At 40.4% G+C, this 129,008-nt stretch overlaps 2 protein-coding genes across 7 annotated transcripts; both read left to right on the plus strand.

The window, feature by feature from the left end:
• Positions 1-2,153: 2,153 nt before the first annotated feature.
• LOC139452389 (fibroblast growth factor receptor-like 1) lies at positions 2,154-116,019 on the plus strand. Of its 6 annotated transcripts, XM_071233850.1 has the most exons (9): positions 2,154-2,508; positions 42,218-42,281; positions 81,081-81,161; positions 97,204-97,479; positions 108,130-108,207; positions 108,553-108,831; positions 109,444-109,568; positions 111,633-111,870; positions 112,316-116,019. In XM_071233850.1, exons 3-9 carry the CDS (start codon positions 81,098-81,100, stop codon positions 112,666-112,668), a joined length of 1,413 nt encoding a protein of 470 aa, XP_071089951.1. In that variant the 5' UTR covers positions 2,154-2,508; positions 42,218-42,281; positions 81,081-81,097; the 3' UTR covers positions 112,669-116,019. The 6 variants fall into 6 exon arrangements, with proteins under 6 accessions (XP_071089951.1, XP_071089956.1, XP_071089953.1 ...); XM_071233855.1 differs by lacking the exon at positions 2,154-2,508 and having other exon boundaries at positions 42,265-42,281; positions 81,084-81,161; XM_071233852.1 differs by lacking the exons at positions 2,154-2,508; positions 42,218-42,281 and adding an exon at positions 56,785-57,997.
• LOC139451899 (uncharacterized) lies at positions 67,941-74,887 on the plus strand. The gene is made up of 2 exons (XM_071233190.1): positions 67,941-68,031; positions 74,298-74,887. Exons 1-2 carry the CDS (start codon positions 67,941-67,943, stop codon positions 74,885-74,887), a joined length of 681 nt encoding a protein of 226 aa, XP_071089291.1.
• Positions 116,020-129,008: the final 12,989 nt, after the last annotated feature.

The raw sequence follows: 129,008 nt of genomic DNA on the forward strand, positions 1-129,008 counted from the left end.
ACTACTTTCAGCGGAAAATACTGATCTCTTAAAGTAATTCTTGCTGCTTGTAAACTTATTTTGCAGACCAATATATTCGAAATTATACTTCTGACTTTGTCCAACGCACACTCCTATATTTTAGTTTAGAATTGTTTAATTTGAAATTGCGGTGGACATTCTCGAAGTAGCTGTGTAGATGAGTTTCGACAATAGCGACGAAGAAGTCCTTTGAAATCTACGACTATGGAAAACAATGAAAAAAGTGCAAGATTGAAGAAGATGGACAAAAATTAGCCAAAACACACGCCTGAACGCAATAAGTGGTTTAGTTTAGCCCATGCACGTGCAAAACATGACAAGTAACAGTCATTGTGGGTATCAATGGTACGTTTCAGATGCAACTGAACTGCATTCTTGGAAGGTACAAATGCGACGTTTTTTAATACTTTTATCTTTTACCATCTGCGGGACATCTCAATAATGACGCTGAATACCACCACTGATGTGAAGTGTATATACGTTTATAAACATCAATAATAATAATAATAATTATAATGATAATAATAATTATAATAATAATTTGGTTGTAAATAATATGGGGGTGTAATGTATTTATAACACAATATATATTTATATTCATGAAATGTCATAATGATATACATAATATATATTGCATAAATATATGATATATACAATACACGTACATATTCTAATAATGACATAATTACGGAATTCAGGCTGTGGAAGTCATGTGTGTATTCATAGTTCGTTTTCAGCTTCGTGTGGACAATTGCAACATGGCTGAAATTATGCCGATGCGACGTTAAATATTAACTCACTCGTGTGGACAGCTTTATAAACATTGCACTTAGATATATCAATGACCTCGATCGGAGTTCACGGTACAGGTTTATTGATATACTAATATGAAACAGAATACAAGCGGTAAAATGAGAGTCCACGAATAGCCGTATACATGTATACATGACGCCGTTATTGAATTATGTGAATTGCCCAAACGATGCTTTAGAAACTCTTTAATACTGGACCAGCGTACATTAATATGCCCAGGTAAGCTTATTCAAGAACAAATTAATAACGAATTGTGAATATATGTGGCATTTGCAACTCTTACACCATAAACCCGAACACACTGTATCTACTGTACGAGAGCGGGAGAGAAAAACTGTAATATAATTCTAGTACTATGTGTAAGACCTCAGTTTCCATAATTTTACACAAGAAATGTTTTGTAACTTTTATTTTGCTTTTATATATTCCATTCCCATAAAATTCAAATTCCCACCGACAAGTTATTTTCTTGGTGGTGTTCACGATTGTGTTTCCAAATCCCCCCAAATCTCACTCTTTGACAAGGTTATGCCTGCAAGCTATTCGTCACCTGGGATTCACTCACCGTCCCCGCCACATACATCCATTTATCCGGATAAATAAACTCATTACCAGTTAATTTTTCCCGTGCTAAGAAGTGGGCAGACCTGACTACAAGTGCCAAGCTCAGTGTACAAAAGCCCCGCTCTCCTTGCGGCGGTTCCTCGTATTATTGTTCGCCCCTATTCTTCTATATTTACGCTGTTGTTTAGAATAATATTTTCCGCGAGTCCTGCCATTCATCTTAAAGTATTTTCCTAACAATTATAAGAGGGGGACTTCGTGGGATCCAGCGAAACGAAACACCTCAAGTGTGAGGGTTTATCAGAACAAGGTTCGGCACTCACCCGCTATATACACCCTTAAGCCCGGAGAACTGGATCGTAATGCTTTTGTATAAAACCATAATTAAATTTTCGGGGTAAATCCGTGATTGCAGCCCCTGGGGTTATCCAATCCATTCACATCTATTCCGTATCAGTCAATATTTTTATCTATTAGCCAACCGTGATAACTTGTTAAGCTAGTATACGTCCCTGAAAGCTGCCTGCTCCAAGTGTCGGAGCAGCAGCGAGTGTGAATCTCGCCCCTCTGTGTGTGAATGGATTGCTGACGAAGCAGCCAATCAGAGAGCGCTATCTCATTAGGCCTGTCTTCATCATCCAATGAAATGGGCACAATAACAAATCTGCTGGTGGAGTAGTTATATGCGATATTGTAAAATTTAATGGATCTTAATGCGAATTTGATCAATGCGTATTCGTCGAGGATCTGAATGGCCCAATCGGAGGCTGTGTATGTTTGAAGTTCGCGTGAGAGCAGTAGTTTAAACACATGGTGTTTAATCTAGCTTTCAGACGGCCGTTCGTACAGCGATCACTGCGGCCAGTCTGAATACCTCAGCTTTGAAATTACGATTCTTCTCGACACACGGGATATCTCTTCACCCCCGGGCCTAATTCTCCTACCCTCAGGAATCTACAAGAGGGTCAGCATCTGTGGTCATTGTTGTGTTATCTACTCTGCACATCCCACTAAACATAGTGTATTGGATACATATTACCTGTAATTTACACCTCCGTGGAGCCTTTGATGTTGCCGCCTCAGGTGTTTTAATAACGTGGATGTAGCAAGGTGAGACATTTTTCTTTTCCAATTATTTCATTAAGATAAATAATAATATATTTTTTTCTTTGATGATATGAGTTCAAATATGTTAGATATGTCAATGAACCCCAATGCAAAGTTTACATTATAGATACTTGAAAAGATTAAAGAGATTTAGAATTATTAGAAATAATGATGGATTTACAGCTCAGAGATTTGTATCGCATTCATCGAAATCCGAGTGTGAGCAAACTGTCTGTCACATTCGTTGCAATTTATGACTTTAGATAAACCGAGGGCTGGACTAAACTATTTAATAAAACATCGCAACCAGAGAAGCGAACTACAACGCACTCCAAGCTGTTAATAATACCGCTAGCTGTCTTGAACAATAGAGTATATATATATATATATATATATATATATATGATGATATACGTATCTAGTACTGTGAATATCTAATAAATTTCACACCCAAACAATTTCCGAGTGATTGCAAACATTGTCGTACTCTATATGGCGTACTCTATATGTGTACCGTCTTGTGTAGTGAATGCTTATGGCAAATTCACAATTAAGGATTTACACACATATGTAGATTTGAAAGTGTGAGCGAGTGTGACATGGTATAGTCAGTTTTTACTTCATTACAAACATGTTTCTCCCATACAAACATTACAATCACATTTCATCAATACAAACATTACAATCACGTTTCAACCATACACATATTACAATCATGTTTCATCCATACAAATATTGCAATCATGTTTTACCCCTTCAACCATTACAATCATAATTCTCTAATCCAGTATGATTGATAGGTGCCACATGGTTCCCATGATACGCTACTGGGATATAGTTCAACTGAAATTTACATGCATGCTTTCCATCACACGGCTTTCCCTTGTAACATTCTACTGTCATGTCATTCTACAATCTGATAAAACCATTGCTCGAAACTGTTTATTAATCAATATACATGTACATATATTCAGTGTGAAATGGTCAGCTGTGAGCTGATGGGACTTTACTCAACCACAATGCCATGACAGTTCGAGCGCTGCAAAGAGTTTGGGTGTGTTGATGAGTTAATTAGTTGCCAGGGCGATCACGCGCCCGACCCAGAGATATGTGGTATAATGTCACACCCATTCTGATAACATTATCACATGGAGGGGATGAAATTGTTTAATTGTCTTATATACCAGACCAGAATACGACTAACTGCCTCGTTTAATTAATTAAGTACAGATGTATTTCTACTTGCTTTTAACGCAAGCATTCACGTTGAAGTTTTAAGTGGCATGTGACAGTGCGTAAAAACACAGATGACTATCAAAACATGGCTTTCTATACCTGTATATAAGGAATGATAGGTTTTAGACCTCTTAACTAAACGAGAAGTGCTGAAATAAGTTTATCAGTATAAACAGCCCACTTGAGCAAAGGGGAAATGCAGCTCTCTGTAGCTAAATATAAAACTTAAAATAGTATCACTTAAATGCTAGTTACAAATGATATTTATATTATATCTTTTTCATCAAATGTACAAATAACATAATCTCATACGCTACTTCGTGTCAACCTGAGTCGAGTACAATGGACTGGGTGGTGTTTTGAAATGTAAATATGCCATAGAAGTATGTAAATTAAGATTTCGAAATCAATGTACGTTGGTGGATGTCAGTTCATGTTTATGAAGATTTAACGCTTTCTGGTTAATGTCGTTTGAATGAATACAACCACCCAGATTAACCATTAGCTGGAGTCTGAGCTTCTTAATTTTAGACTTGTGGGGTAGCTGCAGATAAACAGTTTGAATATACATCAAATACAACTGGAATTGTTTTGGTTAAATGTGTTTTTAATCGAACGGATTCATGTAAAACGACAGATTCTTTTCCGGAAAGAGAAATATTTCAGATTGGAGTGTTTGTCTGAACTATCCATGTCTTTGAGAAAAACTGTTTTCTGAAATAGAGAAATATTCACTAGATGATTAAAAACATATACGTTATATACACTTGATGATATATTGAATTACTTTGTAATAGTTGCTTTAATTTCAGAAGCATCAATATTTACTTGACGATCAATCGTAACTTTAAATGCCAATTGTAACGCAAATGGAATTGATTATATATGAACATTGATGCCATCTGAAACATATTAAGTCGCTGCTAACAAGCTGGTAACAAGCTGTTAACCCAGGTTGAAATCTCCATGCAATTCCATTAACAGAATTATTTTCTTATTATCAATATGCAGCCAGTAATAATGCAAGTCTATCTATAGATCCAGCATAACAGCAGATAAATATGGACGGCATATGCCTAGCAACTGGTTACCTGCCGCACAGGGCTAGAGGTTAATTGTAGCCAGGTGTGTGTTGTGCTTATGAAGTAATGTTTACTTGGATGAGAAGCTTGTTTCAACAGTCGCTTCATATGTGTATTTATTCACGTGCTGATACATATTACCAGATGATATCAAACAAGTATGTTGATGTTATTACCGTATAAATCTGTATGTGTATGCAAAGCTTTGATGATCAAAAGATGAGAGAAGGGAGTTTTAATGGATGTAGGCATTTCTCAATCTGCTGACGGAAATGCAGGAGATGTTTTCTGCAATTGATACAGACGATGTGTGTGTTATGGGGGAGGATGGGTTCTGGGGGAGAGGATTTGGTTGGTGTGCAATTGATTATATTGATAGATCATTAACCTCACACACAGAGATGTATCCATAACGTCATAAATGTCTTGTACAAATTAGACACAACTTTCTTGACAATATTGATTTCATTTTTTTTGTAATTCAGAAAATGTAATGTGTAAAAATGTTCTGTTATCCCATTTTTGCAATAGGGTTAGACAACCGTCGAGTAGAGTTGTCTCCCTTAAGGTGGCTGCTCTAACTGTACATTCGAGTCACGATAACGCTATTCCTTGTTCGCGTACGCCAGACTCACGTCCCAAAACAATCATACATATTTTGTACCCTGCCCCCTGTGGGTGTTTTGTACAATAAATATGCTTATTCTTCTTCTTCTACCATAAATGATTAAGAAACATCCACGGAAGAATTTCACCCCAATGTCATAAAAAACATACAATTTCATAAATATTTTTTATACATATAATTTATCATACCAAAAATATTAAACGACCAATGTGATGTTGAAGTGAGTTAACGAGGGGGTTTATACCGACATGGATGGAGATGCCCATTCAGTGACACACACCCATGCACTGCAGCAGCACCTCAATCAGAAGAAGCATAAATCTGTTGTGTCAGGGCACGCCACTATTTGTGGGGCCGCCGTGTTGGGGCCAATAAAACACCGCTGCTACAGTCGCGCCGAGATACCACGTGCTCCATATTGGACCTATTTCACAACATGTGAGATGTTTGTTTGCTTCTCGAAGAACGCAACCCTCCTACTAGCCCGTAAAAGTCAAGCATGTGTTTCATTAGCCAGGAGTAATGTCTCTTCCATTGGTCACGTGACCATTCGGTACAGACAAGCTGTTATTAGATGAGGAGGACAACGGATACAAGAATGGTTTTCTTACGCGATTTGGAGGCTTCCAAAGGACTTTTCCTTATTTCGGTGTGTTTTCTTGTATCTCTGTCCATTCACCTCTCTTTCCCCGTCCCCTCTCTCTTTCTCTTCCTTTATTCCTTTATTGTTCTCTTCTTCTTCTGCATTCAAAAATGAGCTTCAGCAAAATCTGTCATCGAACCGATGTTTATGTGGAAAGTCGGCACAATACATCTCTCTCTCTCTCTCTCTCTCTCTCTCTCTCTCTCTCTCTCTCTCTCTCTCTCCTCTCTCTCTCTCTCTCTCAGATACTACATGCGACTACATCAACGTGGACATTGTTGTTTGTTTGTTGTTTAACACCGCACTCAGCAATATTCCAGCTATATGACGGCGGTCATAGCGAGTCAGGACCAGACAGTCCAGTGAATGACACCATCAGAATTAACCTACACAACTAGTGTACGATGGCTTGCATCAACCAAGTCAGCCAGCCTGATCACCGATCCCGTTAGTCGCCTCATACGACAGGAGGCATGGCTAACCCGGATCTTCACGGGGCAATCAGGTAACGAATTACATGTTCGAAGGTCTTAAAGAGGGACTTTGCCCTCTGGTCTGGCGTCTAATTCCAGTCTACATCACGCGGAGTCAGAGAGTCGACACACGACTACACCGACGAGGACATTTTCATTACTGATACACGTCGCCCTGGCGTCATTGCGTATATGTTTCCATCACAAATAGATGAAAGTTGCTAAGCTTGGTTTATTTCATATAGGTCACACGTTTAATCTGTCTCCTATTACATGAAATAGCTGCGTGGTTTTGATCATTGTTAATCACACCAGATAACGATGACGTGTGTGTGAAGTGTGCGGTTTGGGTTACACACCACCGCAGAGATATACGTGTATATCTGTCTCGACATGCGAGACCCTCTGTTTCCACCTTAACAAGCGAGCTCCTATGTTAACAAGCGAGTTCCTATGTTAACAAGCGAGTTCCTATGTTAACAAGCGATTTCCTATGTTAACAAGCGAGTCCTTACGTTAACAAGCGAGTTCCTATGTTAACAATCGAGTTCCTATGTTAACAAGCGAGTTCCTATGTTACCAAGCGAGTCCTTACGTTAACAAGCGAGTTCCTATGTTAACAAGCGAGTCCTTACGTTAACAAGCGAGTTCCTATGTTAACAAGCGAGCTCCTATGTTAACAAGCGATTTCCTATGTTACCAAGCGAGCTCCTATGTTAACAAGCGAGTTCCTATGTTAACAAGCGATTTCCTATGTTAGCAAGCGAGCTCCTATGTTAGCAAGCGAGTTCCTATGTTAACAAGCGAGCTCTTATGTTAACAAGCGATTTCCTACGTTAACATGCAAGCCCCTATGTTAACAAGCGAGTTCCTATGTTAACAAGCGATTTCCTATGTTAACAAGCGATTTCCTATGTTAAAATGCAAATCCATATGTTAACAAGCGAGCTCCTATGTTAACAAGCGATTTCCTACGTTAACATGCAAGCCCCTGTGTTAGCAAGCGAGTTCCTATGTTAACAAGCGATTTCCTATGTGAGGTGAGGTGAAATTGGGTTTAACGTCGCGTCCAAGATTATTGCACTTATATAGCGACGTGCATGTACGTGTATGTGTTTGTGTGGCTGCTTGTACTAGTCCGGACTGATGCCGATCTATAATGCTAGCTCACTGAGATACCATGCCGCACTTTAACATGAATACCCCACTCAGACACAGTATACTGACTTCGAGCCGACCAGTCCTTGTTTTAGCCCCTTAATGCCGAGCGCCAGACAGGGTAACAACAAGTTCCATCTTTTAACGTCTTTGGGTATGACGCGGCCGGGGATCGAACCCCGGACCTTCCGCTCTCCGGGCGGACGCTCTACCACTAGACCACGGAGGCGGTCCCCCTATGTGAGATGCGATCTCTTGTGTTAACATGCGAGTCTCTTTGTAGATGTTTAGTGTAGTGCGTAAGGGCTACAGTATGGAACAATGTTGCTAAATGAAGGAATGACTCTGGTAGATATCGAAAGAAAAAAGAACGAAACAGCGGCAGCAAACGACAGCAGATGGGAGAAGACAGAAGAGAATGTGAAGAATTAAAGAGAGAATGGGGGTGGAGAGGGGAAAGAAAAGAAGGAAAAGAAACGTTAGAATATCAATCAAATTCACACAAAGGGCAAGAGGTGAATGAAAAAACACCGAGCGAGGGTTAGGGGGAGGGGAGAATAATTATAGCCGTGGCGATATGGGGATTACCTAAAATTATGAAGATCACAAGTGATAAAGACTTGGATATCGGGAATCAAACACGAACTCGTTTTGTACTCATTACAAAAATTGTAAAAATCCAACACAATGTCTTTTTGTCTTCAACTATATCAAATATATTCCAGTTAGATTACATCGACCACTGACCTGCTTATTCCGTCAGTTACGTGATAACGCCGACCCTCTTGGCCAGAATTTCCATTTCAAATCAAATTCACTATAATCATTGTTGAAGCATGGTCTTGTCTGACCAGAAAGTCTGATTTTATTATTAACCCATCCAGCTACAAAGCAACATTGTGATGAAATGTGGGCAAGCAGTCAATGAATGCACGTCTTTTCAATGTCTTAAACCCTTTCATGGTGCCTAATGCATATAAAAGCTATCCTTACACCACCATCGCTCACACACATTTTGTATAATGAAAGGTTACGAAATCAAACAAATTCGGACCAGACAATGAAATATGGCCTATGAATATTCCAAATGGAGATTTCAGTGATTATTTTTATGAATTAGTTCAATTTGTCAGTGTTAGGCGCGCGTAAGCGTGGCTTATGACTTGGGAGTGAAGTTTTCTGGAGTGAGGTCGCAAAAAGCCACGTTTTTATTCATGGCGCAATAACAAGTAATCAGCGGAGTAATCCGGTCCTTAAACCTGTGATTACTCCGCCGCAACTCTCACATGGACACAACGGATCCGCATTCCTCCGCGGCCCTTTGAAGTTGTTTGATGACAAAACACTCTCCTTAATATTGATGAATTTCTTCTCCTAATCAATAGAAGCGAACACAATATTTACAAGTGGTTTGTGTTGGGAGATAGCTGCAAGTGTTGCCGGCCATTGCATCTTCATCGCATAAAGAAACTCACCGAGTTGGGATTGTGTGCAACGTACGTACCCATATCAGCCCGTTCGTTTCAATTGGAACATTTATACACGCTACCAGTTGATCAAACGTGGCTTGGAATTTCTTCGATTCGGTAAACAACCCGATTCAAGCTTTTGAACCCATCTCGGTTGCGTATACCGCTGCACTGGTCACTGCAAATACTACCCAGACGAAATGACCACAAATCTCGTGCTTCACTATTGAACATCTATTAAACACACTGCTCGAGTTATTCTATCTTTACGATGTCCAATTTTGAGGCCATATTAGCACCAACTCGATTTTGTTTAAACAAACTCCGCTTTCATTTGGCGAACATTGTCAAATTTATTACCGATTTGTTGGTATAAGATTCGTCGGCGAGTATGAAAACTTGCACCGGCTCGTGAAACGAGATTCGGAATGGGTGTTGGAGGGTTAGGATGCATAATAAAGAGATCATAACGGACTATGAAAACCACATAAAGACGGAGTAACGATACAGTCGGCCCGAGCGAGACTGAGCGTATTTATGACAACATAAACTCACGAAGCGCGTGGCGGAGGGCATAATGTTTTATTGACTAACTGCTCTGTGATTCCCGTTAGTTAATACATTTACTCTCCTCTATCGTTGGAAATCACGCGGCGAGATTATATCAAGACTCTGAATGATTTCGCATATGTGGTGCTCGTTGTAGCTTTATTATTATCAAATGACGGTGAATGTTTATGCGCGACGAAAGCCCAAAGCATGACGGAGCGGGCTCTCGTGTGACCCACGCCTCATAAACTACGGCTCACAAGCTAGGCTCGACTCTTACAGTGTTAAAGGGCTGCTTGCCTGTTAATGCGATGATCTGAATAGGGGATCTCGATGCTAATAGGAGGGGAGGATCGGCCCGCCGTATCACCCACCATCTCTGATTGGCTATTTTGATGATCAAATATTGTTTTAACCTGAATACGAATATTATTAGTTATTTTCACTTTATATGATGAATGACGAAGGTTTATAGATTACCACGGTGGTACGTTTTACTTAACATCGAAAATACATTAACTTGATGAAAAATACAAACCGAAAACGATTTTGTTTTCAAATCGTTTATCATATTCAGAACTTTTATTGACGTATAAAAATTGTTTGGTTTTTTTTTAAAGCATGGTATGTCCCTATGGTCATTGTGATTTTAGGCAATATTGAGATAAATGTATGATTAATAACTTAATAAACATCAGGTTTGGAAGTCGTGCATGTCGCCAAGTAGTAAAGCGCCCTCTAGTCGAATTGAGGAGTTTAGACCTTGACGTGCGTTGGTAATATCTATCATGCATAAACGTTGGTTTTTTTTGCATATAATAAAAACCATGTTTTTAGCTTAACCTTTTTTAAAATATCGTTATCTCACGTTTCTGACGAAGTACCAAATAAAAAGTTATTAATCTTTGATTAATGTAAGTTGTGAATGTGTAATGACTGAGCACTGTCATAATATTTGATACATGGGTTTGCAAGATTTGACCAAAATGGTCTGATAGTAAAAACATGGTGGTGCAGATGATGGTCATCAATCATCCAAGTAATCACATTAACGGAAGCATCAGAATTACGAATTGCGCGTCACGACATTCTGAATGACTACAATTTATTCAAATTTCTACTAAATTTAATTCATGGAATAATTGATGATAACAAGGTGATATGAAGGTATTTGTAAAGCTGTCTACGATCTTTACCACTGGTTCTGGCTTCCGTTTAGACTTGCATGACAACGCCAGGGTCAAAGGTCACGATGTGCTACCTCAAGGTCATAAATCTTAATTTTCTATCCCTCATAAATCATTATTATCCGAACGGCTACCATATCATAATATTTGAGCGAGACAGATTGACGGATATGTTATAAAAACGAAGAACGTATTTTTATCGGTGTAGTTTCACGCATTAGACTGGCCCGTTGCTGCCACGAACTCGTCTGAGGAGCTGATTTCGGAATAATATCATTCCAGAAAGTATCAAATCCGATTTTGGCGTTGCGTATCAATGAAACGTAGAATATCCTTGTCCGACATGTTTTCTTTTCAAAACGACGATAAATGATTATTGTGTCAGTGTACAAAAATATTAGTTTCCCTGACGTGGTAGTGTTTTCACAGTTGACGTCATTTGTTAGTAATCAAATCTTGGTGATGGTAAGACGGGCCGGAAATCTAACCAGGGTTAGGTTAAAGGTTGGACTGGGTTCTTACAAAAGCGGACTTTGAGCAGCTGAAATCGGTCTTACAGTTCAAACCGATGACAGCAGTAGAGTGGCTGTGTCATCCTTATAGTGGCCTAGCACAATACTCGGCTTTGAGGTGATAGGCGTTTCACTGTATGCATGCCTAGTCTCAGTTTACACGTGTGTTTTGTCTTCCCTTCCTTTAAGTCGATTAGAATAACACTCTGAGTTTCACTGGAATTTTCTTAGGTTTTGTTCTCGAACAATTGAGATTGAATTTTTTGACGAATTAGTAACATATAGCTAGCTATGATAAAAGAGAAACGGAATTATCTGTTCTGAAATCTTATCTCCTAGTTATCTAACTCTACAGATTTACTTATACATTGGGAGTGTATTATCATGTCTGGTCACAGGTTCGGTATAATCTTACATAATACTGATGAGAAAATCTTTTTACCTTTAACATTTCATCTCTGAATCAGAAGTCAGTTGCTACCTGGAGAGAGCCAGGCTTCGGTGGGCTGTCTGTAAGTAGTGGCTTCTAACAGGTGTATGTGTTGTTTGGCTCTAGTTGTTGTTTGTTGTTTAACACCGCTCTCGGCAATATTCCAGCTATGTGACAGCGGTCTGTAAATAATCGAGTCTGGACCAGACGATCCAGTCATTGACATCATGAGCATCGATCCCCGCAATCGGGATACGATGATTGCATCAACCAAGTCAGCGAGCCTGACCACCCCATCCCGTTAGACAAGCATAGTAGCCTTTCACGGCAAACATAGGTTGCTGCAGACCTATTCCACCCCGGATCTTCACGGGTCTGTTTAACTGTAACTTAGGACATTATCAATGTGATAGTAACAGCAACGCCCATGCATTTTCTCACAAATGGTGTCAGACGCTCATGAACAAATTCTAACTGAATGCCTTTTGTAATAGCAGTACAAAGTATTATGAATGTTTTACGATTGGTAAATGATAAGATGAAGATATCTATTGCGTAACATTCCATCGAGAAATAGTGACAATATTCTACAAACTACAAATATATACACGGTAAGGTAAAAAACATACAGGTATTTCCATGTATCTATCATTGCTTTTGGGTCGATGTGGCGTTAGTTTTGTCGGTAGGACAATGCAGGAGCTTAGAGATAGATAAGACAAGATCATTTATTGTTCATATATACTCATTTGGGGCCGGGTACAAACAGTTAAGACATACTGATGATAGAATTTAAAACTTTATACATGATTCATTCTGTTTTAGTGATATAAACACGTCTTATAATAAAACCATTCATGTCTTGCTCTTTACGAAACCGTAAAACTCAATGTTTTAATGGAACCATACCAGCTATTTTTCTTCATGAATCCGAATACGTCATTCCTTTCAAGGGGCCATGTCACTCAATCTCTTTACGAAACCACAAGAAAACATTATCTCCATGGAACCATACAGCCCTTTCTCATTACGAAACCAACAATCACATTCTTTATTCAAGAAACCATTTATGCCTTTCTCAATACCAAACCACATAAGCCATTTTCTTCATCAAACCATTAGAGACCGCCTCCGTAAGCTAGTGGTAGAGCGTCCGTCCGGAGAACGGAAGATCGAGTGTTCGAACCCCGGCCGCGTCATACCAGAAGTCGTTAAAAGACTGTAATTGTTGTTACCCTGTCTGGCGCTCGTCGTTAAGGGGCCAAGACAAGGATTGGTCGGCTCGGAGTCAGTATACTATGTCTGAGTGGGGTATTCATGTTAAACTGCGACATGATATCTCAGTGGACTAGTCCGGACAAGTACAAGCAGTCACACACACACGTGTATGCACGTCGCTAAATAAGTGCAATAATCTTGGACGCGTCGTGAAACACCTTACCACCTCACCTCATTAAACCATTCAACCATGTTTTAAATATGCAATGATGCATACAATATATGAACATTTATCCTATCTGATGAGATCCCAATGTAAGTATAATATAAGTAAAAAGAAGTTATATGTGAACGTTTATGAAAGGTACGTTTGTTATGACCAGTAGATGGTCCCTGGTTTGTCATTTCAAATTCACGATATTTTTAGGATTAGTATGTTTCCAGTTGTGTTTTTCTTTCAAAAGGAAACGCTGTGTATAATCGTACCTGGTGGAATGTTAGTCCTTAGACACACCAGGCACTGGGGGGATTTCCCAGGTGTAGCGAATCCACATGTACACTCACTCCTATATATCTGTGGCTGAATCTCGCATTCCCACGCTCTCTCACGTTTGCTTGGCCATTTAATTTATCGAAGTGGCTGTCAGCTGTGTTCATGTTGTTTTGCCAGGGATTAAAACGTGTCAAGCAAAAAGTATACATCAAAACATTCTTAAGCATAATCAATTACGACATGCAGGTGAATTACCGCAACAGCAGCTTTTCCATCACACTGCAACGTCGCCGGTGTGTTTCTTGTATACCAATTATGGTACCGTACAGTGTAGCTTATGTCTGTACAATGTTGTAGCACCTTATCACTCCACAGTGCAGATTATGTCTACACTATGCTTGTTAACAGGGTGCTCAACCTTCCAGGATGCTATTTTTCACTCTCTTGTCGCTGTATCTATGTTCATTCTTCAGACAACAGGTCTAGCGAGAGAGCAATTACTGACCATTTGCCTACCAGGCTGTCTGCGCATGACAGAAAGGTATGATGGGCATGGAACCTTGACATGATCTATGTGAAGGACGTAAGTGCTGGCGCCATTACACACGTTGCTCAACCCAAAACATTTCATATTGACTAAATACAGGTTTCTTCTAAATGGATGTAACCGAATTCAATATATCAAGACGGGTAATGTATTAAAGGGGTGTCATTCACACCCTGGGGACCGGTGGGGTAGCCTAGCAGTTAAGTGTTTAAGAATTCTAACCACATGTTTAGTTTTGTTTACTGGGCCAATTATTAAACCCCTACTCAAATCTCAAATCTCAAATCTCAAATCTCAAATACCAAGCCTCCAAAATCTAAATCCAACCCCCTAAACTTCAACCTCAACCCAAAACACAAATAACACAATTCCAACGATAGAACAATACCACAGGCCATATTCGTTGGCGCCCACGTCAATTGTAATGCTACCGTAACTGCTTGAAGAAATTCAGGATTTCGATACTGCTTTTTATCTGGCATAACAGCAGAGCCCCGTCCAAAGCCGTTAGTTTATTGGACATGTCAATTTTCTTTATAATCAAGTGACAGTGACAGTGACAAATTCTTCGCCCAATAATGATGTCGATGTCAAATAACAGGCAAAAAATAGCATGTTATGCATTCCACGAACACTTCCCAGACAAACGCAACATTGCGATAAGAACCGTTAATACTCAAATAACATCATCTGTCACTATTCTAAATCTGTAAGCCTTGTAAGCCGCTGTTTATACTCCTGAAGATGTAAAAATACATAATATTTTTTACTTTAATAATGTTGTATCGCTAATCGCTCAGAGGTGCGTTCGTGCTACAAACAAAGATATCTGAAAAAGTAGAACGATGAATACACTTGGGGCTTGTAATCCGGGCACTAGTCCATGTAACAGAAACTCGGATCGTCGGCACCGGACAGAGTAGGGAGGTCGTGCCATATGTCGTTCGCAGCTCCGTCCCCGGCATTTGTTTGTTCTGTGTTTTGAATCTCTCCGCGCGGATGGAGGAGCTGGGTTGATATTTTATAATCGGATGATAGATCAAACGAACACTGAAATCCGTTTCATGTTTGGCTATTTCTAGCCACAGTCTTCCAAAAGCAAAATGCCCGCTCTTGACGTCTGTTCGCCCCAAAGATCACGTCGTATCTCGGACATCGCGGATTTCTCGCGGGACCAGGACGTGTGAAAGACGCATTACATTTTATTCAGACAGATTGGTTGTTTTTGAACAGCGACGTGATTGTTTGAGCGAAAACACAGCCAGTGGGTAAGACGCCGTTCACCGGAACGATCGAAATGCACTGAAGTTATGGACAGTTGATATAGATATTTTATAAATGTGCACGTACCCAATAGTCCCGCAGTGTGAATATGCAGGGGCTGCACATTTGGGACACGGGAGGAATGTTATGCATTTGCACTGATCTGTGTTTGTGTACATATTCACTGCCTGGATTGGCCCGAAACTGTTTAAATGAGAGCGACCCGCAGCAGGTAATCGCGTATGTTAATTAAACACAATAGAACTCTGACATTCAGCAGGAATATAAATTATAAATACTAGTATCTTGCAGTATTTACGAAAATAACTATACAGCTTTGATAAATGATGGGCATCAATACGGTTGGTTGGCTTATTGTTTAACACAGCACTCCGCAATATTTCAGCTATATGACAGCGGTCTGTAAATAATCGAGTCTGGACCAGACAATCCAGTGATTGATATCATGAGCATCGATCCACGCAATTGGGATCGATGGCATGCATCAACCAAGTCAGCGAGTCTGACCACCCGATCCCGTTAGTCGCCTTTTACGACAAGCATAGTAACCTTTTACGGCAAGCATGGGTTGCTGAAGACCTATGCTAACCCGGATCTTCACGGTTCGGGCATCCATATGAATGTATGAAACATGAAGGAGAACATCACTGTCGTGTGATTATTTTGTGAATTTCCTCTGCGTCACTAGAGAGACTCAATGTAATTCTCAAATGATGCAAATGAAAAGTAAGGGCAACTTACCATCAACGTGAATTTGTCAACCATGCTAACCAAAAGCATCAGGCCCAACTCGTCACGACTTTCACTCACACCATTGCATTCTTGCCCTCCTATGATCATAACCCACATTCTGAGATTGTTCAGACATGTTGGAAGGATAATAAACGACAGAAATAAGGAAATGAAAACGTAACTGTTCCCGACTTACGATATTGTTTACACTTCTGACGAAGCAAGAACGAAGGTGATACAGTAACATCATTGTCTCCACCCACCTACTTAACTTCACCCTCCCTCCCTCCAACCCACCCACCCCCCTCTCGACTTCGCCACCACCCACCCCTCCGCCCAACTTCAAGGGAGCACCAGACAACAATGTATCCTTACGCTATTTTCACCAGGTGGGGAGATGTTTGGGATTAGCAGTCAATGTGAGTGAACGTGTTTTGTTACGGCTTTTTTAGCTGGTCCCAGTTTGTGTCGGCATGTGTGTGTCTCATGGTGGGGTCCCGTCACTACGGTGATAGGCTTGTAGAGTTTCCCCCTCCCCTCCCGAACAAGACACCATCGGGTTAGGGAGGCTTGAAGAATGCCCCGACGGAGAAGCTTCACTACACACTTGTACCCATCAGCTCTGATGAAAGACGTCCAAACATGCCTATCGCTTCGTTTACATCGTTCTTTATAATAGACGAACTTGCAACAACGCTGAGGGAACCGTAGTACAATGTATGGGCTTGTAAACAAGGGGGTCGCCCATCACTCGACACTGGCTGGTCTGTGCTTTGTGTTGACTTGTAAAGTGAGGAGGTGGGGTAGAACGCATGAAGGCGTGGGACAGGGTTTAAAGTGTGTGGGACAGGGTTTATAGTGTGGTGGGACAGGGTTTATAGTGCGGTGGGACAGGGTTTATAGTGTGGTGGGACAGGGTTTATAGTGTGGTGGGACAGGGTGTATAGTGTGTGGGGATACGTTTTATAGTGCGGTGGGACAGGGTTTATAGTGTGGTGAGTCAGGGTTTATAGTGTGTAGGGGCACAATGTTTATAGTTTGGTGGGACAGGGTTTATAGTGTGGTGGGACAGGGTTTATAGTGTGATGGGACAGGGTTTATAGTGTGTGGGACAGGGTTTATAGTGTGTCGGGACAGGGTTTACAGTGTGATGGGACAGGGTTTATAGTGTGTGGGACAGGGTTTATAGTGTGGTGGGACAGGGTTTATAGTGTGGTGGGACAGGGTTTATAGTGTGTGGGACAGGGTTTATAGTGTGGTGGGACAGGGTTTATAGTGTGGTGGGACAGGGTTTATAGTGTGGTCGGACAGGGTTTATAGTTTGTGGGAGGAGACAGGGGTTGTAAAACTGAGGGGATATGATTACATATATTATTAAGACGTGGATCAACGTAAACATGGGTGGTGCGTGGGTACTCAGTGAGACTTGTCACACAATTAACGCCTGATATACTGAATGCGGATATAGCGAAACATCCGATATAACGCAATTCCAATCACTTGCAGTTTGTAACAACCGGTATTGTTTATAAACATGTGGAAAATATAATACTTAATGTTTGTTTGTCTGGGGATTTTGTCTTTACCAGCGCTTGGGAAAATAACATGTTTTCTGATCAATAGCAATTTCACAAGTTTAGAAATCAAAACAGGTGAATTAGATTGTTGTTTAGCACAGAGACCTTGTGTGGGTTCCGTCGACTGTTAACTGAATGCTTTTAAATATTAAAAAGGGAAATTAATTGAAAAACAACAATCCATCCGGTGTTTTGAAAGGTCAGGCATTGGCACTAAGCACTTAAACATCACGATGACAACCGTTGAGAGGTTCCTTTGTTTAAAAAACCCTAGAAAATAGCTCCGAGAGAAACATCGTTGCTCGGTTTTCCCACAAATTGTTTGTCGAACTCTTACCGAAATTGTGGTCGACGTAAAACAACATCCGCATGGTATGGGTCAATCAAGCGTCCGGCAATTTAATTCCTCTCACATACTCTTTTGTCACACTCGGACAGTCCACTCCACACCTGGCAAAACAAAACAAGCTGGACATGCGGACAAACCTAAAGAAGAGCAAACTGCGGTATTCTGGTCGGAGCTAACCAAAGGGTCACACTTTAACGCGTGGTGTTTACTTTTGGGCGCGGGTGTATTTATCGTGTGCAGGTTGTGATCCGCCCCCTCCCCCACCATTGATGCAGTGAATACAGATGAACTGGAGAAGGCGTGGTGATACATGGTGGCCCTCGTGCTAAGCCTTCTGTGAAAGTACTCGCGTTGTTCGCGGGGATGTGTGTTACATCTAGCCGACATCGGGGCTCCAGGGGGCGGGTAGAGTAAGACGGAGCAGACGACAGAAATAGGAAAGGGTGGTTGGGTCAAAGAGGATCTGTTTAAGGAGGGTGTTGCGGGGTTTGGGAGGCATCCTTCCTCGATATAAACGGGGTGTGTGGTGCTTGGAATAATAGGACGTTTGCCAAGGGTTGTATTAGCAGATCGGGCAGTCAACGTTAATAGATTGGAGGGATTTCCAGTGTTCAGGGCTTTGGCAGATTGGAAAGAATAGATAACTGTATGGGTCACGATGACCTGGTCTCTGGGACTAAGATATCGGTTCTGTGCGAAAACTCGCCTTTAATATAATTGCATTTATATAGTGATGTGCATGTTCGAACGTGTGTGTGTGTGTGTGTGTGTGTGTGTGTGTGTGTCTGTGTGTGTCTGTGTGTCTGTGTGTCTGTGTGTGTGTGTCTGTATGTGTCTGTTTGTCTCTCTGTGTGTGTCTGTGTGTGTGCGTGTGTTGGGGAGACGCTCTATGCAGTCGACCACGGAGACCAACACTGAAATCTTTGCGCTAAGATGGCCGTGACACCCATACTGGTCTCCTTCGAAGACACAAAAACATAGATTTAATAAAACATTCACCACAAACATCCACCACCACCACCCTATAGTTATCCCCTTTTCAACTCTAGACTGGAGGGTCTGAAGCTAGTCTGTCCATACAGACCCTGAAACAAATATATCCAATGGAGCCCATACAAGTCTGTAATATTTGGCAAGTCTAGATTGCTGCAATATCAAGGTCTCTGAAAATAAAGTTCTCTTGGCTCCTTCATATTATATTTTATAACTATAATTTAACAACTGTTTTCGTGAATGTTACATAACAATTGGTCCCATAGTGTCGTAAATGATACATAACAATTTGCCCCATAGTATCGTAAATGATAAATAACAATTGGTCCCATAGTGTCGTAAATGATACATAACAACTGGTCCCTCAGTATCGTAAATGTTACATACCAATTGGTCCCTTAGTATCGTAAATGTTACATTACAATTGGCCCCTTAGTGTCGTAAATGTTACATAACAATAGGTCCCTTAGTATCGTACACGTTACATAACAATTGGTCCCATAGTGTCGTAAATGATACATACCAATTGGTCCCATAGTGTCGTAAATGATACATAACAATTTGTCCCATACTGTTGTAAATGATACATAACAATTTGTCCCATACTGTCGTAAATGATACATAACAATTTGTCCCATACTGTCGTAAATGATACATAATAATTGATCCCCCAGTATCGTAAATGATACATAACAATTTGTCCCATAGTGTCGTAAATGATACATAATAAGTTATCCCATAGTGTCGTAAATGTTACATAATAATTGGTCCCATAGTGTCGTAAATGCTGTAAAATTCTTGGTCACCGAGTGTCGTCAATGTATTAGGAATCTTTGTGTACTCTTTAGACAAATATCCCTTAACGTAATACTACTGGAAAATGGGACCCTCAGTGATGTAATTGCTACATCTGGATAAATGTCTGGATAAAGGAGTCTGTCTCCAAGAAGCGAGCGAGAGACTAAACAACAAAAGGTGCTCAACTCTAGATCTGAATGATTTGGCAAGTCTAGATTGCCTCGGCTCTTGGAAATTAAGGATTGTTCTGTGTTATATTTGGATGATTTGATTTTATTGTGTATCTATATATTTAAACAAGATTTATTTCTGGGACTATTTGTCAGTCTAAGGTAAGGGGAATCCGTTCTAGTAGTAAGCCAAGGCCGAGGCAATGCGTAACCCGGAGAAGGATGAAAGAAGTGTTTGAAACGAGATGTGGTATGGCAGGGCGGCATGCTGAAACCAAGTCTTTCGGAAATGGTGGGGTTCTGAGGCGTGCAGTTTCAGATGGGGTTGTTTCGGGATCAGGGGTTCAATCCATGTGCTTCCAGAATAGATATGTGGAGGTTTGGGTAGCAAAGGCCAAAGGAATCTGAAGATAAAAGATGAAGGCCTACAAAGTGAATTCTCACATCACATTCTACGAGTCTAAAGATCTTCTGTTACAACTGAGTCAGGGACTGCCTGTGAAAGCAGCGTCCATGTCTGTATTGCATCGTCAAGGGAAAATGCCGCCATAATAACAGAGAACCAGGCGTTTGAACCTTATTTCTGTCTTAGGTCATAGGTTAAATCTCGACGACAACATTAAAACGCCCATCGTCAAAGAATTCCATTTATTTCAAACTATGCAATGGTGTACTACTCAAATTGGTGAACGGTATTTTACAATATTGTCTAAAAGGCTCTATATATTCATTAATATACACATTTCATCAAACGGTAATCGACAACAATAACTGTTTGAAGTGTATCCTCCTTAATCCAGGAACCTCAGCTGCAGACACTCCCTCCTATAAGCACATAAATTCATTTATCTATAAAGGTGAAACGATACACCGATACTCCGATGCATCGCGATACTTGACCCACGATACCATATACGATAAACGTGGACCCATTTATCTATACGCCATGATACGGAACGCAAATCTCAAGCACAGCGTTTCCTCGCTATTGTGCCTTTCAACAAACCGCTAACTTGGTTATAGCGTGCGGTAACGCATTGCTCCCAAAAACGTACTTACATTTTTAATAAGCTCAGGTTTTACACTGACAGACGTTTTTCCCCATCTCAAAAAACATTTTCAGCTGATAACCGCAAGCACATAACACCGGAAATACCAGTCAGCAAAACCGAACTGAAGTACGCAATTCAATACCACCATTATACTATCTTGTTATCAAAATGTGTTCATTGTGTATCTGGACATGTATTTGTAATATATTTTATTAATTTTTTTTTGAAAATTCCATTTAATATGGTTTTCATTAAGTTAGGTGAAATCGTGTGTGAAGAGATACAGCAACCACGGTCAGATTACCGCTTTTGACGCATTGTAATGAACTTTAGTTGGTAGAGAATGGATACATATATTAAAAATGACATACTTTGACTCGTTAAAAGTCATATTTGTGGCAATTTGGCTACTATATGTCAACACAACATTTTCGCGATCGAAATACATGTCGCGCGGGAAGTCCCTACAGTGACTGGTCAAATTGTTCCATACGTAAAAATATCCTGCAACTGCAATCACCAGTACCAAAATGCTACGCTTGTGGTTTTTATAATTTTAAATACATATATAGTAAAAGCTGCAACTAAAGTAACACGATATTGAATATATTATTCCTGATAAAACAATAATTTCTGATACAATTCCTTCGACCATTGCATAAAAACTCTTTGAAGTTGTATCACTGGTGAAGTACATTCATTACTTTCTGGTGTTTGAACTTTGAATTGTTTTGAAGGAAAGTTAGAGAAAGTTCCACTTTGAAGCTTAACAACTTAGTCTTGTTATTATAAAATAATGTTGACTGTTCCAAACTCATGAAAGGTTCAATCTTGACATGCTTTAAGTCTTAAGTCAAGATACGTAACGTATCGTGACCAGAATATCAAGATGCGTATCGTATCGTGATCTTCCTGTATCGTTACAGCCCTATTTATCCATCTAAAAACCTGTTTATCTGGACACTGAAAATGATACCGTTCGGGTCAACGAGGTGCGTTTGTGCCGTAGATTGCGACAGCAGAACACTGACAGATAGTGACGGCGTATGAACGACATCCGTGGGTCAACTGGATGAACTACCAGAAACTAATTACCCAAGACCTCTGAAGATCGAGCGCTTGCAATGCATCAGCGTACAACGAATGTTTTAAAATCTTGTACTTGTCTTTGACCGAGTCCCGTGACTCGCGATGTTGACGTGAACACTGACGAGATCTGGCGGCCATGTTGACCGTGAACGTGCCTCTCTATCTGTCTTGTGCTGCTGTGACCTTTGCTTTGCTTGATGAAGAGGGGTGGCTCCCAACCGCGCGGTCACTTTGTCATGGCTGTCACAGGGGAGGAGGGTCAGTGCAATGACGTCTTTGCCTGAGTAGGTCACACTGCGGAGTATATTTCCATCTGCATCAGTGCAAGCATGGTTTTAGGTTTTCCGATGCCCGTTCGTCATGCTTGTTTCTCCGTGGGGGTTCGGAGGTGTGCAGTACGTCATGCTTGTTTCTCCGTGGGGGTTCGGAGGTGTGCAGTACGTCATGCTTGTTTCTCCGTGGGGGTTCGGAGGTGTACAGTACGTCATGCTTGTTTTTCCGTGGGGGTTCGGAGGTGTGCAGTACGTCATGCTTGTTTCTCCGTGGGGGTTCGGAGGTGTACAGTACGTCATGCTTGTTTCTCCGTGGGGGTTCGGAGGTGTACAGTACGTCATGCTTGTTTCTCCGTGGGGGTTCGGAGGTGTTCAGTACGTCATGCTTGTTTCTCCGTGGGGGTTCAGAGGTGTACAGTACGTCACGCTTGTTTTTCCGTGGGGGTTCGGAGGTGTGCAGTACGTCATGCTTGTTTCTCCGTGGGGGTTCGGAGGTGTACAGTACGTCATGCTTGTTTCTCCGTGGGGGTTCGGAGGTGTGCAGTACGTCATGCTTGTTTCTCCGTGGGGGTTCGGAGGTGTACAGTACGTCATGCTTGTTTCTCCGTGGGGGTTCGGAGGTGTGCAGTACGTCATGCTTGTTTCTCCGTGGGGGTTCGGAGGTGTACAGTACGACATGCTTGTTTTTCCGTGGGGGTTCGGAGGTGTGCAGTACGTCATACTTGTTTCTCCGTGGGGGTTCGGAGGTGTACAGTACGTCATGGTGGTTTCCCCGTTTGGATTCGGAGGTGTGCAGTACGTCATGGTGGTTTCTCCGTGGGGGTTTGGAGTTGTGCGGTTCGTCATGGTTGTTTCTCCGTGGGGGTTCGGAGGTGTGCAGTACGTCATGGTTGTTTCCCCGTTTGGGTTCGGAGGTGTGCAGTACGTCATGCTTGTTTCTCCGTGAGGGTTCGGGGACGCTGTCACTGCCATATGGTTCTCGGTGATGTTTTAGTTCAGAGTTCAGCTGTACAGGGTTGCGCCCCTTGGGTCGCCATACTTTCGAATCTAAGTTTCTCCCTGATCACGATCATGTTTTATCAGCACCATACCCGTGCTCGTTTTCATTTAAGTTGTGACACGTGAAGATCCGGGCTAGAATAGGTCTTCAGCAACCCATGCTTGCCGTAAAAGTCGACGATGCTTGTAAGAGGCGACTAACGGGATCGGGTGGTCAGACTCGCTGACTTGGTTGATTGATGCATGCCAACATATTCCAATTGTATGGATCGATGCTCATGATGTTAATCACTGGATGCGGCGTAAAACAACAAACACACACTAAAGTTGTAAATGCCAAAAGCCTCAATCGGTTTGAGCTTTCCTCCTCATCAAACTGACACGTCATTGTATGACTGAAACACTTCACAACGCAGCTTCAAACAAAACTCACTCACTCAGTCACGTTTTATTCATGCCCAAAAAGAATATATCCCCGTGTGTCACAAGTTTATAATCGTGAAACATAAAAGCGTCGTGTTTTTATTGTTTTCAGGGTGCCTCATAAAACGTTCACTCATGAAAACAAGTATATTTCCAACATGCATTTCCCTCGACATTTATTACACAAGAGGCACAATTCGTAGTTGACATGACACGGAGAGTCTGTCGTTCTTGACAACGGGAAAAGATGTAGCATCGTGACCACGTTCTGAAGGCCGCCGTCATCGTTTATCAACACCTCTCAGCACCGCCATGACAACTTTACGATTGTCTCCTTTTCGGCTAAGATGCATTCAAGTCTATTCTTTCCAACTACAGTTTTGTGAAGGGCCTGTCAGCCCTACGATTGCAGCAATAACTGAATATCTGAGAGGAAGTAAGCCTTGCGGAGTGGCAGCTGTCATTGGCCAAGATTAGAGTCCCTCTTACAAGACAATTATTGTGTCGCTATCTGACAGTAAGAGTCGCAATATACAAGGATTATGTCTTTTACGATCCACTTATAGTAAACCGTCATGATGTCGCCCGTTAGGCGTATTTACAGTGTGTCTGAGCGGCGATATACCAGAATGCATTGCTTTTGAATTATGGCTCAGACCGGATCTAACATTACATGATTACTTCCGGTAACAACCATTCGTGATGACAATCATTCTCGAGCCGTGCTTCGATCACGTTTTATTGCTGGCAATGTAGAGCTATAGGATATTATAAGCAAGAATTATGCTGTAGAAAACATGATAAAAACATAACATGGCAATCCAGATCAGCGACAACAAACGCATAGTTTGCTCAACCGAATTTCGAAGTTACGTATACATGGTAAATAGTGGAAATAGTATTATAATGATATTTTGGAACCTCCTCAGTCATCCTGCTATATAGTTGAAGACATGGGCCTGGCAGTAACCTCATCAGAACTATCCCATGGGGGTAGGGTTAGAATAGGTCCCCATCAACCATGTTTGTGGTAAGGCGACTAAATGGATCTGGTGGAAACAGGCTAACCTGACATGGTTAGCGTGTCATCGCACCCATACGTAGTGGCTCGATGCTCACAATATCAATCACTGGATTGTTTGGCCCAGACTTGATTATTTACAGGCCGTCATACAGCTGGAGTATTGCTGAATGCGGCGTTAAACATAACTTTAACTGGATACATTTCTAAGTCCCCGGTACTACAGGTAATATTACATAATTACACATAACGGGCGGTAGGGTAACCTGATGGTAAAAGCGTTCGCTCGTCACGCCGAAGACCCGGGTTCCAGTGCCCACATGGGTAAAATGTGTGAAGCCCATTTCTGGTGTCCACGCATGGATATTGCTGGAATATTGCCAAAGGCGGCGTAAAATCATATTCACTCACACTGTATACATATTGATATACATAAAATACAGAGTGACCTCAGCTGCCAATATCTGTGTCTGCCAGAAACCATGCTCTTGGGTTTCATCCAAGGGATTAACGTCAAGGTCACATTGGGCCTTTCTCCACTGATAGCCTGACATACTTGGTGTTGTGATTCACTCACTCACCCTCTCCCAAAGATCGGTTGGTTTGACGCATTGAACGGAGGACTATATAGTTGTATACTTCCCAGGGAGAAGAGAAAGCATATTGAATGCCTACTGCTATGCACGATCCTGAACCATTTATGTCGCAATCGTGAACATTTACTTTCTATTGCTGCTGCAATCGTTTACCAATAGATGCCTCCTGGCTTTATACTGATGCATATCTCGAGAAAATGAGTCCAACAACATTACTGTGTTCCTTCAAGAGAATTTCACCACCTTCGCCAAGTACATACTTAAGACTGAGTGCTTCTACACTTAATAACTGACGCATTTGAAATAGCTTTCAACAATTATATCTTGAGACATCACGAGCAGCGTGTCATATTAATGTTTTTCGGAAAGCCAGCCTTGAAAAAAAAACTCATATAAAAAAGTACCCGTTGAATTCGAAGGTACACTTGATAAAGTCACTTTGACGTACATCCGAGTTCACAGACATCGCTGGATCTCGGTCCTCCTCAACCTGAATGACATCAAGTGCACAACTACAGATGCAAATCTAAGGCGCACCTGTCCAAAACATAAAAGGCTCGCAGAAGTTCCAGTTATTGGTTTTGAAGACAAAGCAAACATGTCTGTAGTACAAGGGAGACATATGTACATTGTAGGATCGCGCTTTGTTTGAAAATCATAAATACACTAAGTCGAAGTCAACGAAGGAGCCGCTAGCGTGTTGGCCGACAGTAAATCTAGACCTACCTGTGACAGACTATCAGTCTTTGAAGATGGCCGCTTTAAAGAGAAACGCGAGAAGAACAAGGCTATATTATCGTGTCCCCATATATCTTTGCATTTAGTTTCTTTTAATTTGCTAGAGTTGTGTAATTTACCTGATGTGTCCGTGCTGCCAGATTCAAGTATCATTCTCCGGTGGTTAAGTTGATTTAAAACTTGAAACAGTTTTTTAAAAATATGGCTCGTTGTGTGAATTAAATTTCAACCACGGGGTTAATAGGCACGTGGGCCAACATGCTTGTCTTCTTTCACGTCCGCGCCTGCTGTCCAATCGTTTCAGAGTGAACTGATTTACAATGTATTTCTAAACTTGAATATATCAATTAAAGTGTACACAGCCTTTTATGACATCACGTAATGCAACTGATTTTTTAATTGTTTATTTTCTTAAGTATTATATTTGTCATCCATTCCGACACTGACCTCTACCATTGGGTGAAAAGGTATTGTTTTTTTATACAATTAGATGACGTTTTATTCAATTACGTTATTCTTTTCTCAAGAGTGCTATCGATATGTGCTCCAATTTGTGATACACAGAATGTGGCATGGAACGTTGCTGTTACACTGAACAGGCTGAACAACGTCCAACGGCTGCTCTCTTATCTGTTCAACAGTTTAAGAAAACAAATCGCACAAAAATCCAATTCAGACATTTTTTACCAGCAAACGTAAAGGTCATCGAATAGCCTCCAAGCAGAGAGAAGCATATGCAGTATGGAGTGGGTGTGGCTATGCATAATAGTGATACATTGTTACAAGTTGTATAACGCCACAGAATTCCAGTTATGTCACTGCGTAACGTAAATAATCGTGGCTGGACCAGACAAACCAGTGATTGGTGATATGAGCAACGTTCCATGTTTGGGTACGATGACATGCCATCAATCACCTAGTTATCTGGTCCAACGAAGTCGCCACAACTAACAAGCACAGCTTGCTGGGGACATATTCTAACCCCTAGCCTTGTTCCAAGGCTATAATGAAAGAAATGTCCATGGATGTGTAGTAATTCCTAATAGGCAAGTCTAGATATGTGGAAGGACTCCAGTCTCTTATAGGGATAACTTGTTCTTATTATTTACATAATCTCGAACTTATGATTTAAACTAATAATTATTGCCTTAGATACTTGTGTAAGTCTATCTAAACCCCCTTCCCCACGGGATCTCAGTGGAAATGACTAAATGTGATGATACAATTGAATTATATTGTGATATATACATTGTTATGTTACATCATAATGATAATTATTATGAAACAGTGGGATGATACAGCGTGATGGTACATTGCCGTGACACAGTGTTGCGATGCATTGTAATGACATATTGTGATGATATAGTGTAACAATACACCATGATTATACACTGTAATGACACAGTGTAATGAAACAGCCATTACAAAGGTAATGGATACCCGGGGCAGCTAATAAGACAATAATTTGCATTGAAGGATGCGTCATGGCGGCCATTAGCCTCGCTTTCGTTTCAAAGTATACAAGATCTGAAATTTGATAGACGTTTGTGTAGAGAAAGAGACGGGGAAAGACAACACAATCCCACAGTAACCTCACTTCAAAGTCTATTCTCCCGATGGCCTGCAATTATAGCGATTGCTCACGAATACCTGTTCGCTATCAAAGGACTATTTTGCGCGACTTTGTCTACGGCAGAAGTGGGTGATTAGGCACAGCTTCGTCCGAGGTTTCGGTTTACACTTGAGAGGGGCTCGTACACATAATCTTTGAATTGTAAAGTGTTAAGTTTCACACGTATTTCTCTGATGTTCACATGTGGAATTCATAACACGCGTGATTGTACACTACTGTCCATTCGAAAACGCGTCCTTTGTCACGGGAGCAGTTGTCGCCCGTTGTGATTTTGAAAACAAACAAAAAGAATTGTTTTCGTTGTTTGCGAATCAACATTTATTTAATACAAACAGTATATAATGCGTTACTGTCACCCACCTCGGATGTGTATGATGACGTGTCACTGTCCCCGTGGACCATGTTGGTGATGCATGGCGTTGAGAGTCGTGGCAGTCTTGCGCGTCTGTTATCCTCCACAAGTGTGTGAAAGTTTCAGCATGTCTTAACGGGGTATGTACACGCAGGTTCAAATTTCGTGTGAAATCCACACGGAGGTCCCGTGCAGGTAACGATCCATATGGTATTCACCTGTAAATTTCAATTTCATTGACATACGCATTTGTACACCGATTTTAAACGAAAATGGTTTGAATTAGTGTCAATTGTTTTAAAGTCGTATCAAGGCTTACCTTTACTCATCACTCAACTACCCCCCACCCTACCACACACCAACCCCAACCTCAACCTCAAACCCAACTCCCACCACACAGCAACCCCAAACCCCAACCTCAACCTCAACCCCAACCCCCACCACACCCCAACCCTAACCCAATCCCATAACCCAAACCTCAACCCCAAACACCAACCCAAACACCAAACCTCAACCACAGACCAGCCCAAACCCCAAACTCAACCCCCAGCACAAAACCAACCCCAACCCCCAACCCAAACCACGTGGTTCTAACAGCGACTTCTACGGTGAATTAAGTACGTCACCTAACGTTCGCAAGGGCCTAACCATATTGCATGTCATAAATCAATTCAACAACTGCTGCTTGAAAGTCATGCTTGATAAATGTAACTCGATCGAATTTATCAACAGGTAGTGAATAGCGAAATAAGGCCATTTTGCACTTCGAGTGACCTCAGCGGCCTGGCGGGAACCCTCCTCAAAAGATTATAACCTGTCTACTGTAACGAACTCTGATAAGTCGAACCCTCGCTCTCGTACACCGCGTCATTAGTAATGTGTCCACTTCTTCTTCAATCAATTCAATCAGATTAACCCCGAACTTGGAACCCTCCAAGGAACCGTCTGCGTTAGCGGGATATATGATAAGACAAAGTCAAAAAGAAAAGGGGGCACTTCACCACCGTATTGGAATGCTGGCTATTTTAACAATATTACAGTCAGTTATATCACGGACCGCCAGCTTGATGTGGAAGGAAAGCCCGAAGTGATGCAGATCTTTGTGGTTTCCTCTTTGTGAAACCGTCGAGCATGCTGACAAAATATGAAACGCTATCAGGGCGATTCTTGGATTCGAACCCGTGAATATACGTCTTTGGCCCAAGAGACTCTGCACCTTACTCAACTGGGCTACTCGTGCCCCCTGAATCCCCCCCCTCCTCCCCCATTTTTGAGAATGGTTCAGCATGGTTCAAGATGGCCACCTTTAAGTTTCGTTGTCACTGAATTTCACGGTTCGTCGCTTGTCTTAGAATTTCGTGGATTTCTTGAATGCTTTTGTTCCGACTATCATGGTCTCGTATGTCCAGAACATTGACCATTTGCTCACATCAATCTACGGCCACACGTTGAAAGTGATACACATTATGTTTTGCATGACATGGGTATAAGGTCGTCCATTGTACAGTACGCCTGAGACGGGGTTCCCGCGGTCAAGGGGTTGTACATACTTGTCCCTATGGTTTCATTGTATCGGGACAATACATTCTTTAAAAGTTGGTACGGGGTCTGTGGCTTAGCCTAGTGGGTAAGGCGGTCGCTCGTCAAGAGATGGCCCGGGTTTGATTCCTCACATGGATACATTGTGTGAGACCCGTGATGATCCGGGGTCTTCAGCAACCCATTCTTGCCGCAAAAGGTGACTAACGGGATCGCGTGGATCGATGCTCATGATATCAATCACTGGATTGTCTGGTCCAGATTCGATTATTTACAGACCGCCGTCATATATCTTGAATATTGCTGAGTGCAGCGTAAAACAACAAACAAACAAACATTGTGTGGTGGCCATTTTTTTATGTCCCCTTGTGCTTGGCTAACATCTTTTAAAAGCGTCGTAAAACCAATCTCGCTCACTTTAAAAATGGAGTATAGTCTTTTCCATTGCCATGCGCTCACCTATTCGCGAACACCTGGTGTCTTCACCATTTAATAGTAAGTCATAAGCACATGCTTAGGATATACTCGGAATCGTACAACGGACTTTGCCTTCAGGAGGGATTTCTAATTGCTATAGAAAAGGTTTTTTCACGTTTATTTATGCGATAACTATCAAGTTTCCAAATCCAATTACAAGACCACGGTTCAAAAATTAACGCAACACTCTTTACGTAAGCTGTAAGAGTCAGCAAACACATGGCTTGTGGCCGTACCTTTGACCCGTCACTTTCATTGTTTATCGAATCTGGCAGCGGCAGCCATGTTCTAATATGTCGACTGACCTGAGAAAACCCGCGACCGAGATGGAGCAAAACAAATGGAATGAACTCCGCTATGCAACAAGGCATATATCTTCTTAATCTACGTAAGTCTGATGTGCTAAGTCAAAAGGGAGCTAGCATTTGTCACCGACAATGCCCTGTACGATCATTCCCTCGAGACTAGCACGCTGTGCGGAGCTTGAAAAAAAGGAAGAATGTCCAAAACCAATGTTAGTGTACTAAACTCGTCGTCGTGCAAAGCATTAGCCAAACGGCAATGTTTGGAGTTTTTGCAATATTCCGTAAATCTTTCACACAATCATTTATATCGTATTTTTTCGACATTCTTTTGTGTCGTACGAAAGAAGAGCATAATTTATATCCTCCGTATGGTTGGTTGGGATTGGACGTAATGCTTAGGCTCTGTCCTTCTTTCCATTAGAAACGTAGTGCTTCTAACTTCAAAAGGACTCTGACGTTTAGATAGATTGAACACAGGTCAAAGAACAGGCCCTGGGGTCTATTCAGTATGCTAAAATAAAGTCATATATATTTATCATGGTCTTGAAGATATATTAATCTTTTGTTGCACAAGCGTATTAAATTAAGAAAAGCATTTTAGAATTTTAAAACGCTTTTCGTTGAAGTTTCTTTAACTTTAAAGATATTAATTGTGTTGTTTTCAATATTCTCATTTGTAACATGAGGAGAAACATCCACAGGAGCTCGGAATGTTTTATTGAATGATGCAAGTGAATTCGGCGCAATGTCTTCGTTATTGCTTCGGACAAGCAGCAGTTGTTGTTGTAGCAGTTGTTGTAGTAGTGTTGGCGGTGGCGGTAGTAGTGGCACCTTGTTGTTGTTTGTTCTTTATCATTTAAACCGCCGCACTCAGCAATATTCCAGTTCTATGACGGGGGTCTGTAAATAATCGAGTCTGGACCAGACAGTCTAGTGATTGACATCATGAGCATCGATCCACGCAGTTGGGATACGGTGACATGCATCAACCAAGTCAGCAAGCCTTACCACCCGACCCCGTTAGTCGCCTCTTACGACAAGCAAAGTCGCCGTTTACGGCAAGCATGGGTTGCTGAAGACCTATTCTACCCCGGATCTTCACGGGATGGTAGTGGCAGTTGCAGTAGTTGTGGTAGTAACAGTAGTTGTTGTAGTAACAGCAGTTGTGGTAATAAGAGTAGTTGTGGTGGTAGTAGTGGTAGTGGTAGTGGTAATAGTTGTTGTAATAAAAATAATTGTAATACTTGCAGTAGTAGTGATAAGAATTTACTTGCCACAGGTTCAGTGACTTCTAGTTATGTCTGCCCGCAGTGCAGTAATTGACGTTGACTCACAACTCTTGTCGGTATTCCTAATTATCCCAGCGTTAGCGTCTAATAAACCATTCAGACACTCCTCATTTCATTCGTTTAAGGAAACCCTTACGTTAAGGAACTCTTACGTGTTTAAACGACGCCGAGACAATTTCTGCACCGGGCTTCAGTAACCGTACAAGCCCGTGTACATAGAGGTGGCATTTGTCCTGGCCAATGGTGGTGCTGCTGCTCGTGACGCCTAGTCCTCAATAATGGTGCGTTTGGCACTGGAATGGTTTTGTGGAGCGCTGTGGCGTTTTAGATCTCACCATCTTTCATGACCAGTAGAACCAGAGACCATATAATAATCTATTATATGGTCTCTGGTAGAACAAAACACGTTTCCAGAATGGCATTGTATGCATAAATGACCTGACGAGGAATGTTTGTGGTTTGGAAAGAACCACTGTTTTCATCACTATTCCTTGAATTCCTGCGGCCTGTCATGGAATGACACGATTGGTCGCGATTGGAATCATCGATAAGATCAGCGCCCCCTGTTCAGGATTTTGCCCGTGTCCCTATCTTGTCCTCATCTTAACTGGTTCCACCTATGGTATGCACTACACGCATTGTGCATGTGTTTATATTAGTATAGACAGGAACTCAGTCTTGGTCTCACTGGTATACCCACGTCTCCAAGGCTTCACCCCTGTTGAATACACTCGCAATCGTTTGTAACTGGTTCCATTGTTGATACGCGCAGTTATGTGCCTTTGGTCTTCTACATGTATATGATAGAGGGGACCCAGTCGAAGGGGGCGTGCGCTTTGTACCAGCTGGTACCGATGCTGACATGCGTATTCGCCTGGCACCAGTAGCCAGGAAGCAAGTCTATGTCTACAGACAGTAATGTTATCAGTCAACGCTAACCAGTTACTAATTACCCAGCGCCATGTCGATATGTACACATGGAGCCCGGAAATGAACATGCCCTGGTGTCGACGGCTCCCACTTGGGGGTATGCTCTACCAGTCCCTTCCGACAACTCTCTTCACACCTCACCCCTGCCGCGTCAACCTACCTCCCTAACGCCCGCCTCTCAACACACACGCCAGCAGTCATACCTGACCACCTGGTACCGTCAGACCTGGACGCTGCGAATAGCTCGGCCTTGGACATCAAGCATCTTGTTTTTCAAAAGGACGACCGACTTCAAGCGTCTCTTTGTCTTTTCTCGAAGAGTCTGTTTCAAGCTCCCGATACAAGTGTGTCAGCTGACGATGCCATTCCGGGTTCGAATCTCAAGAAAAATGAAGTAAAAATGTACATTTAGGATACAAAAAAGGTACTACCATCCCCACAGCGCCTTTACAGTGTAAACATGAGACCGTATGTCAGCCACTGTCAACTCAGAACATATCGTGTTCACTTTGCTAAGCTACGTCTTAGTGACCACAAACTAAACACAGAATTAGGAAGACGCTCCGGGCCTCCAGTACCTTTAAATCAAGGCTTTGTTCTAAATGTGCCATCATTGAAGATGAAGAACGCTATATATTACACTGAGCCAAACGTAATAACCAAATGTCCCTTCTATATAAAGTGCTAGACAAAGACTATATTGATTATAGACAAATTGATTAAACGTATTTATTCATATACGTTATAGCAAATAATGACGTCATCACCATAAATAAAAAACAAGGTTACAACTTCCGACAATAATGTACCAAATTATCTGTCTAACAACGATATATATGTATGCATGTGTATGTATATATCGTATATATTTTTTCCTTTACTTCTCTGTAAATATGCTCTAAATGTTACATGTATAAATGTCAAATGATTCTGTGTATGTCTACAAAATTGCCTCTGTTCCGTAATGGAATGGGTTTTTTTTAAATAAATATATCTTATCCTATCTTATCCTCTGGTACTGGTAATATAGGAACATGTAAAGTTCTAAAATTCGATACTCTTTAATGGGGTTAGCTATAGGAAATACCATTCCTGATAATGTGATTGGTCAGAAACCTTGCTGTGTATAGTAACGTAATGGAAGAATGTCGCTGAACCAATGCGAATGCTGATTTGAAAATATTTTTGGTCGAAAACTAATTTTCTGAACATACCGAGCTAACACTTCCATTCCAGCAAACACTGTTTGTTAATTCCACAACCAAGTGACCAAATATCTGCAATGCCCCACGTCCGCGGAAAGAATCCACTACTCAATATACGAAATTCACAAACTGTCAATTTGGCCGAAAACAGGGCATTCCCGAAGCCTCTCCGTTTCAGAACAAGACAATTGAATGTACTCGTAGTGTGAAGGGTTCTATTGACATCGGGGCTTGTTGTAAAACACGATCCCAGATCAATGAATGATTTGACATTGAAGAACGCATTTCTCACATGTTCACATTCAGTTAAAGCCCGTGCACACCCAGCCGTCTTTTGATGACGTTATTACCACAAAACGCCTTTCAAAGTGAGTCAGTGAGTCGGGTTTAACAGTATTCAGTTATATCCCTGGGCATTTCGGAGATAAATAAATCCCAAGTATCCTATGCTTGTAAACCGACCAAAGAGGATCGGGTGTTAACTGTTAAATAGTTAATGCTGTGTTGCATGCGACAGTCGGATGCGTGTAATTATTCCCAATATCTCTAAGTGTTGTCGTAGCTGCAGCGTTTTCACACTTTACAAACTTCTGCAACGCAATTCTACAGGGATCATATTCAGTTGTTTTTTCCGATCGATATTCATTTTTTGTCGGATGACACGGAGAGATAATTTTGTTACAAACGTGTATCTAATTGAAACGTGAGATGCCTTCGGGGGACATGATCTACCCAAAGGGACACAGTTCTACAAAACGCAGCTCAAATTTCGGGTGTGTGCGACGGATGCACCACTGGAGCACCATGGCTCGGGCACATTATCGAGACCAGGCTGTTCAGGGGGTTGAGACCTGGATGTGAATTCCGGCATAATAAATGCACGTGCGGCACTATGCAGATTAAAAACATTCTGACATGTCAGCGCTTGAATAACACACAGATTGTCCTTGTGATAATTACATGTTTTGCACTTAATTATTGTGTTCGTTAAAATGCATCAATATTGATGTTGACTTAATGCGTATTATTGCTATTCCCACGCAGTTACTGTGGCGACAACACAGGTCATCTGTGGTGCATGGCGTGTGATGTGCAGCACAGACGCAATACGTCACAGGCCAGCGTTACATGAACAATCCATCAAACGCGTATTGGCCTATTGATACCAAATGTATAGTGATTAACTCAAAGAGTATAGTTTTACGCCGCCATTAGCTCTATTCCAGCAATATCACGGCGGGGGGCACCAGAAATGGGCATCACACATTGTACCCATGTGGGGAATGGAATAGTCTTTGAGGGGATTCCGGGTAATACCTCAACCGCAGTACCTATGTTTGTCGTTAGAAACGATAATTCACATGTTTGTCGTGTTCATATTCTATCATTTATAAACCCTTGTGATATTGCTGATAGCGAGTTTTTCTCCTTGTCTGGTTTCTGTCTGTCGATATAAAAGCGCACAGATAGTTGCGCATGCTAACAGTGAAACCAGTCTACCCTCCATGCACCCTCCCAGCTATTTTCCACCCCTTCTAAAGCCCACATACCCAGGGTAATTTGTTTCTGGATACCTAGTAAGCTATAGAACCTAGAGAAAACATTTAAAAAGTCAATCTCAAGTCTAGAATGATTTGACAAGTCTAGATTAAGAATTAGGAATTAACGATTGTTCTGAGCTCCATTTGGATTTTATTATTTATATTTTCTAGATGTATAATTATTAAGATAACTTTATTTCTGGGACTAAATGTCAGTCTACTGGATACCCTCCCTCCCAACCCCCTCCCCCACAATACGAGACCCAGCTCTTCCGTTTTGTTTACAACCCCAGTTGAGGTTTGTAAAGGTTAGGTGTCATAGCATTTGACTGTGTCAGTTTAAGGTCTGTAACGACTGACTAACCTATTGTGTCTGTTTGTTCCTCGTGGCCTCGAATGTAAACAGTTTGTGTTATGGCAGGAGTGTGTGTCAGGCTGGAGGAGGGGGAGACAAGATTCAGGAGACGGGGGTAAGAAGACGACCCTGGGAGAGGCCTGGGTAACTTCTGCAGTGGGTCGGGTCGCGTCAAACAAGTTTACTCTTTTGTATACTCAGTTCTGCTGCGTTTCTGAACTTACTTCAAACATTCATTCCTTTCAATATTATCTCCCGAAAGTTGTGGTACAGTAAACTACGGTTATAACGAACACGCTTATAACGAACTGGCGGATATAACGAACTTACTTTTTTGTCCCGACTATTTGCTGTAGTTATGCTGTATATATCCGTATAACGAATTACGGTTATAACGAACTAAAATTAGTAGTTCCTTTGGGTTCGTTATAACCGTAGTTTACTGTTTATCTTAGCGCAGCGGTTAATGTTTCCTATCGTAACAGAGATGTTCCGGGTTCAATTCCAAAAACAACATGATGGTTCTACTTCTGGTGGGGATGATTTGATTAAAAACGATCACATTTCATTTAGGTCTAGTGGTTAAGTGCTCACTCGTTTCTATAAAGACCGGGTTCAATTCCCCACGTGGGTACAATGGGTATTGTTCATTTCTGGTGTCTCCCGCCGCGATATAATTGGCATATTGCTAAGTTCGGGGTTGAACATACTCCCCAGCCTCTATCTCTTGTATACGTACAGACGGTGTAAACACTGAAACGCTTCTACAAAATATACATGCCCACGCTGCTGCAAGCTCGATATATTTGCTTAATCTGCCACAGCCATATCCATTCAAACCTCACACCGCACTAACACAACGTTTCGTCACTGATAATGGCAATCCACTTTGATTCCGTTCATAAACACACAAATGAAACAGTCTCCGGAGACGGCCGAAATTACCCGAGCTCTGTTTTCGGACACATAAGTACAGATCCACGCGGATCTCGTTCCATGCCAAAAGGCCATCACTCACTTATCGCTAGGTAATTCCTCTCAGATGTTCTATATCCAAGTTATGTCATGACAGAATGACGAATAGTCACTATCGTGGAAGCCGATTACTCGCTTGATGAGAACTCCATTAGCAATGATCATGACGGGATCGTTATGACATCTTACCATTGTGTGGCTTTCCTCGAGTTGCGGAGATATCTAGTTATGCCATTATGGAATATTGCCCTCCTACTCTGAGTTATATAACTGCCACTTGCTGCCACTTGCGGTTAATACACTCTGGCTGGCATATGGCAATTTATAACTCGGGTCGAAAAGTCTGAGTTGCACTTTTTACGCTGCTGTTAACACGTATTTCCAGACGAGTATTCGAGTGTATTGGTGATATACACTAAGTTATATGAAGGGTTATAATTCAAGTCAGGGTTATAATGTTTAGATTTCTTTTAACAGGATTGCAATTCAAGTATTAGGGTGCATTGGTAATGTACACTGAAAACAAGTTATTTGGCGGTATATAACTCAAGTCGAAATGTGTGAGATGTACTTTTTAGAATTCTTTTAATATGGATTGCAATGATTGTTTGTTTCTTGTTTAACGCCGCATTCAGCAATATTCCATCTATAAGACGGCGGTCTGGACCAGATAATCCAGTGATTGACATCATGAGCATCAACCAAGTCAGCGAGCCTGACCACCCGATCCTGTTAGTCGCCTCTTGCAAGTAATCTGGTATTTTGTTGATGTATACTGACAATACGTTAATTTGAAATCGATAAATCGCATAAGCCATAACCTTGAAGCACCGGGAAGATACTCATGGGCTCTGAGGTCTCATTTCGGCATTCCAACTGAGGTTAACGGTAGGGCTGGGACGAGTCCGAATTCACTACCCGGGAACCCACCACCCTATTACCCGACCCTAGCCGGGTACCCACTGTAGGCGTCAAGAGATAGGTACAAAATGTCCGAATGGGCATTTTGTAACCATAGCACTGGCAAAACGTATTTAGATACATGTATTAAACAATCTGGTCATGCATACACTGAAGTTGACTCAAGTTATATATTTATTCAACGATATGAAAAGTCAGAAGGAATGCGAACATTTGTGACTTGTAGTGGTACCATTGAGTTCTAGATATTTTTTTTTGTCCTTAAACATTATATCACGTGACTAACCACGGGTCCGGGTACCCACAGGACTACCCGGGTCCTTCTCAGTACCCACACGACCCGGGTACCCGTGTTACCCTCCCAGCCCTAGTTAACGGGACGTATTTTCGATGGTTCCTGGGTCTCTGTGTTAACGGGGTTTAAATGTTCATGTATTGGATGCCTGTTCACACTGAGGACAATATGATCTCTCTCGGGTTGTGTTTTTCACTAATGCAGCCAGCTAACGTCTGTGAGTGAATGTATGACTCTGTGATAACCCTTCCAAGGACATCATCGATAATCCGGGGTATTATATCACCATTCTTTCATTCTAAATACCCTGGACTCATTCGTTACCACAGCGTCGTTCAGGAAGTGACGTCACCTTACCAGTGTAATTGGATTGGACGGCTATTTTTAGCGTTGTGGTTTTTCGAATCGTGCTCCAAAAGCCATGGGGAGAATGTGTCCAGTCAGGTTCCCTGAGTATGCTGCGCTGGCGCTACACTCATACCCAGGCTGGAATGTAAATGTGTCCATTTATCGTTGTAGAAAGGGGATATAATACACTTGTTGCGGAGGATGTTTCAAGGAGTAGCCACCCCGAGTCTTTTGGCCAACTAATACCCAATTAACTCATATTGACCACAAGTATGGACATTTCTTTTGATGTGCGGACATCATAGTGTTTTTCTCCGTGAATACGGTCTATATTGAACAATGTGCCTAACGAGGTTTCTTCAAAATGAAAGAAGACTAGCGTCCAATTAGGTACCACCACACATCGTTAGAGTATCTATTGAGCACTTCACCTGTGAGGTCCAGCGTTCGACCCTCTCAATACACTTCCTGCTGATGGCGGACAAACACGCCTTGTCAGTTCGAGTGTCTCCTGTGTTTGCCGTAGTAATACCGCCATTAGTTTCATATCGGTATATTTGGTAACATGACTGGTTTTGTCTGACCGTCAATCAGTCTGTCAGTCTGTCAGCTATCTGATACTGAGCTCGGTCATTGAGCTGTACAGACTCGAGTGGATGGGTTAATGAGAGGGGTCAGCGTGTTGACCCTAGGGGCGGGATTAGTTTGGTGTTGTACTGTTAGATGGCCAGCAAGTGAACTGACCTGTGGTATGGATATGGCTCCTTGTAGGAGTAGGTAGACTTGCACAAGTCTCTAAGGCAATAATTATTTGTTTAAATCATAAGTTCTAGATTATGTAAATAATAAGAACAATGTGCCTCTATAAGAGACTGGACTGTCCACATATCTAGACTTGCATATTAGGAGGATAGAATAACTACACCTCCATGGTCTTTTATTTCAGTACAGCCTTGGAGCAAGGCTAAGGGGTGGGTTGTAGGTGGGGATTCGGTTAGGTTCTGGGCGATAAGCATTCGATTTAAATACAAATATAAAAGCCAAGAAGCTAGGTGTAGGTGTACGCTCCTAAAATGCCCCATGTCAGTTCAGTTTACGGGTCTAAAAATCATTTTCACTTTGTGAGAAATTTAAAACGTATTTATTTATTTTAAAAAACACACAATAAATGTGACAAATGAAACCCTCATTAAAAGTTCATGACATTTCTGTTAAGATATAGAATGCTGACAAAAATCGAGCATATACTGTATTGATCCGAGTCGCCATGTCGGGCAGCGGATCAGAACAAGTACCGAGTGCTCACGTGTGTTCGAGTAGGGTCATAAATGGGGATCGGTTGGTCAAAAAGCGATGTCAGTCAATTTTACGTCGCGATGTTGCTAGGGTGATGCTGTTTATATCGTAAAGCTTATTTCACTCGCTACAACAGAGATATTTAACAGTATGGTAACTTACTCATCACTACAAAACATAACTGATAAATTACTGACTACAGGATAAACCCTTCTCACTCACTCACTCACACACTCACTCACTCACTCACTCTATCCCATGTTGCTGACTACATTCTTCCACCCTTACCAAAAGTGTTTTGTTAAAGACCTTCAGGTTTTAAGCGAGACTTGCACAGGCCTCTAAGGCTTAAAATCATAATTCATAGATTATATAAATAACAAGACACGTTATTCCTATAAAATCTTTGTAATGTCCGCTTATCTAGACTAGCCTATTATAAGGAAAGAATTACTATATATCCGTGGACTTATTATTCAGTAGACTTGGGGCAAGGCTAGTTTTAACCCAGATCCATGTTCCCAGATCCACACAAGAACATGAGATCGGCCTTGATATATTTTCCGACGGATTGGGCCGAGGTGGTCGCCTCCCGCACGCACCTGGTCCATATGCCGATTGACATTTCCCACTGTGTATTCAGTTCGAGTTGATTAACATTCACCACCAGTTTGTCTGTCTAAACAAGCCCACTGCGGGACGTACCACCCCCTGGGGAACGAACTCGACACGGAATGAACGTGCAGTTAGTATACACAAACACCTCTCAGCTTGACCCAATCAGGTGCGACTGCTGAAAGATACCGGACACCTGCTTGACCACAGAACCCGGATGTCCAGAAGTTGACTTGATTCCAAATCAACAGAACATTGGGTGGGCGAGGGTGGAAGCTGGACGAACCAAACAGGGTCGGAATTAATCAGCTTTCTTTGATCTTCATGTGCTGGGAGTTACGTCATAGAACTAATTTGATTGGTCAGAAGGTCAGATCTGTTCTCACTGACCGCTCAAATGGCCGCACACGGAAATTGCATTCCGTTGTGGGTCGGCGTTCATAATTGCACGGGTCAAATCACCCCCACGAGAACTGGAACCAATGGCCGCCTCAAAAGCAAATTTAATTTGGGTAATATTTCTATAAGACTCTAGGTGTTCCGAGTTATCTCTGTAATCAGTCTAACGTGGAGATCGCATTAAAGTTTCACGAGAGGATGACCACTCAGGTTGACCCTTGTGTAGATTTTAACCAGTCAATGTCCTGCCCGCGATCGTGTACTGGCCTGTGTGCAATATGATATCAGAAACTGGTATACAAATGTGGTATTTGCAGTATCAATATTGCAAAAACAAGTATAAGAGCTGGTAGTTATGGTACCAATATACAGTATGATATCAGAAAACATACACGATACTTATGGGTGTTATTTTAAATTACAATAGATCCAAAAATGTGCTCGACACCAGTTATCAAATTAGCAACACACAAAATTATTCTCCCTGCAACTAAATATCCATAACATCTCTATAAAAGCATATCATTTCGTAAAAGGATAAATGTAACTTAAGTACCATGATTGTACGAGCGATGTATCAAGAAATTAATATTTTGTAAAGCCCCCAAATATTGGCTAATATTGCTCGAAGAAATCGCTACGTCTTTTGTGCTTACGGTTGTCTGAGTGGCGATATGAGGGACAAATTACTATTTTCTGATACAAATTTGGCTATAGGGAGAAACTAACCTTCTGTTGAGGTTCACGAGAAGATGAAGAGCTGATGGGCCGAGTATTAGATAATCTGTGATTAGAAAAAATAGCCTCAGCATTTACAATAAATAAATAATTGTTCACTGATCATTCCGGGGTCCTAAAATGCTTCCAAAACTTATGGTTTTGGTCCATTCATTTAGAGAAAGTGTTTGTCTCTAACAAAAAATCCAACATACACCACCGCCACACCCACCCTCAACCATATTATAACCTGATCGGTCCCTATACCACCATGCACATCTATGTCGGTGGGGTGATGCGGTGTTGTTATGTCTGAGACAAAGTATATGAGGCTCAAGACAACCAAAAGACACGTTGACCTTTTTGAAATATTAAAGAGCACGAACATCGTCATTAGACATATACCTTTCATGACATGATACTTGTTGTAGCAGTAAATTCATATCTTATGACTAGTAACAATTGTGTTATAAAGAAAAATTGATACGTCGGGACTGATCTTAGGGTTTAAGTATTTACCGTTAAGATTACAGTTCCTAATCCGACTGGCGATTGCAGATAGATCTTGTGATAGACATTATTAGGATCGCCTACAAACCTCACGGGATCACGTGGCACTCGAGCATGCGTGCACATGCGTGGTATGTATTAGTGGTTAAGGAAAATAGAGTAAGCTTCTAGAACTAATCCTTATGAGCGATGAATTGATCATAATTTGTATCGGTTTTAGTAGCGTTTCTTGATGTTGATGTTCGTACCCGGGTACAGTAGTGTTATATAATTCTCTGTCTCAACCTTGCAGTCTTCAAGTCTGGCCTGGGAATTATACATACTCAAGACTTCATCGGGAACACCATCAGCTTCTGGTATGTCGTACATTTATTTTCCTTACAATATTTATTCGCTTCAAATGGCAGGATGTCGTGTGAAGTATTTCATCCGTTTGACAAATGGTAAGATGTGGGAATTGTTTCACGTCACTGCCACTGTTTCAAGTATATTTATTTCAGTTGTTTAGAGTGAATGAGTGAGTATGGTTTCACGCCGCTTTCAGCAATATTCCAGCAATATCACAGCGGGAATGTTGTGCCAATGCTAGCAATCGAACCCGGGGCGTTGGTGTGACAAGCGAACGCTTTAACCATTTGGCTACCCGACCGCCCCAAGTTGTTTAGAATTTCCGTCATATTTTTGGAATATTTCATATTCAATGTTCAATCAACTTGCTCTTAAGTGAAACAGTCGTTTGTAATTACAGCACAGGTTTATCTAACATACTATATAAGACGTACGTAGGGGACAGGTGACCCGGTCGTCGAAGGTGCCGTAATTCGGTGTGCAGAGTTATGTCCCTTAGGCTTGTCAGAATCCTATTATTATTGGTTCGAATCCTCGATTCGCCCTGATTTTGTTACTAGGTTTGTCAGCACCTTACCCGTGCTCGTGGGTTTCATTACAAATTAACCTGGCACGCCGTGATATAACTGAAATATTATTCAAAGCGGTGTAAAACCTAACATACTCACTCTTGAGATCGATATGTAAGGGTGCAGTTCAGCTTGCTGGTTAGCCTAGCTGTATACCTATCCACTTGCTACAGCAACTAATCAATATTTACAATACTAAATGTTTACCTTATTTTCTGAAAGTTGAAAAACAATGAGGTGAGGTGAGGTGAAATTGGGGTTAACGTCGCGTCCAAGATTATTGCACTTATATAGCGACGTGCATGTACGTGTGTGTGTTTGTGTGGCTGATTGTACTAGTCCGGACTGATGCCGATCTATAGTGCTAGATTACTGAGGTACTATGCCGCAGTTTAACATGAATACCCCACTCAGACACAGTATACTGACTCCGAGCCGACCAGTCCTTGTTTTAGCCCCTTAATGCCGAGCGCCAGACAGGGTAACAATAAGTACCAACTTCTAACGTCTTTTGGTATGACGCGGCCGGGGATCGAATCCCGGACCTTCCGCTCTCCGGGCGGACGCTCTACCACAAGACCACGGAGGCGGTCCGAAAAACAATGAAAGAAACGACTTGTTTCATCTCGACATTTCGAAACAGCGGACAGTAATAGATTAATGAACTCCGTTAATCCTGACAGTACTGTTCCCTAAATCGTTGTGATTCGTCGTTCTCGGGATTACTTTGGTTTCGTTGATAAAGTTAAAACCTGGAAAGAATGTTTCAAAATATGCAAATATCCAAGATTTGTTTTCACCTGATCCGACCAAGAAATAATTGTTTGACAGGCATTACTTAGAAGTTGACGGATGACAAGGTAGACACAATTTTATGGATAACAACTTCTTTAATACTGTAAAAAGTCCCTCATTCAGTCCTGCTTGACAACGGTATAAGGATCTATACCGAAACGTCACTTTTTACAGTATTTAAGAAGTTGTTTTCCATAAAATTGTGTCTACCTTGTCAGAAATAATGTTCGTGAAATTGTAAATTAAACATTATTTTTTATGTACATACATTTTTGTACAACCAATATCTGGAACTGTAGCTCTAAAGTCGTTGCTTAGCGACCTGAATTTAAATAAATCTCAGTTCAGTTGTAATATACTTTACATCTCAACGTTATAATACTACTTTATTGAATAAAACACTTGAGCAAATGAGGCAATTTGGCATGTATTGTCCAATAGATTGCCACTGAGTTGTTAAATGAAAGTTCTATTCTTTTAAGTTTAATCAGGTTAATTTACCTTGATCTGCACCGCCGCCGTTGCCCGGTCATTTGAGGGCCCAGAGAGAGCCGCCCGAGTAATACCATCTGTTCCTTTAATTAACGATAATTAACAAATATACACCAAACAGAGCGGTATTGTTGAAATTCGATACAGTCGACTTCACGTGACCATAAACATGAAAACAATATGTAGGAAATTGGATATAAAGTTTCAGTAGTCATAGCATTGTCACTGTACAGATTTAATGCATGTAATTACTGCATGTTGGGAAGGGGAGTCCAGTGGGATTGTCCTTCAAAGGAAATATAATCCGAGTTATAGAAAAAAGTGACTGAATTTGGGAAGTATAGTACACGATTTAACAAATAATATCTTGCCTTAATCTTTATAATTAGGGTTTTGTGTTTATTGAAATAGATATTTGTTTAGAATTACATCTGTGAATATGAACGCAGGAAACTGTGGCATGATATATGACGTGGTATGTTTTTAATTAATGTGTTAATAAAAGTAACATTTGGAACATGATTCATCCTTTCTCGGTCTTTTTTTCATTGTGCGTAATAAAAAGAACAGTATATTTCGCCCGTATCTGCTAAATTATACCTATTACTAGTCATTGAAGGCTTAGTTCGTCAAAGATGACTATCTGTGTTATATTTCCCTGAGCCAATCAGATTACAGACTGTAATCCAGTGCGGTACGGTCGTATATGTTGCTGAAATTCGATCATTCAAGATAATTGATATGGCACAATTATAAAAGTAATGTGAGGGATAATTGTGTAAAAAATCCGAAACTGCAACAAGTGATCATTTTTACACAAAGCATTTATAAGCATCTACAATCACTTATGCCGTGATGGTTTTCTGAAAGTATTTTAAAAAAACAATGACATTTCGTTGTTGTTTTCCATCGTATGATCAAATAAGAAGTAATTATTCTTCGTTTCATGGTAATGTCGGATCCCAGTCCTACTTATTAATGCGCCTTATTATGAGGGTTTGTCACTGTGCCAAGTGTAGTGTTCCGGCAATTACGAAAATCAAATGTATTATGTAAATTCCAAACTCAAACCATATCAGATAATAGAAACGGCAAGCGAATCAATGAGAGTAGCTAGTTTTTTATGCTATCCATCTATTATGATAGTCCCTCGTCTACATGATATGTGTAATAATTTGGGATTTTTTTCTAATCTGCCTTTGTAAAAAAAATCATCATGTGAACTAACGGAAGTAAGGATTCCTGAAGGTACAATTATTATTTCCCGAAAAAGGATCAATATACACTTCACGAAAAAAACATCCTCGGGGTAATATTGTTAACGACATATCTGTGATACAGCATTCTCACTTTCGGCAGCCGGCTATATTCGACCCGTGAGCGCCCCGAAAAAGTCATTGCTTTTGTTAAATGAAGCCTTGACAGATATGTCCAGAAACTGGTTCTTTAGATCCTTATTTTTCTCCAGGTCGACAGAATGTCACATTCCATTTTCCTCTATTCATTGATAACCCTTCAGGAAGAGGCTCAAGTGTCGAGATTGCATAACAAATATGGCGGCCAGAGTCTTTGAGCTCTATAACGACCCCCGTCTGACCTTTATAATTCCCCAAATAGCAATTCGTCATGACAAATGAGGAACAAAAAACACTTCTTTTAAATTTGTAACTATTTAGCTTTCAAATGCATCCCAGTTTAAAGTGTCGTAGACTTTGTTGGAAAGAGCCTTTGAACGAAGACCAACATAGCGATTTGACCCGGACATTCCCGAGCTGTCTCGGTTACATCCGACATGTAAAGGAAGATCGTATCTCTGTTAGGAATTATGGTCAAATTTATCAATAATGACACCTAGCGTAATTGTGTTTCTCGAAATTTATGAGACAAACGTCATCTGGCGACAACTTAGGGAATCTGACTCTTTGGTTGACAAACATTCTTATTGATAGTCTTCTCTTTAACAAGCTTTCGAGGAGTGAGAACTTGATACAATCGCTGTTGACTACCAGGCTTTTCTCTTTGCACTTTTTTCTTTGTCGGAAATGCGAGTATAAGACCGTACAGAAATGTGTGAATCCTTGAGACCCCAAACGTACGGAATGGAAATATTTACCTTTATTCATACTATCGATCTTCGTTCGATTAATATATCGTTCTCTCAGCAACGACAATGTCTGATGTTGAACAAAGTAAACCAACAGAAACATATTTTTTTAATTGTCTTACGCCGCACTCTGCAGTATTCCAGCTATATGATAGCAAGCTGTAAATAATCAAGTCTGGACCAGACATTCCAGTGATTACCATCATGAACATCGATTCACGTAAATTGGATACGATGACATGCATCAAGCACAGTCGCCTTTTTACGGCAAGCATGGGTTGCTGAAGACCTATTCTACCCCGGATCTTCACGGGTCAGAAACAGAAGTGATTCAGGTACCATGCACATAGTAAATGTTTGTCACATTTGACATATTATCGGTTGATTGACATTGCGTGTAATGGTATAATATTCTTGATATGTCTTAAGCTCCGTTTATGTCTTCTCTGACGTCCGCGCAATCACAAATGTCTTCTCCGACGTCCGCGCGGCGCGTCTACATGCAGTAATATATTATCACGATGACATGATGGGTTATAAAGGCCTCCTTACAACTACTATCTAAACAATGTATTACACTACACAATTTACAACTTTCCGAATGTGTGTAGCCATAAAATGTCATCGGTAAAAAAACAAACAACAGATGATCATGTGAGGATAACCAACTAAAATACTCATTTAGTACATAATCCTTCAATAAATAGAGGTTTGTTTCAATTTCATTTCGTGGCAGAAACGTTATATCGCCCGCCCCGTAGCTTTCGTAACTGTATTTACGGTGTAACCGAATACGCAATCTATTTAACACGAGGCATACATCACCACTGAAGAAACGGGGTGCCTTTCGAATGAGCCGTTAAGAAAAGATAAGATTTCTTTAACTGCAGATAGAGTGCTAAGTGCCAGCAATTACATTTAACGTTGTCGTTCGGGATGTTTGTTTGGGTAAGGAGATATTTATTCAAATAATCTCCGGGAAATCTCGACTATATTTACGTTCAATTTAAAGATTAGCGTATTTGTCTAATCTCTGTCAATGTATTTCTCTTTCCAGATTAGGGGAAAGTTGAAACGTTTAAAGATTGAATAACATATGCATGCTGTTGTGTTAGACCGTAAAAAATGTTTTTTATCAGAATCTTATTTTCCGAATGTCCATGTACGGGTTGTAACATTATACCCAATTTTCTCATTAGGCAGCACTTAAAACAAATCCCGCAACCACGTGGTACGTTTATTCAAGAAAAGCTAACTCGACCGCCAATATCCGGATAATCTGGATATTCAAAGAACCAGTGTAAAAACTGGTATTTTACCGTACAAAATCGAAAGTCAGTGATCATCCTGGAAAAAACATCGTTTTTAAAATTTCCGCATTGTGATGATACATATTTTTCTGCCTAAATTACCATAAGTCTTTGTGAAACAGTGCACCGTTTCTGTCGTGAGGGTGTGTTAGGAATCTGAATAGATCAGCGCAATGGGATTGATCAGGTAGAACGAACCACGTGACTGATATCTGGAACAACGTGTGACGTAGAGGGTCGATGGGGAGGAGCGATCTCCGTGTGACTCCCCTGTAGTTGGTGACACACACATGGCGGCGTGGACCTGAAAGATGAGCAGGGCGCCGGTGTGATGTCATTTGACAGTCTAGGTCTAGACAATGTAATTAGCGCCCTGTGTGAAAGTGAGACATTGTCGCTATCTATTAATGGCATCCGGTTATTCCTTGTCTGAACTGGAATATGCATGGGTTGTAAATTTGGTCACATAATGAAATTCTAAAACTATATGTACCCACTTCCTTCTTACATATACAATGGGCCAAATACTGAATGTGTTTACTCGTTAGGCATAAGATCAGGGTTCGATGCCTTCATGGTTGGGCATGCCAGAAACCTATGATTGTGGGTTCGAATCCCGGTTCGCCCCGATTATGTTTCTAGGTTTGTCAGCACCATACCCGTGCTCGTGGGTTTCACCGAAATGGTAACGTCTGGGACCTGCATCACTTCGGGCTCTCCTCACACATTAAGCTGACACGCCGCGATATAACTGGAATACTGTTAAAAGCGGCGTTAAAACAAACTCACTCACTCACTTGCTGGGTATCACAGCCGGTATTGAGTCATGTCCATATTAAAGGGAGGTAACTCAGTACCAGAGCCTGCCATCTGAGGGTTCACATCCCAGATTGACCCTGGTTATGATGCTTGGGGTGTTAGCACTAGATCCGTATTTGTTGGTATCGTCAAACTGGTAAATACCTAAAACTGCCATGTTGGATTTACTTCCATAGCAACCCAGGCCGATGATACGACGTTAAAAGTAATTCCTTACATCACCCACTCTCTTCGCCTACGTAGCCTCACCTTCATGCTTGCTTATGTATGCCAAACTGATACTAAAGCATGTTTGTGAACCGTAGGAACAGAATATATGAGCATGCGGGAGTGTTATTGTAGAGGGGCATTACTAAGTACGGTAACGCACGGCTCTAGTCGTATTGTGGCGTCGCGAAGGGTCAGCGCCCATCAGTCAAACTCCGAACAGCGTCTCAGCGATCAAATACCTGTTTTCTTTACCGACCAAGCGTTCACGTCAGCATGCCTGCTTCAACGTAGCCTAAGCCATTTTCTCAGCGTTTTAATACGGAAGACACACACAATATTTGAATTTCTCTCCTCGCAAGGGAAACTTAACCCTACAGCAAACAGAGGGCTGTCTCTCACTGTAAAAAGATCCTACTTTCCGCGAACAATGGCAGCGAGCCGATACCCGTATGTTGGAGTAAACCGGCGTCGAGGTTGTGCCTTACGCTGAGAGCCTGTCCCTTACCCCTGCTCTGACTCTCCCTGTGTGGGGGGCGGCGTTCAGACCCCGCCTCGGGCTTGGAACCTACCTGTATTTTTGACCGGGGATTGCCCGTCATTAAACAAAGCGTGGTCTATAGGTGCGAGTTAAGAACGCAATACTGAAATTCACCTCGTGTTAAACATGTCATTGTTATTGTAAGCGCCTTAGCGTTATTTGTGTAGCATTTGAATAAGCTGGAGGCAAAGAGGAAATCAAATCCCGGTTTCATTATAGACGTTAATAAGTGGGATGGGGTACATATTGTTTGTCACGGGTGGGAAGGAGTGAGAAATCAAGAAAACCTGGGTCGTGCTATTTGGGACAGGGTGTAGAAGACCAGTCACTTGGTGGAAGAGCTACCCGTGTTGAATGGAAGACAAGAGACCGCGATCTGACCCATATAAGAAAACATGGGTGTAAATTTGAGATGTGTGAGTTAATTGGTAGCTTGGGAGTTGCAGGGTGTAGCCTTGGGGCGCCCCGCGGAGGGGTGAGGTGTAGGGTATCGGGCGACCATACCCCAGGTCCTCGTGTGTGTGAAGAGCTTCATATGTCGTTAGCGTCTGTGAGTGTTGATAACAAGATTTTGCTGCCTTTCAAAAGCTCGTTAGACGTCCCCCCACTGAGGAGGGACGAGTTCCCCTCGGTAGAGGAAGCGGATCGTTGTAGCCACACGAGACGATCACTTCGGCTGTTATCGCTTCTTCATCTCCAGCGACCTTCGCGAAATGGCGGATAATCTGAGAAGGTGACTCCTATCTCCGGTTCATCTCCCCCTCGCGTCAAACCGCAAACCTGGGTTCCCAAAACACCCCGATACTAACCCCGATACCACTGCTTCTGAATCTCACCCGTCAAAAGGTGAGGCAAATTATTATTGTGAGAAATGATCCCCGGCTTCAAGGGTTAGGACAGGATACCCAGACATACTAACAGATAGGAGAACGCGTTTACGGCAATTGAAAACATATTATATTCTTATCTGATTGACACTAGGATCAGCTTTAAGTTAATCACTTTATCGTGTGTCGAATCACATTATCCGCTGCGTTTTAATTAGGGATCGTCTACTGTACTTGTAGATGGCTTTGTCATGGCCGGACATTTTTTGTTTTGTTTCCGACGACATAACTTTACGCAGTGATAGAGACGTATTATTCCCAACAGTTGTGAGAGACTGAAATTCAAACTCACGAGAGGAAAGGTTATTTGAATAAGCGTCAAGTTAATGTACTAAGCGTTAAATGTGTTTTTGTCTTTCGGCAACTGTTGTGCGAGAGAAAAAAACGTCCATTCGATACGCTCATTTCTCCATTATGCCAATTCCCATGTAGCGACTCGGTGGAATCGCGAGATTATCGTGTTAGACGAGATAATGAGGGATGTTGTGAAACCGGAAGTATGGGTGCCCCCTGTCGCGCATGTCAGAGATTTGAAGTACATTGGATGAAATCATCGCCAGCTATGGGCAATTTAGTCATGAAATTATTCCCAATTTGTGACAAATCGTTTCTGTAAGTGTCTCACTAGGGGTTTGAACTGTCAGCTTTTGTCAGCCAGCCAGTTAATTAATCCTGAAGTAGGCCTAATTTCGATATTGCGAGGTAGATCAGGGGGTCATCATCTGGTTTGAGAGGGTTGAAGAGAGGGTTAGCCTCGTGTTCATGTCAGCGTTGTTTGAACACGCTACGGGCGGTACCCTCTCCAAATGATCTTGATCAAATTGATAAGGCAACAGATCTAAAGCTCATCATTCCTGGCCGATCGGATCTCTCGGACCAGAGGATTTCTAGGTGTTATTAGCAACCCCCTTCTCTTTAGTGTTAATGAACGGAGAATGGAGGACGTTCTATATGAACTGTGACGAACCCCTAGAAAATTGTGGATTGAGATATGTTCAGCTCAGTCAATCAGGGTTTTCCAATATTGCGTAAAGAGGTATCACAAGGTATTTGAAATTATATCTTGACACTCCAAATATGATACGAGGTTGAGGAAATATCATTGTTGACACACTATGTTAAACCCAGTGCCCCGTTCCCCAAAGTGATCTAAGGTTAGTCGCATAGGAGATACGATCGTCCTATAGCGCTAAGATCGCTTCATGAAACGGGCCCCTTGTTGGCAACTAATGCTTAGTCTCTGAAAATATGATTTTGATAGATACAAGCAACTACATTTAAATTGAAAAGGAGCCCAAATGAGATGCGTGGTTCAGAACCTGTGGAAAATCTAGACTTGCTTCATATAGGGCCATATCAATACAGTAAGGGCTGGGCGTTAGAGAAACTAATATGGTTCAGGGACCAGGAGACTATGTATCTTGCCGCTTGATCAGTACTGTACACATAGCTCTTTAACTACATCACTGTATGGCTCAGATGCTCGCCAACACATTGCAAACCCTTGTTCAGTCCTCTCGTCATTTCCGATAACCCTGCACTGACCATCTGCAGTTTGATCTGTTCTGCAAATGGAAATAGTTCATCTAGTATTCAAGCTGGTGGGCCAAGTATAGCATTTCTATATTAAAGCGTTACCTATCGATAGCCTCCATCTATAAGGCCAGTCATCTCGGAGTTCATCGCTGTAGGTAATATTTTCAGACAGGAATTAATGCCTGTTGTAATTGGGATGCGCCAAGGAAGACGCGCTCTCCCAGCTGTATTGGGTCTGATTTGATTTACACTCACAGTGATCGTATTCGATTACACTGACAAAATATACTCCCGGGGGGCCAGGGTGTTTCTTGATACATTTAATCTAATCCATGCAACGCGGGCTCAACTATCACCGCAAGTGCTAACATTGGATACCAAGCCAGAGTGGAACAGCGTTCAAGCGGGTCAATACAATATCATACAACTCCGTACACAACTCCTTGGTGTTATTTGGCCAATATCTGCCAGCAGAAACACAAGCACAATCAAAGATCTGGATCGGGAACCGTGACAGACATGTTCAATGTCAGACACACTATAAGCACCATGGCCCGCACTTCCAGAATATAAATGACTCCTGAGGTCCTATACTTCTGCACTCGCTCTCTGAGAAACAATTGACAGTTTCTGTGTGCGTTTGTCCTTTTGTACACACCGAAAATGAGATGGGTTTCGCCGAGCGTCTGAAAAGAAGGCATGGCGCCAGTTTGTCATATTTCCCGCCATTTTCCATGCAGACAGATGTCGACTTGAGCTTGGAATCGATTGTAATGTTCTGAAGAAAATAGCGCGGCCGAGTGTTGGTCCTCTGCCCACTTATAACTATCGTTTATCATTGGAACTAGTTGATAGAGAAACGGAAGGATGGACCGATGCTTAATAATGGCCTTGGATGCAATCAACTTGAACCTCGACCCCGAAACCTGATGTCGTCTGCTTCTTCTGACATGCAAAGCCTCGTTCTCACATCGGCTTCTTCGCTCTCCATCATCCAGAGAATAATTGTTTGTTGAAGCCATAATCTCTCTATTACTCGCCTCTTAGTCATGGTCAGCCGATAGCTGCAATATGCCCCCACCTAATAGTCTAGTCGCTCTTGCCTTTCCTCGATGAAGATCCTTTGTTCCACACGTCAATTATATTTAATCAAAGTCATGCAGTCATTTGTCACTCTGGTTCTCTCTCCGAACCTCTTGGTGCCGTGTTGAAATTACGATACATGTCGTCAAATAACCAGGGACTGGTTAGGATATGAAGATAAATTGAAGTGTGTTTGTCGGAGTTCTTCATTGTGGCGAGTTAATCATACATTTGTAATGGTTGGCGATAGTAATCATTTGTGACAATCAATGAGGCATACTGGAAATTGATTTAGTCTCGCTTTGTGTCACGAACAATGTGGTCGTGTTACAAAAAGTGAACATTTCTGTCAATAAATCATTTGGGACTGAATTGAGGGAGGTGTATTTATACCGCCGATCTTCTCAGCAATTCATAGATCCAATGGCCGCCATTAAACGTATACACTTGAAACGCTTTTAACAGCCGCTCGATTAGCATTGACACTAAACCACTGATTGGTTTGGGTGAGTGAGGGAGTCGAGTTTAACGCCGCTTGAAACATTTTTTCTGTAGTTCTCTCCCCTCTTTTCTTGCTCTCTAGCCCACTTCCTCACGCACGCAAACACGCAACGACGCACAACGGCACTCACACGCTATCTTCCCTTACACACACACACACACACACACACACACACACACACACATACACACACACGTGACCTTCTTCTCTCTCCCCCCAATCACGCCCACATTCACAGATGGACGTCTCACTGACCACGTTCCATTACCGCTTCACCTAAAAGTACCGTGACGTCGACAATGGCCATACTTCAGGTTTCAGCTTGACAGTGCACTTAATGGACGAACTCGTCATAACTACTCACTAGACAGGAGTTCCTAAAATAGAAAACCCACGGTAAAGACCATTACACCATTCGGATAACTATCTTGTGTCTCTTTCCTTTCATCGCCGGTCTTCAGCACGGAATAGCCACAGCCAACATAACCACTGCTATCAGCTTCCCAACGCCACTCCATATAGGCGCTGTCCTTTTATATAAATTGGATTGATCATTTGTGATGAAAATGAAAATAATAATTAACGGTGCAGTCATATTCTTAGACGATTCATTACGAGTGTGTACACTCCATCGACGCGTGTTGCCATCAGTGACGGATATTATATCGCGGAAACGTTGTTGTTTGAATTATTGCATGAATTTTTTTATTAATTCATAATGGAGATTTTCATTTCCGGGTTGTGATATTTCAAAATGATAGATTTCTCGATTCACGAATTCATCTTTTCCCGCGAGAATACGCAAACCTATAATCTGTCTCAGCAAGATAAATGAATATTGCAAAGGTTTTGAAAATCAATGTCAGTATTCACAAGTGGCAGTCTGCTTAATTTGTCATAAATGGAATATAGTGATCGTCGGAACTGGTTCAACAGTATTAGACTAACCGCAACAGGACTGTTGGTTTCAAAAGCACGTCGAAGCCAAAAGAAAGTAATTTTTCGGTTTGAGTTTAGGTGTGGTTTTAAGAGGGTTTGAATACAATCGATGTTGTGACGCGATTTCTTTTTCCAGCTTGTTTAGCCAGTATCGTACTAAGAACTAAACTAGGCGTTATCGTGTCATCGAAATATATGTCTCCGTGGCAATGTGTAAAGATTATGGGTAATTTTGGAATAACCCCACAATACTGAATATCTGTCCCTCATGTTCCAAAGCACGGAGGTACAACATTAATTCACTCGGGACAGATATTGCGTAATTCCACGTTACTCGTAGAGTATTCCCTAACTACGCCTAATCTTGATTATATTTTCCTGATGCTAGGGTCGTGTTGCGATGACCGTATAAACATCCACAACAGAGAAGAGTGAAGTTTGAATTAACCAATCTTTATGAAGCCTAGTCCATTCAGAACATACGAAGTTGTCATAGAAAGCTTTAGTTTCTTTTGTTCCTCGGGTAAATTAAATGTCTGTTATTGTGAACCGTTTCCCTTGTTGCCATGTAGTAAAAGTTCGAATATCCTATTCGTTCGGTTATAGCCCTTGGACAACGCCAAACTTGTGTTTGTGGGCTTCTACATCTACGATATTCTGTCTACCTGTACATGCGGAGTAAACCAAACTCACCACACTTACCACTGCCCATGTAATCACTGCTGTGTACCTCCCAACAAACCTACCACTGCTGCATACCGTCCAACAGATCTACCACTGCTGTGTATCGTCCAACAGACCTACCACTGCTGTGTATCGTCCAACAGATCTACCACTGCTGTGTATCGTCCAACAGACCAGACCTATGTTATATATTGCCCAAAATACCTAACTTCTCTTACAACCCGTCCAACAGACCTCACCTCTGTTACATATCGTCCAACAGACCGAAGCCTCTGTTACATATCGTCCAACAGACCGAAGCCCCTGTTACATTTGGTCCAACAGACCTCACCTCTGTTAAATATGGTCCAACAGACCGAAGCCTCTGTTACATATCGTCAAACAGACCGAAGCCCCTGTTACATTTGGTCCAACATGCCTCACCTCTGTTAAATATGGTCCAACAGACCGAAGCCTCTGTTACATATCGTCCAACAGACCGAAGCCCCTGTTACATTTGGTCCAACAGGCCTTACCTCTGTTAAATATGGTCCAACAGACCGAGGCCTCTGTTACATATCGTCCAACAGACCGAAGCCCCTGTTACATTTGGTCCAACAGGCCTTACCTCTGTTAAATATGGTCCAACAGACCGAAGCCTCTGTTACATATCGTCCAACAGACCGAAGCCCCTGTTACATTTGGTCCAACAGGCCTTACCTCTGTTAAATATCGTCCAACAGACCTAACCTCTGTTAAATATCGTCCAACAGACCTAACCTCGGTTACATATCGCCTAACAGGCCTAACCTCTATCAAATATCGTCCAACAGACCTTACATACGTTACATATTGCCCCAAATACCTAACCTCTGCTACATATCGCCTAACAGACCTAACCTCTGTTAAATATCGTCGATCAGGCCCACCTCCGTCACATATCGTTCAACAGACCTAGTCTATTACATATCATCTGTTACATAACCTCTGACATATACAGGCCAGATCGGGCAAGTAGGTATTTTCAATTAAGCTATGACCAAAACCTTCTCACTCATGCAGTGTACCACTACCAGTAACCTCTGTAATATATTGTCCAGCGAACCAGACAGGGCCGGTCGGTATTTTCAATTTAAACATATGAAGGGCTTCGACCACAACGCGGTACTGGCATTTTATTGAGAGTTTCGTGTCTTATCTGGAGATTTAAGTGCATATTAGTTTAAAATGGGAGTCTCTTTAGTTCCTTTTGTCACGAAGGCTAAATGTTGCTTTATGTTACAATGGCCAAAGCGTAATTCCACTTTAAGTGTTCCCTGCGAAACAGGATTCGGGGGCCATCTCCGAGTGTGTACATGGTAGTGACTTGAGAGGATTTCCATTACGTTGGTAATGGAGGGGTGTTTGTCCATCATTATAGTTATAAATGGACTCAATAAAACCACGATAAAACATGGAATTGCAGGGAAGCGGCAACTGTTACAATGATTGTTGTAATCAAGGTGGATATATTCTGTAACAGCGAAGCATGTCCTGGGACTTCGTATTGATTAGTCGTTGATAACACGAAACAAGTTAAATCTCTCTATCTCCCCGGATAGCCAAATTTTAATTAAAGCTGGTCTCTCTACATGTAGGTATGTGGAATCTGGTGTAGGTACATAGCCAGGCTACCTGGTGCGGGGGGCGTTCAGGAACGCCGTGACGTCATTATCGATTGTAGGGTAGCAGAATTCCCGTTAGAGACCACTGCATGAAATCATTGATTACTCTGTACTCGGCAGTTAATTTATCAAAAGTGAACTTGTGACATTGCCTGAACGGCTAACCCGATGTAAGGCAAGACCCAGGTCTCCGACTGTGTTTGTTGTGGGGGTGATGAGGGTCAGGACTTTCACCCCAGGGATGTACGTCTTTTACGTGTGTAGTCTTTCACCAATCGATCGCTCCTCTCTCAATCACCACTTTCGCGACCGAACCTTTGTCGCTCCAAGGTTGGTTGATGTGCCCCCAGTCGTTCATGTGCACTCCCTCTGTTCAAGTTTGGCGATAGAGTTGGTGCCCCGACCAAAAGTTTGATCAGAAACTCGTGTAAGCATATAAAGGCTTGTGTTTGTTCATCGTCGTTTGACTCCAGCGCATTCACGTCAGAGCGGCTCGGAGTTTGCTTCCTTCAGTACACCTCGCACCAAGCTGATGTAATTAATTAGATATTTGTTCTAGCAAGCTTGACTATTCTGACAGAGGGAAAATCATGTAGAGTCGACTGAATGGTGCCTGCGACAGTTTGACAGTATTCACAGGGCCCAGCCATAAACACAGCAAGGCCCGAGGTCCGACTGTCGAGCGTACTTGAGGCATGCACCGGGCGCCGAACACAAACAATATTGTTTCAACTCTTACCAGGTCGCTTCATGGGACACAGTTGGTGGCTGATCCTGCTCGAGACGAGAAGTTTCGCGGGAGTAGATGAGATCGGGCCTTCTACCGGACAGACGAGCGAGTGAGTGATAGTACAATGTAGACGTACTGTCCCATGCTCAAAACTACTCCACACAACTGGTCTACCTGATAAACGCAGAGTGGAGCAGACGTGAGCCTGATAGGCAGACGACAGTGAGACTCGCGCAGTCATTGAACACTCACCTAACGGAACTGGACGGGATGTAGAACCGGATAAACCCTCTGTAAAGATATACTTCACATTGAGGTAACTGACCGCTAACAAATGTCATTGACATGAGCGTAAATACGTGATTTCTTTTACTTACTAGTGTTTTAGCATTCAGTATTTTCACCGTGACGGAAAATGGACCTTCATTAGTGTCACGATTTGATAGAAGATCACAAATTAACTGTTGACATGCGGTTACGGCGGTCCCCAGCTGATTCCGACACAGGAGCACGCAGTGATCTCAGAGGGAAGAACACGACGCCTCACAACCTGTGACAAACATATGGAGGTGTGGAAAAAGTTGTGAAAACTTTCTCAGCGTCTTCGAGCCGGAGCCTTAGACTGAAAGGTGAGGTTCTCGGACCAGGATTTCACGTCTGACACCGCTGAGTTTTGTCACAGTTGGTCGTCCGCCGAGTGAGAAGCAGACGACAGATCTGCGCGTGCAGGTGTGTAGCGTGCTCGTCTCTCGTCTGCTACACTGAGAGAGGCATAACTAGCGTGTCCAGCGAGACTAGTCAGTTCATTACCGTGGATATATACGAGTGTTCGGGGATCTACCAGTAGGAGCATAGCATGGACTAGCGGCGCTTGCAGTTACTGGTAAGTTGCAATTTGAGAACACACAGTCTTAAACTTAAGGTAATAGGAGAATCAAAAAGGATTATTGTACAGAACACCCTTGTATTGCAAGGTACAAACAATCTACATATGGGAATAAATATAATTATAGACATGAGAGGTAGATATACATAATGTACACAATATAGAGAGATATTACATATTATTTTCATTCACAGTATATAAACATATCATGAGGTGGCTGGTAGCGTACACTTAGTGTAGATACTGTGTTGATAAGTCACAATAGTAGTAGAGATTTAACGTGATATCTCGACGTTGTCTATAATGTCTATGTATATTAATAAACTAAACCCGCATTTATGTACCCCCTCCCCATTTACTTATATATCTAATATGATCGTATACTGAAACTCGACAACGTTCATTGTCATTACTATAAATATATGTAGTACTGCTGTTAATTCAATAATATTTAAGTAAAAGTATGTGCTAGTCCAGTGCTACAATAACACGAAGCAGATGGGTTTATAAAAGCAGCTGTAGATACATCAGTGAAAATATAATACTTAAAGAAATGCACGTATTTCTGTAAGTGGGTTCATTACAAATTCTACCAAACGCGTGTGTTGAAAACATCGTGTGGGCTGTATACTGTTTACAATGCAAAACGGACATACCGTATGTAAACAATACGAACTACCATGTCAAGGGAGAAACCTGATGTTTTAGATAAATGTCACCATTGAGTGGCTTGTCATGTCCCTGCAATCAACACCACAAGAAGCACACGATGGAGGTGTGCTGTGCTTATAAAGCATAGACGTTGGAATGGTGATGTTGAAGGTATCGCCATGCATTGTCCAATGTACAGAACTTTTTTTGTGCGTATGAGACTTATATTTCAATTTTATCACACTCCAGTTTGCGTACTGTATAGCCTTGTTTTAAAGCTTAACCAACGTGCCATGAATTTATCGCCATGACCTGTCTACTGTAAAAACATTTTTATGCGTGTATAAGAGCTGTATATAAATTTTATCATACTCCAGTTTATGTGCAGTATAGTCTTAAACCAACGCGCATCGGTTTGTGTTTACTGTTGAGAACGTAGTAATCAAATAGTTTTTATAAATATATTCGATGTTTTAGTATTCCATGTTTTTATACAAGGTTGATATCAATGGTCGTATTACATATAAAACAGACTCGAACCGAGGCGTAGGATAGCACAGTGGTTAAAGCGTCACGACGATTCTGGATCGAATCCCACACTAGTACAATAATTAAGTGATCTTGGTGTCTCCTGCCATGATACAGCTAGAATAATGTTATAAGCGGCCTAGAACCAGTCACTCACCCACTCGACAAAACAATCCCAGACTCTCTCCACAGCTGAAATCAGCATAGACACGCAACGGTAGGTAGGTACATTTAGCTTTTAGCACATGCTATTATAGGCTGATGAAATCTGATGTTGATGTAAGCTGAACACACGCTAATGCATGGTAATGCACATGTTCACGGTCCAGAGGAAACGGCGTCAACACGGCACTCTGATTGAACAAACAACACGCCACATACCGCTAATACGCTACATATATAATATGGATCCGTAAACGCCGAATCGACCCGTAAAGACAGTAGTACAAACTTCATTATATACCACCCTGACTGTAACAGATACAAACGTATGGCTGTATATGCTTCTGTGAAAACCGCGTCTGCCTGATACACTGGTTATAACAACCTATTTAAATATCACCAATATTGATACACGTGCGAACGTCTGTGGACACCGGATCGACCAGTAAAGATAATGCTCTGATTTTAAAGAGCATTATCCTTTAACATGTTAAATATCACCAATATAGATAGATACACCTATACACAGCTCTGTGAAAGCCTGATCGACCAGTGAAGATGATGCGCTGATTATAAAAACCTGTTAAATATCACCAATATAGATACACGTGTATACGTTTGTGGACACAGGATTGACCAGTAAAGACGTTGCATTGGTTATAAAACCTATTTGAATATCATCAATATAGATACCATGTATAATTCTTTGACGGCGGATCAATAGTAAATACGGTTTACTGGTTAGTAAGATTTTCTAATTCCGTTTTCGAATCATCGAACAGTCCGTACGGTCTGTTCTGACCTATAAATTCCAGTAGTAGATTCCCTGCCACTTATGAACTGATAGCAAGCTAATCGTTTCCTTTCAAAGATCGATGCTAGTCCCAGGTGGTCCGGCTATACACGACATGGCTCGTGTGTCTCATCGCTGGCCGGATGGTCGTGTGAAGCAAGGTGTACTGAATGTATACAGACTAACTAGCTATTCCGACTATAATCCCGTGTGGCCGATTGAATTGGGTCCCGGTTGCGTTATTTGATCGTAAATGCCATTAAGCTGTATCTTGAAAATCACCACGTTAAGCGGGGCCAAACCGTGGAAATTGTCATTTTTGATGGTTGATAAATTCGGTTGACTGTTATAATGCGTGGTTATTGAACTGTGTACAGCAGGTGGTGTTATCGTGCAGTGGTATAGAAATGGTTGCTGTGGGTAGGAGTGAGATTATGGTGGAACGGTTGACTGTGTGATGGTGCGCGTTGTTGTGGTTTACTGTGGTGCAGGGTAAAATATGTATGGTGCAAAGGTAGGGTTGAGGTGTACAAGTGCAATGGTTTACTGGGTTGGGGTGGGGTGGCGTGGCGTGTATAGGTGCAATGGTTTACTTGGGTGGGGAGTGAGGTGTACGGGTGCACTGGTTTACGGGGGTGGGGTGTACAGGTGCAATGGTTTACTGGGATGGGGGGTGAGGTGTACGGGTGCAATGGTTTACGGGGGTGGGGTGTACAGGTGCAATGGTTTACTGGGGTGGGGTGTACAGGTGCAACGGTTCCCTGGGGTGGGGTGCAAATGTACAGGTGCAATGGTTCCCTGGGGTGGGGTGCAAATGTACAGGTGCAATGGTTCCCTGGGGTGGGGTGTACGGGTGCAATGGTTCACTGGGGTGGCGTGTACGGGTGCAATGATTCACTGGGGTGGGGGTGAGGTTACAGGTGCAATGGTTTACTGGGTGGGGTGGGGTGTATGGGTGCAATGGTAAACTGGGGTGAGGTGTATAGGTGCAATGGTCTACTGGGTAGGGGTGGGGTGTATAGGTGCAATATTTTGCTGGGGTAGGGGTGGGGTATATGGGTGCAATGGTTTACTGGGGTAGGGGTGGGGTGTATAGCTGCAATGGTTTACTGGGGTGGGGGTGGGGTGAACAGGTGCAATGGTTTACTGGGGTGTACAGGTGCAATGGTTTTCTGGGATAGGGGTGTATGGGTGCAATGGTTTACCGGGGTAGGGGTGGGGTGTACAGGTGCAGTGGTTTACTGGGGTAGGGCTGGGGTGTACAGGTGCAATGGTTTACTGGGGTGGGGGTGGGGTGTACAGGTGCAATGGTTTACTGGGGTGGGGGTGGGGTGTACAGGTGCAATGGTTTACTCGGGTAGGATTTGAATGACCAGGTGCAATGGTGTACTGAGTGTTTGGGGGTTGTTGTTTTTTTTGTTTTGTTTTGGGGGTTGTTGTTTTTTTTTTTTGGGGGGGGGGGGTGTTTGGGAGGTGGTGTAGCAGTGTAATGGTTTTGTGAAAATGAGATTTTTAGAAATACGTGGTGAGGTGATCTGTTGAGAAATTTGTAGACGTGGAGTGGAAAGATGAGAAAGAAAGGCAAATTTGTGTGTGTATAAATCATGAGTGAGTGAGTATGGTCTTACGCCGCTTTTAGCAATATTCCAGCCATATCATGGTGGGCGACACCGGGAATGGCCTTGTACCCATGAATCGAACCCGGGCCTTCGGCGTATCGAGCAAACGCTGTAACCACTTGGTTACCCCACCGCCCCGTATAAATTATGGTTCAGAAAGACAATAGCAAGAAAGGCTGTGATCGAAGGATAGAGTTAGTGTGGCTATAATTGAATGTCAGGCAAAAATAATATTTAAAATATAAGGTAGTGTGAGGACTGCCTGGGACCGAAGAGGGGAAAAATAGATGGGCAGAAGAAGCAGGGTCGATAGGAAATAAACTTTGGGATGGGAAACCCAGAAATGTAGGGAAGTGTTTAATTGAATCACATACCATGCGGGTTAATTAATGCTCGTTGAGTGCGAATACGTTTAAACGTTTTGTGCTTGCTTTAGTTTAACCCTACAGTGTTGAAAACTATTTGAACTATTTTTTTGTGATAAAAGTTTGACATTCAAGTGGTTAGAAGGTGTAACTAGATCAGTGAGCGAGTTGCTGCGAAGTATCACAGAAACGCGTGAAACAATTCATTCAGTTAACCATTAAAGATGGATCTACTTCTAACTTACCAGGGTGGCAGGTACACTTCAGGAAGCGGTAAACTGTCGCGGAAGGATTCCCTTCTACACCTTTCACGAATCAAGCTGGGTTCAAATTAAATTATTTCATACAGATGAAATTGTCTTTTCTCATCCGGCGGGCTTTAAACGGCTCCACACTGCCGCTCCATGCATTATGATTGATACGGGAAGGCGTTGTTGAAAATTGAATTAAAACACAAACCGCCATCGACTTAAAACGGTCGGGCTGTACGCGGTAGAATTTTGTAAATTAATGCAAAGAGACAGCGTGGAAAATTGCATTAGCGAGTCCTTATTTCTATTTTGCCACAAGATAGATCAAACGAAAGGATCAAGCGACAAGTTAGCAGACTTGAATACAGAGAACAGAACGTGCGCACCACGGTGGCGTTAGGATTACGTGGCTGTCCGCCATTGTTCCGCCGCAGTAAGACGGAGCGGGACATGCTAAAAAATGGCGTCCCCTTTGACCGCAATCAGTCGAAAAAGCTCGTCTACGGAGGTGGCAAAGGGGAGATATCAACAGCAAAAAATGACCTCTTTAACGACCAAGTTGAACCCGTTTGCAGGAAACGTAGAATCCATGCTTGTCCAGGCCTAGCGGACAGATAAACGGTCGTCTTGGACCTTGCAAGCTCTAGACGTTCAAATCTTCTTACTCAACTCACTTTTTACATACTTCCATCCATCGAACAATTTCGTTTCGAGTTAAATGACTACTAACAATGAAATGCTTTTCTTTCGTTTGTGTAATCCACTTTCGCGTTACCGAACACAGAGTAATCGAATTGGTTTTTCTTCTGAGAAATCACAAATCCCATGTCGTGCTCCCGTTTTTGCTGTAAACTTAATTCTTCGTCCTACAATATCTTTTTCCGATTCATAACATGGTCAAATTTTGCTATTACCCGGGAAAAAAATATTTAGGGCAATTTGTCATGTTTGATAAAAATTTGTAAAAGAGAAGTAGAGATGTAAGGCAGTCGATATATCAAACACTGAAATAAAACTGTCAAAGTGTCAACCAGCTCGCGCAGTGTTTGTGACAGTGATAGATGTGTAGATATCCCGACATCGAGATTGTATGATTAAACATGTACAACGCCCCGCGTCGCCGATATCGTGGAGGTTGTACGATTGGCCGACAATAATATGCTTATCAAACACCGTCACAAATTAAAGATGCCGACGGTGCGTGTATACTTTTTCATATGGATGAGTTTGACAGATCACTGTTATTATGTGTTAATATCAATGAGTTTTGGTAAAACGACGGTTTGATCAGGTAGAATGATTTATAAGACTGTTTTAATAACTGAAGTAAATGACACGTTTACGGACATCTGTGGGTGTGGCGATCAATCACAATGACCGATAGTGCATATTCTATGTATTTTTACCCAAGGGGCAAAAATCACCCCCCAATTCGCGTATGGTAAGACCTTTTAATGTTCATATCGTCGTGCAACCCATGCTTGCCGTAACTTGCGACTATGCTTGTCCTAAGACGCGACTAACACGATCGGGTTGTCAGGCTCGCTGACTTGGTTGATGCATGTCATCGCATCCCAATTGCGTAGATCGATGCTCATGATAACAATCACTGGATTGTCTGGTCCAGTCTCGATTATTTACAGACCTCCGTCATATAGCTGGAATATTGCTGAGTGCGGCGTTTAACAACAAACAAAAAACAATCATATCGTCGTACTCTGTGTACATTGGCGGTCATCTGACATCGTTGTGGCGTTGATAACGTTGCATTGTTTCTAAATGACGTCATATTGAATTGTATTATTTAGAGATAACACTGTGACGTCACTGATGTATGGGGGCACTGGTGGCCCAGTACCCTAGTTGGCCCAATTCACAGTGCGTCCCTTGGGCACGCCAGAAACCTATGATCGTTGGTTCGAATCCCGGTTCGCCCCGATTATGTTTCTGGGTTTGTCAGTACCTTACCCGTGCTCTTGGGTTTCGCCAAAGCGGCAAACGTCAGAGACCTGCGTGACTTCAGGCTTTCCTTCCACATCAAGCATACACGGGTGGATGTCGTCATATCTTATTGTTGTCAACAATGACGCAGTGTGACGTCAAATTTCATCAACCTACTTATCAACATTGAGAATAGTCATATGCACATGTTCAGAACGTTATTACATTCGCAATGTCTACCCTTATTGGTAATATATCACGTTCATCCTTCCACTCAGAAAAAATGTGGGAAAATGCCAGTCAGCAATGATCGAAATCAGTTGTTGTGTTCAAAGACACACTATTTACTATACTGACGCCTTATGTTTGCACATATTCTAGAAATTGAAATTCTCTAAACTATTATTCATAAGCAATTTGTTAACTTTTTTTATTGACCACCGTGCAATGACACCTCTGTTTAACTGTGTGTACCTTTCCGAGTCTGTTTTAAACTAAAACCGTCAATCTGCTAACACTAAAGCAGCTTACGTTACAACTTTAGCGAACAATCAGCGTTATGCTCTATCATTGTCAATTCTGATTATTCAATTTAACATGACAGTTTGACACGTGAGGTCAAAGGGTCATCGTGTCAAGCAATCAGCTATTATCAGCACATCGTACTATCATTCCGCTTTAAAAAAATAGTGCCACGATGACCTAGTTTTCGGTCGTCTCAAAATATTATCGTAGGAGAAGAGCCCGATCGATAAATGTGTAGTGTGCGGCCTGTTTAAAATCGCATGCCTTTGACATAGAAATCCGCCGCTCTTTGCAACCTCATTGTTTTAAGCAACTATTTCTACTAATCTTGACAAACATGGGACGCCATTGTCCTCAAATTCCGGACCACGTTTCTTGGCTCTTCAGGAAAGAATCTTTTCTGTTCACGGCATTTGTGTTAAGTGGTTGGCACTGACAAACACCGGCCTATTTACCATGTAGTCCCGATTTTACGGAAGGTTAAGCGAATTTAGAATCGGACGGATATTTATTTTCTTTTTAACTCTTGGTTTTGCCCCGGTCCAAGTTACGTTGTGGTGGCGGGAATATTTGTTGCTAGAGATACGAAATGAAAGCTTATCTGGGCCATATGCTTGAAGTTTGTGTCTAAGCTCACAGCAGATTTATACAAGTCTCTAAGGCACAAAATATTAGTTAAAATCATAATTTTAAGATTATATGAATAATCAAGAACAAGTCCCTAAAAGAGACTGGCGTCTTGTCCACATATCTAGACTTGCCTATTATAAGGATATAATTACTTTACACCAATGGACTTTCAGTACAGCCTTGGAGCAAGGCTATGTTCATAGATACATGTACATTGTTGTTTACCGGGTGATGTGTACACTGTTGGTTCCTGTATAATTATTTATGCTAGTGGAGGTCGTCGTGGCAATTATTGTTAATCTTTATTTTCACGGGAATGACAATAACAGTTATAAACGGAAGAGATAAGGGTTATACTAATTCAAATGGTTATTATTCATGGTGACGACTTTCACAGTGAAGATATCAAAGTATATGTGTTAATAATTGTCTTAATAGAATTGATGATGGTTAGGGTGTTAATAAAGATGAAGATATGATATTGATGTATGTGTGGTAATAATTTGAAGTACGGTAATGAGGACGATGACGATGGTGATTGCGACGACGACAAGGATAATGGTGATAGCGACAGCAAGGATGAGTGGTGTATATGTGATAATAACGGGCATTACGTTGACGATAATAATGACGACGATGATGATAACGACAATGACGACGGTGATGATGATGATGATGACAACTGGCGTTATAATGATAAGAATGATGATGATTATGACGATAATGATAACTACAATGATATTGGTGTATGTGCGATAATAACAGGCATTACGATGATGACACTGATGATCCATGGTGATGATGACCCCAAGATGATGACGATGTAATTGCATGGACGTATGTGTGATGTTAACCGTCATTACGACGACGGCTCTGAAGACGATGCGATTTGGTTGTGGTGATTATTAAGATGATGATGATATTGATGTATGTGTGGTAACCACTTGCCGAACGATAATGATGATACTGATGGCGACGCTGCTACAGCTGCTGTTGATGATATACACATCCTTATAACACGTGATGTCATTTATGAAATACAGTTGTTTGTCATTCAACCTTTAAGTAACATACCCTTCCTAATGTCTGCATTCTATTTTACCTAGATACATTACCTATTAAAGTATGCCGTGTCATTTTTCACCCAAACAACAAAGTCTGGTAGCTTAATCTGCCCTCGTGTACCCCTTGAAGTGAGATGTGTGTTACATAAATAACATGGACCATACTGGCGGTAACGGGTCAACGGTCTTATCTCGGTAATATCCATTTTTTTCAACACAGATGCAAATCTTACCCCTTCTTTCTACTGCCGCATTGTTATATAATAGCATGTGTTGAATTGAAGCGAACCTGCCTTGGGGACACGATAAACACCATTACCTTCAAGAACGCCGCCGAACAGGTGTGCAGGTTTTAATAGGTTGTGTTATTTTTTAAATGTATGGGTAGATAATTTAAGACGTTTTAGAACCGATAAAAGAACACTTTATATTTTTTTATTGCTCCGATGTGATAATGTTATCAATTATGGCGATAAAACGTGTTGCAATTTGCATTGCATTAATGTTGTAAGATTGATGGGACGTTAAATGTTTTTCACTTGCCTACTCATTTGAGAATGGGATGCGTTTCAAAACATAATTTGTTATGGAATTTGAATATGGGGCGTGTTAGTCAATAGTTTGAACACTTTATGATAGCGACGTTATATTCCACAAGCAGACTGGTGATATTAATTCCACGTAGAGAATGAAAGGATTACCAATTATGATGATGATGGTGATGATGGCGTTGATGATGTCGATGTTGATGATGATGATTGCTGTTATTATTACATGTTTTTCATCTGCCTGTTATTATTTTCTTGTTGTTTTTATATTATCTCAATCGTCATTATTTAATACTACTGTAGTTGTTATTATTGTCTTTGTCCGTTGTTATTGACTTTATCATTAATACTATTATTAAAGTAATACTATTATCAAGAAGATCAAATTAATATACCAGCTTTAAACTGACGTCGACAATAACCAACAATAACAGTATTATTATTGAAACTTATGGCCAAAGGTTTGGCTATGCGGCCCTTGCAACACTTGTCTGACAGTTTTTCAGAAGCTTGAAAAAAGAGAACATGGACGTAATGGCGTCTCACCTCAGAGGCAGTTTAGGTGTAAAAGGAATATTGATGAATTAAACTTTCAATAGGCCTAGCTGTCGGAAAACAGATGGTGCATATTATAGTCATATTCGGTACATGGGGGTCGGCCGTGTGACTGGTGAGAAACCCGATATATTGGTATTTACCGCTTGAAAGGGGGGTGACACGTTTTCCTACCCCCTGTGGGGCAGACAGCGTTCCACAGATGAGAGAGCGGGGGAGCCGGGGGCCTGAGTCACGGCAGTGAACGTTATTCGATCACGAGGTCACCCAGACGCTTATTGACGTGCCGCAGACGTCAACTTGACGCCATGTTGGCTGGGGGAACTGAGGGGATGTTCCAAACGGAGGTTCAAGATGGAGACGACACAGCGCCATTCAAAGACCCCTCCTCGGGAGAAGGTTAAAGAGGGCTTCACAACATGGGAAAGTTTATCACAAGTATGACACATATTTGATGCTGTGTATAGTTTATTCGAGAAATGTGCAGTGGCAGTGGTAGTAGTGTTAGTCTTGTGCTCCTGGGGGCGTCTCGTCTGCGTAGTTCCGATACTCTGCAAATAGGCATTCCAAGTAGTTACGTGGGGTTGGGTGCACTATATATTTCTCATTTAATCAATCCTTTACGTTTCTCGGTCCATTGTACGATTCCAACAATGTCTTTTATAACATATCAACAAGCCTTCATATAGCTGCAATAATGCAGAGTGCAGCGTTAAACAACAAGACAAAAAATATGTTCGCGAAAAGGTGAGCGCATCCTGCACCATCGGTGACACTCGTCACAAACACATGCAAAGACATGTCAAGTGTTTACCTGAACAGTGAACAAACACGGGAAAATCTGGTTCGATATAGGGAATTGCATCAGACATTATTTTGGTCACTGATTGGGTGGCCCTGTGGTCTAAAGCGTTCTCTGTCTGCTCCTAAGCTGCACTATTTGCTGGTAGCGGGTTCGAATCCAAAAGTGGTCACAAAGCGATCTAATCATAATTACAACAAACACAACAAAGGTTTACGAAAGCTGCGCTAATGCACTTTGTGGAACTGGGCCATGACCATAATCACCAACGCCGTGATATAAATGGAATACTGTTCAAAGCGGCGTTAACCCAAACTCCCTCACTCATTCACCACAGTTGAAGACATATGACTGCCCCACGTTGGCTTACCATGACAGGCTGATAGACTGTGACACACAACACTCATCAACCCAGCTCAACTATGCATACTTTGGTAAAAGTTATCTAAAAGTGAAAATGCCATACTTTCATCCCGTTGTTGACAACAACTGGCGACATACCTCTGCTCCGAAATCCCACGATACAAGATGCAGAGATGAGCGCCTTGAACTGTTTCCCCTAATAACAAATCAAAATTCCCTTCCCTTTCATCTTGTACAAGATTTCGTAACGGACTTGCAAACATGCGTAGCGCAGCGTAGCACAGGAAAACCAGTTTAAATAGCAACGTGAAAGTCGTTAGGTGTTTCATAAGAAAAAGCGACGGTGGCGGTAAGTGTGGTGTGTGAGTAAGGTTTTACGACGCTTTAAGCAATATTCAAACCGGATTACGCATGTTACACCAGAAATGGCTTTCATACATTGCACCCATGTGGGAATCTAACCTGGGTCTTCGATGTAGCGAGCCAACACTCTATCCACTAGGCTATCTCACTGCCTCCTGGTGGTAAGATATTGTAGGTTCAGTGCTTGAACTTTATAACAGTTGCTGTCTACAGCAATCACTAAATAGAGGAAATACGACACCTACATCAAACTCCACTCTTGGCAGCACAATAGAAAATTTTCTGCATTGGCCATATTTGCTTAATACCCTATCAGCTTTCCATTTTTCAGATATCGACGAGATTAAATCCAAACAAAGTGCTCAGGCACTTGAAAAACACACTGGGTGTTTTTGTCAAAATATTAAGTAAGGTTTACACGAGAAGTGCATTACCCTTATATTGTCGAGGTAAGGTGAACGGTAGTACGGAAGCCCGTCGGGGTCACTGTCGCACCTCCAACCGGAAAGTCGTCTTTCATACCATGAGTGTTCGTTATACTTGATAGTGGACATTCGCCATGCATAATTAACTCTTTTATGAGGACCATACCTGAAATCACGCATTCACACAGCAGTGTGGCTAATTTTCCCAGTGAAGATGTGGACAGGATTTCTATTAAATTCCCCAAACCCGATACTTGATTGAGCTGTGGGGCGTGGATCTTTCCCGCCATGAGACAGACCACTGCCATTATTAGAAAACAAAGCATAGGCGCTTCGGATTTTCAGAACCGGAAACCTAATAGTGTCTCCATTAATTCCTTTCGTTCACATTTCTTCATTTGCATAAATTAATTAAACTAATTGTTAAAAGGTCACGTGAGAATTTGTGTCAAAATTCAGGCAGACGATAGCTGAAATCTTTCCCAGAAGACACTGCAAATTGTGTTTCCGGTCTACATGGGTGGCAAGGAGAAAATCTGTGTAAAAAACGCGTAATCAAACCTATCCAAACACTATATGTGAGCTTTAGCGTACAAGGGCTCAATGGCTTCGTTACGTCAGCGTCAAGTGATTTGTACCGAAAGGAAAGGTTCTTATTAAGTCGTTTCTGCCGGAATGCGCGGATCTTCCATTTGGTGCCCGTACCAATGATGCAGATTTTCTAGTTCTTGGCACACATTTAATAGAGGGGCTTAACGTAGAGCACCGGGATCATGGTTTAGAACCAACTCAAGTTCAATACAAATACAAACGGAATTTAGAGTACACTGAAACCCGTTCAGACCGGACACTGCTAATCCCGAACCTGCACATTCTGGACTTGTTTGTTTGTTTAGAAACGGTTGGTTAGCCTAGCGGTTAAAGCGTTCGCTCGTCACACGGAAAACCCGGGTTCGATTCCCGACATGGGTACAATGTATGAAGCCCAATTCTGGTGGCCCCCGCCGTGATATTGCTGGAATATTGGTAAAAGCGGCGTAAAACCATACTCACTCACTGTTTGCTGTTTAACGCCGCACTTAGCAATATTCCCGTTTGTTACGGTTGTCCTAGAACTTGAATACGGATACATATATATACTACTCAAAACAAGTTCAAGAACACCAAAAATCGGATGGCTGTGGTAGACTAATCGGGTGTTATTAACTTCTTTTGTGTGGTATACGGCGTGACAGTAATCCATATCAGTTATTTGTCAATCTGGACAATTGGTCATTCACTGATATAACACTATTAGCTGGAGTAACGGGTTTCATGGTATTGCTTAATATCGATAGATGCATGTTTCGATTCATGTTTTTGTGCATTGAAATAATTATTAGGTAGAAATTGACGTTATCCACAGATGTGAAATTATCATTTAATAATGAAGGTGTCTCATGGCGTGTCCACACTTTGTATGAGATTGACATGTAATAAATTGAATACAAGCCCTCGTGCTGTGAAATATCGGCCTAATAAGGGGATCCTTCAATGTCAAAGAACAACGATTGCTCTTTCAGCTTTGACACACAAAATTCGATCGTCGAATGAAGTAGGTCTTTTTTCTATTGTTCTTGTAAAGCTTCAACTACAGCAGTGAAAACACCCATGCTTACTGCTCAGTGGGTCGTTCATATTTCCCCACCCTGGCAAGTGGGAAAGTGCGAATGATGGATGATGAAGGTGGGACATAGATACTCAAGACAATTTCACGGTCTGAAGGACTTTTTTTTACATCGCAAGGGTCACCTATTTGAGTCTGCCCGAGTCACTCGACCCGCGCAAACTCCTTACACCGCTGGGTGGATGAATGCTCCGCGGCAGGGTCTCAATAGGACATGATTTATGGAATATACCACGGCAGGAACTTCAAAGAAATTGGATCGAGGTTTGAAGGGACCCTGGGTGTTGGTTACACATGCGAAGGGCGGGTGGGGTGGAGTGGGGTGTGGTGGAGGCGCACGTACACGGGGAAGGCTTGGATTGTCTTACGTAGTTATAAATGCATCCCCGCGATTTTCAGTCTGCTGTGTTGGGAGCCAGTTCTAAAATCGTAACCGCAGTGTGTTTTGTATTGGATCAGTTTGAACTGTTTCGGATTGCTTACCGTTACGTTGATATCATTCATGGTTGTCGTGCTGTTTGCAATCTATTCAAGATTTTGAATGATTGTACAGATTACAATTGACCTTGTTGAAGTTAGGGACCGGTCATTTATTGGGAGCAGAGGCTTTTGATTCACTGATGCACTGAAAATAATAACACTCCTCTAATGCTTGTCATATTTTTGGATGACCCACCCATGTCCTTGTACATTGTTTTCATGACCCTCCCTCAAAAGACAAAATGCTAAAACAATTTATATTTTATTATTTTCATTACCCTCCTCAAGTCACAGGAACTCGTTAATGGTCAGAAAATAAAAAAATATACCCCCTTTATGTAAGTAGAGAATTTTCATAAAGGGGGTATATATTTTTATTTACTAACCAATAACGAGTTCCTTTACCCCAAATATGTGTATTATATTTTAATTGATAACTTCTCCCGGTTCCCGCTCACCCAACCACCCATATCATAAATGACCGGTCCCTCATAAATGACCTTGTTGAAGTTATTGTCTTCTGTTATAAATAATATATATATATATATATGTGACTGCAAGGGAGATGTACCAATATACACAGCATGCGGGGCAGTTGGGTAGCCTAGTGGTTAAAGCGTTCGCTCGTCACGACGAAGACCCGGGTATGCTCCCACACAAGGATACAGTGTGTGAAGCCCATTTCCGGTGTATTGCTGGAATATTCCTAAAAGCGGCGTAAAACCATATTCATTCCCTGCATGGGTCCCACAATCATATTTATAACGGGGTACTCGCAGATACAGTAAGTTATTTCAAATAATGACCGTTAACACATTGTTCAAGCATGGCCTTCGTGTGGTCACGACCCCATTCGACACAGCGATTCACGAACTGTTGTTTCTGTCTCTGTGGGGAAATCCCGAAGCACCCTAATCTTCGTCCTTTAAAACCACGAATGCCGTCGAAACAAATCCCAGGAATATATATGTCACGCTCTTTAACGTGATTGTGCCAAGAAGACACGCGTTCGCATCTCTGCAAAAATGAGTCTAATCCCAGGGTTAATAATAATAATCATCATCATCAACAAAGTGTCACGTGTTGTACACTTCATAAAACGGATGAAGGCCTATGAGCCACAAATTACATTAAAAAAATAATCATTAAAATATATTGCCAACTGAAGTATTACAGTGATTAATATATAAGCCACTAGATGTGGCATCGCCATAATTATACATAATAATAGCTAAATACTAAAAGAAAAAGAAAAGAAAAATGATTATCCATCGGATTACTTGGGTTGAGGGTGGGGGTCCCTGGAGAGATTGAGCGCTACATCGGGTAGATAGCTACTGTGCCGCCGTGACGAAACAGGGTGCTGGAGGACCGGTAGTCTTATCAAGGTGTAGATTGAGACGTAGACGAACTAGCCGTTGTGGTCTATTATTTGACGGTTAGTGCGATAAGCAAGGCATCTTTGCCCTTTCATCTTCAAGTGAGCTCTGATCGTGGGTGAAGGAAGGGGCGTCACCCCCTGTATCAGCTGTCTCCAGGGGTGGGGGCATTACTCGGGTAGGTTGTGTAACGGAAGTTGGGGTAGGATGTGGTGTGGGAAATAAATGTTTTCTTCTGATATTGAGTATATGTGAATTCAGAACAACATAACGGCTGGGGGGGAGGGGAACTGGTTTTAGTGAGGTCTTTATAGTCAGTCGGCATAATCGCTGATGGGGTGGGGCTTAGGTGTATGTGGGGTGGGTGCTATAGGGAGGGTCACTGAAATTAAGTATCAGTCGGTATGATTGCTGGGAGGGTAGGGCTAGGGCTGCATGTGGGGTGGGTACTATAGGGAGGGTCACTGAAATTAAGTATCAGTCGGTATGATCGCTGGGAGGTAGGGCTATGGCTGCATGTGGGTTAGGGATGTCTGAGAGGGGTCACTGGATTTAAGTATTAGTCGGTGTAATTCTTGGGTGGGTAGGGCTAGGGCTGCATGTGGGGTGGGGGTGGCTGAAGGGGTCGCTGGATTTAAGTATAAGACGGTGTAAGGTGGGTGGGCTGATACAGACATCCCTTTATTGTTCGCGTTACTCAACACCGAATGTAATCCTTCCCTTAATCTTAAACAGAATCGAGCAGGTCTGTTGGTTTTGAAACCGTCTGCAGAATACCTCCCCTCCTTATGTTCACGTTTGTTAGATAACCCGACGACATCAGTGACCACACTAGCACCACCGAACGGCAATGCTTACAGGTGAACCTATACAGCGTGAACGTGTAGCAAATAGAACGGCGAGTGCAATGTGTGAAGACACAAACAGGGACGATTGTCGTGCCGGACTTCACAACGCTGGCATGGCGGCCGTGTAGCGACTGTGTAATCTTCGTGTTACTGTCTTGTCAGAGAGGCCGGATTTGTGACATTCTTAGGACGATCTAGGTTGTGACAGGTTGGACAATGCGTATTACGTGAAATTCCGACATTGTCTATGTCGGGATCCAAATCCCCACAAGTGCACCCGCGACACATACCATCATCCCCCTCCTCGCCCCCTCCTTTAGTCATGTGATCCCTCCCCAGGCCACTCCAACAGAATTGCACCCCACCATACAACACCCCCACCCTCGCCCCCTCCAACAGAAATCACCCCACCATACAACACCCCCACCCTCGCCCCTTCCAACAGAATTGCACCCCACCATACAACACCCCCACCTCGCCCCCTCCAACAGAATTGCACCCCACCATACAACACCCCCATCCTCGCCCCCTCCAACAGAATTGCACCCCACCATACAACACCCCCACCCTCGCCCCCTCCAACAGAATTGCACCCCACCATACAACACCCCCACCCTCGCCCCTTCCAACAGAACTGCACCCCACCATACAACACCCCCACCCTCGCCCCTTCCAACAGAACTGCACCTCACCATACAATACCCCCACCCTCGCCCCCTCCAACAGAATTGCACCCCACCATACAACACCCCCATCCTCGCCCCCTCCAACAGAATTGCACCCCACCATACAACACCCCCACCCTCGCCCCCTCCAACAGAATTGCACCCCACCATACAACACCCCCACCCTCGCCCACTCCAACAGAATTTGATCTCAACATATGCAACACCCATTCCTCGACCCCTCATCAATGTATTGAATCATAAATCTTACAAAATTGAAAGAGCTTATGATCTCAGCTTAAAATATTTTAGTGCAAACACAAAATAAATATAGATCAATTGTTATCCATCTATACTGTGAAACAGCGTCTAGATGCGGCAGTCATCTCAAACATTAGTTTAGGTACGTTCCAAACACTGAAAGCGTTGGTTCGGAAAATCAATAAATTTCGTTAAACTCAAAATAACCGAACGTGAATCCGGAGTAAGTTTATATATAAAAACGATCGAGAAAAGTCAATGCTTTGAAAGACGAGCCTCCCTGAGCGCTACTATCCCGGTTTCTTAACGAGGAAGTGTAGTATGGCTAATAGTATTAAGTTAAATTGATCAAACAACGATTAAAATCAATAGCCACGCTAAAATAACTTCATGTTATAAAGAAACATGACACGGTTTTTTTGGCTGTTTGAAACACAGTTGTTTTCTATGGTGTAATATTCCAAATTCAGTTTCCTTGAAGGTAAAAAATACGTGTTAATTTCATTTCCTTCTCAACTGGAGAATAGAAAATTGATGTCTTTAGATGTACATTTGATAATGTCATTTTTCGTGTCAACATTTACTATGGTAAAAAATACGGATCCGATTAAACGATCGATGCGTATAGTGTTCAGTCGTGGAATTGAGAAAATTCCTCAGGGCTTAAAAGATGACCTTAAAATAACAACGATTTTATGGCACTTCAAAACAAAATAATATCCAAGCTACACTGGTGGGTGTCGATTCAGCGACCTGTGTTATTTCTGTTTCAAAACATTTTTTTAAAATGAAATATATTCGTGTTTTGTATGTTATATGACGATATATGAATGTTTTAAAGTCTATAGTATGTCTGGTCTAAATTGCAGGATTCAAATTTTGCTACAGAAATATCCATGGCGTTGAAACCCCGTAGCTGGATCTAATCAATTGTTGGGTTTTTTTTCGCCGTTACCCTTTGTCATAGCAGATGTAAATTATCGACTACAGCGTATTTTGTAACGACAAGCTTAGTCCGCTCTTTTTTTCAAAATAGCTTGGCTTATGTACTCTGAGAACAGGAATTAGTGAAATAGATAAGAGCTAATTTGCTAACAGCGTGATTTTTAAGATATCAAAACGCGATTGACGCTTATTGGTCGAGGCGGCGGAGGAACACATTAATCAAGTCTTGACAAGTGAAGCGGTCGCCACGCGTAAGGATTTACTCCAAAGATGGATGTAATGTGCATGTAATTATTCTCAACAGTTCCTGGATATTGAAAGGTCGAGTGATCATACGTGGAGCCTAGCGTAGCGCGCCCTGGTGGCCAATTATTGCCCCATAACATACGCTTCGCCGAGGGATGAGCATTTGTTTAATAGACTTCATCCTGCTGCGCTCCCGCTAAAACGTTTAGAACTCTGAACTGCACGCTCATTCATTCGCGGAAGCGCTCGGGAAATTTATTGCCAATATTGTAACCATGCGTTTAGCAGTGTTTACAAAACGTGTTTACACAACGTTGTCACGAGTTTACGTACATATTTCCATAGCTATTACGAATATATTATTCATATAAATGTGTTCTTGAAACGCTGAAACACAGTTTCCCGTTCCAACATAATAATACTGATCGTTTCTGTCGCTTGTTTGCGAGGCAGCAAATAGATACCGTATTACCAAAGATATTTATGACAATGAAACACTAAACCTTCACAAATAGAAACTTGATGTACAGAGTAGATTAAAGTCATTTGTGTAATTAGCATGACGAACAGAAGCCGACAAAGGTTTCTGCATGTTTATGAATATTTCATTGAACAATAATAGCAGCGTATCTAGTGACGACCGCTGGGTTACCGTTCGTTGTGTTATTGTAGCCAGTAATTCATTTCTCAGAATATAGCAAATCAATAATTTATCTACAACTAGGCTAATGATTTCTCTGTTTTCGTTTTGACTTGATCAACGCGAGTTAGGTAGTACCAGGGAACTATATATACAAGTCCGTGGTAGTACTGAATTCGGTTATAAATAACCGACCGACCCGCATTGTCCAAATATTGTATATAGCTTAGGCTAAAAAAAAAAATAGTCTTGGTTCTCAGGCATCACCCGGATCATCGTTAAGTCTGCCGCACGTTTTGTTTTTATTTCCATATTAAAAAAATATAAAAATCCTTATCACAAAAAATATTGGAAACAAAAACGAAACGTGCAATGAACTTTATGGTGATGTGGGCAGTGCCTGAGAACCAAGACTATTATTTTTTTTAGTCTTAATATATAGCTTCAGTATATGTTAGTCGGAGTATATCACCTTTTTCAGTCAAAAATTATCGCTGGAAGTGAATCCTCGCGTTCAATTTGAATATTTCACGATGATTAATGTACAAATGAGCGTTCGGAAAAAACATCTTATTTATTCCGTTGTTTAACTATAATTAGATTTCCATTTTTTTTTTGTTAAGTGATGATCTTCATTTCGCAGAAAATCATTTTGTAATTTAAACTTTTTCGAATTTTGAAATTTACATTTCGGTGATGATTGTATTCTGAAATGAAACGACAATATCCAATTCATATTATTTCGACAATTGAACACGCAGGTGATTCAATTTACATTATTTTGGTAGAACATGGCAACACAACGACCAAATAATGTTGTCGAAGAAAAGATGTTTTGAAACAGAAGTGTCAACAAATAGGAAGAAATAAACATTTCCTTTGCAGGTTTAAAGTAAATATATTCAGTCATAACTTCATTAAGAGATTAACTTTAACCATTTAGAAAAATATCAACTCGGTAATACACTTCTCCGTACATAATAACGTCTGTTAAACTAATTGTTTTCGCAGCATAAGTGTGTTTCCATGACAGCTTATTTTCCTGTAGATGTATATTTCAGCTGTCAAAACTCTCCATGTCAAATAACTCCTTATCTGGGAGAGGTGTCAATCAATTTGACAATCTCTTAGAGATAATTTGCTATTCCCTGCTCCGCTGTAGCAACAACTAAGCAAGTCATTGTTAAATTACCTTTTCACGTGATTGGTTTTATTACTGGGAGCAAAAAAAAGGTGTTAACTTTCTCTCAGAACGCGTTTTAATCCTGTTTAACTAAAACATTCTTTAATTTATTGACAACAATCGCCGGAAACAATAGAACAATAGCGTTACGTGGACAATAGTTTTCGCACTTACTACTTTAGAGCCTTAGCTAGGTAATATGGTTAATGGAGCTTAACGTTCATTGGTCGTAGAAGACAATAGTGAGATTTGATTGGCTTGTATTGTCGACAGGTACTGATTTGATAAGCGATGGTTGTGGGATTAAACAGTTAACTGCTAATAGTTATCTTATGTTTTGCTTAGAGATTTGGAGATCTGGTAAGGGTGTTAGATAAGACACGAAGGCTGGCCCATACCCACACTTGCTCCTGTGTGCCCTTGTGAGAGTACTGTGAATTTTGTCCGAAGGTGATATTTTGGAATTCTGTGAGTAAAACTTCACGTTCGGCCAAATGCCGTGGTTGGATATTCTCTGTTGCCTTGAAGGTGAGGAATGCTATTTTAAACTCCATGGAGGTATCATTTAAATGCATAAAGAAAAAACTTATTGTTTGTCAAATCAAGGCCAAACTGTATGTTTCGCAACAAGTCAATACTGTTATAAAGGTGTTTGGGGGAAATGATACGGTTCTTAAATACCGTTAGTTTCAATTTATAAATGGACAAATTAGGTCAATTTTGGAAACAACTCAAAAGAAACTTTATATTTTTTATTATTTGCTTTAATACTTTCCTCCGATCACTTATTCGCATATTTTCTGGATATATATTCTACATTAATACGTCAAAATATCAATCAATCTTTTGAATACAGCTTACATAAAAAATGGTAAAACATTCATCCATAAACTGAATTATTGAATATGGTTATGCATTTTGCCTCGTCTGTGGTGAAGCAAGCATTAACCCATATTCTTCTGTTAAGTATTTTTCCAATCCAAAAAGAAGTGTCATTTGGGTGATAGTTATTTCGCGCTGAAAAGAATGTGATGTCAGATGAATCCCCGTGTTTAGAATTGAAATGAAACCGGAAGCGTTTCGTGTGTGTATTTCTGGCAAGTCTTCGTCAGACAAAAATCAATTTTAGTCATGGGTGTCCTTTTCCATGTCTTTCGCACGCAAATGGGTCATTCCATTGTAAAACAATAGGGGTCAGGGGTTCTGTCAGTCGATCGTGATCCGAGCGGCCGGGGATGGTAATTGTAAACAACCTTCTTTCATGTTGCCGGCTTTTATAAACATTGCCTCAAAATCTGTGCGAGTTTATGTGTATCGTCTTTCTCCGCCAAAAGGAGATTATGTTCATGTGCAGAACGATGGCGCGAATCTGCTTGGCGTCTCTCAAGCGCAATGCCAACCAACACAAAGTTCATTTCCTCCTCTTGAGAATGAAGCTTCAAATTACTTCTCAATTAGTGATACCCTTTAATTACTTTAATTGGCGACATAGCTTCTTTGTCTTTAAGATTGTTCATTAAACGTGTCATTAAAGATGTTTAAATGACGCGTTGTCTCAACTATCATTGCTATTAAGTTAATCAGCGATAGACATGTTTCTTCTGCAAGTACGTAAAATTGATTGACAGGTATATGGTTTGTTATTTCTTTGACCACAACAATGAATGGGAAAAGGCAGGTGGTGAAATATATGACGCGCGTGGCAAGAGGTCGGTGTAGATTTCACATGACGCTGAATGAATTCTTCCAAGTAATTTTCGTGAAAATAGTTGAATTTTTTGGCCCTGCTAATTTTCTGATAGACACATACCGTGGCCTCGTCGATCACTTTGAATAGCTCTAACAAGACCTTAGACTGAAATAACAAACTGCCACCGGTGTGGCTTTCTCTTATTAAGCGAACCAACTTTTCTGTCTCTCTTAAGTCGAGTTGGATCAGAAATAATTTTATCACACCGCAAAGAAAAGCGAGCCTATGTTTTAGATACAAGGACCTCCCGTGGCAGGCGAATGACACTAGTTCAATAGCAAGCCCGATAACATTATCTTCGTCCTTATACCTGAGGCCAGTTTATATGAAAATGACACGACAGGCCAAATGTGAGTGAGCGACCATACCCCAGGGCAAAGCACGTTAGAAAATACCAAGAAACATTCGCTGTGCTTGAATGGTCGCTCGGGAATGCCTCTCATCAGTGGAAGGCTGCTGATTGGCTAATTCGCCAAGTGCCGGTCACGTGGGGCAGGTCAACTCCGCGATTCTCTGTACGACTAACAACATCTCCACGTTGAGTCGGCGAGGACATGTCGAGAGAACTCGTGCAGGATTTTCCGATGTTAGTGTGTTCACGATGACAGCGTTGATTCTTTTCAACTCGGATACGTACTGAGATCGGACTTGTGACTGTGTTAATGTGATGGTGGCCTCCTGAACGACATGAACCAATCTAGCTGATACAGCCATGAGCGAGCGTGATTTTCTACTTGTGTTTAATTCACCTCAGGTAGAAGACGTTTTTAACCCAGCATTGGCTAAAGGATGCTTATGTTGTTACAGTGTTACTTTTATCTTGGTGCGTTATGAGCGTTATTAACGAGCTAGGCGATATAGCCACGATACTCATACAACTTCGTTAATCTGCTGTGTTTTCAGAGTAGATCTACTGGAATTTCGTACTCAAAGACACATGATCCGCGGTATTAATCTGTACATATGATCACGAAATTTGAGGAAATAATTTGGATTGGTCTCATTTTCAAGTGGGAATGGGTGGAGTCCCCTTTCCGTTGTTCCTGCAATCTTGAGTAGTGGTTCCGACACAGAAATGTCCGCACTTCAATATTCAGATGTCACTGATTCCGCTACCAAACTCGCACGTCGGCCCGTATCGCAATCATTCCAAACCACGTTGCTGTAATATATGCCTATTTTTAACTAGTTTACGATTGCGCCAGAAATATTTGTCAATTTATAATATTTCGTTCGGAACCATAATGAGATTTCACAGAAACGTGCTCAAACTCATGTCTGCCCAGTTCCTGATTATCACGGAAGGGGAAATGTTTCATCAGCGGAAATGAAATATTACAAAGCTAATTTTGGAAATATATAACTCGATGTTAACGTATTATATGATCATTCTGCATATTCTTTTAAAATTCTTTCTTTCTTTTTTTTCCAGCAGTATTGCCCCTTAGAATGGCGATCGCTTGTCTAGTACTAGCGCTGGTAGTATCAACAACCGACCTGTCGTCTGCCAACGGTGAGTGTGTCTTTCCATTAAACCCCGTCACACACATTGCATTCTCACAAAAAACACGACTAGGGTTTATTGTGAAAACTGACAGTCTATAATATCATGGTTGCTTTACACTGTAAAGACTATCTCGGCGGGGTAACATAATCCGAAGATAGCCCGTTTCAAGCCTTCCTGCTTTGTGCTCAGTCGGAAACCCTGTGCGAAGGAGCAGTATAGTGGTTGACGTAGCTCGCCTACATGTCAGCAACTGTGACAGTTGACTCCTAGCTTGCCAAAACCCATGACAGATACTAATTTCGTACACATACCTGCACCTGTGAGGCAAGTTGAACGACATAATTCTTTTTTAACCTGTCTCAAAGTTTTGACCCTTATCACAAAGTAATGTCGTTTTTCTTGCGTGCAGGAAGCTAATTTTCATGTTAGTTGCGTGCTTCGTGTTTGTTTTTCTCCAACAGTCTATGGGACCAGTTGAAATAACCCTTTGTCCACGTTAGCCCTTGTCCCATGGGTTAATGGGCAAGGCAATAACAGAACAAATACCTGGGTGAAATATATTTGATTTGTGTGTAAGACTGGGCTATTGTTCATTTGCAGTTGTGTTAGGTTTTAAGTGCATTTCCATTTGGCCTTAATGAATTCAGCCCCGCAATGCATATGTGGAATTTCTTTCAACCATTCAAACACTGCTGTTTTGTAGCATAAGTATTTATAACAATGTGCGGAAGAACACTTTTCCTGTGTTCATGAAAATGTGATAAAAATAAATACGCATTCTGACACTAAGCTGGATGGGTTTGGGTGACATATTTATATCCCCTTGCAAATAAGCATGAAATTAGCACAGGAGTGGATTAATTGCATTTTATTGCTATCAAATGTACAGTTATAACACGGTTCATTGCACCTTATCCTCATGCATTGTGTGGCTCTGTCAGTGGTATCATTACTACTCTACAGTTACCCACATCATTAAATGGGTATATTACCCTAACACTGTAAACTCAACACTCTTAATCCATATACTGGTAATGACAATCTCATTATCATATTACCACTGAAGTCTTAACAGTATACTTAAGAGCACACCGCATGCATTTGGACTACTGTTATAGCAGTCACAAATGGACTTTATTTCTGTGGCTACTGCTGTCTCTTGGGCAAGTATTTTGGTATATATTTCAGTCGAGGGAGAGTGTGATATGTTTATTGCTTTGGAGGGTCAGGGGTTCTTTTAGTTGTCTGTTTGGCAGTAGCAAACTGTTAATTTGCTACTGAAATATGTCAGCACTTAAGCCAAGATGTGTCTATGAGATGGATTTGTTTCATTCACACACTTTTGAATATATTTCCTCTTTGTTTTGTTTTAGGAGATGACATTTTAGGACATTTTCCATACAATTTTCCATTAACCTTGGAAATCCCTTCAATTTTCCAAATAAATGTTTATTCTGGAATTTATATTAATTTTTGAAAGCTATTTATTTTTAAGTATAATTGATATGAATTTAACCTTATAGAATTATGTTTTTGTAACAGATTATATAGCAATTATGTTTCTGATAATGTAATTATAGTGAAAACACCTGTAATCTTAAACCTTCATAGATTTGATCAGTTAATGTATTATCGGTGTAGTTAATATAATACCTTTGAATATCGCCACACACAGATGGCTTTCAATCAGGGTGGGAAAAAAGCTTCCAAGGTTTTTGGCTAGGTGTGAAACGAACAAAGCCTATAGGAGAATATAATATGTGTGCGAATTGTCATGTTTGCCTTGAGTGGAGTGCTTCAGATTTGACTTTGATTAGGTGTGCCTCGTTCTTAGTTCATGAAACCAATGTTGACATTGAATAGGCCCTAGTCCACCGATGTACATTGAAAGCTGTTCAAGCCCCACAAAGGCCTGCTTTCCTTTCTGAAACTGCACAGCCTTTCACGTCAATAATATTCCCTGCTTGTTGGTGAATTTCTCTCCATGAGATCAAAAGAGACCATGATGGTAAGGTCACAGACTGTCCTGGGCCATGCATAGCCCAGTGTCGCGAAAAGAAACGCCAATTCACACCCGTTCTGAGACGAACAAGAAGGGGAGAACCAAAAGCCATTGCAGCCCTTTTGTGTTGTTTGAAAATCAGGGGACTCGATTGGAGTGGGAGAAAGAAAATTATGTGAATAACCATCTTCACTCAGATTGTTGAAAGATTTCAATGAACTCGGGTTGATTGTCCCCTGTAAAAGAAAACCAGTTCCCCATACACTGTTCAGTTCTGTGACTTTTGTTCCCCCCTCAACCCACCCAGTTTCAGCTTAAAGCCAGGTGTCAGAGACAACATCTATAAAAATTGGCTCCTTTCCGTCCGATAGTAATTATCATCCGTTCTGAACATTCCTTTAAATTGTATCAAATTTGTTTTGGAATTTTTTAAAGATAACTTTCTTTTAGAATTCTTGAAGCATAATGAAATAAACTGTGAACTTCAATTCCACAGTGCACCTGGCATCGTAATAGTGAATTCAGTAAAAACTGTAAGAGGAATGCTGACAGCTGGTAAAATTCATTAAATGGATTTCTTTCAGTAGCCACGACGTATCCCTGAGGGAAAATAAAAATAAATAAATTGCCTTATGATGAACCTACAGCCTAGAACTGCCTAATCTCATATGATTCACCTTACAAAGCATGCTTCTTGCCCTTAATTAAAGATGAGCAACTTCCACTGCTAGATATTAGAGTGTACAAAAGAAGCATTATGCCAATCCTCCAAATCTCATTAACTTAAGAAGCTCTTTTGTAAGTTATGAATGAGACAAATGCATTCCTGAAGAGCTTGAAAAAGGATTATAAGCTGTTACGAGATGTCAGCAGATGGCTAACAAGACTACCTTCACATTGCTATAAATAGTATCTCAAAAAGTGGCAACAGTTTAAATCAGATAAAAATCATTCTTGCAAGTAATTTCCAAGGGCACCTTGCTGTTTTTATGAAATAATTATGAGATTTATGCGGTCTTTTCCACCCCTTTCTGTGTTCTATACATCCATCATGATTTCAAACATAACATACTTATGTAATGATTGTATTTTGTTAATATTTGTTTAATGTTTTAACCTGATTTTACGAGGGGGAGTGCTCAGATAAAAGAAATATCACTGTTGAGCTTATGCATTTATATGTGAAATACTGTTGTTTGTAATTACATTGCAAAATATATGGACATTTACCTGCTCTTGGCTTTAGATGTGGTATTGAGATATGCAGTGTTGCCTTGTTTATTAGCCACATAGATATAGTAAGATCATTGATATATATAGCCTGCAGGCACCCTGCATATATCAGTCTAGCCAACATCGTGTGAGAGTTAGTTATGCAACCCACAATCATAGTTAGCGGTAATTGATGGAGATTAAGATCTGGCCTGGGGCTCTCTTCTTTGATTGACAGTCAGAGCTGTCAATCATATCTCATGATTAATACAGGATTAGTATGCATAGTAGATATGGCTATATTTTCTATTGGAATGACCTTCCTGTGGTGTGTTGTGATATCATTTCTATGCTCATGAATGAATTTCATTTCATTCAACACTAAAACTATGGTAGTCAAAAGCGGTGATTTGCGACCTGGCAATTATCATGTTAATGTGATTGTGTAGTCTTCATAAAAGATGACACTGGATTTGCAGCAGGTCTGTAAGATATGTTTTATTTCACACTGAAAGGCCACAGGCCCACAGTAAGTCAATGCAGCAGCAGCATTTTCATCCATCACTACAGGATGACTGATGCAGAAAAGTCCTTATTTCGACCTTGATAAATTAGGAGTACTGTTGGAACAGATGCCGATGTTTTGAAACTATGTGTGGAATTGACAGCCTGTCATCCACCATAATAAGCTTCCTGGGTGCTTAGAAATTTGAAAGATTATTATTAAAACCATATGCAGGTTAAAAAGAATTTCAGATTGATTGGTAGTAGACAAACTTGGTTGAACTGTCGATTAAAATCTTTTTCAATAATATATATGCCTGTTCTATTATATGATATGTTATTCTATAATTATTGTGCTCTGCTATCTCCTCAAAATGAATTCTGAAACAAACAAGTAAATTTGGACTGTCATGTAAAGTTTTGGTATTTTTGGTCTAGAATTTGGTCAGAGAGCACTTTTTGGACCATGGCACTTAATACGGCAAATACAGTATTTATGAACATGTCCTAATATCTACTTTCGTTGTGTCGATTCTGACACTGGCTACAGGTTGTGGAGAGATGCTAACAGAATAACAGACATCACACACATGCAACACATTCTTCTTTGTCTAACAGGTTGAAGTTTTAGTGCATATGTAGCTTTTATTCAATAGAAGTTTTTTCCATCTTTGTAAGTGAGTTTAAGTCAGCATTTTGGCATGGTTGGTGTATATTAGTTTTATTCAACAGGGAAAATATTTTCACAAGGTTGTCAGTTCGAAATTGAAATTTTGTATAACAGTTTGTTAATATCCTGTCGTGTTGTGTAAGGCTGACGATACTGCACTGAGGAGGTAGAGAAAATACAATATTGTGTGGAGGCACAACACGCAGAGAAAACAACTGTGTCAGCGCCTGACCCTTGACCTTTATTTTAGACCGTGTCTTGGCAGTGCCTGTTGACGAATACTGTTGATCAACAAACTAAAAATGCCTGAAGAGTTTTTGAAAATGTTTCTCTGTGTACTCTCCTTGCTGAACCTTCTTTGTTCAAGTTCTGAATAAAATTCATCCAATGTTCAGAAAATATTTTATCTAGTTAATGTCAACAGCAGCATTGCAAGTGAGCAAGTATTCGTCAGAGCTCTCAATATTTGTTGTTTAGTCAAGAACCTGTGTCTACAATGTGAATAGTTGGTCGTCTTTGCCAAATGTTTAAAACAGTCTGCAAGTGGCACCTCTTAGAAAGCCAAAGAGTTTGATCAAAGTTTTTGTTCAACAAAAGAAGTAGATGGTCTGTCATTGGACCAGAGTTCTCGTAACATTGCAAATTACATTAAAGTTTAACATGATCAATGGTGTTAAAGATATATTGACACATGTTGCAAAGTTTTATAATGGCTGCCATTTGATATTTGACATCTCCTTGGAGTAATTATGAATCATTTATTTTTCTTGAAAATGTCATCTTTTGTAAAGCCCAGAAGGTTAATGTAATCGAATATTTCTCCAAGCTATAATCAGGATTTACAAAACAAGATACCATTTCTCCATATCTAAAAGGTTCACCAAAATATGTTGACTTTATTCATGGTTGAATTTCAATGTAGTTTTTATTTTATTTTTATTTTTAGCCCAAGGATATCATTTAATCTTTTATAGCCAATCAGTAATAGAGGTTTTCTTGAAGAAAGAGCAAAGGAATGCTGAAATTGATTCTGATTACCAATTGTGCAGGGGTTTAGGATATGGCATGATGTTTGCATGTGTCCTTAATTCCTCCCATGATCCATACATTTAGCGTAATGAAACCAGCTAACCTTGCCTTTGCTATGTAGGAGCAATGTTTTTGGCCATATTCGGAGCGGGTCGCGGACCTTGCTAGTCTGTATTCGCCCGGAAAATGACAATGCCACGTAACAAGTGCAATTTGGAGATTAAAAAACATGATGAAAGGCTCCAATAGCCTTGAATGTGCTGTATGGGCATGCCTTGCCTGTGCTTGTGTTTGTTTATCAAACTTCAAAGCAGCGCGACAATGCCATCCTTACAATTAAGGTAATGGACCGAGGAGGGATACAACCAACTTCAAAAAGTAATCAATTTCCGATTGGCGATCGCCATCATTGCAAGATTCTCTTTCTCCATGCTCTGTGGATGTGCTCTTACAGCAGAACAGAGCTGGGATGTACATGGCGATTTATGGCCCAATAACTTCCACGTGATTTACCGTTGACATGAATTCGGCGCTAAACCCTTGTGCAGACTGCAGGGTTATGGGATGCTGTAGGAGGAATTTGGAGCATTTATCGGTCTTCAATCATCAAGAATCCACTGCTTTTGGTTAATGAAATCGGCATTAAATCTTTTAAACTTGTTACTATGTATGTAATGAGAAGACTAATGGCAGTTAATGTTTTGTGTGGCTGTTGAGTTACATGAGGAATAACATAGACTCATTAAGTAGAAATTAAACATCAGTTGATACATAGACAAACGGTGTTAGATATTTCAATAATAAATACAGATTTCAACATTTTATTTTCCAGAGTTTTGATACAGATCTCAGGTCCAAATTAAATTAATGAAACTCAGACATTCATCATGTTCATAATACAATAAAAAGTAAAGAAAAATATTAGGATCGATTTCAGTCATCAACAACTTATTTTATCCGAATTGTGAATTTTTGTAATTCATTTGCATTGCAATGCTGTTAGAACTATGTAAGTGAATTTTTCTTAAGAAAAAATTAAATCTGATGGCCAAAGTTTTCTTATTGAGCAATCCCAGAATAGCTGTGAGCTGGTATCCAATTCTGTTCTGTCTCAGACAGACCATTATCTGTCTTATCGCCAAGTTTCGCGTTCGGAGAGGCTTCACCGACTGTGAGCCTCTAGTACTGTTGTGTTCACCACAGTTGAGGTATCCCGTGATGGAGATAGTCACCTAGCTGTTGTTGTAGACCCAAGAAGCCAACACCTTCCTCAGGTTCTAGGCTTTCTGCGGTTGAGCTTTCACATTTTGAATGTCAATGGAGGTATTTTGTTCTCCCCGTTTCCCCTTCTTTGACTATCATGGTCGTCTGTGTAGATCAAATTGATACTGAAGGTTTTATGTTGCTTACAGGATTGTCAGTGTGGGGTATTTTGATTGTAGTGTTCCAATAGAAAAGGGATAATGTATCACATGAAATGTTCTCCAGCAAATATTGGGTAAATTATAACTCCATCTTTGTTTTAAGCATTTGGACTGTTCCTGAAAACAAGATACATTCTAACAGTTTGAGTCCAATCAAATAATGGTTTCATTTCTGCTGTTCCTTATTCTGACACTGGTGTATCTCGGCAGGTAATCAACTAACAAGTTTAGCTGTATCTCATTCCATCTTCACCTGCGCGTTACTGTCTTGGACAGTTGACGACATCACTATTTGATACAAAGTCAACACGAACCTCGTGAAAAAGTGTTTGAACATTGCCACCTTTAAAACAGAAGAGCTGAACTGGTGCAGGCTGTTTTGCGATAATCCCGGTCTTGGCGTTAAATAGCTGTCCCTTGGGATCCAAATTCAAATGTTGTAGTTATCTGAAACAGTTCAGCTGAAGATTAGAATAATTGAAGTGTTTGGATCGGACGATAACATGGTAGTCCACCGACGAAGAGCACAATAATTCTACCCTTTTTCAGATAAAGATAAACCTGTTACTAGACTAAATAGCCACATGAGCAAACTTAACCATTAACAGACATTAGAGTCAGAATTAAAGTGCCATTGTACAAACAGATGGCTAAGTCAAGGTGAAGGTGACTTGAAACAATGTATTGATAAGGTTCTGTATGTATTATCTATCGATGAAAGTTAAGTTTCAATTGTTGTTGAGAATGGATAGCTACAATGGATCAGTTTCGTGATTGTATTCTGATCATGAAACAACTCGATGTGGGTATATTTGGCATAGTTTTTCCTATTAATATTTTTTAAGATCTGAAATTGTTTGTATGCCTTTTTCTTTGCCCACCTGCTCAGGCTGTTGTTCGGGTTCTGATAAATATGTGCATTCACTGGAAAGGATTTCTCTTCAAGGGGTCATTGTCATACATTTTTCTTATTTAAGGGTCATGATTTTATGCGGTCACGCTTAATGTATATCCAGTAAATTACATTGACCGGATGACAATAACGAATACCCAGTGTGGTCAGTTAACCATGAATCACTATCACCTGTCATGTATGCAGACTTGAAGTATGTGACATTTGTCAGCCTACTGGTTTATGATGAATCTTAGTGGGTGGGTGATGGACATGTGGCAGTGGTAGGATTCGGGTGAGTTCAGTGGATTTATAGACTGGCGGATAGTGTCACCACCTACATGCATGAGGTGTCGATTGTACTCAATTTTTTTTATATTTTTCTTTATATTTTTCTTTATCTTTTTTATTATTTTTTGGGACTCTGTAGTATCTTTGGCAACATGATTTCAAATTTCAATTTTAATAATGTTTTTAAATGATTTTTATGTGTCGTTGGCCTATGGCTGAGTGCCTGTAATTGTAATTTTATATATGCTGTCATATGACGTAACTCTCATGTATTTACAGATGCATAACATATGAATTAACTCTTCTTCTTTTTCTTCTTCTGAGTTGCTGTCATTGAGCTGACAAGATCAGAGGCTGCTATTATATGCTGATCCCTGTAACACTGATACACTGTTTCATAGGAAGTGCAGGTTAATTTGATGCCTGTACGCTAAATATGCTTTCAGGTCATGAGAATTGAAATCTATTTTAATAACTCGTTTAACATATACCAGCATGTAATAGCAAGTGCAGGTTAATTTGATGCCTGTATGCTAAATATGCTTTCAAGTCATAAGAATTGAAATCTCTTTTAATAACTCGTTAACATATACCAGCATGTCGTAATAATTTGATGCCTGGGTGCTAAATGTATGTTGACATGACATAATAGGAAGTGCGGATTAATTTGTGCCATAGACAACTGAAATTACATCATGAAGACCAGGGGTGTGAATTGTGGTTGTGTTGCTTGCGTACCAGGCTGAAATCGACTCGGACTGAGTTGCATTCCCTGTGTGATGTTTGGGAAGTGGGCGGGAAGGAAGTGGGACTCGTACTGGTATTTCCACGATCTTGTCAATTTGCGAGTACTTTGATGTCGCAGGTGAGGCAGGGACGGTGGTTGGTTGACAAACATAGCCCAGTTTCAGTATATGCCTATTATTCCATTCACTTACTTACTGCTTAAACCTGTAGTACTGACTAGGAATAAGTCAACAGCATTAGGGGAGATGATTACCAAAATGATTTGCAAACATCGACTTATGTTTGTATGCTTGTGACTTAGCATTTACACTGTTGATGAAACTCATCTTCAAGTCTACCTGTTGGGTTTTGGAGAATGACAAATATTTCTACATATATTACGAGAAAATACCAAAATGCCTTGTTTCACTTGCTCTTGACTTCGTGTGTACATTGTTGATGAAATGCATCTTCAAAATACCTGGGTTTTAAAAATGACATTGCTGATGGGATTTTACTCTGATCTGGTATTTTCAATGACCATGATGACTAGGAAAATCCAGGTTTTTTTATACCTGTACTTAAAAATAATTATTTTGTTTGTACATGATTTAAGCCTGGCATTACTCCGGGTTATTTCATTACACCAAGACCAGAGTAATACAATTACTCATACTTTCATTGTAATGTTTCACATTACATCATGAAATCTTTGTTTAATGTATTTCTTGGCATTTGAATTTAACCTCAATTTCTGGTTATAATATAACAAAGCCCATCACTGTCAGTGTACTGACTGTCCGACATTGTTCTAATAATGGTTCTCATTAGCGACCATTGTGATGAAGGCCTGTTCATTAAAACATTTAATTAGCATCTTAGCATGTGGTGTAGGTTTGGCCATGCAGCAGATGTTTCGGAACTTAAAACTAACCGTTTCAAATCAGGCCTGGCACACACAAAAGGCTTCTTATGAAGTTCGGGTTTGAATGTGGTTCAACTTGTTCATGCAGAAAACAGAAAACATAAAGCCATTGTCGCGGGTGTTTTAACAGACGGAAATAATAAGGAATGTTACTCTGTGTTTTCTATTTCGTATATTGCCAGTGTAAGGTTAGCAAAAGCTGCAGAGATCCTGAGGAGGGTGAGATGTAATTTGATGCAAATGTGGTCGAACAAGGCTGACCAATGTTACAAGTTGTATTTTGGACAGAAGGGAGTGCCTAAGAAACAAAGCAGTAGTATGAAACTAAGATGAAAAATTCTTCGCCCACTTAATGATTTTATCGCCCACTTAATGATTTTATCATGTTGAATAATAGCTATTCAATGTTTCCATGATGGGGGAACAACAGTTGTGACCAAAACTAAGGATTATTGATTATCAAGAGATATTAATTGCTATGAATATAATTTATGTAAACTAATACTCCGTCAATTGGTATTAAATTTATAGTAGCAGAGTGTCCTAATTATGAGTTGGTGTAAGAGTGGTCAAGGTGACAGGTGTAGAACAAGCGGCCATTGATGTAGTACTCAGGAACCGAGTGTCCACTCATTGGCTGAGAGTGACCACTCCATAAACCAATGATTAATGATCTTGTCCACATGGCTGTCAGCAGATGATACTGTCCACACAACTATTAATCATTTCATGCTGGACACAAGCTGGTGCCAGCCCCTATGGATTTGCCATGATGAGACTACTTCCCTCATGACTGATTACTAGCTGTAATTTTCTTTTCTTGATTGAATTAGCTGAGCTTGAATTTTTATCAATTCTAAATTCAATTTGTAACCTTTCTAAAATGCTAAACCATTGATTTTGCTGTTAAGTACAAGTAATAAATTTTGTACTGAACTGCTGAATTTGGAAGTCTTAGGGAGTAATTGCCAGTTTGTGTGGTCTATTTTTCAACCTAAAAAATGAAAGGTACATACAGCATAGCCAGAATTGTAAAAACGATCGTTTTGCACATTCTGTGCCAGAAGTTGTTGCCTTCAGAAAGAATGTAATTATGAACCAAATTTGAATATTTTCTAAAAAGATCTTTTACAGGAACTAAATGGGGGTTCTGACTTTTAATTTAAAGTTTTGCAAAGATTGGGCCCCTATCCCATTAGAACGATAACCACAGCTGTCCTGATGTAAGAAAAACGCCATAGTGACAAGCGCTATGTGGAAAATCTTAAAAAGAGGTAGTTTAAAAGAAAGTATTATCAGATAAGCCTAAGTTGTTCCAAATAGTTGTATGGAAATCTGTGTTGATCTGTTTCTGTAGATTAGGAGCTTGCATCTTTCCAGAGCTGACTTCTGTGAACAATTTGGTTCATCATTCATCTTTATAACTAGTTGCATGTGCTTTGGTCATGTGACAGGTCGACAGGTCACCTGACTGAGTGTACATAACAGATTTATCGTAGATATACCAATCATTTTCAATGCGAGATTGTCGACTGTGTTCTGTTGAACACTATAAATTTCACAAATTTTAAATCACACATTTCTCCAGGACATTTGGGTCACAACTATTTATTCTAAAATGAAACCAAGTGCTAGCTATTCTTGTGATATTTTCCTAAGAGCTGTTTAGAAGTGGATTGTGAGGTAGAGCAGTCGACTACACTAGACGCCTTTCCACGAGATATCCATCGTTGGTTGTTATCCCACTCTTGACATAACAAAAACATGGGGGAAGTTTTCGAGTCGACATTTTCATCCTGTGTTTTTTCGCAGCAACCATCTGGTAGCTCGCATTGCTAGCTGGGCTGGCTTTAGTAACGGTGATCTGTTATTTTTCAAGAGTCTGTGGAGTTGTGTGTCCGTCTGTCAGTCCACACACTTGTAGTAGCGACAGATGGGCACAGAATGTCAGCGTTTTGCTACAAACTTTGGAGGAAAATGTTTGGCTAATTGGCAAAATTTATCAAGCTAGTTACCAGTGAATGGCAAGGACCTCATTGCCTGAGAGCATCTCTCATGAGTGAAGGACTGTTCATGGAGGATGGTTACAAGACAAATAATGCAACATTTGACTCGGGTTTCATGAGTTAAATGATGTTCGTGAAGGCTATGTTGCTACAAGGATTGTTCTTCAAGAAAAGCTAATTACACGACACAGTATTCCTGAAAATATCAATAAACATAATTAAGGTGAATCTTGACACTGCAACACAAAAGATAACACGTGGAAATTATCTGTATATACAGTTGGGAGTTAGGAAATCATTTGGTTCTAATTTCCAGACAAACATTATTATGTGCCAAACATAACAAAATATTACACTTAAATACAAACACATACAAGGACAGCATTTATTGTACAAACTTATAATTTAGAACAAAATTAAAAGACTTTATCAATTACATAAGAACATTTTTTATTGTAGTTTACATTTTTTGTTTCCACTTCTACAAATGTACTTTTACCATGGTGTGAGTTCTTTACCATCTCCTGTTCCTTCTTCCTCTTTCTCGGCACGGAACAAGTAGTGGGTGTAACATTCAGTCTTTTTCAATGTAAGATATAGTTTTTCCCTATTGTATTGTACAGTTTAGATTAGAATCAGACCACATAGGCATGGTATGGTTTCATTGTTTTCCAGAGGTTTTACACATGTGTGCCCTCCCTTTAGTCCCCCTCTTCCAGGGGGAGGTAGGTTAGTCTAAGGTGTCCCACACCGCCCTAGCCCCACTGTAGCTCTCTGCACAGCTGCTTCCACTCACCGAATAATAGTTCCTCCACCGTGTAAACTACACTTACTCTCTTGCCTAAAATACTCCTAGGAGGGAATGGGGCCCCAAGCTTGATAGAATCATCTCCATTGAATTAATAGCATCAATTGGGGCCAATCACCCATGTTAAAATGTCAGAGTCAAACAGAAGATGGGAAAGGTTGCCAACAACAAGGCCAAAGGCTGGGGGTGAAACAAGCTTCTTGTGATTTATGTAGTGTCTTTTTCTTCCCATTACACAGTTATCTATGGGCTGGGGCTTGTCTGTGGATTGTTCAACACGCCACATGGACCCGGGTCTTGTAGCAGCAACTTGTACTCTGATAAATGGTGTGTTTTGGGAAACACAGCCATGATAACACAATTGAACAGCCATTACATAAATAACATTACACAAGATAAAATATTTGGGTGATGTCTACAAATGCCAGATACATAGCTGGCTTCTTTCTCTGTTGGGTGTAAATTTCAAAGGAGATCTTCACGACCTTTACAACATTTTTAACGATAGTAATGAAATGGGTACATAGTATCAGAACATAACCCCTTTAGTCGGGACATGCTTTAACTCAAATGCAGATTGAACAATTATTGCTGTTTTTCTGACAACATACTCAGTTAGTGATCTGGAACCATCTTCTTGGTGATCACTTTGCTCTAGTCTGTCATACAGACCCTGAAACAAATATATCCAATACAGCCCATGCAAGTCTATAATGTTTGGCAAGTCTAGGTTACTGCATGAAAATGAAGAAAGTCTCTGAGCTTCTTTTTATTATATTTTATAACTATAATTTAACACCTTTTTTTTCTGGAAAATAGGTCATTTCAGAGACTAGACGTTAGTCTAACATTGCTCATAAGATGATACATGTGAAAGCAAGACATGGTCATCTTCAAAGGAAATTTCTAGAGACCTCAAGTAGGTATTCAGTAAACTAACTAACAATAACTATGGTATGAAAAGTGAATATGCAATTACTTGTAACTTGGATGTTCGAATAAATATATCACAGTGTCATTACTAAGTGATGTTCCAGGGTATTGAAAGCACTGTACTTAATGTATTGTTCCATCGGGGATGTCAACCAATGCTTGTCATGGGAGCAACTTTATGGATAGCCTCATAAGGCTTGGTGACTTGGTTTATTGCATTGTCACTGTACCAAGATGACTTGGATCGTTTCTCACATCAATCACTGGTTTGTCTGGCCCACATTTGTTTACAGGCCCCTGTCCTATAACTGGAATATTGCTGAGTGCTGTGAAAATATCAGTGAGTTTGAATACCCCTGCAAGTCAGGATGTGCAAGGTTCAACTTTGTTAATGCAAACAATTCTGTACACAGAACAATACTGAAAAACACGTAATCTATTTCCCCATTGGGTCAGATTAATTACTTGGCCTTTTGGCATTTTTGAATTATTAAGAGGATGCTTGTTAACAAGAAAGCAATTTGTAAGTAATCTTGTTGAGTTATAAGAATGAAATATTGAATGTTCATCAGCAATATGGCCTTGACGTTTCGAACATTTCCCCCAACTCATCAGCCCAGTCGATAGTGTATTACACAGAAGTGCTAGGTACTGGAGATTGCCTTGCCCAGATTGGAGGATTCGATGGAGTTTCGCTTATGAAATTATAACCAGGACGGAAGAAGTGATGAGGATACCACTGTCAGGAAGATGTGATGTACTGTCTGTGTCATAGGATGTAAAGTGTCTCAATACAATCCATCGACTGCTATAATTTAGAGTTTATATCAAGTATGTATGATATCCATGAATTGTGTCTACTTTGTCAAGTATGTATGATTAGATCATTAGTTTTTACAAAGTGTCTTAAATATATAAGTTGTAGTTTTCAGTGATCAAATGAATCATTTCAGAGAGTTTACGGCAATTGCAAAAGTCCTTCCTCAAATGGTTAAAATGTTTCACATTGTGAATGAGGGTCACCAAAAAATGAATGAATGAGCTGACTTTTTCCATCGTTTACAGAACTGTCCAGACTTAATATATTCTGTGGCAGCTTTGTTCAGACTTCATGCAGTGGGCGCTTTTTAAACTGCAGTGAGATTTCTGAACATATTAACCTGTATATTCCCCCATTGTTGCCTCAGTCCTTTATGTGAATGAATTGAGGGAGAAATCTCTACGATAGACTAATCCCTTTTTACAATTTATGAGAAGGGTTCCCACCCTGGGACTGTAGCGTTGATCAGAAACACTGAAATATAATATGGTATTTTTGTCTGAGTTTTGTGGAGCGTAGTGCAAGGGTGTCAACTTCGTTGAGGGCATAATGTTCCAGGAGCACTCATATTGTCTGCTACAGTCTATGCAGGAATGCTTTCCTCAAAACTAATATCTTTAATGAGTTTTGGGATGGAAAATGCATTGAGTATTTTGAGATAAATGTGCTATTAGCATGTAATTATGTACCGCCTTTTGTGTATTAGTCTATGCAGGCTCATCTCCTCAACTAATCATTGTCAATGAGATTTGGGATGGAAAAGGTGTAGAGAATATTTTGAGTGAATATGCTATTAATATAACATGCTGAGGCAGGTAGACATTGTCAATTGTGACTGGTCAGACACCGTTAGTGGTGAATTCTGTGAAAACACTGGTTACATTACAACGTTGAGACAGAATGAGACACCATAATGGCATCATACTACACTCACTCATCTCTGTGGTAGTTGTTCTACAAGTACTGATGCCCCTAGAACTAGTTGTCATGCAAGTAGTTTCCTCACTCATTTGCTTTCAGATTAGCTTTACAACACTAGTATTAACATATTGAGTCCTTGCCTTGATAGGGTTTAAATAATCATGATTATTCATTATATTAGTGAGATATTTTGCATAAATATGCATTGTCGTTATTTCAGGTATATGTGGCAGAATGTGAAAGAAATATCGTACCTAATTATATACTGAACGAAACAAGTTAAGAGATCATATATTTTGGTGGACATTTTTTTTGTAATCACACAATTACATAGGAATATTCTCAAATAACTTGTTTTGTTCAGTATATGTCATGTATTGTGGGAAAGCATGTTATACTGTCAGGAAAACATGTATTGACTGTAAAATATATATTACCGTATTCGACGTAATAAGCGTCCCGCTCTAATAAGCGCCCACAGCGATATTTGATAATATATATTATAATATATATAAGTGAACAATCCCAATTATCACCCCTTCCGATTGATCAATGTTCACAAGACATATATTTGTGTTTAATACGCACGCATGTGTTATATGCACCCTTAATTATGGTCAATAAATATATCTGTCGTATTTATATATGTCAAAATTTATCTTTCAACTCTGTTTTTTCCATCAAAACAATATCCTAATAAGCACCCCCTGTTTCTTATTTTGAGAGTGCCCTGGGCGCTTATTACGTCGAATACGGTATTATTATTTTCCTGTAGAAGGAGTAAGTATATAAAGAAGATAACATCCATACATTCTCTTTCTTTTGTGTATCACTTCTAACTGCCTTTCAAAAAATTTATTGTTATTGTTATTGTTATTGTTACAGGTCCCCCAAAGATATCTGGGAATACATACCAACGACATATAGCAAAGCTTGGTAAAAACACACGCCTTGAGTGTCCAGTGGAGGCAGACCCACTGCCACTAACCCAGTGGAAGAAGGATGGCAAGAACATCCCTCCTGGAGAGACACGCTTCAAGGTCACACCCGATGGGCAACTCAGGATAAAAGAAGTACAAATGAACGATGCTGGAAATTACCTTTGTAAAGCAACTAACGGCTTTGGACACATCAACATCAACTACACACTAATTGTTGTTGGTAAGTGCCAGAAATCTGTCAAAACCTAACAATTGGTTTGTCTCGACAATTTGGTGTTTTTTTCAGTGTACCACTATCCGTGACAAAAAAGAGGCCTAAAAAATATACAAAAAAATGCTAACCATACAGTATTTCTCCAACATAGATGCAGGGTTGTTGCAGAAAAAATCCCACCCTTCCAATTTCCAAAAGTGAAGCTGAATCAGAAACACAACATTACTTTGTTTAGGCCCTGGGGTTTGCTTTTCAATGAAGTCCCTCCTCACTGGTAGACACCCTCCAACTTGACGACAGCTCATCTGGGACTAGTGGTTTTGTAACATTGATTTTAGGAGATAACAAACTAATCCTTATTTCTGGTGAACTAGTATTAAAGCATGTCTAACCCTGTTCCCCTTAAATAATTTTAAATGTTATCTATTGGCTGGGGTTTGTCCATGGATTGTTTTACTGACTTAAATACTCTACAACACTAGCAGTGGGTGTCATTGGAAGGACTGTACATCCAAATGTCCCATGTTCCCAAGATTAATGATATATTTTGACGGATAAAACCAGGTAGTGTTATTTTGCAACATGGCTATGATCTAGTGTTTACGGTTTAACGGTTTAACTACGGTAGGTGCCTGGAGTCAGTACAGTTTAACCTTGTTCTCACTATTTCTGTCGTAAATGCATGGCTCCGCCACGGGTGGCAGTGCTACCCGCTGGCTGATTTACATACCAACTGTGACCAACCAGGATCAAGGTACTTCATTAGTAACATAATTATCAGCAGGTTTGACACATATAATTGCATGATTAATTAATGAAGGTCGTTGCCATGGTTGGTGTGGTATTGGTACACATTCCACAAGAACATTGCCACATGGAGACTTCAAGGTCCATGAATCTTTTAGTATGCTTCTAAATAACAAACAGGTTTTAGGAATACAATATATAAGGTCAAACCATTATTGATCTACTGCTTTTGAAAGTAGATATATAGCTAAGTATATACATACACCAGCTTCAAGGATGATAGAAATACCTATTTGGGGCATCATTAATCAGTAATGGGAGTCGATTCGAATATTCCATTTGGCAGAGTTTTTAGATTGACATTGCAGTAACATCTTTTCATATGTTGTGGAGCAACATCAATTCTGTAAAAAACACTAGGAATATTTGACAACTTGATAATTTATTTATGACATGTCAAGAGAATTGATACGGAAAAGGTTGCATCTGTTGACATGCACAATGTGTACAGAATGATGTATGAAGTATTAAGGAGGAAATATGGCAATGACATGTACAATCTGTTTTCAGCAGAGTACAATCTACATGTTCTCAGACATGTCTCCCACCGCGAAGTTCACTTGGTAAGAACATTCCCATGATGCTACAGTAGTATGGAATTACAAATATGCCGTTGCTCGATTTTTTATTTTTTTCCTCAAACAGAATGATTGAAAGTTGAATACATTTGCATTATTTCTGCCTATTTTCTGTATGGTTTTAGTTTTGAATTAGAACAGTGTTAGGTATTTGAACAAGAAGGATCTGGTATGTCGGCCATTCAAGGGTAGTCTTATCATAGATGCCCACTAGGGCAAAAGTGTTTGGTGAGTGTTTGGCCACCATTCTCCACACAGTGGTTTGAAATCCTCTTTACAAACTAACATACACGATCCATTTGATTAGGGCCCAAACAAACCCCTTTTCTTGCATAACAGCCTCTCTCCCAGCGTACCTGGTCACCATGTTTGTGTTTGACCAGAGCTGGTAATGGCTTTGCCCAGTGACAAAGTCATGTGACCCTTGACCTGTAACACCGACAAAGGGTAAAATCTGACTGGAATTTTCTGTGAAAACATCCATTATGGCATTCGGTGGAGAGGTTTGTGTTGTGATGGCTGGAGCTACTCCTGTGTGATGATTACATCAAGTTGTACAATGGATTCTAGATAAATGTGACCAAGAATTAATAACACTAATCCACCTGCTTCCCCAAGATAGGAGTATCATCTGTCACCACATGCTATGTGTATATGTATATTAATTTTATTTTATTTTATCTATTTTTCAACTTTTTCTGTGAATTGCTGAATTAATCAACTCACTGTAGGACTGGAATATAAACTGCAGCATTTGGATCATTCACAAAAACTACTGAGTGGGACAATTTATTCCATTAATTATGTATTGCTAATTTTATCAGCCGGAACAAAATCTCCCTGGGGTTACATTGTCACAGGTGCAGGTGCTCGTCCATGCTTTCCACGTAGTTCAACTTGTCACATAGGCTTAAGAGGCTGTTTATAGCACAGGCCAAGGTATTTCTCTTGACCTGCATATCCTATCACTATCTGTGCACTTTCTATATCAACCTTGTCACATAAATCACAATTTCCCAAGTCAAATCACTAATCATTCTCTCTTTTACACTCCCTGTTAAGTCCATGTTGATTTATCAAGTAAAACTCGCCTACATTTATCAGATCAAATCACTAAGTATGGTGGCCTGTTTGATAGGGGTTTGAAGATCACAAATTAATTTGTATTAAATAAATTAGGAGTTCTCTGCCCCTTGGTGGAGGTCAAGAAAGGAAGTTGATAATAGCTCTATCTGATGTATGATGAATCATGATCTTAATATGCCACTGGCTGCCATTGTCACTGTTTTACGATCTCTGAATGTCAAACAGCAGTATATGTCAATGTCACGGGAGAGACCCTGCTTACGATTTATGTCAGACTAGTTCCTGCTTTGTCGGCATATAAATCATACAATTTGTCTTTCTAATTAATATTATGAAAATTGATGATGTTCATTTAGTTAATGTCCTACAACTATAATAATAATTTCACATATTTATTATTTAGCTTTGAGTAAACTTTGGACCTGAGTGTACACCTTGCTGCCTGAAGTAGGTCAAAGTTATTTTAGTTCTAACAGCAAGATGGGTGAGAGATATTTCAATCAACATTTCTTTGAATTAATCTAACTATGTTTCTTCAAGGCAACTTTTAACTGCTAATAAAAAACTACGTCCAGGAAATTAACCATTGAAGGAGTAGGAAGTTTTGCCTGATTAAATTTCCGATTTTGAAAAAGTTAGGTTGCAATGATGAGGATGCAGATGTGAATTCTCAATTATTCCGTCGCCACGGTAGCGCTTGTCTGGAGGGATGTGCACTTTGTGAAATTTGAATATTGTCATGCCATGTCATGTTATGTCTCGTATGCATGCATGCATGCACAATGTTGATGGGTTATCTGTGCATGAAACATATTCAGCATCACACCTACAAAGTTACAGGGTGATCGGCATCGCTCGACTTCATTACTTTTGCATTACACCTGTAAATCAACTTTATTTGCTTATATGTAAATTTAGACGAAAAAAAAACAAATTTAACACACAAAATGTGTTTCTTTATTTGGATATATTCGCTCAAAAGCATGAAATATGAAAAACAATTGCTGCTATTTATTTTATGTCGAAAAAAGCTAACAATTTTTTTAATGTAATATTTATAAAATTTAACAGTTTGATAATGATTGAGGTGTTAAATCGTTTCATAAATCTAATTCTGTCTTTTTTTTCTGGCAAATTCCTCCCAGGAACCAATGTCATGCCATCAGGGCAAAACAACCCTTTATTCACTTGCTGGGTGGCCAATATTCAGCCATCTTTGATTAGGGGCTTGTCCAAATATCTCCGTCATGCTTCATAGCCCTTGGGGCAGATCAGTTGACTTAATTGGTGAGAAGGTTTCAGCATACAACCCATCTTAGATGTTTCCAATTGCTGGGGCCCATATTCAATTCTTGAGAGACTAGCCTTGTTATTTTCTTTCTATTAAACCCCTCCAAATTGAACAATTCAGCCTGAACGAAAATTGCCTTGTTAATAGTTGAGGAAATAACACGAATGACCACTGTCAGGAGTGGACAATAGTTGACGTCTATTTTACAAACATCTGCCATTTCCAGGCAGATAGGCATCTTAATAATTCCCCGAACCTTTAAAAAATCAATTACCTTTTAAAAAATTGTTCCACTAATCTCCAGGTCTACAAAGTTTCTTGATCGTACGTGGAATTGCTTTCTTTGCTATAAATCCCTCTTTGAACAAAATCCATATTCCTTGAAAACCGAGCCCAAATTTCAGCTGCGTAATAATGGATGTGCATTAAGGGGCAGCAAACTTAAGTGCAGTTCTTTCATTTTGTCTTAAATGGTTTTAATTGTTATTAAAAGTCTAGAGCGACAAGAGACCAACTACAATATGTGCCTTGCACTAGTCATACGGGGTTGAGTCAACATGCATGGCCGACTGGCGTGAAAGGGGGCAATCTTCACAAAATAGCAAGCGCTAAATCAGCCCCCAACTGCTTATATATCACCAGTGTTTATTTGTAGAGTCATAAAGTGTGAAATTCTCGTCAATTAACAGGCCATTGGGAGTATTCATGAACTTCACTCCTTTCCTTGTTGGGAGTTCTTGGGAAAGGTGGGGGCTGAAGATGAAACCGTATTTTTTAAAGAGAAATTCTTTTGTTTGGGTCATAATATAGGGTAAGGTTAAGATTTAGTTCATACATTGTGGTGTAATATCTGTATATATTTCAGTGTGAAAATGTTTATGGACGGACAAGCAGTAAATATTGTCAAAAAAATAGATTTAGGATAATTGGTCTTATTTGCTTATTTTCATTTAGAGTAATTGTTTGATAGATAACACATTTTTTAAATTTACAGAGGTAAGACCAGTGAATCAAAAGTTGAAAATACACAATACGCTGACTGTATATTCCCTGTTGTTTACATCACAGAGTAGCCAAGAGTACAACAGTGTAGATATATGATGAATTATTCACACCATGGCATGTGACATTTGATTGACAGTTGTCAATCACTCCTGCCAGGTAAGCCTATTGCTAATTAATGGTATGATTGTTATGCACTGAAATACCTATCTGTCATGATAGATCATGTCATCTATTTTAATCAATTGTATTTATTGATATATCACTGTTATTCATTTTAGTGAATATTCATATTTTGTTAATATTTATTTTATTATTTTGATAATGGTATATTACTGAAATTATTCTGTGTGCCAACATGTGAGTGTGATACGGTATCTAACTCTGTACATAGTACATGTAGCACACAACATCACACTGACAGGGGTTAGTCATGTGACAGGTCCTTCCTTGTCTCAGTGTCGCCATGTGAATGGTGTCTTGTGAGCTGTGGCCTGAAAATTAGTTATCTCGCTTTGAGTGATGAAAATCCTCGTCTGTAATTGGCTAGTCAAAGTCACCTGATTTTGGTATCAGTTTTGACAGGTGATAACGATGCAATTTAAGATAAGTTGGCGTGGGAAAAAGTATTGTCTCACATGTGATAAAACTGTAAACAATGGCCAGGTTAGGATGTTCGAGTTGTCGCGAGATAAGCAGATTACAATAATGCACTATTGTTGTGTGGAGGAAAATAACAGAGTTACAGCGTTACTAAATGTTCCTGGATATTAGTAGAATGTCAGATAGGAGAAACTATTGGATTTAGTATAGTTGCTGCACAATAAATATGATTAAATGTCATGATTAAATCAATTTATCCACAAATTTGACACCTAGAATACTAGATTTGTTAAACAGTAACCATGGTAACCGTCACAGAAATATGATTATGTAGGAACATGTCACTGTAATAAACTAGAATATCCCACTTTCTGCCTTACCTGATGTTTTTGGCTACCTGATCGGGATTGGGTGTTAATGACGACTCACTCGCTACAAGATTGAGACTATATATTAAGTTTGTCCCGCAGAACTCTAAAGGCTTGTTCCAATTTAGTTGGCACCAAGCAGACACTAGCTACACAATAAAAAAAAAAAGTAAATGCTCATCCACTTTTGTCTTGGTGGATATATATAAACTAGTTATGACACATTATTCCATATATTAAACCTGCTCTGACGGAATGAGCGGTGTATCTGTGTATCCTCCTATCTTGACAGATTTACGCAGCAGTTGCAGCAGTGGGGACTGACTCAAGCCTTATTTTGGTTCATGCTGGTGTCAACATAACTCTTATTAACATTTTTCTTCCATCAAACAGCCAACTTGTGACTGTTTTATCAGCCGCACTTGTTGGTATGATTTATGAGAGCCTGGGTTCCCACAATGTCATGATGGCAGAACCTAGATACACTGTTGTACGTAGGGCTGGCGCTGGTGGATATAACGTGTAACAGGCAGTGCGTTATGGTTCGTAATTCCCTGTACTTTATGACACAAACTTTGAAGCCTTGCTCACTCAGGATTGGCTTGGACTCGCAGAATACCCAATTTCTCTCGCCTTTTCCCTTTGCCTTTTCACATCTGGTGGAAGTATGGGCGAATTGTATTGTGCACTTGCCCCTTCGTACCCCATGAATTTAAGCCAGTCCATGCCTTTCTGAGCTGCAACAATAGGAACAAGGAGGTTCTCTCCAGTCTTCCTGCAATGATAGAGATACAGTGTTCCTCTGTGGCTGTATGAAAAAGCAATTTTCTGTCCAATGTATTCAGATGTCATTGAGAGAGCAGATGGGTACGTGAATCGTGGTTTTGTATTGACTTGAGCCTCTTGCGCAGATTGTAATTTCAATACTTGTAAAGGTTTTCTAACATGGATACTGGCTATTATTGGTGGGTTTTATTGAGATTTAATGGTTGTAAACCTATTGATATCACCTTGGAACATATGTCAATGTTGACAATTTCTGGATCTAATAATGGCAATATATGAAAAAGGACCTGCGATAAATCCTTTCAGAAGTAAATATGATTATTGATTTGAAATGTAAGTTGGAATGAAATGTCGATTGTGGAATCTTTTTTCACAATAACCCAAACAGATGTAGGATCATCCAACGAACTTATAAAAAAGCTTGGGTCTCGCCACATGAACAAAGGTTCTTTATTTGCTGTGAATTCGAGTGAGTGAGTAAGTGAACTGTAATGAGAGAGCTATGGTTTGAGATTGAGTAATCAGTGAACAGATGTGATATTCAAATGGGAGAATAAATGTTATTGTTGAAATGTATCCCCTAGATGTAAAACAATCCCCTAAAGTGCCTTGTTGGGCTTGGTTCTCTGCCAGTCATTGGATTTGCATCCCTGAAAAAAAATGTGAAAAGTGCCACCCCTTATCTGCCCCTTGCCTTTGGGCCGTCAGTTGTGTTTACAGCTCGTGTGGTGTTCTCTTTGTGTGACTGCCTTGATGTTTTGTTTCCTGGTGACCTTAGTCAGTTTAAATTAATATATTATCATTTTCCTGTTCTAATGGGTCATCATCAAATCTTGATGACAGAGTTGTTATCAGTTCAGTGTCATGTACAAAACAATTGCCGGCATTATATGTCAAGTTTTTGCTATGATGGGAGTTGGTGACATTTGTTCAATTGATGATGAGGTCAAGTAACCAATTTATTTAATGCTTTGTCAAACTACATTTTCTGAAATAGAATAATTAAATCCTATAAAAAAAAGTAACTCACATTAAACGTGACAATTAAAGAATTCTTTTCATCGCAAATAAGTTAACCCTTCCACAAAATCCCAGACATCTAAATATAATGAAGCACTCACAAAAGGTTTTTGCCATCACTGAAATATGCTGAAAGTTTGATATAATTATTAGTAGTTTAACCTTGTGTGTGTTATCAGGCTATTACAACAACACTACCTTCAGATAACTTTAGTGTAAGCAAAGGCAATGTTTGTTTTACTCCCTCGTTCTCCTGTTTACCATGTCTTACCGCAGATGGTGTTCTGGTATTACCATCACAACTTGCCTCTCATAACAATCTATTAGTGCACTGGAAATCCTATTGCCTGTAAGACTACCCAAGCAATACGTTTTCCTCATGCTTCTCCCTGCAGTATACCTGTGAAGATTTTATATGTTGTTTTATTCATTGCCCTGGATGATCAGTGTATCTAGCCTGCTTGATAAAAAATAAATGAAAAAGAGATAAATAAATGGGATGAAATCTGATGATGATGTGGTTAATTTTGTTCAGATGCCATGAATACCACAACAAAAATAAGCCATATATTTCCTTATTATTTTTAGCCAAATCTTTTCACGTTTTTCTAGAATAAAAGCATTAACTGAAAATAACGTATTTCTTTATATTAATCAGATCCATTCAGAATATTATATTTTTAAAAATACATTCTCAGCTCAAATAGCCATATATTAGCTCATAAATTAAACCCATTTAGAATGTTTGAAAAAGACCATTCTTATCTCGACAGGAACAGATGGCTGTGATATGATTTGTTTTTTAAGATAATTTTATTAGGTGCTGCAACTGCTAGTAATAATAACAGCGACTGAAAGATGTACGTTTCTTAGGTGCTCGGGTATAGGGTACCATAGCCCAAGCGTCAGTGGGATCTCTGTATGGCAAGTTCATTCTCCTTGGTGAAGTGTTACTGGTTTTCGAGGAGTGTAGAAGTCCATAAGTTTAGGAGATTGTGTATTATCTCCAAGACAGGGGTCTTTTGATAACCATACTCATTTGAATCGCTGAAGCGTATATGCCGCACATAGCCTCATAACACCTAAGCTTTCACAACACTGATACTTCAAAGCGAGGATTGTTATACCCCGAAATGATAGACTTGGACGGGCAGAGTAAAAAAGGAAATCCATTTATGGTGAAATAATACAGCCGTGTCTGAGAGAAGATTATTTGAGCTGCTTTTTCCTACCTCACAAAAGAAGAGTAAGGGGTTTTCTATTCAGGATTGTATACATTTCTGGCTGTAAAGGCGTATCACTTGGGTCTATTTAGGCAATTATAATTCTTCAGATATTTGTAACCTTTGCGAACATGTCTGTCTAAGAAAAGGAGCAAATTTATTATGAATAATTTGGTTCTAAATTGCATTGATTTGTCAAGAATAATAATAATAATTGTTTGTTTGGTGAGTTTAAGAAATTTTAATCATTGTATTGATAGCAATTTGGAAGTACAAAATGAATATGCAGGTTTTGCAAAAATTTCAATGCTTCATTCATTGTAAGCATTTCAATGACTTCATGATGAATGACTATCAGAATAGAAACAAACACTGAACACTGTTATAAACTGATAGCCAAGATTTAAAATCATTGTTTGAAAATGTCAAATAGATTCATGTGAATGATATTCTTCCCTACTGGTTCATATGCACAACTATTCTTGACGGTATTATATGTGCAAATATTAATTTCGTGAGGCGGAATAAATGGGTTTGCATGAAAAATATTCCTCAAGTTGCCGATTTGCTGAGTTTTAAAACAGATTTACAAGGGGTCCTCTGAGATTATCAAACCATGCTGCTGAATTTCTGGCAGTTTGATCAATGACAATTTGGTACGTCAACACAATGAGGCAAATGTTCCATTCGAATGATTCATCATCGTGAAAGCCAGTTACAGTAATCTACCATGCAAATCCTAACCAAATTCTATCCTTAATTGTGTCATCCTATCTTCATACAGACAACAACGTCCTCGTCGTACACATCTCCTTGCTTAAATACGTGTTTATGCACTGCGTGCATGTAAAGATAGTTTGGTACAGCAATCATTGATCAAACTTGAGAATGATCAGAGTGAGGCTGCGAAGTCCGAGCTAATAGGGATGTGGCGAGTAGTCGATTTGATACAATTATCACTGACTAAGCGTACGCCTTGCTAAATGCGTGTGAAATCCCAAATTCATTTCAGTTGTGTGGCGGCTCCAGTCTCAGCAGCTTCAGCTTTGCAATGGGGTCAGCGATTGGTCGCATTCTTTGATTTGTAGTTGATATTTAAGTCTCCAATTCATGTACATTGATTGGCTGGCCGATTCAGGCTAGGTCTTAAATTTCTATGACTCACTGTGCTGGTGTCTTTAAGATTTTCAATAATGTTCACCAGCAAGTAAATTTCCATTATTAATACATTGAAGAAGATTGATGATAGTGTTTTCTTCTGTATTTCTGTGGTTAGTGTCGGAATACAAGAAGCTGAAACTCATTACATACATTTACTAAAACAAATGGCGGTATCCTGTACTCTGATTCTTACTGATGTGTATTTGCTCTTTCATTTTCTCATTCATGCCTAAACATTACATACATCAAACGTACAATAAAACCAGAAAGGTAAATTCTATGTTAAATCGCCACCCTCATGATCCCACATTCCATTTCGCCACCCAAACCCGATATCATGTTGACCTGTTTGGATACTATAATATTATCCTCACCACTGATTACAGGCCTGCCTTCAAAGCCTTTCCTATGTCAGACACAGTTGTCACCTAAGTAGTGTTCCAGTAGCCATTTTGTGTAAAGCAGCCATGTTGGCTAAACAATTGACACCATTGAAATAACACAAGATCGCATGCTTCAGTTTTGCTTTGATAAGGTCAAACATGCAAACCTGTTATTGGAGATGCCGTTTCAAAAGGAATTTATAGGTTACAGTTGGAAAATGTAGATGTTTATGAAAGGTTTATTTGTGGCACATGAAAAATAAATCATTTTAGAATTATGCTGTAGGTAGTAAAGTTAAAGATTTCTCCCATGCTATGAGATATTTATGACATGTCTTTTGTTTACAGATGAGGAGAAGGGTATTGTGAAAGAAAATGACAACGAATACTTGCAGTCACCTGATGAAGATTTAAGGAAAGCAGGAGGTATGCTCAAGTAACAACATGATACAAATTATTTGTAGTTTCCCGAGCTGCATTTGGTAGAGTTTTCGGAGGCTGAATTGAAATTGATTATGAAATACACATTATATTTAAAGGAAAAATAATAAAACGCTATGAAGCTATCATCATCATCATCATCATCATCATCATCATCATCAACAACAACATCATCATCATCATCATTACTACTACTACCATATGAATCTCTTTTATTTATTTTTTAATTATTTTTTTTATTTTTTATTATTATTATTATTATTATTATTATTATTATTATTAATACTATTGATATTATAATTAATATCATTGTTATTGCTATTGTTGCAGCTGCACCATCCTTTATTGATGAGAACAAGATGAAGCATAAAGTCCTTTTACGTCCAGTGGGAAGTTCGGCAAGGTTAAAGTGCAGAGCCAGGGGTAACCCACGCCCACACGTCCAGTGGTACAAAGATGGTGGCCAACCAATCGTAGACAACGAACATTCCCATCCTATGTGGATACTGAAACTACACGATGTGAAGGAAATAGACACAGGGAAATACACCTGTGTTGTGACAAACAGACTCGGTTCTATCAATTATACATACTCCATCGAAGTGATAGGTGAGTCAAATATACCAAAACTTAACCACCCTCATTATATTTTCATTGAGTTGAAGTGGTTTGTATACTTTAAGAATATATTTAGTTTTGTTATTGATTTTCTGTGCCTCTTTGTATAAATATATCTGTCTGAGTCATTTATAAACTGTTTATCATCTCAATATAAATAAATCATATATTTATACATCCTTTAGATATTGTTTTGTATATAACTGAACAAATATAGTTATGAATTATGAATATTTTTCGGGATATGTTGATGAAATTTTGCGCTTCACTGCAAAAAAAAATACCACAAAAAATATTCATTATCTTTAGCTATTTTGTTTTGTAACTATGAAAGGTTTCTGTGTGTCTTATTAATAACCATCCAGGTCATACCGTCAGTGTATTAAGGAGACATGGAATGTCTAGGAATCAGGTAGCGCCAAATGTCACAGTAGGAATCGGGCAACTATTGCCGGGGCACAAGACATTCACAACTTGTATTCACTTCTATCAAATATGAATGGACCCGTGTTTGACATTTAAATGTCAGCAGCAGGTGTGATACAAAGTGTAAGAATTCAAATATCAAGAAAATAATTTAATGAAATGTGCGTGTTTTTTCAGAAAAAATGATGAAGAAGAACAAGCCTGTGTTAATCCCTCCACATCCCAAGAATACATCGGTAGTCTATGGGGGAACAGCATCCTTTCAGTGCCGAGTCCGCAGTGTTGTTGACCCACACATACAGGTAAGGAAAATGCTCACTAACCAGCACGGTTGCACAGTCTTTCCAGACATTAGATGATAAAACTTATCTTATGATGCAACTGGTACATAATGGGATCTCATTTATTGGATCAGAAATGAGACAGAAAGTCCTGGTTGGCATAAATAATCAGGTCTGGACCAGACAATCCAATGATTGACATTGATCCATGCAATTGGGATACGATGACATGCATCAACCAAGTCACCGAGCCAGACCACCCGATCCTGTAAGAGGCGACTTACAGTGATTAGCAAACACTTTCACAACCTAAAATAAGACCTGTAATATGACAGCAGCATATAGCTCTCTTCTATAAGTGTAATGACAAATAGATTTAAACATGGCCACTAGTCCACAATGTCCAAGAGTCTGAATGGACCATTTTTTTACCCAATATATATATAGTTCTTATGTTATATAAATTACTAGACCGAAATTTGTAGGGCACTACCCCTGTCAAGTGATAAACATTTGTATTACAGCTAGTTCACTAAAGCCTGGTATTTAAATGCTAAGATCTCTTTATTGAAGACAATCCTCAAAGAATGCCCATGAAAGAAAACATCCCTCACATCATCATTTTCCCAAGACTGTTTCGGAGAGCGGAAGGTCCAGGGTTCGATCCCGGGCCGCGTCATACAAAAAGACGTTAAAAGATTGTACTTGTTGTTACCCTGTCTGGCGCTCGGCATTAAGGGGCTAAAACAAGGACTGGTCGGCTCGGAGTCAGTATACTGTGTCTGAGTGGGGTATTCATGTTAAACTGCGGCATGGTATCTCAGTGAGCTAGCACTATAAATCGGCATCAGTCCGGACTAGTACAAGCAGCCACACACACACATACACGTGCATGCACGTCGCTATATAAGTGCAATAATCTTGGACGCGACGTTAAACCCAATTTCACCTCACCTCACCCAAGACTGTTTGGATTTCTTGTGACAGTATAGTTTGAGAGAAATCAAATAGGAAAGTGTGAAGGGAAGATTTTATGTAAGATTAATGAGCGGTAGAGACATTATGATGTAAAAAATAGGCTTATTTTGACTGAAAACACGGAAGTACACATCTGAGTGCCTGGGGATGGTTGGAAATTGTTGCAACATCCGTTGAGATATTTTTGATGGAAGTAGAGATATTTTGCATCATTTAGGAGCTTGTGGAAGCAAGTCAAGTCTGATATGTGTTTACAATACACATCTGCATCGGGGGTAATTCATCCCAATAGTTTGTATTGTAGAACAGCTGGGAAAACGTGGCACTACAATTTTTGTCTGAGGCTACAGAATATAACCTACATATCAAGGAGGGGAGGATTTTGGGAATTACCTACGTTCAACAACGAATTAGGGATAGTTTTGAGTGAATTAATTTTGTAAGTTACAAGCCTTAGCAGGGAACTTGCAAACTAATTCACAAGGCAAACAATGACAGCAGTGGAACCATTTGTTATAATGCTTAATGTGAATTACTGAAACTGTTAATGTAGAGTATAGGGTGGCGGGGTAGCCCAGTGGTTAAAGCGTTTGCTCATTATGCATAATACCTGGGTTTGATTCCCACGTTGGTACAATGTGTGAAGCTCGTTTCTGGTGTCCCCTGTCAGCATGTTGCTGGCATACTGCTAAAAGTGGCATAAAACCACTCAACCACCAACAGTGTAGAGCTTGTTTCATTCAGTAATCTCAAAGATGCTCTGAGGCATTGCGTGAATGTGTTCCTCTGTTGTGATATCTTTTCAACCTCGGGGCGGTTGGGTAGCCTAGTGGTTAAAGTTTTCGTTCGACACCCCGAAGACCCAGGTTCGATTCCCGACATGGGTACAATATGTGAAGCCCATTTCTGGTGTCCCCCACCGTGATATTGCTGGAATATTGCTAAAAGTGGCATAAAACCATACTCAATCAATCACTTCTCAACCTCAGTGAATGTGAACTGTTTTACATCCCAGTTGGCCACATTACTGCTGTATCTTAAAGCCAATGTGGAACCAGTCACCATGGTTTTAGTACTGTATCTGACCTGTCTGTTCTGTGTCCACAGTGGCTGAAGCGTATCGAGGACTCGGAGGACATGGAGAATCGCAACAGCACCATCAGTGTGAAGGGCCAGCAGTTTGTGGTGTTGAAGACAGGGGACCTCCTGACCCGCCCCGACGGGACGTACCTCAACAAGCTGGTCATCCACCGTGCCACGGCTGCCGATGCCGGCATGTACATCTGTCTCGGAGCAAACAGCATGGGATATAACTTCCGCAGTGCTTTTCTGTCCGTTGTGCCAGGTGAGGACTTGTACTAATATTTCATACAAATACCCCCTGGTAACATTGAACCATGATATAATCAGATTGCTTATTATAATTGTGCAATGTCTGTCAAGTTGCATTTTGGAGACTGTGGTTTCGAGAGACGGATGTCTGGATTTCAAGTTTTTTCGGTATAGGTGCAAGTTACCTTTACCAAGAAGTTGCCTTGAAAGACGTTGATTACTCTTCATTGTAATTGTGCAAGTTAATGAAAAACACCCTTGCCTCTGGAAGATGATGACTTTACTGCGATGATATTAGATATTAGGACAATGACGAAGACATGTTTCCACACTTGAAAATCAAACATTTCTCCGACAGAATACATTCAAATTTGTTTGATTTGATTATTTTTTGTTTCTTACTATGGGATCATAATGTGACATCTGAACCAGAATTACAACTTAGTCTTTCTTTTTAGGTGAAGGGTCATCGTACGCAGCCCAGCCCGACACGACGTCCTCTTCCAACAACCTACCTCTTATCATTGGAGTGCCTTCCTGTGTTGTGCTAGTGATTCTCATCCTGGTCATCTTCCTGCTGCAGCGGCGGCGGCGCTGCAACACCACCAGCGGTGGTCTGAAGGTGCAGCGAATGCCCGTGCCCACCCACGACAAGGACATGTACACAAATCCCTACAACGCCAACATGCTGCAAGCAAGCAGAGACAAGCTGCCTAAGTCCACACCAAGTATAGACTTCTACTCAGACATTTCATCTGTGTCACGCAGCCAACATAACCATAGCCACCAGCATGTGCAGTACAGCTATTGAGGTGTGTACCGTGGACAAGGTTGTGCAGTACAATTATTGAGGCGTGTACAGTGGAAGACGTTGTGCCGTACAGTTGGAACTACTGTACAGAGATTGCAGAATGGTCACGTTAGTGAACGTGCGGATACTGGGCATGCTTAGCGTGACACCTGAACATCGCGAGTGGAAATTCTTTGTGAATGAGAATTAGCGTGTTGACACCGAATCGTGTTCAGACTCTTGGAGCATGCTCAGTGTGACTCTAAGCATGTACAGAGGAGGTGCACTGAAAGCCAGGGATATAGCTTTATCTGATAAAAAATCCAAATAACCAACGAGCTATGTGTGAATGTGTTAGTGATGGAAGATGGTTCAGTTGCCATGGTGACGGATAATAATCCCCTGACAAGTGAAGATGGTAGAGCCATCTATTAAAATCAATAGTTACCTGATTTTTTCAAATGGTTTTACATACAAAAAATCTTTTCAAAAAGAAATTGTTGCAAAGTGAATTATATAATTATTTGCTCAGTAGATTTAAGTACAAGATCTATGCAAACATGGACTGATCCATCACTGTGGCTGCCATCTTGGCTATGCAATTTGGACATGGAGAGTACATCCAGACACATTCAATGACTTTCCTTACAATGTGGCCTTGCATTTGGTGGGTGGACATGACTGGACATAGCTCACCATATGACACAACATAGTGCTCTTGTATATATAATCAATCACCATGGAAACCAGGGCTCCTACATCCAATACAGATCCACAGTAACTTAGACACATAAGAATGGCTGTTGGAAACTATAGAAAGTTGTGGTATGAATAAAACGTATGGGATGAGGCATAGATTGTATGAATGCAGGATGGTGTTAATGGTTGGGTAGTGAGGAACAGAAGCTGCTTTGCTACATGAAAGGACAAAAGAGTAGCCTAGTTTTTGTTTATTGTTAAAAGCAGAGAAAAATCATACTCAACATAATTTCAGTTATCCAATTTGAGGGCTGTATATTTATATTGTCACAGTGAATGTAGAATAGGGCTGGGACGGGTAACTCGGGTAACTGAGGTACTCGGGTCGGGTGGGTACTGAGTAGGACCCGGGTACCCACACGACTACCAGGACCTGTGCTTAGTCACGTGATATACTGTTAAATGACAAAAATGATCTAGAACTCCATGGTTACACTAGTCAATAATGTTCACATTTCTTTCCAACTATGAACGCATTCCTTCTAACTTTTATTTATTTGACTACAGATAAAGCAACTTCAGTGAATGCATGACCAGGTCGTTTTATTCGTGTATCTAAATACATTTAAACAAGGCTACAGTCTAACTATTCCCAATCAGACACTTTGTACCAATCGCTCAAGACCTACAGCAGGTACCCGGGTAGGGTCGGGTAATAGGGGTTTGGGTACCCAGGTAGTAAATTTGGACTCGTCCCAGCCCTAATGTGGAAACGTCTGATAGACTGATTCTCCAGTGTGTGATGATTGATAAAGAAGCCAGTGTGTTTAGGGTATAGTGGATCTGTGGGAATGGATGTACCAGCCCTTGTGATGAGGATGATAATTGATAAGTTTGTATAATTTATTTTCAAGCCACATAACTTTGTATAGAACATGCGCGAGTGCCAGAATGGTTTCTTGTAAGAATGGCTGACTGAATGGTGTGTGGCTTGCGGAAACAGGGTAGATGTTTTGACTTTCCTCTGAGAAATGTATATCCACACATTGTGGACGTGATGACATGTGACAATCATCATTGAATTTATAGTGCTATTTAGATGAAGACTGATTTGTTGTGATTTTTCTGTTAGATGTATATTTGTAGAATGTGTTACATGACCTGTAGCACATGAAAGTGAAATTGATTCCAAATATGTGTATAATGAACGCTGTACAAATGTGTACATAGTTCAAAGTATGTACAAATGTTCAGATATATAATAAAAACGTTCAGTCCTGTACAAGGTTTTGCAAGATACAGTTACTCGAAACATATCAAAGTCAATATGGTTTAGTATAATTTGATTATCAAACTAGGGAATTTTACATTCATGATCTATTGCTTGCCCTGTGTATAAGTCGTATGGAAGATAGTGTTAAGGATGACTGAGGATTTCCATATATATAGGCGTTACCATGGTTACAGGGTAAAGTCAAGACGGTTGGATGTAAAATAGTTCATAATAGCCCATAGATATTGTCATTGTACATTTTCATTGTATAAACACCAATAGCTTTAATCTGCCACATCATTTCAATGTATCAGGGCTAAAGTCTGTGAATGTAAACGAGAAACAGATAAACACAACCAAGAAATCTGTCTGTATGCCACATGCTTTTGTACGAGGGATTGGCTCCATATATAGTCATGTTATCAGGCCTTCCTGTCTAACTTGCTGACCATTCATGGAACTAATCAAGACACAAAATGGCAAAATGGTTTTGTAGACGTGCATCCACTGTGTGGCAAATATATGTGTAGTTCAACAAAATTATTTTCCTCTGGAGAATTTGCAATTTTGCTGCTAGCATTTTAGATAAACCCACTTCTACCTCAATGTTGAACTTACTGATGTAGCATACATGATTGAAGGGACAAGTTAATCATAGACGTTATTCATTAAGAATCGTGAAGTTTCTGTTATGGCAATTTAATGTTTTATTAAATTCAATTGTTCAGTTCATTTCAAAACAAGTTGCAAGGAATTTTAATAAAGACTTTTTGTTTTCAAAGTTGCATATGTTCTTGCAGACTTGTATACTGAATTTTTTGTCACTTGTTTTCACATTTCTTAAGTTCATTTTACAAGTTTTAAGGAATTTTGCTGAAAAAGATGTATTTTATTTCCAAATCTGAGTTTCATATGTTCTTGCAAAATGTGTTTATATACAGAAATATGTATCACTTGTTTTCTCTACACATTACAAATCACTCGCCCAAAATGTGGATTGGTATAGAAAACAAGAGAGTGAAGATATTATGTTGGAAGGGCATTTACTTTAAATACAATGTGATTTAAGTTACTTTTTGTATATAATTAACACATCCACAGACTAACAGACTATTCTTTTTCATTCCTGATTTGGTGTACATATACATTGCTGTTGACGGTGTCAATGACCGCTGTTGACGGTGTCAATGACCGCTGTTGACGGTGTCAATGACCGCTGTTGACGGTGTCAATGACCGCTCCTGTGTGTGACAATCACCTGCCCCTCTTGAGCACCGATATGTTGCCTTGGCAGGGTCATGTGACTGTCATGTGACTTTGCCATCAGTATTAAATCACCTATAAGGGATGACGCAATACGCCACCCATATGTGTAATATATTGTCTTCAACGAGAATAAATTTGATATGTACATTTCATATGACTGTTTCGTGTTTATTGGCTGAACAGATCACATCATCACATTTATCAAGGGGCCATAGACCATCTTCCAGACCCTGGAGAATATATTTAAAAAATGAATCCAACTGGAATACTTTGGCAAGTCTAGCTTGCCTCATCTCAAGATGAAATTAAGTTACTTTCATGATACCCTGTTGGGAGCCGAGTTAGAAATGGTCCCCATCTGCTGGTTGAACCAGGACAGTGTTGATTGTTGCTTTTATCAGTCACTGGATTGTCTGGCCCAGTTATATAGCTGGAATATTGCTGAGTACGGTGTTAAACATACAACCCACACTTTCATTGTAAAATGAGTGGGAGTGTGTGCTTTATATATATTAGTATCTATCGGAACAAACTTAATTTAGATTGGGGGTTTTCGCAACCAGGCCGGTACATTTGTCACAGAGGCATGATGTCATCACCTGTATCGTGATGTTTGATAAGCATTTAGAACTTGTGAGAACATGAATACACAAACTTTTTTATGGATAGCAACTTCTTTAATTCTTTCTTTGACGTTTCACAGCTTCTTCTTGCGCCTTCATCACCAGATGAAGTTGCTATCCATAAAAAAGTGTCATGTATTCATGATCTCATAGCATTCAAGCGTGTGTTTGTCTCGCAACTTTGAGTGTTCACAGAGAAAGAACGCCACATGCATGCCACACTAAGGACATCTATGGGTCACACAACTGACAATTGTGATTAGCCTCTGCATCACTGTATCCTACTGGGGCGGTCGGTTAGCCTAGTGGTTAAAGCGTTCGCTCGTCACGCCGAAGACCCGGGTTTGATTCCCGACAAGTGTACAATGTGTAAAGCCCATTTCTGGTGTCCCCCACCGTGATATTGCTGGAATATTGCTAAAAGCGGAGTAAAACCATACACACACACGCACGCACACGCAGTATCCTACTTATGACTGCATAGCTGACCCTAAGAGGCGACTAACGGGATCGGGTGATCAGGCTCGCTGACTTGGTTGATGCATGCCATCGTATCCCAATTGTGTAAATCGATGCTCATGATATCAGTCACAGGATTGAATGGCACAGATTGAATTATTTACAGACTGCTGCCATATAGTTGGAATATTGCCAAGTTTGGCGTAAAACAACAAACAAGAAAACAAACATATCCAACCCAACAGTTCCACATTCCAATTTCACATCCACACTTTTGCAATTACCGTTAATGAAAGTGCAAACCTATTGTATAAATCATTACAGCATATTTGGAGCCTCTTTCGATGTCCAGTAAAACTTTAGAATAATTGTGAGTAACAATCTCAATGCTGCCGATGAGCAAATTGATATCAAGTAAAACTGTTGAATAATAAGAAGAAACAAGTTCTATCTTGATCATGAACTAGTAAAACTCTAGAATAATTGTGACAATCAATTTCAGTACTGTTGACATGCTAGTAAGACTGTTGAATAATTATGAAAAATATTCTATATATTACTGATGAGCTATATACTGTTGATGAGCAATAGTGAAACTGTAGAATAATTGTGAGGATCTCGCTCCATACTGTTGATGAGCAATAGTAGATCTGTAGAATAATTATGAGGATCTCATTCTATACTGTTGATGAGCAATAGTGAAACTGTAGAATAATTATGAGGATCTCGCGCTATACTGTTGATGAGCAATAGTGGATCTGTAGAATAATTATGAGGATCTCGCTCTATACTGTTGATGAGCAATAGTGAAACTGTAGAATGATTGTGAGGATCTCGCTCCATACTGTTGATGAGCAATAGTGGATCTGTAGAATAATTATAAGGATCTCGCTCTATACTGTTGATGAGCAATAGTGAAACTGTAGAATAATTATGAGGATCTCGCTCTATACTGTTGATGAGCAATAGCGGATCTGTAGAATAATTATGAGGATCTCGCTCTATACTGTTGAGGAGCAATAGTGGATATGTAAAATAATTATGAGGATCTCACTCTATACTGTTGAGGAGCAATAGTGAAACTGTAGAATAATTATGAGGATCTCGCTCTATACTGTTGATGAGCAATAGTGAAACTAGAATAAGAATGGGGATCTCGCTCTATACTGTTGATGAGCAATAGTGGATCTGTAGAATAATTATTTTGCTGATTACCTAGCGGGTATTCTGTAAAACTGTAGAATGGTCTATGAGAAACTTTCTTTATACTCTTGAAGACCTGTACACGTGGTCTGGTCTGTTAGGTGTCGTATTGTGGGATATTATCGGGCACATTTATGATTTCCGCCATGTTTATATGAGATATGTCAAGGTGAGTCAAGGTGGAATTTGAGTTTTGTTTTGTTTGTTGTTTAACGCCGCACCCAGCAATATTCCAGCTATATGACGGCGGTCTGTAAATAATCGAGTCTGGACCAGACAATCCAGTGATTTACATCATGAACATTGATCCACGCAATTGGGATCGATGACATGCATCAACCAAGTCAGCGAGCCTGACCATCCCATCCCGTTAGTCCCAAGCATGGGTTGCTGAAGACCTATTCTACCCCGGATCTTCACGGGTCAGGATGGGATTTGAAACGCCAATCAGTCATACAGTTAAAATGTATGTGCAGATAATTAAAATATATGGTAAGTGTAAAACTGTTCAGTTTACATATTGTGTCAGTCGTACCCAGTTAATTGCAGACTTACCAACAAGTATGATACTGTGATTACTGCTGGTCAATGATAGGAGGAAATGTTCCCTCCTTGTTCAATAGTTTCTGGGACCTGCAACACTTCGGTCTTTCTTTCCTCCCACATTAAGCTGCCACGCCATGAATATTGTTCTAAGCGGCGTTAAACCTAACCCACTCACTCACTCAGTACCGTCATATCGCTGTGTGTTGTTTGTACTGGCATCGGGATGTCTTTGTTCTGAGTTCACCAGCGTGAAACACGAAGAATGGAAAATAAAACCTGTTTTTGCCTGTTGTATCACGACACACTCAGCAATGTTCCAGCTATATGACGACAACCTTTAATAATCAACCAGACAGTACCAGTGATTGACATCATGAGCATCGGTCCATGCAATTGGGATATGATGACATGCATCAACCAAGTCACTCCATTAAGTCGCCTCCAATTTTCACCCGGAACCCTCAAGAGAATTTGTGATTTTTTATGCGTGGTCTAATTATGATTTAGTTATATATTGGCACTGCTACTCTTATACATGTTGATGGTTTCTTAATAGTTTCTTAACAGTTGTTAACATGTGTATATATAAAATACAATTATGCTCATGTATTATTGATAGTAGGATGCTTATCACTGTTGTCCAATATAAACCAAGTTCATGGTTTAGATTTAGATGTGAAATTGATTGATGAAATGTTCAATTAATAATGATATGTTTTTCAGCTTGAATGGTGTAAATGGGGATATTGGTACATTCGTGACATAAAATCTCTAAATCTCATAATGATACATGCAGTACACGTGAATAAAGAGACAAAATGTTGTTATGCATGGAGGTTTAAAGTTTGAAAAGACATTGTAACTAATTCAGTCATATAGGAATTTGTCATTCCTCTTCTTTCCAGGGGCGGTCGGGTAGCCTAGTGGTTAAAGCGTTCGCTCGTCACGCCGAAGACCCGGGTTCGATTCCTGACATGGGTACAATGTGTGAAGCCCATTTCTGGTGTCCCCCGCCGTGATATTGCTGGAATATTGCTAAAAGCGGCGTAAAACCAAACTCACTCACTCACTCCTCTTCTTTCCCCGGCTCAGTACACGCGGGGGCGTTCTTTACCCCAGGTGAAACAGGATAGAATTATTTATATTCGTAAAAGAATCGGAAGAGAATCGTGATAGTCAATTTGCTGTCAAGTTGTCGAAAAGAAACAAAGAAACTATTTCTTCTTTTTATTCCTTTGATAAGTGACATAAAATGAAGAACAAACGAGTGGATAAAACACTGAGAGAAGATTGAAATGGGAAGGGTGGTAACGAGGGATATAGCCTTATAAAGGTGCTCATCATAAGACAGACATACACTAATAATGGGGAAGAGTGGTAGCACTCAGTAATTGGAAAATCGTAAAAATATTCATCTATACAAGCATCGGCTAGCCCCAAACGTTACAGGTTCAAGAGGCTCCTACATATTGGACCTGTGAACGTATGTGCTACACAATCTAAGAAATATCAAACATAACCCAGCGCACGCATATTCCTTCATCAGCGAAACCTCCATAGGCCTCTCCCATTTTGATTTGATACACAAACCTAGTTTTCATGATGGTCGCGAAATGTTTTTATGTAAACGTCCTGTTTTTGTGTTTTGTCGCCGCCGTTTTATACCAACCTCGAGGGACATCATGACAGTTTGGCGACAAAAAAATGACAGCTTGCTTTCAAGTGCTGCTCTCAGAAGCAGCAATCAGCTCGGGAGTTTCGTCTGTTGATATAATTATGTCTATATAATTGTATTGTTTAGCGTGCCGGGTTATTGAAGTGCAATTACACGTTTAGCCGCTCGTTTGTTGGTGTTCTGAGGTCTACTGCATGATTGTGATAAACTGCAAATAAAACCCGCAAATATTAGATTGGGTTAGTCAGTGTATTCGATTGTTAACCTGGCGGGGATGGGGTGTAAACATGCATTGATCTGCACGTGTGTGTGTGCGTGCGAGAGGACGTGGATTATTTGAACGTGAGATCAATGAGAAGGTGGAGAACATGGCTGGAAGAAAGTAAGATAGCAATAAAATACACAAATAGTGAATCAGGTTTAATAATATAAGTGGGGCGGTCGGGTAGCCTAGTGGTTAAAGCGTTCGCTCGTCACGCTGAGGACCCGGGTTCGATTCCCGACATGGATACATTGTGTGAAGCCCATTTCTGGTGTCCCCCGCCGTAATATTGCTGGAATATTGCTAAAAGCGGCGTAAAATCAAACTCACTCACTAATAATATAAGGAAGGAAAGAAAAACGAAGCAAGAGGAAGTATAGAGCAGGTGACGACAAAATCTCCCCGTGGCGAATCCATGTTAGAAAATCGTATGAGGCGACATAATGGATCGGCCGGTCAGGTCACCGTGACCTGGTTAATCGCGCCATCAACGCCGACGTCGTTGGTTGTTGCTCGTAATATCAATCACTAGAATGTCTGGTTCAGACTAGATTATTTACTGGATGCATGTGGTATACTTGGGCCTTATTCTGCCTTCGATCTAGTTCGATGCTGTTGCTAGCTCTCAGCAATATGCCTTCTATAACGACGGTTTGTCAATAATTACTCCATTACTCGTTTGGATACCTATGACTCTTTCATACAGACATGTGTTAATGTAGACAATTTCACTGAAAACGGTATCGTCCGGATTAACGGGGGTTCAACTGTAGCTGTCATAATGCTCACTTCTACGCGAAACAACATTAATATATTCATTTATACGCGAAAGTTGAATGCCATTGAAACACTGGATCGATTAAAATCATGAAGATATTTTACTCCCTAAATGTGATAAAAAAAACCATTTTACATTCGAATTTTAAATAAGAGATATATAAATGAAACAGGGCGGTAGTAATGGAAGAATAACAAGAAATGTCTTTCTCAACCTGACACTCCCGATGTCTGTGGAACCATTCATATAATTCCAAATTACTATCATTAAAAAACGAGCTCTTTTTTAACATTTCATTTGCGTACCAGTGCATCAACAAGGTTATCGTACCGTCAAAGGTTTAGCGAGCATAGAAAGTACATTACTCTGGTGAAAAAAAAATCGATTTGAAACACAGAAAAATGTCATAGAAAACAGACCTGGCTAACGGAAGGATGCATTTACTGGGGGAACGGGAGGGTAGGTGTGGGAAGTTAATTAAATTCTCGGGGGTCAGGGATGCAGCGACCCCGTTCTTGTTGGGGGCGTTTGAACGCAAGGTCAGCGAGTGCGGAGGACCCCTCCCCTTTCCGTGACGCTCTTGTGAGTCAGTCAGTCAGGGAATTGGTGTATAAGGTAATTTTGGCCCCCGTCGCCATAACAAAGATATCAATTATTACTTCCGCTGATGAGATAGGTCGATCGTATACTGAGCCTCGCCAAGCAGATACGATGTGCCGTCTCTCGTGATGCTTCCTTTAACGAAAATAATATACAAACAAAAACTACCACGTACGAGAGAACGTCGTTAGTGAAGCATTTCTTCCGCCAAACAGTACATGGAAATGAGAGTTAATAATACAGCAGTTGGATAGTGAATTTATTTCACTGACTATTTCTGGTGAGTGACGATAAATTGTTAAAGAGCGGTGATATCATATATCTGACTTTACAATGCATTGACGTCAACACACACGGGTAGATGCCGTTTAGCAGCAGTGATCACTAAGGTTAGAGTATTGTTGACTAGTCCCTGAAACAAACTGTTATATAGGGTCGTAGTGAAATATAGAAAGTAATATACAGAATTCACACCGTGTCCTGTCCAGTGTCAAGTTCCTCTCATTTCAGCGCGGTACGGAAGCCTAGTAGGTCCGTATCCCCAAAATGTTATGTGTGAAACCCTCGTTTTGTTTGTTGTTTTACGCCGCACTCTGCAATATTCCAGCTATATGACGGCGGTCTGTAAATAATCGACTCTGGACCAGGCAATCCAGTGATTGATATCATGAGCATCGATCGACGCAATTGGGATACGATGACATGCATCAACCAAGTCAGCGAGCCTGATCACCCGATCCCGTTAGTCGCCTCTAACAAGCATAGTCGCCTCATGCGGCAAGCATGGGTTGCTGAAGACCTATTATGACATTATATAGATATCAAAAGAAAGTTGGTAATATACCCTGTCAAGATTTATTTAAGATATGATTGTGCCTATTGTCTGTTACGGCGCAGAAATATGGGGCATTTCATATTGTAAAATTATTGAAGATGTACAGAACAAAATGTGTAAATGGTTTCTAAATACAGGTAAAACAACAAACAATGCAATGGTTTTAGGAGAGTGCGGAAGAGCCCCTCTCCAACTTGTGTATACCACAAGGGCCATCAAGTATTGGTGCAGGCTACTGCGTTTGGACGAGCACAGACTGCCTCGCCAATGTTATTTAATGCTCAAATCACTGGACCATTCTGGTCGCACCACATGGGCTACTCACATTAAGAATATTTTGTTTAAATTAGGTTTTGGATATGTATGGTTAACACAAGATGTTGGCAATGTGAAGGTATTTATTCATCTTTTTAAGCGAAGATTATTTGATAACCTTCAACAATCATGGTGTAGTTCTATCAATAGTATATCTGATACCTTTTATTATAAACATTTTAAATCCCTGTTGAATGTAGAAAAATATCTTACACTCCCCATACCAGTACATCTGAGAATATGTATGACTCGTTTCAGATGTAGCAAGTTTAAACTTGCAATTGACTTGGGGAGATACACAAATGTCCCATACACTGAACGATTATGTAAATATTGTATAGAAAATGGTATATCTTTTATTGAAGATGAATTTCATGTTTTACTTGTATGTGAGCGTTATTCAGTCCTAAGAAATATGTATCTTAAACAGCATATCAAGTTTCAAACTGTAACATCTTTTAGTGAAATTATTTCATCAGAAAACTTTGATGTTGTATATAACACATGTTTATATCTATATAAAGTCCAACGGCTAAAAGAAACTTAAATCGACTACTTCCTTGGCATGCGTAGTTCATGCAATCAACCATTGTCTGTATTATGGGCCTATGGCCTTCTTACTGAATAAACTGTCAGTCAGTCAGTATTCTAACCCGGATCTTCACGGGTTGTGAAGCCTTCGACGTCATATTGCTGGAATATTGCCAAAAGTGACACCAAGCTATACCCACCCGTTCTGTGGGAGATCGGGGGCACGGGTAGCCCAGTCGTCTAAGGCGCCGCGATTCGCTGTGCAGAGTTGCGTCCCCTGGGCACGCCAGAAAACTATGATTGTGGGTTCGAATCCCGGTTCGCCCCGATTATGTTTCTAGCTGACACGCCGTGATATAACTGGAATACTGTTAAAAGCGGCGTAAAACCCAACTCGCTCACTCACTCACTCACTCACTCACTCACTCCCTCCCTCACTCACTCTGTGGGAGATCTGAACGCATGTGCTACAAAGTCTAAGAGTCAGCACAGATAATCTCTCACGCTTATTCCCACATCAGCAAAATCTCATGAATGATAACCTGTTTTATTGTGAACATGATTTATGCGTCATATGTCCTTCAGAAATATTCTTTATAAATCTCACTTTGGGAGCAGCTCCAAGATCAAGCTGACACGCCGTGATATGACTGAAATATAAAACCCAACCAACTAAAACATAAACTTCATGATAACACTGCAACACATAAGGAGAAAACTTTAAAGTATTCTAGTATTTCAGTCACGTAATATATGCCCCTATTACTAGCACTGACTGCCTTACATGGGTGAGGTGAGGTGAAATGGGGTTTAACGTCGCGTCCAAGATTATTGCACTGATATAGCGACGTGCATGTACGTGTGTGTGTTTGTGTGGATGCTTGTACTAGTCCGGACTGATGCCGATTTATAGTGCTAGCACACTGAGATACCATGCCGCAGTTTAATATGAATACCCAACTCAGACACAGTATACTGACTCCGAGCCGACCAGTCCTTGTTTTAGCCCCTTAATGCCGAGCGCCAGACAGGGTAACAACAAGTACCACCTTTTAACGTATTTTGGTATGACGCGGTCGGGGCTCGAACCCCGGACCTTCCGCTCTCCGGGCGGACGCTCTACCACTAAACCACGGAGGCGGTCGTGCCTTACATGGGATTCCGATGCAGAGTATCTGTTGGTTTGTTGTTTAACGGCGCACTCAGCAACATTTCAGCTAGATGACGACAGTCTGTAAATAATTGAGTCTGGACCAGACAATCCAGTGACTGAGCCTCTTACGACAATCACAGTCGCTCTTTACGGCAAGCATGGGTTGCTGAAGACATGCTCTACCCCGGATCTGTCCCAGGTGACCAGGCTTCACGAAAGTTGCCGACTCGATTGTGAACAGACTGTTATGTGTTTGAAATAGAGCTGACTGCGGCTTTCAACAGCATTCACTTATTAATTCAATGTTTTGGGTTACACAAGGGGCATGGGTGGTTATGGAAACTAGGCACAGGGTGTTGAGTAAACAGCCAAAAAGAAATTGCACATGGTTTCTGCCTATGAGGATATTTCTTTCGTTCACATTCCCGACTTTATTTCCTAACTTAAGGTTTCCTGGCTGGTGCTGAAATAAGTGGTCTAAGGGAGGTAACTCTTCCGTTTCTTGCATGCACGCGGATATGCGTGACATTATTAACACAACTAAGTATTAAACGGTTTTTAGACTTGCCTTTTCACATATATTTCAGTTATTCGTCTGGCAAATGCACTTATCATAATACTTCGTGCAACATTAAATAATTGTACAGACTTGTGACGTGTGTCATCCATTCTCAGTTTCTATCCACGGGTGTTTAAAAAAAATTATTTTGAGTATTGATTCCGAAAGATTTCCCTTGTTGAACCTCGTGTTTCTAGATCCGTCCCAAAACACTGTTAGCCACAAACAGACCCAACGCCAGCGCGTGTCCCTTGTTAAGTGATTTTAAACGAAATATATGGGCTTCCTGTACCAGCGCACTGGGATGAAATTTCGTGTTATGGAAGACAATTTAGGATTGATGCATATGCATCACACGTGCAATCGCGGAATCTCGCGCAACTCGCAGGAGTTGATTAAATGAAATATTAAAATTCCTTTCATTGCTAGTGATTAACGAAGGCCGACCAGACATTTCAAGTACATGCATGTTTTCAATGTAATTTGATCAAGCAATACTGGATTCCGGGACAGAATAGTCACCAGGCTTTTGTTAGAGCCGACTAATGAGTACTCGTTGGTTACAATGGTCACATGAGGCTGACATATTTGTCGAAAAATAATGCGTTCCTGAAAAAAGAATTGCCCATGGCATTACCAAGAAAATAACTTGTTCCATTCCCTGAAAATGAGAATGAGGTGAGACAAAACAAATTGTACAGCTAGTTAATCCTTCAGAAAAAAGAATTGCACGTTTCGAAGCAGTGACCGAAAACATATTGTGTTTAGTTAAGGAACACTCAATTCTCTCATATTACAAAAGTCAATCGGTCATATGTTGGATACACAGGATCTCCGGGTTAGAATAGGTCTTCAGCAACCCATGCTTGCCGAAAAAGGCGAAAATGCTTGTGGTAAGAGGCGACTAACGACTGACTAACAGATGATCAGGCTCGCCGACTTGGTTGATGGATGTCATTGTATCCCATTTGCCTGAATCGATGTTCATTATATCAATCATCGGATTGTCTGGTCCAGATTCCATGATATACAGATCGCCATCATATAGCTGGAATATTGTGGAGTGTGGTCTTAAACAACAAACAAACATCATACCTTGCAGGAGTCACGACAGATTAACTATAGTAATATGAAAGAATGGTGTTCTTTTACTTATTTTGAGTAGGATATATCCCATTATTATAAAAAATGCCGACAATGCCGCAACCCCCCCCCCCCCCCCCCCCCCCGCCCCAGAATAGTTAATGGTGGGTCCCTCTTATATAGCGGAATGCCCACACAGGCCCTATAGAAGGTGTCAACCCTCAACAGTAGTTACTGTTTGGTCAAGACCCTGATGATCCTTCAGCAAACCCATGCTTGCCGTAAAAGGCGACTATGCTTGTCGTAGAGGTGACTAACAGGATCAGGAGGTCAGGCTTGCTGACTTGGTTGAAGCATGTCATCAATCCCAATTGCGTGGATCGATGCACATGATGTTAATCACTGGACTGTCTGGTCCAGACTCAATTATTTACAGACCGCCATCATATAGCTGGAATATTGCTGAGTGCGGCGTTAAACAACAAACCAACCAACAGTTTGGTCAATAACATAAGAGACACAGGATTTCTTTACAATATAATATAAATTTATTTCATAAAACTGATTAACATTCAGATTCCATATAAATACTGACACTACGTGCGTGTCACAGACCAATGGCTAACAACATCATTAACAAACGACTTACAAGTGCTTTTTGTTTCCCAAAGTCTGATGAAACCAAGTACACACTATCCAGTATGTAGAACCATAAACACGGACTCTGCAGTATTCACACCTCTTATTGACAGCATGGAATAAGTTTGATGCAACCACAAAATTCTACAAATATTCTTAGGGGTGCAAGGACAAGCTAAAAACAGAGACAGGGAGACAAAGTTTCAGGAAATTAGCATCCTTATCCAAATATGTACGCCAAATGAAGTTTAAGTTAATACTATGTGAAATCTATAGCCACTGACAGTGACACGCACACAAACACTCTCGATGCCTGCTCTGCTGGAAATTGTAACTTGTTCGAACAGTAAGTTATTACATTTACATTGTCTTCACATTGTTTAAGATGACAATCACTGCATACACGGCCTGGACATGTTTGAGAAACAAAAATTATATCATAAATATTTAGCAAATATTAAAATAAATCCTTGCTACACCAGTATTTTGTAACATTTGTGCCCAGAAATCACAGGCCTTAGTTTAATTTTTGTGAGTGATATTGCTGCCATGAGATTACCGTAATACCTTAGATTCGCGCAAAAAGCAGGCATCTAACTAGTCCGACGGCTGTTTATAACATTCAACACTGAACACATGGAACTGAAACCCAACTTGTCAACCCATTCTGACGTGAGTTCTACCATCGGTTTCATGACACATGTCTGTCACTTATGTTTCCTTTATATAATTTCCAGGCTTTCACGGTTCATTTCATTATAAACCTTTTGCTATAGATGTTATTGAAACTTGTAAACAAGCAAACAAGTTCAAGTTTTAGTTCATAGATTAAGACTACGTGTTAGCGAATATTGCTTAAGGCATCAGATCAACACTTTTAAACAAGGCCTTGTAAAGTTATAAAGAATGTTTCTCATCTTGTATTTTTTTTCAGGACAATAAAACATCTGGTCATATTAGTTCTGTGAAGGTGAAAATTATTTCCTGTGCTCAACTCAATTTTCTGCCTAAGAACATAGAGCCTGGTGAATACTCCCAAGGGAGCTGAGAATGATTCTTGCGTGCACAAAGATCCAGTGACCGGGGTAATAACAGCGCTTTGAGCATGCCCCTGAGTGGTGTGGAAATATGTGCAATATAAATGATTATTATTATTATTATTACATCTGACCATAGTTTCATGCCCTAAACTAATGAACTTCTTGCATAGGTCTTCAGCCTTGATACACACACATTTACAGTACATAGATGATTGGGCAATGTGACAAAGTTAGCATCGCCCACGTCAGATTGGCCTCAAGTCAGGCCTGTACAACACTAAGGCAGTGTCTGAATGTTCCACACACTGCAACAACAAACTGTACATTAACTGTAGAACATGCAGTACCAGCTTCAAGTCTTACTAGGTAAGCTGCTGCACTAAGAGCAGGGGAACATCAACAGGTAATTACAATGACAAAATGGTTAGAACAGCAAACGTGTCTTCCATCTAATGAAAACAATAAGCTTTAAAATATCAGTTTCTGTAATTCTTACATAAATGCTACCTCTATATATATGTTTTTATGAATTCATAAATGGCAGGACTGAACACATGGGATATCCACTTAGTTGTGGGTATCTCAATTCGGATGTGACTCTTCATGATGGGGATTCTGATGGTCAAACACTGCCTGGTGATGCCAAGCAGTTTTCTTGTCAGGAAATAAATTAATTTACCAGTACTGTCACTGGTCCTCACTGGTATATCGTGAACCCATATGATTGGGGGGCACAAAGAATGGACTTCACTTACTGTACAGGGGGCCGTTGTACAAAACAACCTTAGCGCTACGGCTGTCTTAGGTCTATGGTATGGGAGT

This window comes from Haliotis cracherodii, unplaced genomic scaffold (assembly GCF_022045235.1).
Source record: "Haliotis cracherodii isolate W230 unplaced genomic scaffold, xgHalCrac1.p SCAF_9, whole genome shotgun sequence".
In the NCBI taxonomy this organism is placed as follows: Eukaryota; Metazoa; Mollusca; class Gastropoda; order Lepetellida; family Haliotidae; genus Haliotis; species Haliotis cracherodii.

Coding starts and splice junctions, on each gene's coding strand:
- LOC139451899 (XM_071233190.1), top strand. CDS start 67,941: ATGTTGGCTGGGGGAACTGAGGGGATGTTCCAAACGGAGGTTCAAGAT. Junction 68,032..74,297: donor AGACCCCTCCTCGGGAGAAG/GTTAAAGAGGGC, acceptor ATCCCTCCCCAG/GCCACTCCAACAGAATTGCA.
- LOC139452389 (XM_071233850.1), top strand. CDS start 81,098: ATGGCGATCGCTTGTCTAGTACTAGCGCTGGTAGTATCAACAACCGAC. Junction 81,162..97,203: donor CGACCTGTCGTCTGCCAACG/GTGAGTGTGTCT, acceptor TTATTGTTACAG/GTCCCCCAAAGATATCTGGG. Junction 108,832..109,443: donor ATACTCCATCGAAGTGATAG/GTGAGTCAAATA, acceptor GTGTTTTTTCAG/AAAAAATGATGAAGAAGAAC.